Raw genomic sequence first — 131592 nt, 5'->3', positions numbered from 1 at the left:
AATTGTAAGAAATTTAACAGTTACTCTTTTGAGTTTGATGTATAGGGACACATTTTTTCTCAAAAGAAACCCATTTAGTGAACTTAGATAAACTTTCCTAGTGTACCTAGGATATGTCACGTCAGGATGAATGTGAAGAAGTGCTAGCGAACGCTGCCGGTCGGTCTATTTAACGTTTTTTTAGCGCGGCGTTTGAATGACATTTGCTGCTAGGTGACAGTTCAGTTGATAGAAGGCTAGATTGCGGTTCGAGTATTCCTAAAATAAAACGCACAAAAAAATATCGAATATTTTTTTATGCAACTTAGAAGGCAAACAAGCTAACGGTCCACCTGATGGTAAGTGGTAACCATCGTCTATAGACATGAACAGTACCATGGACATTAGTATGGATGGTTTGTAAGGGGAACCACTTGGAGGTAGACCTAATAGGGCATATTGTTAGCAATGGGGCTGAACAGAGTGTACTGTTTCGCCCATACCTCCCATGCGTTGCTATTTTAGAGATTTTTGTTTAAAAAATATAGTCACATGATAATAATCACAGAGGATAAAAGCCGTCATTCGATATGCTTCAGCGACGACCTAGAAAGTCCATTAGTTTCAGTAGTAATCAAATTTTATGACTGTAAGCGATCACGCAGTTATCAGACGAGTCTTAGGGGACATTACCCATAACCAGAGACTAATATTTTATTTACGCTATAAGATTCTGTTATAACTATGTATTGTACAAAAAAATTATTTTGGAAATATTGCATTTGTTTTAATATACATACTAAATATAGTGGAAAAAAAGAATGTTATTCTGTTTGACCTTACTTAGAAATACCTTATTTAGAAATAATAGAATTTTCGTCGTGCCTCCAATTAAATTGTGGCAACCTTTAGGTGGAGAGAAGTAAATATAAATACTCCTCTCTGTCCAAAGGTAGCCTGGAAGAGATCGTTTTTAGCGATAAGGTCACCCATTGTTTTTTCACTGTGATTATTTCTTGTAATGGTTTATATTTATAATGAGTTTACTATTGTAATCTTTTGGAGGAAACAATAAAGAGTATCTATCTATTTTACCAATATTATCAGTTTGAAAATGAGTTTGATTGTTACCTTTTGGTGTCTTAACGGCTTAACTAATCGCTATATCGTTAGTAATGTGGATTACCAGCCCATTGCTAGCAATATAACCTATTAGGTCAACCTCCACGTGGTCTTCCCTGGAAACCATCGTATTGTGTGCCAGGTATATTCATCACGATGGCCTGCCTTTTCATTCTCACCTATCATCTCTTACTGGAACCCCGCCGGCGTATGCCGGTAGCGCAGGCGGGATTACCATTCCATTATCATCCATTAAAAAAAAACTAATCGCTATAAACTTTAACATACATGTAGGATGGAAAAACATTATTATGTAGGATTATGGTGAAAGATATAAGCTACATTTTATTTTAGTTAGTAAATATATCCCGGTCATGCGGACGAAGTTTTGGGTAAAAGCTAGTTTATTATAATTTTGCTCTCTGTAACTTTAACTACCATTGATTATTTAGGACAGATCGGATATCGTTCGAAGATTACTTTAAGTTTGTTTCATTATTACCATCTAACTTTGTAATGCTTGGAGTCTCTTTTGGAATTTCTATTATTAGAGATATTATTATATATAATATTACGATATTATTTTATAAACTAGTGGATGTGGTGAAGTTAGTTCAGTTCCTTATTCTTTCGATTATTGATTATGTTGACGTGTGTTATCCCGATCTCAATGAAGATCTTCTAAACAAACTGGACTGACTAGTCAATAATGCTATTCGAATCATCTTCTCTCTCCGAAAATATGACCATATCTCTCATTATCGGTCCCAGCTTAACTGGCTGCCCATTCTTCAGCAAAGACAACTAAGGTAACTAACTAAAGGCATTGCAGCACACCTACAATGAATGCCTTTGGTGTTGTGGGTGACCATGGGTGGCGGTAGTCACTCAGCATCAGGTGATCCGCAAGCTCGTTTCGATCGTTTGTCTCCTGTGCTATAAAAAAAAAAAGATTACTTTATATCCTTTATCTGAAATGTAAATTTTAGTATTTCTAAAATTTTCATAATCTTAATCTTTATTCTAATAACTCACTTTTGCTTCTTACACCACTTCACAAGTCTGAGTTTATGTCGGACTCCTTCACTATCCAAGCTTCACGACTCTGGAATGCATTGCCCAAAGCATTGTACCTTATGAATTCATTACAACAGTAGTAGTTAGTCATCATATATATATATATATATATATATATATATATATATATATATATATATAATAATATATATATAAAAATAAACAGAAACGTAAGTTTAAAAAATAATTATAATAGAAGTTAGTATTTTTCTTAAATGCTTTGTCTTTGGTAATTATATCTCTGAGTCGCCAGCTCTCATCGATAGCCATTGTACTGATGTATCGGCGGCTGTCGTCGACTGCCGCTGACCATTGTCTATAAGAAAGCCTTGTTAATTAAAAGGTAATTGTATCTCCCTTTCAATCTTTGTATCTCATATTTCAGCTCCCAATTAGCAAGGTTGTGTTTTGAATATGACAGTAAAATGTCTGGATATGGAGATGTAATATTATAGCCTCCAGGAATAACAATGTCTGGGGATATCACAATGTATTCTGTGGTATCCTTGGTGCTTTATTTGATTATACGCAACGGTTAGCATTTCCATTAGGCAGGCCGTCAGCTTGTGTGACATTCTAACAAGCTAAAAAACAAGCAGTTTTTTGCTTTGCAAAAAAATATTTTTATCACAAAAAAAAATATGAAATGAACATAAAAATAAACTCTATTTTCATCGTGTCTCCGATTAAACTATTTATAATTATTCCTCTCCATCTAAAGGTTGCCTGGAAGATATCGTTTTTAGCGATAATTGTTTTCTCATTGTGATTATTTCTTGTAATTGTTTATATTTATAATAAGTTTACTATTGTAATCTTTTGGAGGAAACAATAAAGTGTATCTATCTAATCATTGCAAAAATAGTCGTTAAGATCGATGCAAAATATAAAAAAATCTTAAAATACGTATTTAATACAAATTCTGTTAAGATTTTAATTAATTTTTTTAAAAATAAAATAGATAAAGCAAATTATGTTTGTAAGGCATTCGGTTGTTTTTACCACAGATAATAAAATACTATATCTTTGCCCAACCCGCAATGGATTGATTAGATAGATAAATAAGTTTGTCTAACCATTTACTAAGCTACATATTGTTCATTGTACACATGGATCGATTGCCGCGTAATATGTAAATTCGACAAGCAATAAAGATTTATTGCACATGTCATTTACATACGCGAAATCACAGGATGGGGAAGATTATAAAAGTTGCTGGTATAGTAAGATACAGTAAGATGCTCTTTAACAAGCACAAGTAAAACGAAATATCTAGTGATAAAATTTATTTCGTATACCTACTCATGCGCAAGTTATATTGATGGTTTACACACTGATAAGAAATTAAATTATAGCAGTTTATTCATAAAAAAATATGAAGTACTAGCGCATTTGGGTACATTTATTTAAGTGAAGAATTTTGCTGAAAAATAATAGTTTATTAGGTAAAAGAGAAATCATTATGTTTAATATTATGATTAATAATGATTTAAATTTGCTTCAAAATCAAAACAGTAATTTTTCTAAGATAAATACATTACATTAGTCAAATAATTATGTGATATATACAGGCAAATAATTACAATAAATATAAGAAAAAAATATCACAATGTAATAAAAATTCTCTTATTGACTGTGGCAGTAAAAATTATAGCGTAGATATGGCGTCTAGCAACAAAATTATTCTTGTACGTGTTAACATTATTTGTAAAAAATATATATAACCGCTCCTTACCAAATACACTCGTTGTTTTTCACTTAATGTCCTCTAAGTAGGTCATTATACTACGTTTGGTAGACTTTTATGAATACAGACGACATGATAGGTAGACAAATATTGTTCAAACGTTGGTGTAATTTGAAACCGCGTATTAAGAAACTTTACCTATGTCGCATATAGAGGTATTCTACATATAATATTCGTATTTTTTTTTATTAAACTAAAATTGTTTTTATAATACAAAGGGAAAAGAACATGTGGCTCACCGGATGGTGACTACGGTGGTATAATCACTTGCAATACCAGAGGCATTGTAGGTGTGGTGCCGGCTTTTTAAAAAGAAATATGCTCTTTTTTTGAAGATTGTGATGCCGTAGCGGTTCGGAAATACTGCTGCTAGAAGTTGATTTCGAAGAGTAGTTGTGCGTGAAAGAAAGTTCTTTGAAAAATGCACGGTGGAGGATTGTCTCTCATCTAGATAGTTGGGGTGGATCTTTAGTTTTATTTTAGGTTGTACGGTGATGAAAATTAGCAGCGTATTTCAGTCCGAATAATTCCTTAGAGTACTCCCCATTAACATTATAAAGATTTGAGTGTTTTTTTTTGTAATAATAATAATAATAAATAATTCTTTATTAAGATTACCAGGAACTTTTTATATTTTACAATTTATCATAATTACTATTATAGTTGAGTTGTTTGACTTGCAACCCAACACAATGGTTCATGTAGAAAGAATCTAGCCTACTTGTTAACATGGTCAGGATGTATTACTGGCTAAACTAAAAAAACTTGCCGTGTGGTCCTGGCTTAGAATGGGCCAGCTCTTCGTTTTCTATGGATGTTCTAAGAGGACACTAAGGGAATTTAATGGTCAAGGGATGGGCAACAGTGTAGCTCTTGAAACATCACCAAAGCCGAACTGCAATTGCCAATATGCTTGTCAAGCGTGTTTGCAACGCGTACTTCGTCGTGTTTAACGGGTACGTCGAAAGACGCCCCCATTATAATATTGTTTTAATAATGTCGAGAAACAAATATTTAAAGAGAAAGATATTGGGATTTGATTAAGGTTTTATAGCTAGAACATTAGAGTGTCGCGTACGGTATGTAGCGAAAGATGGCAACACCGGATATGCCTAAGGATTGGTCTATTTACTTTAAGAAACAAAACTTTTGCTGTAATGTGTCAACGGACTACTTTCAAAATTCGTATTTGATCAAGGCAACGACTCTTTCGACGTATTTCTATAACGTTTTCGCAAATAAAGTAAAAAAAAAAAATCAAGCTTGTTTATATAAAATTGACTTCACTACAATCTGTTGAAGATCTTGCATGTACCAAAGGACTAAGCGTACCGAATTTTTTAAATGTTTATTTATCAAAATTAAGTAATTTTTTTTATACAACTTAGAATGGCAAACAAGCTGACGGCCCACCTGATGGAAAGTGGTAACCGTCGCCTATAGACATGAGGAGTACCATGGACATAACAGAGTATACTGTTTCGCCCATGATACCCCCATGCGTTGCCATTCCTGAGGACTCAGGTGTTATTCCTCTGTACCCAGTAAATTCACGCCATATCCCACCCTTCAAACCGAAACACAGCCATGCAAATACTGCTTCACGGTTGAAATACGAATGGGACAGAGGTATCCAAGCAATCGACTTTTGTACAAAGTCTCCCTCATTTAATTTGAACGGATTTGAATAGGTAAAAATATCAGCAATATTCTACAGTGACAAGTAGGTAGGATATTTCATATTCGAATCAAAACAAGTAAATCTGCGGTTAACAGCAAGTTAAATAGTAAAATGAAAACAAGATGTCATGTTTTGGATGAGATATGTATAGCCGGGTGAGGTGTAAATTACATGAACAATGCATGTAATGAGGGTTCACGACAAAATGAACCATTTAGGCCCCAGGGGATAGGTATACTGCGTACTTCATATACGCACTCGCTACGTGTAGGTACAAGAGGTTACAAGTTATATTTTAGGGTAATATCGTTTTAATCTCTATCAACCTCGCATTAAATAAAATTTGTTCCATGTTTATACGTAGAATTGTATATAAATTAAGCGATCTTGTGAAAATATATATATTAAGTACACATTAGCGTATTTTCCAGGTAGGGGCCTGGATTCAAAAAAGGCACTCTCAAACGAGCCCTAGCCGAAAGCCTCATTTGCAACCTGGGGTGGGCATTACAGTGTCCTGGGGTGGCCACGATCACCCGGTTCTACTTTAAATATGCCTGTGTAAGTACATAACAAGTCACACATTTGTTTTTTATTAGGGTAGGTAGATGCAATGGAACATGAAATGTTTAAAATCTCATACAAACAAATCTTTTTCATCTCTCCCACTTTCCCATACTTGTATAAATGGCGGCCTAGAAACTCTTGATACTAAAGGACGTCACTCTGTCAATAAGTAATAGTATCAATTTAGTTATAAAAGTTTCCCGGTTACATTTCCAAAGAAAATAAAAAAAATATCTATAAGACTTCATACCTGGCAGCTTTAAAATCTTACATTTATGATATGGTTATTACATACACATTATTCATACGTACGTCAAGCCCGTTTTCCATTGGGGTTGGGAGAAACAATAAAACGACAACTGCTCTGATTCAAACAGACTTCCCCTTCCTCCGCATTCATTAATCTGTTTATACAAGCTCACCGGTTCCGAAAACTTTTATATTTTTTCTTTTATATTTAGCATATTTTGTCAACATTCTTAATATTCGTATGTATCCAATTTTATCTGAGAAAACAGTTGGAATTATAGATTACTGTGTTTATGTGTAAAACTTTTAATATTTTCTTTTTTTTATGCAACTTACAATGGCAAATAATATGGTGGCCCACCTGATAGAAAGTGGTAACCGTCGCCTATAGACATGAGCAGTACCATGGACATAACAGAGTATACTGTTTCGCCCATGATAATCCGCATGCGTTGCCATTCTTAAGAATTCAGGTGTTATTCCTCTGTACTATAAATTCACTGCCACCCTTCAAACCGAAACACAGCTAAAAAATAATTTTCCAAATCGGTTTACAACTGATGAAGTTATGAGTAAGGAAAAATATAGAAAAATCTAACTAATCATCCAAGCCAACATTGCTGGTAAAAAAAGTACTGTGAGGAGGCGTCACTCATGACTGAAGAACCTGCAGGAGTGTTTTAGCTTTAGCACCAATTCATAATTGCTCTTATGTCGTTCAACCTTCAGTAGGAGTGGAACTTGAAGAAGGAGTTAATAAGGTAACAAACATAAACTCTTCATTTTTTGAAGTCGGTTTAAAATATATAAAATCTGCTCAACTTTTAACGCATCAATCATTTTTGAAGACATAATATCATGTCGTTTAAACCCTTGACACTTTAAGCGCGGTTATTGTGTGAGTATACAAAAGGTGGTCTTTGTTACCTCCCGGTAATTCGTTCGAATTAGCAACGATAAAGATATCAAATTTGTATCGTACAGTTATGCTGTATTTAAATCGTGAAATCGTGTAACGCAATTTACAAAACAAAACAAGAATAATTTTTCATCAATCTACCGTTTTATGATTTACGTCCCAGGAATTAATGTATTTCAAATGGGGTCGCATGGAGGTGTAGCTAAGTAACTAAGTATATTGCTAGCTACAGGGCCTCAAGTCCCAATTACAAACAATCTTTTTCTCGATCGAGGGATTACTAAAGAATCGAGGTATTATCTATATAATATTCTGGGTAATTCAATCCACGGGAAGTTCTGTGTTCCGCGAAGAAATTAATGTAACAAAAACACTTCCTATGAATCTTGTGAGCATTATTTTTTTACTTATTTATATTTCTTGTACGTACCAACAAGTAAATAAAATAATAAATTATATGGCGAATATTGTGTCATTTTTATTATTAACGGCGTCTACATTAAACTATAATATTTTATCTTGCGGAAGTCCACTGCTTATTTGATTAGAATTATTTTGTTTAATTTCACTACCATTAGTATGTGTGTGAATACAAACACTTGAAGATTTTTTTTTATACAACTTAAAAAGGCAAACAAGCTGACGGCTCACCTGATGAAAAGTGGTAACCGTCGCATATATACATGAGCAGTACCATAGACATAATAGAGTATACTGTTTCGCCCATGATACCTCCTATGCGTTGCCATTCCTGAGGACTTAAGTGTTATTTCTCTGTACCCAGTAAATTCACGTCATATCCCACCCTTCAAACCAAAACACAGCCATGCAAACACAACTACTTCACGGTTGAAACACGAATGGGACAGAGGTACCCAAGCAATCGACTTTTGTACAAAGTCTCCCTCCACTGGTGGTAGTTATAGAGGTGGTTACACCACTATAACTACCACCAGTGGTTCCACATCTTTCCATATAAGCCATCGATCTCCTACTGCTATTTTGTTCGCGCACGTTTTGTGACACTTGTTTCACCTCTAAACGACGCATCTTCAGGCTAATGATTAGATCGCTGCTCAGAGCTGCGATTAGCGAGAAGCGATGCGAATGATCAAAATTTGCTTAGTAAAACGAACATAAAATATTTATTTATCTTTCTGTCAACCTATGCAAAGCCGAGACGGATCGCTAGAGAGTTATAAAGAGAGTACTGCCTATATTATCTATAGTTGTGTAGATTGGTGGTATTCCTGTTTTTGTATCAAAATTTATTGAGAGTTTTTATTATTATTTAAAATTTAGACAACTTTATAAATTTATTAAAAGAGTAGATACAATCGATACATTAAAAAAATTACGGATATAGTTCTTATTACTTTTTTAATATCCATGTTTCGGGGGGTCTACGCGGTGTCCCCTGGAAACCATCTTGATAAATTCTTTATGAATTCGTCACTATGTGTCAATTGACCTGTTTTATCCTCATCTATCATCACTCACTGGTGCCCCACCAGTGTATACCGATAGCGCAGGCGGGGTTACCATTCCATTATCACCCATTAAAAAAATATCCATGTTTCTTCAAAATACCTTATTTTTACACAATATAGGTAACTAACATAATAGGTCTACTTTTAGAAGATAGATCTATTTCTTAAACTAAACTAAAATATATAATAAACTTGCAAAAAAAATTTAAAACAATAAACAAACACTGGCACGTTCTTAAAATAAAATAAACATTAGGCGAATTAATTACAACTTAGCTACAACAAACAGCCATTAAGTACATTCCCTCTTCACTACCCTTCAATGTGCACCGAATGACTGTTAAAGCAACTGAAAAGTTACATAATTAATTTGCGATCCGTTAAGGTTTGCCCAAATAAAACTTTCTAATTTTGCAATCAACGTCGGCTCGTGGCGTTAAAGAGCCGCTTAGCACAAATTGTAAGACGTTTCATTTTGTATGATTCGCCAGTGAAAATGTATTTAACCATGTATATACCGAAACGAGGATATCTAAAAACGGACCGAAATAACCGACATAGTCCGAAGGATAAGCGAGCTGAAGTGGCAATGGACTGGTCACATAGCTCGAAGAACCGACAACTGATGGGGAAGAGAGGTTCTTGAGTGGCGACCACATACGGGTAAACGCAGTGTAAGACGACCCCCACTAGATGGAGTGACGACTTGAAATGCGTTACAGGGAGTCAGTGGATATAGGTGGCTCAGGACCGTTCTTTATGGCAGTCTATGGGGGAGGCTTATGTCCAGAGGTGGACGGATAACGGCTGAAATGATGATTAATATTTAGTCCCCAGCGTGAGAGAGATATTTCTTGAAAGAATGAAAGCAGAATGGTAATCTCGCTTGTGCAATTGGTATATGCTGGCGGTTCACCAACGAGAGATTGTGGTGAAGATAAAAGCTAGGTCAGTTAGCCTATCGTGACGAATTCCACAAGAATTAACCGCGGTGGTTTCCAGCGGGAATCGCGTGGAGGTCGACCTGATAGAATATATTGCTAGCAATGCAACTATCACCCAGTTATTAAACAACCCTTTCTCCACGAGGGGATATTAAACTCGACTGGGAAATAAACCGTATTACATACGATTTGTCTAAAGTGGTGCTTTTAAATCCTGTGTGAGGGGAGTGTTTTTAATCCAGTGCATTCACCCCACTTTAACAGACAATTGGACTAACTTGGACTGAGGAGGAGTGATACATTTCATCGGTGGGTTGTAATCTTTACTAATGTTATAAATATGAAAGTGTGTTTCATATCTTTTAGCGCCTTAACGGCTTAACTGTTATGATATTTGGTATGCAGATGCTATATGGAATAGAGAAGGATGTAGGCTACGTCTTTTTCCGGCTAGTGAACATTTCCCGGGAACGATGATAAAGTCACAGGTTGTATAATATAATAAATAATAATAAGGTGCCACAGTTACTACGATCGTTTGGTCCTCAAGCTAGCTTATCTTGTAAAATGAAATGAAATTAATTTGTCAAAAACATTGTAGATAAGATGTTGCATTTGTCAAGTTTACAAGATGTCCATTATGTTTCGCCACATCAAATAGCATGCAAATATTAACTAATGAATTTACATAGGTATATTTATTTAATTTTAACTATTTATTACATTATATAATTTTAACAATACACAAAAATCACTACAGGTACCGAGTGCACACTTTGGGTTATGCATTATAAATAGGCAATAAAGCTATTATAAAATAAATAAGAATGATAGAAATATATGAGATATATATAACTATCTAAATAAAAATCAATAAAAATAAAATTACAACAATAATATATACATTTATAATATATATTATACATTTATAGTTTACAAAAATGCATTAATATTGTAAAAATTATTATCTATTAACCATGTTTTCAGTTTCAATTTAAAATAATTTAACGGCAATTCTATTATTTTTTTCGGTTTTCTATTATAAATTCGAATAGTCATTACACCGCAATTTCGTTGATGTAGCGTTGACCTTCAGGTGGGTAGACTCAGTTTTGTGGGATCTCTGTGTGTGAATTGATTATATTCTGACATTGTTGTAAATAAATACAATTTTTTTTACAAATATTCCTACTTCATATATATGTATGGAATGGTAACTCCGCCTCCGCTTTCGGTATACACTGGCGAGGCATCAGTGATGGATGATAGATGAAAATGAAAAGGCAGGTCAGTTAGCCTATCGTGATGAATATACCTGGAATTCACCACAATGGTTTCATGGCAGACCATATGGATGCCGACCTGACAGGGTATATTGCTAGCAACTCTTTAAAGTATATAAAAATCCTTTAAAGGATATCTTGTGTTATGAGGAACCAGCCAATGAATATCTGGGGATATATCTATCTATAAAAAAATGGTGGATTGATAAAAAAATATTCTAGTTATGTTTTTAAATTGCATTACACAAATTCACGATTTAAATACAACTCAAGTGTATGATACAACCCAGAGTACTTAGACAAATCAGAAAAGATCTTTTTCTAAATTGGCCCAGTCGAACCAAGGACAACATTAACATAATGTAAAATGCCCATCACTACGTTACGGCATTGATACGTTTTATAATTCGCGTAAAGCGGCTACTTTAACCGCACTGATAATAAATTTAGTATTTTTGACACAATAAATAGAGACGTTATCTGTCGAGGCTCGAGAGGGGTGGCGCCGTGTGGTCTCCCCGTTAATTATTAAAATGAGGTGGCCACCTGTAGCCTGCAGCCGGTGTGCTCTGTACCAAATAGAACGGTACAAGTGTTTAATTGCGGTTCCTGCGTAATATTTGCAAGGGAATCCGTAATATTCCGGATGTCGACGCTTAATTTGCTTCCAACTCGAATGTTTTAGTACTGAGCTTGACTGGACGATATTGCTTTGGAGGGCGTAAGTGGACGTAACTGCGTAATGTAGGTAGCTATTGCTTGCTATAAAGGTAGTGAACTTTTACTTAATTAAAATACTTTTTTATATTATGCGTTTTAATTAAAAACCTGTCGAGTATTAACTGTACAGTTTTATATTTAAATGAATTTGGTGTTATTTTGCAGAAGTCCATATGACTTGTTAGTTGATTAGAATTATTTTGTTTAATTCCGTTATCATCATTAAAGGGGTTGTTAGCAATGGAGTTTGACAGCCCCATTGCTAGCAATATGCCGGTCGACCTCCACGTGGTTCCCCCTGAAACCATCGTGAACAATTCTTGACGTCACGATGGGCTAACTGGCAGCGCGGGTGGGGTTATTGATTACCCATAAAAAAAAAAAAAACACTTTGACTACGCAGATTGATTACTTCTGGTAATAATAATACTAGTAAATTTTTGAGTGTTTTTTTTTATGGGTGAAAATGGTTTGGCAACCCCGCCTGCGCTAACGGGATACATTGGCGGAGCACCAGTGAAGGGTGATAGATGAGAATGAAAACAGGCCAGTTAGCCCATCATGATGACTTCAGGGAGAACCGCGAGTAGGTCGACCTGGTTGGGTATATTGCTAGTAATGGGATTCTCAGTCTCCATTACTAACAATCCCTTCCCCCCAATCTTAGAGTGTTGGTAGTCGTACACACACTAATGGTAGCGGAATTAAACGAAATAATTCTAGCGGACGCGTTTATTCTATTTGTTCAATTAGTACTAAAATTATCTCACTTAATAACTGAATAAATGTGAATGTTTTTTTAAGAGGTAAGACAAAGTTTGTTCTTATTTACTTATTACCCTATTTCATGCGGACAAAGCCGTTGAATACAACTATTACCTAATACTAGAAATATCTTTAAAAAAAAGTTCATACTCACATGTTTACTTTATCCGAGCAGTAAGTACTTTATATTATTCTCAATTTTGTGTATAATATAGTATATGTCATATATGTGTAAGTATATTTGTTATTAATATATATCTATTCGTTTATATAATGTAATTTTATTATGTATGTATATCAATAATTACTAGTACCGCATTCGAGTATTCTTACACTTTTCTATGGTTGACTGGGGAGTCCGTTATGTACACATATATATACTAATGAATAAATAAATATCTCATATTGAGAGCAAATTTGTCTACTAAATATATGTGAGTAAGTTTGTTTACTTATTATTTCTTGACACTTTACCGGCTCATCAAATATTTATGAAATTATACATAGATAGCTATGCAAAATTTCATAGTTAATTTTTGTTGGTAGTATACCTGTAGCACAGTATAAAGAACTATTGTACCTAATAGCTATTTGGTATGGAGGAGGACATACGCCACCACTAATCAATACCATACTCCGGTCACGCGGTCCAAGTCTACACACATCTACTAGGTAAATATTCTCCATCTATCCCAAATGAGGTGGCCATGCAGACATTTTTTCGACTATTGTTTTTCTGGTCAACGTAATTGGAGCAATCACAGAATAAGAAAGTATATTTGTACTCTTAGTGTCCTTGGCACGAACTACGCAGTAGGGTCACAGAATAAGAAAAAAATATATTCAATTTTATCCTACCTTCTTTCATTTCGTGTTTATTTTGACACGTATGTATTCCTTTTTATGACAAAAGGAATTAAGCATTTTTTATGAAGATCTTAGGTAATGTGGTTGTTTTTTACATAACTAACGCCTAGCTAGCTAATGGTAGGGAATTATCTACTTTCATATTAATAAGTTTAGCAGTTGTTGATTCACATTCATGCAGAATATTTTACAACGGCATTATGTATTTTTGTTCCACATATAAAATAGTTCTTAAGATTGACTTTAATCTAACCTGATGATGAGGTCGAAGATAGAGTCTATATACCCATGAACTGTCTTTTTATATTTTCATAAAACGGTTGCCTTATGTATGTCCTTGTCTTTGAAATGAAAGAAAGCGTCAGAAAAGTAACTTTTTTTTTTATTTCTTACCTATAGGTGGTCCTACTGTACCGTACTGTACTCGATAATAACAAGAGCACCAATGTACTTTGTTATCCTATAACTGCATTAAGAAATTAGATCGATAGATACTCTTTATTGTTTCCTCCAAAAGATTACAGTAGCAAACGTATTATAGATATAAACAATTACAAAAAATGTTCACACTGAGAAAACAGTGGGCGGCCTTATTGTTAAAAGCGATCTCTTTCAGGCAACCTTTGGATGGAGAGGAGTAGTTATAAACAATTTTATCAGAAGCACGATGAAAATTTTGTTGTTTTAAATACATATGGAGATGAAATATATTCAAATTAATCGAATACAAAGTGATTAAGTAAAAAAAAATATTTTTCTTTATTAAAGTAATTTTTTTATACGACTTAGAATGGCAAACAAGCTAACGGCCCACCTGATGGAAAGTGGTAACCGTCGCCTATAGACATGAGCAGTACCATGGACATAACAGAACACACACATAATGTTTCGCCCATGATACCCCCCATGCGTTGCCATTCCTGAGGATTCAGGTGTTATTCCTCTGTACCCTGTAAATTCACTCCATATATATATCCCACCATTGAAACCGAAACACAGCCATGCAAACACAACTGCTTCACGGTAGAAACATGAATGGGACAGAGGTATCCAAGCAATCGACTTTTGTACAAAGTCTCCCTCTGGTAAAATATTAAAAAAAATATAGTGAATTAATTATCGTTCAGAACTAGGCATTGGAAAGGGCTTTAATGTTCCATAGCCACTTATTTATTCTATGATAGTCTGCATCTAAATCGTGTTTGCAGCGATTGGATTTTGCAACCCGTGGGATACGCCAGATGCTACATTGTTTTATAAGTTATATATGTGTAAATATATTATATTTAGCCTAGTGTCAGATCTCCTAGGTAGTAGACAAAGAGGACCGAATACTAAATGCCTTTATCTTCACTACATTTTTATAAGTGTGAGTGTTCATACCGAAATCTAAAAGTAATTTTTCATTTTTATAAATAATTATTTAGGAGACCTTCTTAAATTTGTCATTTATGTATAACACATTTCAAGTAAATAAACCAATTCATTTAAAAAAATTTGGCACTTTCAAAAACGAAAATATTTTAATTCTTCTTTTTTTTATTAAATGTGATCTTTGCTTATTATGATACTAGAATCAATATTGCTTATTAAATTTTTTTTAATAATCGGTTCATTCGCGTGTTCTATATCAATTTCGTCATGATTTTGTCATGTATAAAATACATGACTATTAATTAAAGGGCTGAGTCGTCAAGAGGTACACAAAAAATCTTGTTACCTTTTTCTTAAACAAAACATATATATATATATATATATATATATATATATATATATATATATATATATATATATATATATATATATATATATGAGGATGCAAAAACTGAAGATAAACATGTATTTAAAGAATAACACAATTGGATATTTATATGTACTTGTGACGAAAGTTGAAGTTGTAATTATGTGAAACGAGCTCTCTTACCTTTGAAACGAAGGCATCGTTTGTCACCAAGAATCCACCGAAATAAAATGCCAACTATATTGCGTGTGTGGATACGTAAAGTGGAATACACTTTCCTGTTCCACACAGGCAATAGAGGATGGCTTTTGAAGCTTTATTTTTGGTGTATTGCGTAGAAAAATTGTAAGAGCAAAACATTTATAAGGTAATTTATTAGCTGCCTTCAAAAGGTGAAGTGTTTGTATTTCAAGCGTGCATAATGTATATGTAGGTATACAATTACTTAAAGGAATAATTAAATATTAGTAGTATTATTTTATTGTCATATCATCATCGTCATCATCATATCAGTCGTTAACTGTCTACTGATGGACAAAGGATTATGCGTTAACATAATCCTATTGTTAAGTTGCCATGTCTGGCAGGCGGGCTGGCAACCGTACTTAGTCTTTGGCTATGTTTTAAAAGTACGCTGCAGTTCATCTCTGGACCATTAAGTTCCCTTAGTTGTCTCACGGCAAAAGAAAGGGTGGCCAACTCTATGCTGGGACTACACAGCATTGTCATATACCACCTATATTTTTAAACAGTGTGAATGAGGTCAAAGATTATTTACAGCTAAGTTTATTGTTTTGATAAAAAAGTACCAGTTTAAATAAAAATGTATATTTTTTTACAACACAGGGGCCAAACGAGCATACGGCTCACTTGATGGTAAGTAACTACCGCCGCCCATGGTCACCCACAACACCAGCGGCATTGCAGGTATGCTGCCGGCTTTTTAAAAAGGAATATGCTCTCTTCCTGAAAGTTATGATGTCGTTCGGAAATACTAATCTTCTAAACTTTTTAAGAAGTTACTTTACATTTAATTTTTATACTACATATGTAGTTATATTCATTGTTATATATAGTTATTATCAGAGAGTAATGTAGGCTGAAAAAATTAGGGATCCCTACAATAATTGCAATAATGTACCAATTGCCCCGTGTGAAGCCGTGGCGGGCCTCTAGTCATTGATAAAAAGGAATTTAATGAAGGGTGCTCAGAGTGAGTACGGTGCTTATGTCGTAGCTTCTCGCTGTTTAAGAGTCTTCTTCAGCAGTTCCTGTTCAATACGACACAATTATCAATAACAACATAGTAAGTTCATTAAATCGTATTTTGAATTTATTTTTAAGGTATATAGGTATTCTCTCTCTGTTCGTCCTCTTCATTACTGAAGGTCGTGTCCTTGAAAGGTGTCGGTTGCCTCTCTTATAATGTTATTCCATTTTGCACGGTATATATATATATATATATATATATATATATATATATATATATATATATAGGTATATATATATATATATATATATATATATATATATATATATATATATATTTTTGACCGCTTTTTCATTAAAGTCTCTATTGTGTATTTAAAAATTAGTGTAAATAGCGCAAAAGTTTTAAATTCATTAAATCTGTTAATCAATTAAATACAAATATATAAAAAACAGATGTACGAGTAAATATTAAAAATAATATAAAAAACTTAATTATATTCGTAGAATTGGTTGAAACATTTGAAAAGTTATTATTTTAAGTAGCTGAAACACTTACACTTGTAATTTGATCATTAGTTAAGATAAGGGCTAAGATAGGATTATTCTAATTGCTAATAAAAGGCTTTATTACATAGATAGCTATGTTGGCAAGATTTTCTCTAGACGCTACAGTATGGGGTTCTTCAAAAAAAGCATATGAAGGTTCTTCAGGGTCCACAAAGAGCACTTGATACCTTTAACGTTACAGGCGTCCATAAGCTACTGTAACTGTTTACCATTAGACGGGCTGTGTGCTTGTTTGCCACCTTCGTGGTATAAAAAATAGATTGCCTTGACACCTTTTGATGAATGATTAAAAATGTTATAGTTGCTAGCTCTATACTAAATATATTTATAACATACCATCATTACATATTTGGTACGCCAGTATTTCATTAGGGTAGGCAGAAACAATGCAACGCCAAGTGCTTCGATTTAAACATCCTGCAGATAATTCAGTATGAGATGGATTACAGATTAAAATGAAAGCAGGCGGAGATAACGGAATTAGGATGTAACAAGATTACATTTTAACGTGATTATGAAAGCCCAGATCATAACTTTGTATCCCATATCTAATTATGTGAAAATATTTTTTCGATATTTTTGTACAAGCCGCGTCGGCTAGACGGCCAGTAATCTCTTTAGAAAAATAACGTGGATGTTGAGTCGAGTTTTCGAAATAAACAGATAAATTTATATAATACGTAATCATCTATGACGGCACGTAGTCTATCATAGTCATTTATAAAACTAATGTTTAATTAGGGTATACCATAGACTTAGTATAACGTACTCATATTCTAAGAGGTATACCAACCTACAAATACATATAGAAAAGACTTATCACTGAGTAATTGTTTGATATCTAGAAACTTTTGGCTTTTGAAATTTTTAAATTTAGAATATATATTGTTCCTTTTATGATAATCGACATCTACGCGGTGATGGAACTGTCACAAAAAGCTGGCCATTTACGCCTTATTCTAGGCAAGGCGATGTAAAAGAAAATGTCAAAGGTTTTTTTTTGCATAAATGAGAAATCTGGTTGGCGTCGTTAAAAGTAGAATTTCAGCGTAATGTGCCTTTTTATTTTTTAAAAGACTTTCATGGTGGAGTTATACGACTCGTAATTTATTTAAATCCATTTTTATATGAGCTACAGTTGAAAATCTGACCTCTTCATAGATATAAGAAAGTATATAACTACGTATTATATACTTTATAATACGTAGTATTTAATATATACGAAAGTATTAAATACGCAAATTACTTAGTACCTACTATATGTTTGTCTAAAACTCTGATGTATACGTTGTTTATTTTAAACATGATTAAAAGGTTTTGGAAAATAAATATGCGTTACACTAAAGTCGGTTTAGGAGTCGTTATTTATTTGTACAGTTTTATGTTTACACCATTATGTCTACGCTGTGTGTTTATGAGGTGCCAAACGACAGTTCAATTGCGATAAGGTTTCGAAAGTAATTCCACAGTGGCACGAAATTGACTAATTAAATAATGAAACTAAATTGGCGAAAACGAAGTGTAACAACAGAAATAAGCTTCCAGGCGGGGAGTCCGTTCATTTGCGAATTGGGTGCGATGTTACGGCGAGAATATAGATCTACAAATGAAATCAATTGGCTTCCATCCATTCACCACAACTAAGAGGAGGATATTAGGGTACTGCTATCGTGCTGACAAGGCGGCTTAGTATAGAGTTTTTATATTGAGGTTTCCGTCTCTAGTAGGTACTGGTGTATTATACTTGGCTCTTTTAGTTGCCTTTAATGAAACTTCTTTTTAATCATCAAGAGAAGGTTTTTAATTATGAATCAACTTTTTATTTTTATACAACTTAGAATGGCAAACAAGCTGACGGCCCACCTGATGGAAAGTGGTAACCGTCGCCTATAGACATGAGCAGTACCATGGACATAACACACATATACTGTTTCGCCCATGATACCCCCCATGCGTTATTCCATCAGGTATTATTCCTCTGTACCCAGTAAATTCACGTCATATCCCACCCTTCAAACCGAAACACAGCCATGCAAACACAACTGCTTCACGGTAGAAACACGAATGGAACAGAGGTACCCAAACAATCGACTTTTGTACAAAGTCTCCCTCTGATGAATTTAATAATCTTATCACACCTTTTGTCAAATATTACTGTAAAAAAAGAGTCGCAATAAATGTAACAATGTTAAAGGTATTACGACCATTTAATCCGTAGATTTTAATGTTATTTTTCAAACTCTTCTGAATAAATATAGTCATATCTTACAAAAAAAAAAAAATACCGTCCAATGGAAAACTACTTATTTTTAAATCGGTTCATCGAAAATGACACTGTCATTTAAAATTAAACCTTTTCGCGAACAAAACTAAGGCACAATTTCTTTTTATCAGCCCAAGGGTTTCTTTATGGAACGCATTCGAGATAGTAAAAGTTTATACTAAAGTTACTCGAGTGTAAAGTCGGCCCATCTTTACCGGCAGCCATGAATATGGCGAATACCGCAAATCGGTTTTCCAAGTTATAAAAACTTTATTGTGTAGGTCATCATTGTGGCAATCTAATCTGCGATCGGATCGCGTTAACACAGGCATGTTATGCTAATGGCATATTTAATGTCCCGTCGCGTAATAGTGACGTATCACTGTACCACTAACGACGGATATCCGCAAATGTTGGATGTAATCGGGTGTAATTTCCTCTGTTTCTGCTAAATCTTACGTCTAGGTAGAAGTTCTAGCTAAATTAATCGCCTAATATGTACTAATATTAATCATTACTGAACTGGGTAGCAATTAGGGATGAACAATAATAGTTTTTTCCATTAGCATGTGATGTTTTTTTTTTGATGGGTGAAAATGGTATGGTACCCCGCCTGCGCTAACGGGTTACGCTGGCGGAGCATCAGTGAAGGGTGATAGATGAGAATGAAAACAGGCCAGTTAGCCCATCATGATGAATTCATCAGGAATTAACCATGATAGTTTCCAGGGGGAACTGCGAGGAGGTCGGCCTGGTTGGGTATATTGCTAGCAATAGGATTCTCAGTCTCCATTACTAACAATCCCTTTCCCCCCTAACATGTGATCTTTCTGTTTAGCGTATTGCTCTGTGCATTTAAGATTTTCAAAAGTACCAGTTATATGTATTTGTTTTAATTGTTTTTAATATGCCTAAAGAAGTTCGGCAACCGGTTCGTGTATAAATAACAAAAATATTTCAATTAAAGACAGTGGAATAAAATACAGGTATTTTGAATATTATTATATAATAGATAATATTGCGTAATATATTCATATTTAATATTTCATACAATAAAAACGGACTGACAATTAGTATTGGGCTATCATGGGATAAAATTTTTGCCATTTATAAAATTAATAATTTATTTTTAATAATAATAATAATTTATTTCTTTATCTAAAGATAGTTACATTACAGGGTTTGTTATCCCCGGTTAGGTAAAGACTGCTTACGTTAGAAGACTAATGAACGAGTCATTAAAAAACGAATCATCAAAATCGATTAGGAATTTGCGAAATTATAATGTAATACACTCAAGCTAAAAATATAATCAAATTGAGAACCACCTCTTTTAAAAGTTGGTTGAAAATGGCAAAATTGACATCAATTTTAATTAATTTGGGAGCAAGGCGACGTTAGAGTGATAGACAGCGAGATAAAGGCCTTAATCTTACAACACCTCCCCTGTTTGCGTCGAGGTCGGGGGTTAATTAAACGGAATGCGAAATACATAAAATCCAAAACCAATACAAACTTAAATTTTCCCGTCTCTATCTATATTGAAATTTATTGAAGGGACAATTAGGCAATTTAGGTAATTCTCGACGTAGATTGCATCTTGCTATGGTATTGCCATGACCACGATGAGGCGCAAATCTATGTTAAAACGTCTTCAATAAAATTGAAAAGGTATAATAAGTTTTGAAATCGCTTTAATCCAGGAAATAAGTTTTTCTAAAACAGTATTAACACTAATCATTTTAACTTAAAATATGGCTAAATCTAGATCATACAAACGTATGTCTAGTTGATTAAAATATATCGAAAGTTGTATGTAAGGATAAATGTTTTTGGGACTTTGGTTTTCTTAGCCTACATTGCAAGAAATTGACGTGAATATAGATGGATATATGTAGACGTTGACTATAATAAACGGCCCAAAAAAATACTCCAATCGTTATTTTTTCATCATATTAGCCTTCAAGTAGTGTACAGACTGCTGAACATAAGTCTTTCCCCTTGGGGGGTTTTGCCAGTGGTTGCCACGCTTGGCAGGCGAATTGACAAACGCAGTTAGACTGGAGATGTTTTAAGAGGGACACTGCAGTCCAAATCTTGCCCTCACTTAGTCGCCTCTTATAACACCCACGGGATAGGAAGGAGTGGTCTACGTATATTGGGACTACACGAATAAATATGTTTTTTTTTATTATTGTGTTTTTTTATTAAAATTTTAATATTAATTATATATTATTTAATTTATTTATAAATATTATTAAATTAAATGACAGCTTGAATAATGAAAGTTACCTATTATAAGATTAACACTATTTTATGCTTCATGAAAAGCGCGCCAAAGATATTAGAACATTTTCTAAAAGTACTTTAGGTCTAAATGCATTTATTTAATAGATATAGATTAAAGCGAATATATAAAGGATGTTTTTAGAAAATTGTAATAGCCCAGTATAGAGAACTATGGTAATAGCACAGATAATATAATACTATACTAGGTAACAACCTTCGTACGTAAGTTATCCGACATACTAACATACCAGTGTTATAACTGTAACATCTATTAATTTTCTATTTTTTTTTAATTAGCTTTCTTTTGTCTCCAATAATTCACAATTTCTATCAGATATTCAAAGGTTGATTGGAAGAAATCCCTTTTATAGGATAAGTCCGCCATTGTATTCATTATTTTTTGAAAACTCTGTATCCTATAATTTAACACTTTACTGTACAATAGTGCTACAAACAAACAAACTTTAAATATTTAACTAATAATTATGGTAATATTTTGCGGGAATTTATGCCACTAGTTGATTAGAAGTATGTATTTTGTTTGAAACAGCTAGCATTAGAAAGCGTGCGATTCCCAACACTCGAAATTTGATTACTATTTTCGAGTATTGACAGTCGCACGCATATTAATGGTAGTGGAATTAAACGAAATAATTGTAATCAACTAATTAATAATAACTTTATCCAATTTAAAATTAGTAAATGTCATTTTCTTATATAATTTGTCTAAGATATATGTTTACTTCTAAAGTGTACCTTTAGGCAAGCACTCTAGGTAACCCTTTTATGACTCTTAAAGGATTCCTATGTTCCCAATCAAATAAATAATTTAAGATCTGATTTCACTAAAAAAGCGGCTTTGCTCTTGACGAAGTTAGTACAAAACTTACACGAGATTGACATTTTTCTATCAAAATAATTGTAGGAATTGAAAGGCAATTTAGTATTAGTAAAGATATCGTGTAATATACATACAAAAATATGAAAACCGAGGAGGTCTTCGAAGTTGCTTAAAAATCTAAAATTATGTGTCTGTCGGAATGCATTTTCATTGATAAATTCATTTCAATCCAAAATTATAAGTTCTTTGGTGAATATATATTTCTGTGATGATAGACATACACGTGAGTTTTCTGACAAGAAATCCAATTTTCTTTTTTAAAACGATACTCTAAAACTATTTGATAGATTTCTGTATCCAAAAATTCAAATATCTGGTTTTTATTCAGCCTATCTATTTGCACACATTTTGAGCCTGAAATACGCCGAGGAGGCTGATATTAGATACCTATAGGTCATAGGCATGTGCTCGGCTGTTTCCAATTAAACACATTCCGAGGCCAACACAGTTAATTAGTTTTCTTCCATTTATCAACTCTCGTTTACCTCCAAAGTAAATGTACTCGTATATTCCATTCGCATATACAAACAGATTTCTATAATCCGCCCGACTGACGTTCTTGTTATTAGGAGCGACTGAGCGTGACAAATGAACGCTAACTGTGTAAACAATTTGTACTTAATAGCCTCAGACGACTGAAGTCAAGTGGTTATCTCTGTTTGTTACACACAATAAGGCCAGCAAGGATCCAGTAGCTGTCGGATAGTGCAGGAAAGTCACTATCCAACAGCTACTGTTACTTGTTTGATAATTACGAGTACTGAATCTGTAAGCACAATTAAGGAGATATTGCAGGTCGGTTTTTTTTAACGGATGATAATGGAATGGTAACCTCACCTGCACTAGCGGTATACGCTGGCAAGGCAACAATGACGGATGATAGGTGAGAATGAAAAGGCAGGTCAGTTAGCAAATCATGATGAATACATCTGGAATCTAGCACGATAGTTTCTAGAGGGGACGATGGTTACCTGGAGGTCGACCTGACAGGGTATATTGCTAGCAATGGGACTAGTAGTTCGCATTACTAACAATACCTTCCCCCATGAAGGTCGGTTACTTCATATCTACTTCAAATATTTTTTAATTTACTGTTTACAATTCTTCACTTCTGAGAGGTCAGTTAAGCTATAAAATTCGGCTTTTTCGGGTGAGAAGAATCAGTGCCAAATTTAATGGATGTTCAGAAGCTGCTTAGATAGTAAAAAGTACAGTTGCTGGTTTACTAGAAACTGGTTCGTTCGTAAGGCCAAATGTCATAGAAATGACCTGCAGTGATTACACCGAAGTACAGCTACCCCATGATTACTAATTAGGTCGACCCTAAAAATGTATGTTAAATTAATTATGATAGGATGACCAGACTTCATTTTCACGTATCGTCCCTTGCCCCAACGTGTACTGATAGCGCGGGCAAGGATATCATTTCATATTTATCTCATTAAAAAAATGTCCTTCACTCTCTGTCCGTGAAAACTGGCTTTTATATCTACAGTGACAAACTCGACAGTCGGAAAATTAGATACGTATACCTACATATATTTTTTGGTCACACGCATAAATAATAAAAGTTACAACGTTTGCACAATGAAAAATTAGAAAAGTTTCATATTGAAATATCTATACCTTGTTCAACTTCGAGATATCTACTTTCAAAGTTGGGGATTTAAAAATTGATCCAGCATTATTATTACGCTTCCTTTGTTTAATATAACTTATGTCTTGAATGCCTATGTGAAAAATTTTATGCTAGAACTTTAGCGTGACTTAGATAGGTATATATACTTTTAAGATAAGCAATGTCTTTCAAAGACGAGTGACTTTTTTGGAACGTCGAATGATAGATGTAATAAATATTAAAGACATTTCTTTGCGCAAGATTACAGGGGACAGGTTTGGATGATTGTTGTTGGCTCGGGTAAAATTTTCTGGTAAATATTTTATCAGCCCGTCAGCCGGATATGTCAGCGGTTTCCAACGCATGGAGTGATAGGTCAGAAATAAATCATATGTGTACTAGGGTTATCACATCAAAACTTGAGCAGTTCTGACAAAAAGTTGAACTATAAAAAAATGGTATAAAGATACAAACATTTTTGTATATAAAATAAATAAATAAATAAATCAAATCACACAGAAAAGAAATACAAACAGCAAGTTTATTGTTTTGTGATGAGGGAAGAGTTCTTATTGAGCATAAACCTTTTAAAGAGTAAGTAAAAATGTCATGGTAGTTATTTATGTACTTAATTTAATAAAGATTGACCTTTGATTTAATTGTTATTTAACGTGATCTATTTTAACATAATTCAATGTAAAATTTAAACATTCATTTAATTCCTCTCTCTAAAATAACTAGGCAAAGGGCGTAAGGGCTATACAGAAGGTCAAAAGTTCAGACATATCCGAGTATAATCGCGCGTACGGCACCCACTGTCTTTTAAGATATGTTTTCCTTAATTTCTACATAATCGCTAGATCTATTTACATTTAAATCAACAATAAAAGATTTCCATTTGCATTAGAGATAAAAAACTTGATGTATTATATAAAAGCTGTTTTGATTAAATCAGAGCCCTTATTATTAAAAAGTTGAAAAAAAAAAAACTTTTATGACATCGAAATAACTGTTGCACTTTTTATCAACTAGTATTTATCACAATGCACTTGAGCACATGTAGTTGTTTGTAAAGTTCTGAAGAAGCAAGGGGCGCAATAGCTCCGGATTCCGGACGCTTGGCCCCTTCCATCCGGAGCGGGTCCCATCTTCCGGCATTACCTCGTCCCGCAATCACTTTTCCCCCGCTTCATTATTCGGCCCTGGGCCCCGGTCGGGTCGGAGGGGCGCGGGAGGGCGCTCTGTGTTGCCAACACCCCTATTAAGTTCGCATCAGCCGGGGGTAATTGAATAATCTTTACATTAAAATAAAGGTCGCTTTGTTTCGTACCTTATTTGAATACGGCCGCTTGCGTAAATATTCACGACTGTTCTTGGGTTGCTTTAGATGTTTTATATTCTAATTATAGCTCTCGAGGTGTCATGAATTGGTTGTGAAGCTTTTATCATTAATTTTGCATAGATATTGTTTTAATATATAAAGCAAAAATGATCTCGGACCCTAAATGTAAAATAGTACATTAATTAAACATTTACATTCTGTCAAAAAAAAATATTGAGTAACAGAAACATTAAAATAATATTATTAAAATTTTTCTGTATGTACTATAATCTCTAATATTGTGGTACATTTGCAAATCACTTAATATAATTTTTAGGATTCCTTATTAACTATATGTTGTATTAGGGTTCCTATAATAAAGGGATAGTGGTTGTACGAAGTGGCAACACCGAGGGAGGGTGGTGGACAGTCGCGGGAGACGGGAGGCGGGCGGCGTAGCGGTGCGGCGCGGCGTTCAGCGCGACTTCAGCGGACGCGTTGCGTTAGTCCGCGAGAAGCGGCGCGCCGGTTTGTCCGAAGGTCGGAGCGTGGAACTCCCCGCACCCGGCACCCGCCATCAGGTACGCTACGCCGCGCCACCCTGTTGCGCATTGCACACCAATGTTTATGTTCCACGATATACTCCCTATATTAAATTATATGTGAAAATGATATTAAAAATTCGCGTAACTCGACTTAAACTATTCCCTACGTTTTATATTATTCGCGGTTAAATATTTCATTGATGTTACCTTTTCTAGATTTACGTGCGAATTACGTATAGTAATTATAATACTTAAGGTGCTATGTATATTCTATAATTGATATAATTTCTAAATGAAAAAACAATGGTTTCCATTAATTAAGTAAACTTTTGTCATTTATAATTTTTTCTGTGGACTTTAAAGACAGTTTCAATTTATCTTTGGTGTGCAATGTGAAATTATGAGGGATTATTAAATGATTTTTGTTATTAAAAATAATTTCGACATTGTAATGTTGTAAAACTTTGCTTTTTTTTTAATTATTGTAATTATTAATGTCATTACAAGTAATCACATTATATTTATACAAAAGATACTTACGGGACAATTAGTTGTGCTTGCAACTTTGCGTTTAATTGAACGAAAAAAGGTTTTCAATCGTCGATTTATTTAAATATGCATACATAACTTAAAATGTAAACGAGTGCTAGGTATTTTTTTTTATAAAACATAAAAAATGTATTTTTTTACCTTATAATTGTTTAAGCTTCAAATGGAAAATGTTGAGGTAGATATGGTGTAATTGCATGTTTGACAAAAGTGTTGTATACATTTATTTACTTATTTAAATAATTTTAATAACTAAATTATTTAATGCCAATCGCATTCTCCATTAGACAAAATTGTTATTGTTATATATTTTCAAGAGACTTCAAAAAGAAGGAAGTTCTCTATTGGGTCAATTTTTTTTGGTTTGTTCACTCATAACTCCGTCAGTTGTAAACCGATTTGGAAAACTCTTTTTTTATTCGAAAGGATATATTTACAGATTAGTTCCATTAAAAAATATTAAAAAACGTATCAGTAGTTTAGTTTTTAAATCAAAATAACTGGTTTTGCTACAATTGAAGTCTGTTTTTTTTTGTGAAATGCAATTTAAATATTATAGTTCTATTTTAATCTACATTATGAGTATACATATCCTGTATGTTATGAAAATCTGATAGGTTTCATTTCAGGATGCAATTAAAATATTATATATTTGAAAACTACTAAAGCATATTCCTAAATATTTATAAAAAATATTATTTTATAATAATATATCTAGCATGTCTACATGGCAAAAGGCAAGAAATAGATGTCAAAGTAAAAATAAATAATCATAACAGTTATCTAAATATTCCTTTGTTTATTTTTATAAGGAAATAAATTTCATTTCATATTGCAAAAACCTATTACCGTCCCACTGATACGTACGGGTCTCTCCCATAAAGGAAAATTATAAACCTACTAAATTATTACGCTGGCCAAATGGCTTGGTATAGAGTTTTATTTATAGTTTTTTTTTCTTTTACACTCAAGTATATATTTTATTTTTTATAGAATATAAGCACAGGAGAAGGAAATAGCTTTCAATGATATCCTAGGGACGAAAAGATGACATGCTGTTTTTGTATTTCGTCATAAAAAATTTTTTAATTAAGAAACTATAGTCATTTATAACAATTATATATTTTATACACCGCGCTATTCCTTAACTCTGTTGTGTTGATTAAATTAACACATTCGAATTCATCAATTATAGTGATCAATCAAATAAATCTGTGAAGCCTAAAAGGTACTAGTTAATTGCAAAAGTTCTCCCAGAAAGTTTTGTATTGTTTCTCCTTGGTCGGGGAGAGGTAATCAAAACATACTTATTGATAAACGATATGAATATTTATTATATTATTAATGGAACGCTAATAAATCTGAAATAAAATTGAGTAATGAATGTCTATTTATAAATCTAATTGTCTTAACACTAGTCTGACTGTGGGATAGACAAAGATTCTATTATTCTCTTTATTCTAAAGCATATCTTTTGAGTCATCATTTTCATAAATCATTTCATCTATTTCTATACGTGGCGTCGTATAAAAAATATCTAAATCTCTAAATGCTTAATTATATTATTAATATTTATTATTTTTTATCTGCTGAAGGGTTTAGCGATTAATTACCATTTTACCTAATAAAAAGTGATGATGTGGTCTAAGATGCAGCATGCCGGTCCACGAAAACCTATTCACATTTATCTTAAAACTGTGTAGTTGAAAAAGTATCAGATTGGAAAAGTTAAAAAAAAGAACAGTGTATTATAAAACATCGATAAATTACTTATTTTTTTTATAAATGGTAATACGTGTGTAATATATTATATATAGTTTTCGCCCGCGACTTCATACCCGTGGATTTTGGAAGTTTTACTCTCTTAGGGGTTGTATTTAAAGAGTTTCCTTTCTTATTGTTCACCAACGCTATATAAAGTAAAATATATATGGGTCCGTTGATATATGGGTCAGTCAGTCAGCTACTAATAGTCGTCCCGGAAAAAGGAAACTCTTAAATAAAAAGAAAAGTCAATTAACATCCTCTTTTATATACATAGTTTAAATTTTATAGAATTGTGGTGGAACAACTTTGTTTTTAATCAGCTATAATAGTAAAAAAATACTGCGGAAATTGTATTTTATTTACTAATCCGGATAAAAAATGTTTTATTGTATGGGCAACTGAATCGTTTACATCATATTTCCCTTTAAATACTATTCATACTGTTACAGCTAAAGCGCTGTTTAAACATAGTACTAGTAACGTAGATTGCAGCTACTAAATCATATATTCTTGCGGTGTGGTTAGAGATAAAAATGTATATTTATCAAGTTAAACTGTTGAATGGATTTGAACGAAATTTACTGTACAGAGAGACGTTACACTGCGTGTCTAAGAGAACGTAGTATATGAGTCCGGCGGCTTTGTTCGAGTAAATGAAGTGGTTTATATAATAACAGTGCTCAAAATAATGGATAAATAAAGTAAATACCGTTCTACAAGCATTGTTGGCTGTAATAGGAAGCGATAAAACAGGTAATACGCTACATAAACACATAAAAGTCAGTACAGGCAAATAACACGGTAGGCGCAAGCTGGAAAGGCTTAGTTCACATGCACCTAGGCTTTCAGTCTTGTTAACTCAGACTTCGGTAGCACGGGATGAATTTGCACGATTCATTTGAATGTTCGAAACAACTAGTTATTGGAGGTACTTGATTGTGAGAATAGACTATTTGAATAATAGAAAGGGAAATGCTGTTTGAGTTATGCTTCATGATTACTGTCGCTCGCGTTGTTCTTTGTAAACAGGCATGTTGAATGTTACCTGCGCTCAATGGTAACAGTCGAGAAATACATCTTATGCCTTGCCATTCGTGAAGATCTAAGTACTTTGTAATTTCAATACCTAATGTTCAAATACGGTAATGGAAGGACAGGATAGTTTAACGCCAGGAACATGATTAGGACCAAAGTATCCAAGTAGACGAATTTTGTATAAGAGGGTGGACACCCTCTGTTATTCATAATTATTGTTGTGAGCATATTTTCCTTTATTAATTATTTGATAAGCAATTAGTAAATGTATTAAATATTCTGACTGTGGTGTTCATAAAAATGGTCGGGACACGGTTCAATTTTTACCGTCTGCGGTTACAATTAATGTGGCGAATTTTCCTTCCACCTAAAAAATTCATAAGCACGAACGAATTCGAGGTAAATTGTAGTTCTATAATAATACTGATTTGTAGATAGGTCTGTAGGTAAAATTTTGATACATAAATTCATTTGTCCGAATTGGAATTTCACCCTTTCTCCTTCTGCTTGGCTGAGAAGTAGATGGTGATTATGGAAATTTCTCGGCAATAAACATATTTTTTGCGTATAAATTTAACAAGCGTACCAATGTGGTATATTGAATTTTTATGAGTATTGTGTTCCCGACACCACTGTAGCAATGTTCTGGTTACTTGCGCTTCTATTGTGAATTGCTAACAATGGAAATAACTATATATGTGGACAAGCAAGTAGCCGTTCTAATTTTATAGATGTGAAAGAAGTTCCGTTTATTTGTTAGTTTTATGGTTAAACGGCTAATTAAATTTTGATAATATCTGGTATAGTATTCCCAAAGAACCAGCAAGGAAGAATTCTAAGCAACTTTAAAAAGGAGATTTTCTATTTAAATATCTTTTTACGACTGCTTAAAAAAGGAGTGTAATGTTTTTAGGGCTACTGTATGCAAGTAAGTTTCCTTATATTCTTTAGACCTTAGCTACACTATTTTTGTAAATAGTTCGTTTTGTGAAGGCAATTGTGTTTTTAAATTTGTTTAGTAAAATACATCATATTATTATATCAGCCGTTAACTGCCCACTGCTGAAAATAGGCCTCATTCATAAGGGCTTTGCAACGCTTGGCAGGCGGATTGGCAACTGCAGTTAGGCTTTGGTGATGTTTTAAAAAGGATGCTGTTACTCACTCCTCGGCTATTAAGTTGCCTATTACGGTATCCACGAGAAAGGAAGCGGTGGCCTATTCTATATTAGGACCACACGGCGGCAAAATATAGCAAAATACGCTAAGCGGTTGCAAAATATACTTGTTTCTAAAAGTGTTACCCGATATTTTTATTAACTGTGTAAATTAATGCAAATTACGTGAAAAATAGAAGTTTTTTTTTTAAATAAACCTGGGTTGGTATAGGGTTTTATTTCGAATTTTCTTTTGTGCTGGTGTATTGTGCTTTATTCCTAAGGGAATAAAATACAATACGCACATAAGTCGGCTTGCATGAAAAGGGGCCGAGGCACATTGTATTCTTTCTTCGTCACCACGCGGAATTTGTAATACATATGTACATTTGCATTATTCCAATTCAACATTCACTACTAGGTATATTGATAATACATTGTGGAGAATCTTGAGTAGCTGTATTTTTTTTTATACAACTTAGAATGTCAAACAAGCTGACGGCCCACCTGATGAAAAGTGGTAACCGTCGCCTATAGACCTGAGCAGTACCATGGACATAACAGATTATACTGTTTCGCCCATGATACCCCCCATGCGTTGCCATTCCTGAGGACTCAGGTGTTATTCCTCTGTACCCAGTAAATTCACGCCATATCCCACCCTTCAAACCGAAACACAGCCATGCAAACACAAATGCTTCACGGTTGAAACACGAATGGGACAGAGGTACCCAAGCAATCGACTTTTGTACAAAGTCTCCCTCTGGTATAAAGTTGTATAACAAATGAAAATGGTTATTGAAATTATAACATAATCATACAATGGCCAATAAATATAATTCACATTCTCCAAACATTTCAAATTAATTTCAAGTATTTATTGCGGAACCGCATCTGATTTTCATACTAAAATATGTACCTACCTGTATTGCATACTAGCCATTCCTTATGACTTTCGCGATGAGTAATTAATTCATGCGGGAAAATGGTATGACGTGCTCTAAAATATGTTGTATGTTAATCTAGTGTAACGTGGAACAGTATGACTGTGTGCTTAACTTAATACAAATAAAAATATGTTGAGTGGTTTAACCGCGATTGAGTGACAAATATTTAAACATTTTTACCGCCTTTTCACAGGTTTCACTAAAGTGAATAAAGTATCTTACGTACTACGCTAGGAAGTAACCTATCCATGTACTAAATTTTATTTGAATCCTTTCAATAGTTTTTGCGTGAAAAAGTAACAAATATTGGATGGATCCAAACATCCACACAAAATTTCTTATTCATAATAGTAACTAGTAGAATAAAGTTATAAGTAGTTATAAGTAGTTATTATACACAAGTGCGTATAAATGAGGCATGCAGCAGAAACTGTTTTATTGCTTCATGCTGCATGCTTCATTCGTTTCATTGGCAAGGAAGTAGAGCTTGAGACTGTTTGATGTGTGTTCGATCGGATATTAGATGTATTCCGCTGTCATAACTATACGAGTGAATTGATACACAACAAGATCGGAGTAGACAACCATTGTTTACATTTTACTGTGTGTGTGTAATAACAATACATGGTAAAGTAGGCGGTAGTTGTAAGAGATAATAAAGATGACAAAAGTACCTACATTTATAGAAAACTAGCGATTCTGGCTTCACATAATATTTTTAAAATAAAATAGAGTCCATGTTATTTGCTGATACTAGTATAGCCTTTTATATGTGAAAGAATATTTAAACTCTAAGTTTTTTTTTAAGTTTATCCTTTATAAACAATAAATCAGATTTTCTCCTTTATAATATTTGTTTAAAGTACTAACTCGCTTCAACTTTGCGAATTACAATGTTATTGTAGATACAGTCTTTCCGTCAAAGAAATATGTAAATGACAGTGAAACACGTATTAAAATCCAGTTTAGAAAAAGTAAACAGAGAAATATACTTACGGGATGTGACCAGGAACATTTAATATTAGATATTTAGAGATAATAAATGTTATAAACGTCAGAAAAAATACATTTTGATGTATGGAACCATCACAGTATGACTAAACATCTAAGGACAATTTTTCTTCTTATAAATCTACAGGTGGTACTAGATTATGGGTCCTAGGGAACAGAGAAAGAAAAAGAAAAGCCATGTTGCACTGTCTGTCCTGTAACATGAGTTGCGTATATAGATAAATAGATTATAATTTTTTTTTCCATTTAGAGATACGAAACGCAGTTTATTAGTTACTTAAAATTTACCTCTTTTAGATTAGCTCTTAGATACATATTAATTTGATTCCACATGTGTAAACGTATGCTCCATTTATATTAAAAGGGTTTGCTTACACAGCCCTTATTTATTTTCCTTTAATTTATATTGAGAGAAATTCTTAAGAATATTGGTTTCAAGAAGCATTTCATGATTATGATACCTTCATTTAGCAGTCTTTGAAGATTTCTTCCGAGAAACGTTTGTAAAGTCATACCTGTCATTTCATCATTTCTCCCTTGATACTGTTTATATATACTTGGATATCTATACAAAAATTAAATTTCTGTATGCAATAATGCCATTTGATACGATCGTACACGATTACTGTTGCGAAGCGACGGGTTCCTCCTCAATTCGAATTTATCAGCGTTTATAGATATCAAATTATTATTATGAATAATAATAATAATTTCGGGGTATCATAAGCGAAACAATATACTCTGTTATGCCCATAGTACTGCTCATGTGTATAGGTGACGGCTGCTACTTTCCATCAAGTGGACCGTCAGCTTGTTTGCCATTCTAAGTTGCATAAAAAAACGAATAAAGCAGACAAGTGTGAAACTATTCTATTTTGACGCATTTATGCCTTTCTAACTTTAAATTATACATTTCTAAAGCTGGTTTTCTATTCAATTATATTTGTATTAGCATTTTGCGTGTGTGTTATTCGATGTCGTCCCCTGATTTTATTGATTTTTACTCAATTGAAAATATTTATTTTCATAAGAGTCCTGAGTTTATATTATATCGAGTTATTTCTAGTATTTATAACATTTGACCTTTATTGAGGAAAGTGTTCAGTTTCATTAATTTTGCCGCTGAATATTAGATTGTTCGTAATTTTCTTCTACAACTTATTTTATTATTTCAACGTCAGTGATTGGTCGATGTTACATAAATGTAAATGTTTTTTGAAGAGGAAATGATTCCGAAATGAATAGTTTTATCTACTTGTATATAGTATAGGAAATATTATTTATTAGTTACATTCCACGGTTTCACACGCATGAATTATTATTTAAAGTATCTTATATTATATGTGTGTTTGCATGAAAGAGTAACAAATAAGCTTTTTTTATGTAACTTAGAACGGAAGCAAAGCAAGCTGACGGCCCATCTAATGAATAGTGGTAACCGTGGTTTATAGACATGAGCCCATAATATCCCCCATGCGTTGCCATTCCTGAGGTCTCAGTACATACTTATAAACTTTTGCATTTATAATACGAGTAGCAAGCATGATCCCTATGTCTTTTAAATAATCGCCTACTTTAGCCCGGAATTACAATATATATGTTACTGTTTACCAGAGGGAGACTTTGTACAAAAGTCAATTGCTTGGGTACCTCTGTCCCATTCGTGTTTCAACCATGAAGCAGTTGTGTTTGCATGGCTGTGTTTCGGTTTGAATGGTGGGGTATGGAGTGAATTTACTGGGTACAGAGGAATAACACCTGAGTCCTCAGGAATGGCAACGCATGGGGGGTATCATGGGCGAAACAGTATACTTTGTTATGTCCATGGTACTGCTCAGGTCTATAGGCGACGGTTACCACTTTCCATCAGGTGGGCTGTCAGCTTGTTTACCATTCTAAATTGTATAAAAAAAAAATCTTTATAGTGTTTTTTTTGTCTGTACACTAATCGGTTTTCGGTATCCGCGTGTATTGTTCACATATCGATAATATACTCATGTCAATAGTGTACCGATTATAGATCGTTCCGTTTTCGTAATAGGATTGGAACTACAGCGTGCTTCGTTTTACAAATGATACGGATGGGCCGGGTCAACCATAACAAATGCAATTGTACGGGGTTGATGACGTTAACGAAAATACTTCAGTTCATCAAATAATTGTCGGTTATTCTTTTGTACAACTCCTAATATTGGTATTATGTTTAATATGTCTCGTTTTGTATAGTAAATATTTATTTATACATATATAGACGATATATTTTGTATATAGTTTGTTAATATCCTTTGTTTTGATTAGTACAGATCATTATTAATATTTGTATTTTTTATTATTATAAAAATTCTATATAATTTTATTTGTTTACATCATAATTTTTAAATTTATTCACTGAGTAAAATAAATGTTTCCAAATAGAATTTTTTTATGTGATTTGTAAACTCTGTTTTATATATGAAACACTTTTAATTCGCTAGATCATTTATTAAAGTATTTCAATGACTAAAAATCTTCATTGTGTTGGACGATTTCTGAATAATACTGTGCAAATTCCTAAGTTCCGACAATGGTATTTCTTTTATCTTCTATAAGTTTTTTTATGCAACTTAGAATAACAAACAAGCTGACGGCCCACTTGTTGGAAAATCGTAACCATCGTCTATAGATATGAGCATTACCATGGACATAACAGAGTATACTGTTTCGTTCATGATACTCCTATACAATTTAAAAAAGTATTTTATACTGTCAATGAAATTAAAAAAAAATCTTGCCAAAATATTAATCCCCAAAAGGTACGATTAAAGGACCTCTCAGGGTTTTGGATTGTAATCTTGGTTTAAATGTACTTAAAGTGTTATAAATATCTGTGTAATTTCTTTAAGTCTATTTTTTTATTTTTTTTGTCACTAAATTGATACAGATAATGTACCTAATACTATAATAGACCATGAAAAAAGCAATACGGCCATTGTCGTAGGTATCTAATTTAGTGTATTACCTTAAAAGCTTTCATACTGAAGCTTAGTAATGCCAAATATACATATAGCTATTTAGGGATAATGATCTGTCAATTTTTAAAAATATTTTTTTAGTTATTTCTGAGCTTTTAATTGAAAAAAAAAAACCCACCAAGTGCTGTCGGATTCGCGCACCGAGGATTCAACTACAAATGTATGACGGAAGATTGTAAATACAAATCACGACTTACCCAATTTTTTCTTTATTTGTGATGTAAAACAGCTTGGTGTCAAATTTTATAATTCTAAGTCAACAGGAAGTAAGCAGTAAGTAGAACCCTATAAGTTTTCATTTACAAGGTACATGTTAAAATATATTATATAAACGGCTATATTTTTTGACTGAGTTCACTTAGAGTTTTATTTTTTCAAAGCTTGAAAGGGTTACAGACTTGAGCATTGATATTTATTTCAATACAATATGAATATATACATCATCATCATCCTCATATCAGCCCTTAACCGTTCACTACTGAACATAAGCCTCCCCCTGGGGGGGTTTTGCCAGTAGTTGCCATGCTTAGTAGGCGAATTGGCAACCACAGTCAGGCTTTATAAATGTTTTAAGAGAGACACTGCTGCCCATTCTTCACCGTCCATAAATTTTCCCAGTTACTGTATTTACAATTGTAAAATTGTTTGTTGTCCCAAATAAAATAAAATCAATAAAATATTTAAAACAAGATTTAAATAATTGTTTTTAATAAATTACAAAGAAATGAGAAGTTTTCAGACTTCAGTGTAAATGCTCTTAAGAAGGGCAGTCAATCTCTGACACAAGACACAGCCTTATGTTTAGGAGTGGCAAGACATTAGGGGATGTCAGGCCGTCACAGTTAGTGTAATGATGCCCATATTGTTTATATTATCACAGTCTATCAAGTTTATTTAGTAATACAGTTTTTGCTTTTTAGTATAAAAATGTGCTTTTTTTATACACCTTAGAATGGCAAACAAGCTGACGGCCGACCTGATGGAAAGTGGTAACCGTCGCCTATAGACATGAGCAGTACCATGGACGTAAAAGAGTATACTGTTTCGCCCATGATACCCCCCATGCGTTGCCATTCCTGAGGACTCAGGTGTTATTCCTCTGTACCCAGTAAATTCACGTCATATTCCACCCTTCAAACCGAAACACAGCCCTGCAAACACAACTGTTTCACGGTTGAAACACGAATGGGACAGAGGTACCCAAGCAATCGACTTTTGTACAAAGTCTCCTTCTGTCTTCTTTTTACTTCTAATTTGAAAATTATCTAAAAAAGATTTTACTTTTTTTAGTTCTTATATATAGAAATTTTTTATTGAGTCAATATATACAACTGCATATGTTAATGATTGGCTTAAAGATAAATTAAAAAGATTTATATATATGCAAAACATGATAATATTACATTAGCAGTTTTATTTATGTATATTTTAATCTATCATTTTGTAGTTTTATAGATTTTTTATAGTTTTATTGACTTCATTCTTATAAGAGTTTGCGTAAAAGATAAATATATGAAAAGACGTAGCAAGGTATTTTAAATGAAGGAATAAAGCTTTTTTTGAACATGTTATCTACACAAAGGTGTAACCACCAGCAACAACTAGATTTGAATTAAAAGAAGTAACGTATTGCTCTGCAAAGTTTATCGATTTTAAAAAGAATTGTAAATATTGGTTCAGAATTGGCGACGTAATTACGTTAAATAGGTACACACAAAATAATTCAGACGAATTGGGAACCTCTGTCTTTTGGATGTCGCTTAAAAACCCGCTGATCTATGAACGACTTCTTGGAATATCGTATCAGATCTGTCTATCTCGTTTAGCTAAAAGCATCTGTATTTCGCTTGAATTGTTTTCGACGTGAAAGTTACAAACAAGATGGTCTATATAAAATCTGTATAAAATGTTTCAAGACAAGTATTTTTTTTTGAAGTTTCATAGTTCATAGCTATTCTAGCAATTCGGACCGACTTCGCGCAGGTAGATAGAATTTTCATAAATAATATATATGCCTATGTTACTTGCTAATAAGGTGGCTTTCTATAGGTCTAAGAATTTTTAAAATCGGTTGAGTAGTTTTTGAGTTTATCTGTCACAAACAAACATTTGAAATATTCCTCTTTATAATATTAGTATATATTATTAATAACCTCTTATATAAACAATTAATTAATAAATATAACCGTAATTAATAAACGTAAGCAATAGCAGTGAACAAAAATGTTTTTTTTTAATGGATGATAATGTAATGGTAACCCCGCCCGCGCTAACTGTATACGCTGGTGGGGCATCAGTGTTAGATGACAGATGAGATGAAAGGGCAGGTCAGTCAGTCCATTGTGATGAATACACCTGGAATTCAGCACGATGATTTCCAGGCGGGACCACGTGGAGGTCGATCTTATAGAGTATATTGCTAGCAATGGTACTGGAAGTCCACATTACTAACAATCTCTTTCCCTCTTGATCAAAAACGATTAAGACTCATCACCATCATCATACATTACTAATCAGATAAAGCTTGACTGTGGGCTAGAGGTCCCAAGATCAAAATCCCACCCTATACTTTATTATATTTTTGTTTAGAATATTTAAATATGGTTGATGCTTTGGATGGTATTTAAGCTATCACTCGGTAACACAACAAAGGCCTTTGTGTTCAATGGAGGCGGTATACAAGCTCTTGATACTGAAGGACGACAGGGAACATAAATATTCCATAGGAATAGTGTTAGTTATAGTATTACTCGGGGCTAAAACATAAATTAGTATTTTTTTTATACAACTTAGAATGGCAAACAAGCTGACGGCTCACCTAATGGGTAGTGATATCCGTCGCCTATAGACATGTGCAATACCATGGACATAACAGAGAGAACATTTCGCTCATGATACCCTCTATGCGTTACCATTCCATTAAATCTTATCTTTAAAATATCTCAGCTTTTAGAGCTGGTATATACGCTTTTTAGCGTATAGTATACTTAAGAGTCCATGATCAAGTAAGTGCAGTGTGCATGTCCTATATGGAAGATTATGTGTGTGTATAGTGGGAGATTACTTCATCCTCATCTATATCTAAGAATTTTCTGACAATTCTGCAAGTACTTAATATGGCCTTTAGTAGAGACTTGTAGATAGATATTTTTTCGTAGATCTATTTGTTTTATTTTTGACATTTTGGATTTCATTTAATTAGTATCATATATTATTTTATCATATTATCATCATCCTCATATTAACTTTTAACTGTCCACTGCTGAACATAAGCGTCCCTCTAGGGGAGGTTTACCAGTAGTTGCCACGTTTGGCAAGCGGATTGGCAACCGCAGTAACTTTGGTGATGTTTTAAGAAGCACGCCGCTGCTCATCTCTCGATCATAAAGTTTCTTTAGTTGTCTCTTACTACACCTACGACAAAAGATGGGGTAGTTAGCCTAAGCTTTGGGAATATTTTAAGAAAATATATTATATTTTATGTTATTCGCTGATAAGGAACTTTCTATATAGGTAAAACAATTTTTAATAATCGGTTTAGTAGTTTTTGATTTTATCCATCACAAACAAACAAACAATCAAGAGGAATAATTCTTTTTAGAATACTCGTATCTGTATAGATTGTTAAGGCGGAGTTAGACAAAGCGAACGAATGCTCGTTCTTTCCCTACTTTGCAAACTTTTTTGTTCAGAATAAATATGCTAAATGAATGTTTCGAGGGCGGTCTTTCGTTCTACTTTACAGTTTTACAGTACAATGTAAAACGTGCTGAATGTATTCGCTAACAATTTTGTATGACCGTTCATTTAATCCTTCCTGATTTTATGGTCTAGGCTACAAAAAGAATAGATAGGAACTAGTTTGTTAATTCCTGTCTTTTCTAGCTTGTTCATAGTCTAATTAGACTACAAAAAGGTAGAATTCCACTTTTTTTTGTTGAAACTGTAATCTTAGCCATTCTATATTACCTAAGTAAGCTATAATTTTAACGTGGGCGAAATGCTTGCTGAATAATAAATTTGAGCACTAACGACACCCAAAAGGCACCTATTATTGTGTCAGACGTGAATTGAGTTGGTAGCACATTCATAAATTTTATTCGAAATTACTTTCAAAGATATTTACTATTTTATTGTTTATTTGTATATAGAATCGTATGTAGTTTTAAAACGAAATAATCAATTCCATTATGTTTTTTACACAGATTCGGTTATCACTTATTCCAGTATCACCAATACCAGTAGGATATTTGTAAATTAATTTTGATCAGGTTCTTCATTTCGATATTATACTCAAATGTTGCATAGCTGGTAATTAATATACTCCTTATTTTTTTTTATACAACTTAGAATGGCAAACAAGCTGACGTCCCACCTGATGGAATGTGGTAACGGTCGCCTATAGACATGAGCAGTGCCATGGACATAACAGAGTATACTGTTTTGCCCATGATACCCCCCATGCGTATTGGGCCAACATATAAATACTACTACTACAAGATTACTATATATAACTATATTATTGTATATGATACTATCCTAGGTAAGCGTATTGGGTTGGGGGAAAAGATTGTTAGTAATAGGGAGGTTAGTCCCCATCGCTATCAATATACCTTATCAGGTCGACCTCCACGCAGTCCCCCCTGGAAACCATCGTGACTAATTTATCGTTAAATTCGTCACGATAGGATAACTGACCTGCCTTTTCATCCTCACCAATCATCCCTCTCTGATGCCCGCTAGTGTATACCAATAGCGCAAGCGGGGTTACCATTCCATTAGCATCCATAAAAAAGAAGCGTATTGGGTAAATGTAAAGCTCATCTAGTCGATAAATAAATGAATTATCCGCCCCCTAATAGATATTTTAATAAAATGCAGCAATTGTTATTTGGTAATAAGCATTAAAAGCACAGTTACAGAATACAATGGGATATTGTAGGCTATACATACCTATTAGTAATTACACATATGGGTTCATATAAGAATTCATTACTGAACACAATGCGACTACGCCTCATTATGTGTATTGCGCGGATTTCTCTTTATTCCTTTAAACCAAAGCACAATATCTGTTCTCTATTCTATTTAATATATATGTATAACTAGAATCTAATACAATGAACACTAATATGTAAAGTCGAGTTTCATTCTAAGTTTTTACCCCGATAATATACAGATTCACAAATATTTAGTCAATACAATGAAACCTGCTCCTGATTTTCGTCTCGAAGCTGCTTAAGCTGTATATTGAAGAGCTCTTTGCATAAAAGACGAAGTTTGTCATCTATTGTTGGCATTTTAACTTACAACCTTAGATAATTAGCTCTAAAGAAAGTATAACAACTGCCTTTGACACTAAATGTCAGATATACACCACCCGTTCTACCGCCTCGTATGCACATGACTCTCTCTAGCTAAATACAGTAAAAATAAAGCTTATTTTCGTGTCACCACTTCGTCATTTAAGCCAGCTAACAAATGCCCCGACGACGGCTGAATATCTTCGTTCATAATAATGGAAAATAAAGCAGAAGTTTCCATTCATTCCTCTTTATTCGCACAAGTAAACAGAAATTAATTTTTCACTCGACATAGCGCTCGACTGAAATGTGCTGGTAATAGAATTTAAAAATTCAACTATGATTTTATATTTAGAATGAATTATTACGCTATTATAGTTCCCATTTATTGGATTTATATTGTTATAGTTTTTTTCATGTACTTTAATGGTCGTTTAATGAGTGTGGCGTGTTCACGAATGATACAGTACAGTATTATCAACAAATCCGTATCAAAGGGGAATCATAAAAAGCTAGTAAAGTAGTAAACCCTGCTTATTATAGTTTCTGCTCCCAAGTGAGACCACTAAATAGCTACGATTTTCACGCCTTTATATTACTACAGTGAAGTAGGCTTAAGAAGGCTATTCAGATCTCATACAGTAAGTAAAGTACTTAGTACATTCTTGGGAAACTATGCGCTATTATTTCTATTCCAGTTGTTAATATAATAATAAGTGCCACACGGACGCTTCTTCAAAACACTTTTCAATCCAAGTTACTCTATATTATGAGAAGAAAGGAGACTTTCAATTAGAAGTCAAATCTAAATACACGCTAATTTAAACAACCAGAGGGAGACTTTGTACAGAAGTCATTTGGTCTGTCCCATTCGTGTTTCTACCGTGAAGCAGTTGTGTTTGCATGGCTGTGTTTCGATTTGAAGGGCAGGATATGGTTTTGAATTTACAATGTACAAAATAATAACACCTGAGTCCTCAGGAAGGGCAACGTATGGGGGGTATCATGGGCGAAACAATATACTCTGTTATGTCTAAGATACTGCTTATGTCTATAGTCGACGATTACCACTTTCCATCAGGTGGGCCGTCAGCTTGTTTTCCATTCTAAGTTGCATAAAAAAGACAAGTTTATATTCTATATTGACAAAATGTGTTACTAATTCGATTCTCATGACCGAGAATCGAAGCGGGCTAACCAACATGCCTGTCACTGCACAACAAAGGTCCACATATGAAAAATATAATTATAAACATAAAATACTTTCAAAGGAATAATATTTTAATAATTTCCACGTAGTTTTCACTCTTATTATCAATGTCACGCGTTTACTTATTATATAAAGTTGACATAGCAATATTTTGCTTTCCACAAAACCAACATTTTAACACAATGTTAAAAAATATATGAAAACTTTGAATTTATACGCAAGCAGTATGGTAATAATATAGTAGCTAGTACGTATAAACACTGAGTTTTCATTAAATATATGTAGGTAGAGGTTTTATGCAAAATTTCATATATATTAAAATACAATGTGTACTTCCCTTGCTAGTCTATTTAGTTAGGTAGTAAACTTTTTTAATTACATTGTAATGTTAAGTTATTTAAATATTACCTTATACGCGTATGGTCCCATAGTATAGAATGGGCGAATCCTTCCTTTCCCGTGAGTATCATAAGCTACTACTAAGGAACTTTTTTCTTTTCTCAATGTCCTCTACCCAAAGGCTGTCTGGAAGAGATTGTTTATCGATAAGGCCCCATTTTGTATTATTTCTCATTACAATTAAATGTATTTACTATTTTATAAATGATGCAATAAAGTGTTAAATAAATAAATAAACTTAATAGTCGAAAGATAGGCAGCAGCGTCCCTCTTCAAACCTAACCGAAGCCTAACTGCGGTTGCAAACCCGCCTACCAAGCGCGGCAACTACTGGCAGTACCGCTCAAGAGGGAGCCCTATGTTCAACAGCAGTCAACGGCTAATATGGTGATGATAATGATGATGATTAGAACCTTAGATATAATTTTATACGCACAAAACTCCTGCTAAGAATCAATTCATTGTCGTAATGTTCATTGAATTCTTTTTTTTTTTATTTTATTTATTACGTTGAATAAAGTTTTTTATACATATAAAACAAACATGTACTCGTATTTTGATGAGAAACAAGCTTAGCTCATTATAAATTATATTATAAGAGGAGATAATAGCATCTTAATTTCTATTTCTGCTCTAAAATACAAGTTAAAACTCCAACTTGTATAAGCGGGCGTTCCTTTTGAATACCTTATTGTAAGCGTAAACAATTTCATTGTGTGTATATTTCAGAAACCTACATCAAATTGATTATAAGTTACATGTTACTGACAGAGGGATAGCTTGGTAGATGTATAAAAGAACATACATACAATGTAGGCATAACAAAAGAGTGAGTTTGAATAGTTTGGGTACGGAACCCTAAGAAATGAAATGTATCAACGCAGATTTATATATTTACAATAGTCTAAACAAAGTCCTAATATAATAGATATCACTCAAGTGTCCTTTTAATATACAATTGTTAATATATAAATAAAGGCACGAGTACTGATTACTAGTTATTCCCCACGGCTTTTTTCCGCATGAAACTGTATATAAAGCATTTTATCATATGTTAAGATATAGCCTAGCCGAGTACAAAATTTAATTCTAATTCCATCTATATTTACTGTTAGTTAAAAGCATTTTTAAAATAAACGCCAAAGTCAGAACCTTAGATATTATAGGTAGATATAGATAGAGCATCGAGTCTCAAAAAAGGATCAACTTTTTGTCAGCTAATTGTCAAATTAGTTGACTCGTTTTTTTAGTAATGTTCTATATACTTACGTACATAATGTATCTTGACGTATCTATTGTATGTTTAATTATTTAATAAACAAAACGAGTTTTGCGCATTCAAAGATGGAAAAATGATATACAAAATAAACATAGAAGTTATAAAGGAACGTATATTATCACACAAAATCTTATGAAAAAGTTTTTCTCGAAGCGTTTGTATGGATACACTCTATCTATATAATCTAAGGTACATTCCCATAGCATGTCACTTGTTGACAAAGTGCCGTCACTTGTTGACAAAGTACATAATAAAATATTTATTGTAATGTTTAAGTATACTTGTTTAATATTTTTATGTAATATTCCTTTTTGTACGTTATTGTACTCATGCTTTCCGGAGTGAGCGTATTGGAACACTGTAAGGCTCACCCAGTGGATGTAATAAATAAATAAATAAATAAATTATTAAAGAATCCAGACTATCCTTTAAATATTATACATACATCCTCACAAATGCGTTTATAACAGTAGTAGAATCGAATTTCACAAACTGAACTGTTCTCAATATATTCTAACCTTTATCAATTTGCGCTTCTTACTTACACCAACGTTTAAAATAAATTTATAATTAAGATGTTACGACCTCTGACGAGTGGTATATGACCTTTTAATAAGAAAACTGATACTTCTTAACCTACAGAGATTATATTTTGATGAATTTTGTTTGTTATTTTTATCAGTACTTACCTAATTTTCTATTTATGCGTATAATAAAAATAACTTAAAATATATGACTGTTATAAATGCGTAAGGTTGTAAGAATATATGTGTCAAGTATGGATGTATAGTTGTTACTTTTTTACGTAAAAAGTACTTCATATATAATATGTATATGTATTTGAATGAAAATTAGTACAATGATAGATTATATCCTAATTTAAAATATGTATATGACAATTTATATATATAACTTATATATTACAACTAAATTGATATATAAAATATAAGTAATATATAAATAAAATATAAAAAATGATAATTGGCTATACGATAGCTATACTACTACAATTATAAGGTTTTGTGTATTTTTTTGTCATTTATGTTATCTCGTTTTTTTTTTTTTTTTTTTGTGTATGTGAAAATAAAATTATCATCTATTTATGTTTAAAATAAATCGATGTTTAAATGAATGTATGTAAGCGCATCACTTCACAATGGTGACACCTATTTGGCTAATTCTTCTTTCGTTTCGGAGCGGTAGCAAATTTTCAATAAATATTGAAACATGCGTGTTATATATACATTTTTCAGACTTTAAATGAAGAATTTACTGCTCTAAATCCACCTTACAAAATTTTAAACCTCAATAATAAATTAGGCCAGTACGTAAATTAGAATAAAATAGAACCAGGTGTTAGGCATTATTGGGGTTTCAGAGCGTAGATTTAAGAGGCAAAGAGGAGGTAACTAACTGACCTTGATGTAAAGACGGGTAATGAAAATAAATTATGCTTAATATAAAAAAAAAATACTGTCTGTTGTTCTTAAAACTTGTTCCGTAATTTTAAACTAATATATGTTGAAATTTAAAGTTCTTTTCTTATTTAAAAAAAAAAGAAATCCGAGACTAAAATAGCTTTATTTTCTTTGGCCATAGAGTACTAAAAATGATAATAAATTACATTTTTATATAACTATATTTTCATATATGTAGTCGTATATATTTTTAGGTGATATTTATTTTTAGGTGATACTATGTGGGTCAATCATAGAATCAGCCTTTAAATGTCAATAAGGAGGGTTTTGCCAGTAGTTGGCACGCTTGGCAGGCAGGTTGGCAACCACAGTTAGGCATTGGTGATGTTTCAAGTAGTATGCTGCTGCCTATCTCTCAACTAATAACCTTCCTTAGTCGTTTTTTAGGACACCTATATACGACTCTATAGGCGACGGTTACCACTTTCTATCACGTGGGTTGTCAGCTTGTGTGCCATTCTAAGTTGTATAAAAAAAAATGAAACTCACAGGAAAACAAGGGGTGGTGGTGTATGATTCTATGCCAATATCATACAGTAAACTGCAATGTATAAAAATTTGGAATGACAAATAAGTCTAATAGATTATTATATTAGAAGAAAAAATTTAAACGTCATCTTACAGACATGAAAAATATTATGAACACAATAAAAAACGCTTTGACCCTCATGATAACCCTTATTTGTTGCCATTTCTAAGGACTAAGCCGTTATACCTTCATACTCTGTAATTTCATATATTTTTTCCCAAGGTTTGATAAGTAATGAGCTTGTTTGTCCCCAGTTATCGAACTATTAATAACTCACTTTCCAAGTACTTGGGCGTAGTGTAAGAAATACGTTACACTAAAAGTTGTGACGTATTTCTTTCACTTTTGTACTTCCATTGAGGTGAAAAATAATAACAGAACATATTTAGAAACTTCTGGAAACACGGAAGACGTGAATTACCCGGCCGCGTGTAAATATTTGTGCTTATAAGCTGAGCATTTATTTCGGTGTCGTAACTGTCACGTAATTATGGCCCGCCAAAATTGTTCTGAGTAATGCGACAATTAATTAATGGCACTTATTAGTGTTGCCCTATAAAGGGTTAATTATTTGAACGTATATAATTTATTATAAGAGCATCCAACGTGGAGTTAAATTAAGCAATATAATCTCGGCTGGAGCAGACGGGCGTTAAGTAATACCAGAGTAATACAGCGTAGGATCTACAATCTTTTTTTATACTTGGCTTATTTTGTAAACAATTTTTTTTCGTTTTTATTTTCTCTTTTCGTTAAAATTTGCTTTTAAAAATTAGACGTAAAAATATATAATATAATCAATTCTTATTGCACCATTATTTCTATAAAAATTTAAGATTTATTTTTACCAAATAATACCAAATGAAAAAGAAGCGTTTAAAATAGATATATTAAAATTATTAAGATGATTTTAAAGTTATTATTACGCAGTTTTGTTATTAATAGAACATTGTGTTTTCCTATCGATAATACGTTTAGTATAAAGAGTCTTCTTCGATCCTATTACGTTTTCCCAATTGGTAAAAGCTTCTGGCTAATTCGACGCGGAACCCGATGGTTCCCGTGGGTATTTTCAAGTAAACTTTTGATTTGTTTTTGTATATACTTCTATATATATTTATCTGATCTTACTTAATATAGATGTGATAGCGAGTTTCCTTATTACCAATCAAATTATTTTTTCACAATTGAAGTAGTTTGTTTTTGTGAAATAAAATAATAAATAGAAATTACTGGAAAAAAATATTAAATAAAATATTCAGGTATATCAATTAAAACATTAAATATAAAAGATTTTTCTCTTTTTCATTATGTCAAATTAATAAAAAAAAAGAAACAATAATTTGTCGGAAAGTTCTTTCAAATGCTATGAGTATATTGAGTTTCTATCGTGACCACATGTGGTAGGGTCATATTTGATTATTATCAGAGGGGTAAGAAACGTGTCAAATTGATTTGCGTGTTAAGAACCTGTTATTCAAATATTATATGTAGTTACCATTCATTAGTGCATTTATAATGTAAGGCACCTTGACCTTGTCATATAAAATAAACTAGAAATTTACCGTCAAGTTTTTATTTCTGTTATATTTACCATTCTGTATTTCGTGCAGTAACTATTTTCATTAACATTTTTAACCGATTTCAAAAACGAAACTTTTTTGATTTTTTTTTCTTTATTTATGTGTATTTTGCTTAAATTGCGATTTACTGTATGTATGTACGAAACAAAACTTTATAACAATATAACTGTAAATTTAAGGAAAATAATGATTTTTAATGAGAAAAGAACAAAGTTACACACACAAATGAAATAAAAGATCAGTAGAATGAGAATCCCCTTAAAAATAATGGTCTTTCGTTATTCAAACGCAATTGAATTGTTAGATATATAATATCTAATCGTTTTGAAATTAATATGCGAAAACCTATTAAAAATTCCTTCGCTTCAAATTTTATCACAAGAAAAATATATAAATCAGAGCTATAAATAAATCTTAGGTGCTTATTTAATATACGAAATTTTTGCTGGCAAACTTCAGAGGCGAAGTGTGGGTAGAATGTGGGGGGAGGCGACGGACGGTATTTTTTCTCGCACATTTTATTTACTTGACATTCAAATGCAAATTTATCGAAATAACTTTCTTTAATCTGTGGCTCGAAATAATAGTCTTAAAAATATTCTTATACAAAACGTATGTAAAACTAAAATTTTATATATATTTTTTATATTTACATTTTCATAAACAATGTTCCAGCAGCCACCCAGCATATTTTATATATTTTACCTCTGTCTCATTCGTGTTTCTAATGTGAAACAGTTGTGTTTGCATGGCTGTGTATCGGTTTGAAGGGTGAGATATAGCAGTGAATTTACAGGGTTCACAGGAATAACACCTGAGTCCTCAGGAATGGCAACACATAACGAAGGGATCATTAGTAATGGAGACCAGCGTCCCCATTGCTACTAATACACATTATCAGATGAATCTCCACGCAGTTCCTCCTGGGAACCATCGCTGTTAATTTTTTATATATTCATCATGATAAGCCAACTGATCTGCTTTTATTCTTATATATCATCCCTCACTAGTGCCTCGCTAGCGTACACCGATAGCACAAGCAAGGTAACTATTCCTTTCTATCGATTATTGGGTACTACAACTCATTTCAGATTGCTTATTCTTCGGGCTATACATAGACTTTGGTTCTTTTGCGGATATCCTTATTTCGGTTTCTGCAACTCAAAGTAGCTCCGAGCAAATGTTTGTTTTGTACAACTTGGAGAGGCCAAAGATGGAAAGTGCTGAGTAAACATTGAATATACTTTTGCATACAGGCCACCGAGCAAGATCATGTTTTCGGTTCGTTAAAAAACACTTAATATACATACGAAATTGAGAAATCATCTGAATATATTGTTATATACTTTGTTAAATCATATATAACTTATGAGTATATACTTAATAAGCTTAGTTGCGGTTAGAACACACTAACTGGTCGCGCGACGTGTGGCTAAACTTTTAATGGTCAAACTAAAGTCATCACTTAAAAGTTGTATAATATTGTTCATTATTCGCAACTCATAAAAGAATGTATTTAACTTTTGTGCATTTTTTTTAACACATGATAATAATATTCACTCGGGATATCACTAGTATTTTAGAATAAACTTACTCTCTACACGTAAGCGTTTACGTATTCTTTTATTCAGGTTTCTTAGGGGAATAACACGGGTGTAACGTCGTCAAAAGCGAATATGGCTTTAACAATGTAAAAATACTGTTAGAAAAGATATATAAAATTTTACTTATATTTTGTAGATTTTTTTATGCAACTTAGAATGACAAACAAGCTGAAGGTCCACTTGATGGAAAGTGCTTACCGTCGCCTATAGACATGAGCAGTACCATGGACATAACAGACTATACACTTTCGCCCATGATACTCGCCATGCGTTAACATTCCTGAGGTCTCAGGTGTTATTCCTCTGTACCCTGTAAATTCACTGCCATATAGCACCATTCAAACCGGATAGAGAATGGCACAGAGGTGCCCAAGCAAACGACTTTTGTACAAAGTCCCCCTCTGGTGTTGGTGAAAATTATTTAATTAAGCGGTTGAATTTAGACTTACTTAAAATAAGTTTAGTCACGAATAGACGATTAGACACGAATATCATATAATACATTGATAAATTTAAGTTTATGAAAATACTTGACACAACATTATTGCTCACGAATGGTAACGCGCAAAGCAGGGATATCCAGAGTGGTTGATATCGACCCCTTGGGGTTGTACTCGGTTTCCCAGGGGTCTAACGACGAATGACGAAAACTGATTTTGGGGGTCGACCTCTAAAATCGTTGCCTATATAAGTTGTGTTACGTGTACCGACTTGATATAAGAATGATGGATAAACAATTACCTACTTAAATGTTTTTACGTAATTTGTATTTTTTATTACTTTTTTTATACTGAACTTTTATTTTGTTACATTTTGATAAAAAAAATGATATCAAGTTTACTTGCTTAATCAATTGCAAAGTTTATAAATTGATAGGTATTTTGTATCAACAGGAAAAAAAAATGAGATAGGATTTTTTGAGTAATTTAACTATAGGAGTCTGAGGTTTCAGTTCATTTTAAAAATCTGGTAAGGGTGCCATGGCGTAGAATCTTGTGTAAAATCTTTTATTGTGTCATAGAGGATTCCATCAAGTGAGCCATCAGCTTATTTATAACTACAAGTTGCATAAAGATATGATTTTTTTTTATAATTTATGACCGCCATGTTGTCATGTAATCCATGGTACTTCCACAATTAAGATGAATCTAACGCAACGAACACAGACTATTCTAGACTTACATATGGAAACCCGTAAGTAAATACCTAAATTAGTTCCCACTACACGCAGTGGCAAGAGTCATGTGACCGTCCTCGGAAATTCCGAAATACTGTACGTATTGAAATAGTTTTGGCTGCAATTAAACTAAATTCTAGTGCCAAAACTCTCTAATTAGACTATTGGCTACTGCTGAAAATAAATTACGAAAATTTAAAGTATTAGTGAGTTTATTTATTTATAATTTACTAGCTATTCATCGCGGCTTTGCTCTCGTGAACCAGTATATAAAGTATTAATTATTTATTTATACTTTATTGTACACAAAAATTATATTATTATAATTTATTTTGAATAAAGATGTGCAAGTAGGCGAGCTTAACTCTGTAAGAGCTCTCTTCCAGCAAAGCCTGAGTGAAAAGAAGCATTATTTTAGTAACATTTTAAGTATATATTATATAACCAACCCATGTAACAAATTTTTAATTATATATATATATATATATATATATATATATATATATATATATATATATATATATATATATATATATATATATACATATGAACACGAAACGCAACTCACTATTTAATAATTATAGACACAAAATAATGATTTATGGGTTTTGATCCTTTTATAATCTTTTGTGGCGTATTATTTACCTTCAGGAGTAGTAATGCATTGTCGATGGGCCTACTGACCTGTTTTTGTACTCACCTATTATTCTTTCATTGTGGCCCCGACAGCATATACCTATAGAGCAGACAGGGTTGCCATTCCATTATCACCCATTAAGAACCTATTAAATAATAAGTATATAGCCTTCAAGATTAATTCTTACTAATAGTGTTTATGTAAGGTTATTTGTTCCGTCGTGGAGCTTTAATGACGTACCCAATCGTTATTAGAGGGAAAGGGATTGTTAGTAATCCTGGTAACCATCGTGCTGAATTCCAAGTGTATTCATCATGATGGCCATACTGACATGACTTTTCATTTTCACGCATCACCTCTCATTGGTGCCCCGCCAGCGTATACCGTTAGCGCAGGCGGGATTACCGTTACATTATCATCCATTAAAAAAAAAACATTCTTCATCAAAGATTTTTAATTAGGGTACTAATATTTCAATTTTATAAAAAAAATCTTACATGTAATTAAATAATAAATGTAATATGAGATATAACACATATTATATCGTTACATTATTTTTTTTATGTCGTTCCTTATATCTTTAGTATAGTCGATTGATTATTATTATATTATTTTCCATCAGGTCTTATGTAATAAATAGTTACAAACGTTAACAGTTATAAGAGATACAATTAAAATCGTTTGCTGGGTTTCATAGTATGATGATCTGTGTTGTGAGTATAACCAGATTAGAAAACGAGTAATCGGGAAAATAATTCCGGATTACCCAATTTTGGAAAATAAAATCTGCAATTAATGTGCCTACCGTTATGTCATGTTATTCGTTGAAATTAAATTATCTAGACAAATATAAAATACTCGTAGGTAAATTGATTTATTGACTTAGCCAATTTATTAAATCACACGCAGTTTAATATTTACTTACAGACTTTTTCCTAGAATAAATATGGGAATTTCAATGGGATTGCACTCACAAATAAACAGAAAAATGTATAATTTGAATTCCGTGAAAATAGAGTTAACGATTTACAAACATTTACTTAGGTACGCACCAAAAATAAATGTCTGAAATTCCTGCTTTACTTTGCTTAATTTTATTGCACAGCGAGTGAGGAAGTTACTTGACCAATGTCAGTATTAATAATCTATGCCAATGTAAATTGAACATTAAAGTAATGGCGAAGTTGTAACTGGAAGTTTAAACTTTTAATGAGTTCAAATAAAGCTTTTTGATGTCTGAATTAATTCATTTAATTGTATAATTAAAGGTACATTTTTCTATATTCATTTTTTTACCGATGAATATAATTAATTGCAAATTATCGTAAAAATTTACAAGTTGAAAACCAGGAGAATTCATAACGTAAGGGCATAGACAATATAATATTATAGGGGAAGATATGAATAGGATTCATGTTAACAAGAACAACGAGCGAAATATCCGAGCACTGGATTCTAGTTTTTGAAATTTTCAGTGGAGGTGCAGAAATTGCTGTTGGCACTTTAACTTAAAAACTCTAACATTTACATACGCTTTAAAAAAAATTGGGCCATTTTGCAGTAAGAAAAAGTCATAAGAATAAATATATATTTAGTACATATATTAAATTTTTTTTTTTTGATACGATTCTATATATCATATTAGTTCGAACACAAACTGTAATAGAAATATATAGGTAATGTCAAAAATTTACAAGTCGTCCACATCTGGGAGTGTTCCGAGAGAAAGTTTTTATTTCCAGACGATTGTACCCCTGGGCACCACTGGAGGGTCCTGGCATAAAATGTTTTTAGTCTAACAATGTTTGAATCAATCACCAAGTTTTCCTATAAAAAGTGATCGGCCGTAATTTTCCTTGCGAAAATGGCTCACAAAGGTACCAATAATCCTTTAGCGGGCGACGGAAACTGACGGAAATTCGTTGACGTTTCATTACACGCTTCTTGCTGACCTGTCGCTTTGTGCATTTGTTATATTTGCTTGTCATGTCACACGTTATTAACAGTGAAATGGAATGGACCGAAAATGAGGAATGCTTCTATTAGAATTCTCAGTATAAATATTGAATATCGAAGATTGATCAATAATGGATATCAAATGTTATTAAATTTTTACAGTATTATTGTAATACAATTGAATATACATCTACTTTTTGTAGCATTACTGTAAGTAAATATTTTAACTTGATATAATAAAATCAGAGTTCTTGGAAAGGAGGAGGTGGGAAATTTTAGGATCGGTACGGTCAGGATCAAAATTCGACCGATCCATTAAGATTTTCAAACCCTTGTGTTAAGTCGGCCCATTATAGTTAGTCAAATTTGACCTTTTATGGCGTTCACCCAAATTTGCACTAATCTTTTAAGTCGCCCTGATTTATATATAGAGTGGTTGTATTGTTTCCGTTGACTTGTGATACTGACTGTAGATTTGCATGCAAATCTTTAGTTTTATATAGAATAATTTAATGGAAATTTAGCAGGAACGTATACACATATATCATACACATATATCATACCTTTCACGCTTCTAAATCCTCTTCGATTACTTATTGCCAATACCTTAAACGTAGATCTAAATAAGGACCACGTTGTTCCCGTCCTTTGAAAGGATTTTGTTATTTTAATATTTCTTCGCCTCCTCCATTGTTGGGTGGTATAATCCTCTTATGTACTAATACTCGTATCGTAAACGTGAATATTTGTAAAGATTTTTGGAAGTGCGCTACTAAGTCACGCGCAAACAACTGAAAGTATTTGAATAATGTTTGATACATACTTGGATCGATCTAATTCGCGCGGGTAAAGACTTGTGTCGGCCATGTTGGTCCCGGCATAGAATGGGCTACCGTTTCCTTTCCCGTGGGTGTCGTAAGAGGCGATTAAGGGAGCTTATAGTGAAGGGATGGGCAGCAGGGTCCCTCGTAAGATATCTGTAAAAGCCTAACTGCGGTTGCCAATACGCCTGCCAAGCGTGGCAACTACTGGCAAAACTTCCCTTATGGGGAAGTCTTACGTTCAGCAGTGGTGAGTTATGGGCTGAAACAACAAAGACCTGTGTATTTTATTATATTATAATAGTATTTTGCTAAAAAGATCCCATTGATATTCAAAGAGTCATGTATGTGGTTAATTGATTAATGATCAATTAACCACATACATGATCATTAATGATCTAGTTTATGTATACCAGGGATGCCCAAACCGTCTGTCGTAATTCACTGTTCGACATTAACTAAAAAAATGCATATTGTACGGAAAACTAATATATCGTCATAGTTATAGAATACTGACGGATCTGACAAATATTAAATATATATATCCGTCAGTATTCTACGACTATTTTTTTTTTTTTTACAACACAGGGGGCAAACGAGCATGCGGCTCACCTGATGATATATATATATATATATATATATATATATATATATATATATATATATATATATATATATTCCAAAGAGTGGTTGTGCGTGGAAGAAAGTGCCTTGAAAAACGCACGGTGGAGGACCGCCATATATATATATCACGATATACCCTAACTAGAATCCTGCATCACACATGCACACTTGCAACCTCTCAGAGTCGATCGATCGTAGTCTAACAATATTGAAGTAGATCGCCAGCAGTTCAAGTTTGAGTACCCCTGACTTATACGATCATAAATTTTGTAAGTTTGAATTTGGCTAATAAACTTTTATGGCCCTTCGTTGATAAGAAATACGGTTAACACATCAAATTATTAAAAGAGAAGGAGCATATATTATAAATACAGAAAGAAAAAAGAAAAAAACTTTACACAAATATACGACAGCATTAACACAGGGGTATAGAAGAAAAAATTATCAACCTCTCTATTGTAAAATAAAATAAATATTTTCAAACAATTTAACACACAATTTTAATATCCTTGAAATACAGAGAACGAAGTAACGGTATGTAATTAGATTATGGTATATACCATAGATAGAGCATCGAACCTCAAAAACGGGTCAACTTTATGTCAGCCAATTGTCATATTAGCTGACACGTTTTTTTGTCAGTGTTCTATATATTTACGTATAAAATACATCTTGATGTATTATTTAATAAAGAAAATGAGTGTCTACGCATTAAAAAGATGCAAATTGTAAGACAAAATAAATAAAGAAGTTATAAAGCAATGACTCATAATTATTTATCACGCAAAATTGTATGAAAAAGCTGACCCATTATTTTCGAAGCATTTCTATGGAGACACTCTATCTATATCTAATCTAAGGGTACATACTAACAAAAAAAAAAGGAAACAACAAAGTTGTATTCATTTATCTACAATAGTAACAATTATATTATTTGTGGCCAGTCATGTCATTATTTGTATACGTTTTTTAAACATTTGTGACTATTTAGCTACGAGAAAGTTATTGTCCGTGCTAGCTAACCATTAAGCTAATGTACGTCATAAATTTTTATATACATTATATATTACACGTATATTGTCCATTTGTAATATAAGTAAATGAAATATGTTCAATTTCAATCTATTGATTGTTCCACTGGCATTATTAAAAGGGCCGTGTGAAGTGTTGTGACGCAAACGCAAACTGCAACCAACTGTATGTCCTTTATGTCTAGTTTTTTTTTTGCAATCAATAAAACCTACACTTACTAGAATAAACTAAGACAATTACTACATGAAGTGTTGAGTGTTAAAGCCGTATCGAGAAACGGTCAGCCATTTTGTTTAAGTTTATATTTTGTATTTTTTTTTGCAACTGCAGAATAAAGTGTGTCAGTTTTTGGTGATTAGATCTATAACATTTAGGTCTCCAGATTCAAATACACACCAACGAATCGCGTAAGTGTACATATAGTATGGTATAAGTTCCTTCAAACAGTAATAATAGAGTAGGTCTGTTGGACAAGTATTTGCAGAGAAAAGACATCATCATGAACCTTCTCAATATGTACTTGAAAAATAAAAAAATAAAAACATGTTTGACTTTTAATTTAATTCTTTATTCCTCTTTTAAAACTACATATGCTAGGTTCAAAGACCATACATACGCGGTACAGACGTTGAGTGCGCGTACCAAAAAGTCTGTACGTTTAAAGATTTTTTCTGAATTATTAAATTTAGAATTCACTTCCACGCAACGGGTTTTCTCCTTCCTAGAATCATTTAAGCGAGGCGCGAAAAATCACGCAGGCTGTTAAGATAACGATTGTCAACATAGTACAGTTTGCTTTGATGGTTACCTTCATATTAGATCGTCTAACTTGTTTATCGTCATCTCATGAGAACTGATCACTTTGAACAACTACTAATAAAAAAAAACTGGTCTTTTTTTTCTTTGCAAATATTGACAATCTAATAAAGATTTCTATTACTAGATGTCGGCTCATATAATATTAGATTCGGTTATCATTTATGAGGCATTGTATGGTTTACGAGTACATCGTAGAGTATTACGATAATGGTATTCCCATAATACTACCCATACAATATTTTGTTTATTTGATGCTTGAACACGTTTCCAAGTGTGATCCCATATACGCAAGTATGAATACTGTATGATAACGCTTATTTACACAACTCAGGTAGGGCTTTCTTCTCGTCTCCTTGTACTTGGGTGCGTTTAGAATAGCTCGTTGAGTGAAAATTAAGCCTTAAGGATAATATATGTTGTTGTGACTATGGATTATCTTAATACCTAACGATTTGCGTTTAAGACTTATGTTACGTATTAGGGTATTCGCGATGGGGGTGTTTTTGGTGTACTTGTTTTTCCGTCAGAATAGAATAACCACAGAGTGTTTGTGGTCAGAGATATTTCTTATGCAACTTAGAATGGCAAACAAGCTGACGGCCCATTTGATGGACAGTGGTAACCGTCGCCTATAGATATGAGCAGTACCATAAACATAATAGAATATACTGTTTCACCCATGACACCCCCCATGCATTGCCATTCCTGAGGACTCCGGTGTTATTCTTCTGTATCCTCTAAATTCACTGCCATATCCCACCCTTCAACCGAAACACAGTCATGCATACACAACTGCTTCACGATAGAAACACGAATGGGACAGAGGTGGCCAAGTTAACGACTTTTATACAAAGTCTCCCTCTGGTATTTAAAATCTAATGTTATTTCTTTGTTAATTATTTCAGTAAAATTTTATTCATTAATTATATATTAATTATACAATAACACATATCTGATGATTTCCTGGGTGACTGTAAAGCTCACCCAGTTAATGAAATAAATAAATAAATACAAAGAATTGCAGTGTAAAACGGACACGAGTTCGTTGACGTACACAAAGGGGAAATTCGTCCCTCGTCTAATATAGGTGCCAGATTCGACTGTCGTTCGGGACAACCTGATCTGCGAAATTTAATAAAGTGTCATATTATTCTTTTATTTATGAGAAGTGTTTAATACTAAATGTTCGTAACATGGTGTCAAGTGATTTTGGATATTTATCGAACTATTGGAAAACGGAAGTAGTACTTTGTACAAAAGTCGATTGCTTGGGTACCTCTGTCGTGTTTCTACCGTGAATCAGTTGTGTTTGCATGGCTGTGTTTCGGTTTGAAGGCGTATATGGCGTGAATTTACTGGGTACAGAGGAGTAACATCTGAGTCCTTAGGAATGGCAACGCATGGGGGGTATCATGGGCGAAACAGTATACTCTGTTATGTCCATGGTACTGCTCATGTCTATAGGCGTCGGTTACCACTTTCCATCAGGTGAGCCGTCAGCATGTTTGCCATTCTAAGTTGTATAAAAAAAATAGTGTTATATTATATAGTTATATTATATAGTTATATAGATAGTGTCTCCATACAAATGATTCGAGAAAAGCGGGTCAAATTTTACATACAATTTTGTGTGATAAATTTATAATTTCTATGTTTATTTTTCTTATAATTTTTGCACCTTTTTAATGGGTAAAATTTTATTTTATTTATTAAATAATTACATATAGAAACATCAAGATAAATTGTGTGCATAAGTATATACATAGAACAGTAATAAAATAACGAGTCAGCTAATTTGACAATTAGCTGACAAAAAGTTAACTCTTTTTTGAGACTCGATGCTGTATCTATATAATCAACGTGACAGTTATATGCAGGGATGTTAAGTGCATTGGAAACAATTCCAACTAAATAACTAACTTGTCTACAAAGACAAGTTAGTTATTTATGAAATAAAACCAATTTGGTATAGAAAAATAAAACCGGTATTGAGTTAGTGGGCGTAGAGTAGGTTGGAACAAGGTTTGATGTTGATTTAAAAATAATACTGTGGATATATTTCGTAATAATTTATTATTCTTTCCTGAAATAAAATAACCGGTTGGATTGGTAAAAAGAAGTCAAAAGTGCGTTGGACATGTCGGTTCCATATTATCATTGTACTTATATATTTATTAGATATTTATTTATTTGTTGGTAACACTTTATTGTACAGTAAAGTCTTAAATTATAATATACAGAGTTCTTAAGAAAAGAATGAGTACAATGGCGGACTTATCCCATAAAAGGGATTTCTTCCAGTCAACCTTTGATTCTAATATATTTGTTAAGTTACAAAAGTACCTACATTTTTCGCAACTTCGACCGTGGGCCGAACACACTGATAAACGATGAATATATCGTAGATACATTTAAAAGTTTAGAGATTAAAACAATTTAGAAAGTGAAATTGTGTATGTACAAATAGATTTTGCATCGTAATAAATAGTTTTTTGCTCCATAAATAAAAATAACAGCTTTAATTGTCATAAAATTAAAATGAACCTAACACTAGATTAAGGACTAAGTCTTATTGATCACAAAAATAATTGTGAAAATTACTTCAGAATTGATAATGTAATGTAATATGCTATATCAAAAATCAATTGAATTACATAATTTCGTTCCTCTGGAAGTTACTTAAAGATCTTTATTTTTATTTAATATAGAGGCAAGAGTGTGACTCACGTGATAGTAAATGATGGCCGGCGTTCATAAGCACCCGCAGTATTAAAGAAATTGCAGGTGTATAGCCGGCCTTATAAGAAGAAATATAGTCTATTTTTAAAGGTTCAATGTCGTATTTTTTCGAAAATACTTCTCTTGGGAGTTAGTTCCATACTGTGGTTGTGCGTGGAAGAAAATGTCTACAGAAACGCTCATTATAGGACCCCCTCCCATTCATAATGGCGAGATGAAACTTGTGACGGGTTGTATGGTAATGAAATTTAACAGCTGATTGAAATATTCCTCTAAACACATTCCATGATATATGAGTATGTGATAAAAGACGCAAAGAGACGTAACGTCTCCAGGTAATGCTAGTAGATCGAGGTCATTGACAGGTCATACTGAACCTAAATAATACGGAATACTTAATACGGAACTGTAAATATTAATTACTAAGTACTACTTCAGTTTGTACATGTCTGTCATGTATTAATTTTCTGAACGCTTTTTCAAATTTGATAATTAATATTTTGTAGATACGTAGTTAAAAAATTAAGGAGACAAACTTTTTAATATTTCGAAAGCTAACATTACGGAAACGAAACGGTCCTACGAGACACACCCTTAATAAAATATAATTTGGAATTTTCTAAAGATGTCTTTAACGACTTTGATGGGCTGGGATACGCGATGAAAAAAAAAACATATTTTGTCCTTTAAACGTTTGAAGTATAATGAGATGAATGTGTATAGAAATAAATAATTGGTGTTTCTTTACAAGTTCCAAGAGTCATAATATTGAATCATACATCATTTTATTTAATTTCCAAATTAAATTTAAACTACGAAAGTTAGTCGTACTTAAACTACGTTAGTTAGTAGCCTAGTTATTAGAGGGCGTAGATTCAGCAAGTCTTTGACTTTTGCACTTCGCATGTTGGAGTTCGAATATGGCCGATATAAAAAAACTTTGAATGTATTTTGTGGTAAGGTTGAATCAATATTTAAATAAGCTATTAGTGACAACTTGTATATGTAATGTGTAAATAATATATAATACTAGCTGACTCGGCAAACGTTTTATCATATACGTTATTTCGAGAATTATACATGGAAATTTATCGTACTACAATTATTATATTCGATTGCCATCTTGCAACCATATTGCGGAATTTTAAAAATTGCGATTAAACAATAGGGGTTGATCGTAAAAGGGTGAAAATTTGAATTTGTATGTATTTTTCAATGCTAAATCATAATAAAATAAAAATAAATAAAAAAGTAGTCAAAAAATTAAAAAAAAATTTTTAGGGGTGGGTCACCCTTATCATTGAGGGGTATGAAAAATAGATGTTGGCCGATTCTCAGACCTACCCGATATGCACATAAAATTTTATGAAAATAAGTAAAGCCGTTTCGGAGGAGTTTGGTAACAAACACCGCGATACGAGAATTTTATGTATTAGATATAACTAATTTTATTTGAATATGATCGATATTTTTATCAATGGATGAAATTAAAGTTGTAATACCACTTGTGCTATTGCTTTACGATGACGGGATACCAGTTCAGTAATGGTATACCAGCAACAACGAATTTACCAGCGATGATTGCTAGTAGAAACCACATGGAGATCAAATTGATGGATATAATGCTTCTAATGGAGCATTTAGTCCCTGTTACTAACGATCCCTTTTCCTCACTCTGCGATATTAGAAAATACTATTCATAGCTGAATTATTTCTAGAGATAGTAATAATAACATTGGTTTTTTATACTTGGCAAAGTGTGGGCATACGAACTTACGTTAAACACAGCAGCGTCAGTTTATATAATAGTATATTCATATATGTAACAATTATTATGTAAACAAATTTATGTATATAATAGTTTACTCCTGTTTTTATAGACAAACCTTAGAATTTTAAATCAGCATTTCATCATTTAAGCCGTGAAATATCCACTGCTGAAGATAAGCATTCTCCATACGGGACGTTTTGCCCGTATGGGGAATGGTTATGTTCAGCAGCACGCTGGGTTTTGCCACGCTTGGCAGGCGGGTTGGGTCGGTTAGTGATGTTTTAAGAGTGACGTTGCTGCCTATTCCTCTATCTTTAAGTACATTATTTAATAATATTTAAAATAAAACTATTATATAATATACTTTCTGTCTAGCAGTATACATAATATTATAATTATATTATATGCATTCTTTTTATTTTTATTATCATTACAATGAAGTGAAAAAAAGGTACAAACATATCAAATTGTAGGCAGGTACCCTGATACCTGCTTACTTTTATTTTATTTTAAAATTTCACATTGCTTGCGAATTTACCTATATTGAACGAATAATGGCCTCATTCTCGCGTTACCGAGCCCCCAGATTCATCACAATGTAATGGAAAATTTAAATAAAGATATACACGGAATGCGAGCGCGTTCATTATATGTCTTCATGTGATAAGATATAAATAATTGAAGAATTTTTCCCTAAAAATTTGGTTTAATTTTTGATTAAATTAATACGAGAGAGTGTACTGAAAAATAAACCTTAAAATTAACTCACAATTTGAGAATATCGCTGATCGTATTGTATAAATAGGTATACAATAAAATACAGTTGAAGTAATAAACACCTCTTTTATGAAGTTGGTTGAAAACACAGTTCACAACAAGAAAATAACGTATCGACGAACTAACAAGTAGCTATATTTTGCTCCACAAATTTACAAACGCGATTAACATGGCAAAAGAACTTGGAATGATATAAAGATTCTAACAATACTCCATACATTCAAACTTATCCAGGCATTTAGAAGTTGCGATGGAACAACGAAACTCACATACCTACATGAACCCTAAAATCATTACACTCCTTTTTTGAGCAGTTAAAAAGGAGTCGAATAGAGAAACTCTCCCCTTCTTAAGTCAACGATATCTTTGATAAGAACAGTCTCTGTAGACCATTAGAGGTCGTTAAATACAGTCACTATTACTGTCGTGATAATCTTGCACCATTAATCAATGTAAGTTTGCCATCATTAGAAGGCACTTAACCACTTACAGCTGCATGTCGACATGAACTAAACTTTGAACTAATCCACTTATATATTAGTAGGTTACCCACTTATATACTAGTAGTTTTGTCACATCTCCATAATCTGTACAGTCGGTATTTCAGGTATCCCATAGGCTGTAGTGTCAAATTCAAATCAACTTTATTCAAATAGATTTATTTACAAGCACTTTTAAATCGTCATTTAAAATATACTTTTTTACGGTAGCATGCGCTGAGAGCCTTTTTTAAAATCTACTGCTGGGTTGGGAAAGTTGTTATTCGTTGAGAAGAGCCTGCCGAGAGGCTGAGAGCCCGAAGAGAGAGTCCTTTGTGACTACCTTTGTGGTATAAAAAAAAATTAAAATATTATAGATACGACAAACGCAGAGCAACGCAAGGGAATGCGATCGCATACCGTAGATATACTTTTTTTACGGTAGCATGCGCCGAGAGCCGACTCGAATGTAATTAAAAATACTTTTAATACTCAGCCAGAATATATATTAAACAACTCATCCGACCTTCATATAATTGAGCAAATATTGCAAATACGTAATATCGGTCTGGTCCTTCGAGCCGGATTAGAATTAAGGATCTATAAATAAATAATATAATAGATATGCTAATTAAGATTATTTTACTAAATACATTTTTAAATTCTTCATTTGATTTAATTTCCTGCGGGTTCTTAGCTAATAAATAAAAAATTGAAATCCACCGCAATATTATAGGTACTCATAAGTATTTAAAAGTTAAAGTTAAGTTATATCAATTTACCATCATATTATTTTTTCCTCAAAATTTTGGATAAATGTCAGTGTAAGGATAATATATGATGTGGATAATAAGTAACTCTTAGAGGTACTTAGGTGTATTTATATAAAAATAAAACATCATAACATAAACGTCAAAAATCAAAATCTATTACAGAATATTAAATCATGATTTTTCATATACAGACCGATCAATCATGATTGTGAAGGTTTTCATTTCATAAAAAAAAACACGCTATTTGCCATCCATCAAATTAATCAGTACTTATGTTTAGGGTGAGAATTATATTTTCTTTTTAACAGTATGAAGATTAAATACTACAAAATAAATACGAATATATATATATATATATATATATATATATATATATATATATATATATATATATATATGCCACGCTTGGTAGGCGGATTGGCAACCGCATTTAGGCTTTAGAGATGTTTTTAATAGGGACGCTGGTGCCCATCTTTCGTCCTTCCTTAATCGCAACCACGGGAAAGGAAGGGGTGGCCTATTCTATGCCAGGACCACACGACCGATGTGTGAATAAAAGGAATTAGATTCGCGCTATTATATATATATTATAACGCATCAATATTTTTTGCTTATTTCAAAAAATAAATAAGAAAACTTGAAACGAAAAATATTTTTGACTGTTTTTATTACCTCAGCGAAAGGGTGGCAAGTCTAGTGTCAAACTATGCCTCATTACCTCGCCTGGAATTACAGTCGCGAGTACGTAACTTTAAAAACTAAGAAAAAGGTCTTAAAGGCAGTTAGCATAGTTTAGACTATGTCGGTTGCCTTTAAGGATACTTATTTCCTTGCACATTTTTCCCTTTCAAATTACGAGACCCTAATAACGGAAAAGAGCAAAGGGTTAAAAATAGACGTCTGTTTTATGAGCGAAAAATTATTTTCCAATAAGCTCTCGAATGGGATGACAAATCTTATAATATTTATGACTCAATATCAAAACATTTATGAGAGATAAATACTTTCTACGTTTTTATATTTTGTATAAAAATACGAGTATTATCATCCTTCTTTACTCTTTGTTTTTACATCTGTGTTCTTTCAATAAAATGTGCGAAAGACATATTCTCTGATGAATAAAAATAAGCACTTTTTGGATTCTAAAATATCTACTTTGACGAATTCATGTTTTATCCATTTATTTATTTATTTATTAAACTTTAATACACCAAGATATTGTAAATGGCAGACTTAACACCATATGGCGTTATCTACCAATCGAGCGTAGATAGGAATAACAGAAAATATAATTGACGGTAGAACGTGGTGAGCAAATAAGTAGAAAAACAATATTAAATTAAAACATTAATTTAAAATAGTAAAATAGTAATATAAATTATTCAAAAGATTAAGAAATTGTATCATTAGAAAGAAGGTAGACTTAAAGATAATATAGCGACAAAATTACAACGTAACTCCGTCAGTTATAAACCAATTTTCAAAATTATTTTTTTATCTAATATCATTTATTAATAGATTAGTTTCATAGAAATTTTATCATAATCGATTCAGCAGTTTAGTTTTTAAATCAAAATAACTGGCTTTGCCACAATTGAAGTCGATGTGTTTTTTTGGGAACACATTTTTAAAATTATTATGTAATTTAATGGCAAACAAGCTGACGGCCTACTGATGGGAAGTGACAACTGTCACCAATATTTCTTTATAAACAACTTCTCATATATTGCTATTCTTGGGGGAATCACTCATTAAATTGAAACACGCGTGGGACAGTAACAGCAAAGCAAATGCCATTTGTACAATCTTCCTCTAATTATACGAGTATGTTGCAGTAAAAGTAGCATATGGCAGTCAATTAATGCACTGCACTCATTATTTTAATTGCGGATCACAAGCACTGATATAGGTAGAAAATTCATAGTAGGTATATCTATTCATAATTACTGGAGTAATGTATTGAAATTCGTTGCCATGGCGTTTGTTATCAAATCAATTTGCTTTATTTGACCATGTACTCGTATATTATATTAGCTTACTCTAGTAATTACGATAAGCTTAGTAAATGAACTCGATTATTATAGTATTACAAGACATACTCACATCCACATATTTACTACGTCGTCCATTTGTTAAATGTCGTTTGGCAGCTTTGATTTCCGGGGCGATTAAAAGAATGTACTAGTGCATCCTAGAACTAGCAAGTATTTTCTTTCTTTTGATAAGTCAGCAATTTTAGTCTTTGTTTCGAAAAAAATAGGCGAAATTTCGAATAAAACTTAGTAAAGTTTTATTCGAAAATTCGCGTACGTGCGTAAAAGCAACATATATTCTTCTCTATCTCAAATGATAAGTAGGTATATTTTTTTTATGCAACTTTATATATATTTGGACATAATAGAGTAAGAGTTTGGACATAACTGTTTCGTCCAAAATACGCCCGCCCCCCCGCCGCGCATTGTTTTTCCTGAGGACACATGTGTTATTCCTCTGTACCCTGTAAATTCACTACCATATCCTACCCTTCAAACCGAAACACAGCCATGCGAACACAACTGCTTCACGATAGAAATACGAATGGGACAGAGGTGTCCAAGCAAACGACTTTTGTACAAAGTCTCCCTCTGCTAAAAAGTATATGTCATGATAATTTGTTGAAGCGTTAAGACATCCAGAAGTAAAGAAATAAATTTACTTTCAAATTTATAATATTAGTAACAATTATACTTTACTATCATAAAGACAACGGTAAACAGGAACGGAATGTAATGATGATAATATAAGAATCATCATCATTTCAGCAATTATTTGATTACTGCTGAATATAGGCCTTTCCCATAGACTGCCATAAGAAACGGTCCTGAGTTACCAGCATTTACTGATTCTCTATATTGCATTTGAGGTCGTCATTTCATCTAATGAGAGATCGTTCTATATTGCGTTTGCCCGTCAAGAATCTTTTTTCCTTATCGGTTGTTGGTTATTCGAGTTATGTTACCAGCCTATTGCCATTTCAGCTTGCTTATCCATCGGGCTATGTCGGTCACTTTGATTTTCCTATATAAGGATATAAATGTATTTTTTTCTCATTTAAGGGTTTCCTCTTGTCGATGCAACTAATTTATGCATCTTCTTCCAACCAGCTCTATTCCAGGCCGTATCCTTGACCTCTCTATACGACATAACACCTAGTGTTTCCTTTATCTGCCCCATGTAGTTATTCCTCGGTGTTCCCCTTCCTCTTTTGCTCTCTACTTTTCCTTCTACTATGCTCTTTAAAAAATCGTCATGTCGTATAAGGAGGCCCAGCATTTTGCCTCTTCTGTTCTCTAATGTTTTTATTAAAGTTCGTTTCTCATTTGCACTTTTCAAGATTTCCTCATTCGTTACTTTTTCTGTTCAGTTTATCCTTTCCATTCTCCTCCATGTTCACATTTCGAATGCCTCAAGCATTTTCTTTCTTTTCGCGTCATTGTCTATGTTTCCCACCCATTTAATGCTATGCTCCAAATATAAGTTTTTATAAATAAATATATATTAAACAAGAAAATGTATGGAATAGACTTAGATTATACAAATAGACATAAAAAAATAACAAACAAAAACAAAATAAATAGTATTTTTGTTATATTTTTCAACCTTGTTTTCTTTGTAGTTTCTACTAATAAGTATGTGTTGTTACACATAAATATATTACCTTATAACTGTATAAGGTAATATATTTATGAATAACATTGTCTTTATTTACAGCTTTAATTATTTAAAGTATGATGGCCAAGGTTATCGTTGTAATAAGTAGGTACATATGTATAATAGACTAAATTACCGCTAATTTGCCTAATTTCTTGACCAACATTAATAATTCACATTATGTGAAATTTATTGTCTTTAAAGAAATAGTTTTAATAGGTGCCCGAGGAGTTTCATTTCAAACATTGTATGTAATGAACAGGTACTTATGAAGCGTTACCGTTTATAATATTATCTTACAAAGTTCTGGGTGTCTACTTTAAAGTGATTCCTAAGGTTATAGCTTGTTTATAGAAATAATGTAAAGTTAAAAAAAAGATTTTTAATTAAGACAATAAGGAATAAAAATAAATACGAGTAGAAGCAAGCAAGAAACAGGAGTTTAGAAAAGCATTTGATAAATAAACTTAAAAAAAAAATAGTAGTGAAGAGAAAGCAAGTAATTTTGATTGAGATTCGGGTTTTGTTTATCAATCTAACGTGCAGTATTAGAATAAATACAACCGTGAAGTTTCTTTATAAATTTTAATAGCATAGAAAACCTCATCTCCTGTATGCTATTGGTGGCTTAAACCTGTCTGTGAAACTCTTTGAGCTGTTGCTCTATATTTTCGTACTTTTAGGTGAGTTGTATATTTTACATATAGTTTATGTTAAATAAAACTACATTATATTGTAATTATAATATTTTTATATACGAATATATATTTTTTAACATGGCAGTATAGCAGTTACGCATTTGTCTGTGGCTGTTGTGTTGTGTAGTTTTAAAGAAACAGTTTAAAAAAAGTGTCTCATCTGAAAAAAATTTGTTCTAAAATATTTAGAATTTTTAATGAAATTTTCAAGAATTCCTTTTAGAGAAGTGTATTAAAAAATTGTACATAGCATACCTTAATTTTTGGATGTCTATCTCATATTACCGATTCTTTTTTTTCTAGATGTATTTTCGTTATGAAACGTGGAGATTTACAATTTGACTGCCTTTTTTTAATATGTTACACGCTTATTTACATAATATTTTGCTAATTGCAGACCAAAATTCCAATTATATTTTTATTAAAAGTATTAATATAAATCAATAACCATTTTATTTTTGTCATAAATAATGATTATACTATTTTGTATAACTTGGATAAATAGATACTTTGCTAGTCAGTGAGACTGTAAAAAGAAACTTATACTGTGCTTCATTTACCGTAGATCCTATTAACAGTTAAGTTTCGCTAAGTATCCACTTAACAGTTAAGTTTGAGTGGTCGTAAAGTTACATGTTATCAGTCTATGAAATTTATAAGGACTGCAATACAACAGTACATATTCTAATCTCGTCTTAGATTTCTAACTGCGTATTAATATTGTTTTCAACTGATAATTCATGATTAATGGTTTATTGGCAACAAATATACATACATACATACATACATATCTGTCACGCCTGTCTCCCATTAGGGTAGGCAGAAACAATGGAACGCCAAATGCTTCGATTCAAACAAACCTCTTTCGCTTCTTCCACATTCATCAATCTTGTCATACACACTCGCCGGTTACGGGTACTTTTAATTTGGCCCTTCTTCAGCACTTCGCCTATTTGGTTGACATACGTCCGTCTAGGGCGGCCCCTACCGACATCTCCATTCATTCTTGCTCGATAAATCTCTTTCGAAATTCTTCTTTCATCCATCCTCTCCAAATGACCAAACCAACGCAACATTCCTTTTTCGATTTTTGTCACTACATCGTCTTTCAGTCCACACTTCTCTCTAATCGCAACAAATATAGAAATCTTAATTCGGATTTGAGTATGAAATAGAAGCCTTATAAATATTATAAATGTGAAAGTGCGTTTGTTTGTTATCTCTTAGCTCCTCAAAGATTTAAATAATTACCATGAGATTTTTTAATGGGTGAGAATGGAATGGTAAACCCGCTTGCGGTATTGGTATACGCTGGTGAGGATCCACTGACTGGTGATAGGTGTGGATGAAAGCATGTCAGTTAGTCCATCATGACGAAATGTACAAGAAATAACCACGATAGTTTCTAAGGAGGACCGCGTGGAGATCGGCCTAATAGGGTATATTGTTACCAATGGGGCAGTTAGATCCCATTACTAACAATTCCTTTTCCCTTAATTACTATGAAGTGTACACGTACCTACTATGTGGTATGGAGAAAGACTTACTTTTCTGGTCAATAAACATAACTCGATTAAGCGGGTGAAGACGGGTAAAAACTAGTCTAGTTTCTACATCACAAGTATCAATTTATATTTCGGTGAATTTAACAGCACTTACTCGCCAGTTAGTAATAGTCATTATATTACGTATAGCCATCTTGCACTACGTTACTACATTTCCGACAAATGATAGGTAGCGGAAGATTGCTTCCGGTTATTGAGCAGTTCTATCCATTAGTTGATTAGCCTTATCTAAAGTTTCTTTTATCAATCACTTAAATCGGAAGTTCTACAACTTACAAGTGCTCTGAGGTAAATTAAATATCAACAAATACAAAGAATATTTATTTATGTTATAGTAAAAAACACATACCATATACCTACCAACATATCAATCGTTAATTGTTCACTGCTGAACATAGGCATCCCCCTATTGGGGGGTTTTTGCTAGTAAATACCATGCTTGGCAAGCGATTTGGCAACCGCATTTAGGTTATGTTTTAAGAGCAACGTTGCTGCCCATGCCTCGAATATTAAGATCCTCTTATTCGCTTCTTGTGATACCCACGGGAAAGGAGGGGGGGGGGGGTGACCTATTCTATGCTGGAACTACACGCCAAAAATCATATAAGTCGGACTAATTACATATCAGTATTTTTTTTGAATAAGCAAAGGTGGAATGGTAACCCCACTTCTGCGGGGGGAAGGGATTGTTAGTAATAAGGAGGTTAGTCTTTATTGCTATTAATATACCCTATCAGGTCGACCTCCACGCGGTTCCCCCTGGAAACTATCGTGGCTAATTTATCATTGAGTTCGACACGATGGGCTAACTGGCCTGCCTTTCCATCCTCACCAATCATCCCTCACTGGTGCCCCGCCAGTGTATACCAATAGCGCAGGCGGGGTTACCTTTTCATTATCATTCATAAAAAAGAAAAGCCCCACTTGTGCTATCGGCATACGTTGGCTGGGCAAAAGTGAAGGGTGACAGGTGAGGATGAAGGCAGGTCAGTTGGCCTATAGTGACCAATTGAACAAGAATTAACCACTATGGTTTTCAGGGGGAACCGTATGGAGATTGACCTGATAGGATGTATTGCTAGCAATGAGGCTATTAAATCCCACTTGTAGAACCCGCCTCCATTATCTACTTAACATATTACGAATATGTTTATATAATAACATATACATAATTATAATCCTATGTATATATGTATGTATCTATGATAATATTCTATGTGTTTACTACGTTTCTTCAACAAAGGAATAAATAAAGAAAGGTAAAATAAAAAAATGCATACAACCGTTTAAGTGTGATTGTATAATAAACATTGCAACATCTATATAAAGTTTCACGTTGTACATATATAAGACAAGCAGCCCGTCCCAGCTACGCATGGGTAAAATACTAATAAATGTGTTTATTTACAACATTACATTAGAAACCTCTAAATTTGTCAGTATTTCTCTACAATATTATACATGTATTATACATATGAACCTTTCTCTTGAATCACGCTATCTATTAAAAAACCCCGCTTCGAAATACTTTGCGTAGTTTTAAAAATTTAAGCATACATAGGAACGGACAGACAGCGACAGCGACTTTGTTTTATACTATGTAGTGATTATATGTTTGCGCAAGCTTGTAATTACATATACTGTGTAGTCATTCATTAGCAATTAGTTCTTGCATATTACCCTATTCTATTTATTTCAACCAACTATCTGATATAAAATTATTTCTATAAAAAATGATTTCTTAAAAAAAACTGTATTCAAAGGTATAACGTAAAAAATTGTCTACAGAAAAAGATAAATGTATCTACATATAAGTCGAAAGCTTAATATACCGGAGGTCGTCCGTCAGGGATTTTATGAATAAAAATTATATCCCTAGAGCAATATTTTAGAGGTATCCCCGTCGCCCAGCACCGGTATATAAACGCACAGTATAAGTATGTCAATATGCTAGAAATACTTCAATATGGGTTATGCCTTTTTAACATTAATAGTTTTTATTTTTTATAATGGAAATTGAGTACATAGCCGCCTGATGGTAAATGATTATAACATCTAACTGAGTGGGTCGCAGGTTCAACGCAAGACTGCATCTAATTGCAATCTATGCAAACATTTTTTTACTTTAGAGTAATTATAAAAAAGGCTTATTTTCGCTAATTGGCGAAATACTCGTAGCTCCACCGATTTTACTGATTTTTTTTAATGTGTACTGTTTGGTCCGATAACTTGAGTCCGATAACGATATGAAAAATAGACCCGTTAATGGTTGTAGGAGATAAAGCAACATTTGCTGGGTCAGCTTTAACAAAAAGACAACTGTGATATTACGAATCTAATATTGTAAATTGAAGTTATAAAACATTGAGGATTACATTAACCGATGGATACTCTTTATCGTTTATTTTAAAAAATTAGAATAGTAAACTTATTGTAGATACAATAAAATACAAAAAATGTTCACTCTGAGAAAATAGGCGGCCTTATCGCGCTATATCTTCCAGACAACCTTTGGATGGAGAGGAGTTATAAACAGTTTGATCGGAGACACGATGAAAATTTTATTATTTTTAAATACATATACAGATGTGCAACATGCAATAATGTAAATATATATCATTACTTTCTATTAAATAAACTACCTTATATATAAACATATACATAAAACACAAAGTTATAACATTGTTAGATATTTTTTTTATTATTATTTCAGCCGTTAAGCTTGGATATAAGCCTTCCCCATAAGGGGAGTTTTGCCAGTAGTTGCCACGCTTGGCAGGCGAGTTGGCAATCGCAGTTAGGCCTTTAGAGATGTTTTAAGAGGGACGCTGCTGCCCATCCCTCGCCCTTCCTTAGTCGCCTCTTACGACACCCACGGGAAAGGAAGGGGTGGCGCATTCTATGCCGGGGTACACATGGCGATTTGTAAAGAATAGAGATATGTAAAGAAGTAATAATTATTTTTAACCAGACAAGCAAATTACGATGATAACTTACTGAAATAATAGTACATACGTGAGTCCATCAATGCCTAATTGTAGCCAAGACTTGTATAGTACTTTTCTTAAACAATGCGCGGAAATCAAAAAAACAATTTTACTTTTTAAGTTCAATGACGAATAACGAACAATAATAATTTTTCGCACGCCATAATGTTCCTTTGTTTTTTTTTTTCAATAAACAGCTTTCTATTTGCAAGCCAGTTCGTAATTTAAATAAAACCTTTTATTAGTTACCTCCTTGGTAGCCATGTTCCGAAATAAAAGGTCATTCCATTTTTAAATTACAGGACAGATAGTTTACATAGTAATTTATCTGGCCGCAAAACACGACAGATATGGATTTTCATATAACTTTTGCCGACCGCTGCCCGCATGTATCTGGCCAGTACGGCAATTTTGATTTATCTCGAAGAAAATTGTCAAAATAATGCTCACATTTCCAAGCATGTTTGAGAAAAAGTCTTTAACTTTAATTAATGTTCAATATGGGGCGATTCGCCCAAATATATCATTATGAGTAATAGTTTCAGAAACTTTAATTCCAAAATTTAATTTGTTTTAATGGTTTACCTTATACCTTGATGCTCGATGGGAATATAATAAGAATTATATACTTTATAATGGATATAGCTATGTATCTATTCCCACCTTGTTAGGTGCAAATATTTGATTAATATTAATTTGCTGTGTACATTGTGAATATATGAGAAGTAGTGGTAAACTAAACTATAAAGTAAACTAAGTACTGGCTGTACTGCATTATAATTATCTAATTAAAACTATTGCAAATTTTATTTGAAAGTTAACGAAATTGAATTAAATTACATTGAAATAAGGGTTTAATTAAAATTAAGAGTACACTAAACTAAGAGTACACCAATTTTGTTGCCGTTTAAAAACAGCAACAAAATTGGTGTACTCTTAGACACTTTTATGTAAGAACAACATGGCGCTTCAGGAGTATCATGGGTACCACAGTGATTTACATGGAATCGTTTATGTTTATTTAAGCGTCGGTTACCGCTATCCGTCAGCTTGTTTGCCTTTTTACGATCCGTAAAAAAAGACTAAGAATAATTTAATACTAGCTGTATCCCGCGTCTTTGCTCGCGCGAATCAGTATATAAAGTATCCTGTCTGCTAAGTTAGGATATAATCTACTCGTGTACTAAATTTCATACAAATCCGCTTAATAGTTTTTGTCTGATAGAGTAACAAACATTTTGTGTTACTATGGCACACGCATGAAGGAATGGTAACAAAGGAGATTATTGGATTATATATTTTGTTTTTGTATTTTTTTTTATTTGTGCTTTTTTTATTTTTATTCTTTTGTCTCTTTTGCTGTGTATTACGTGTATATTTTTTTTTATTGTAATTTGTGTACTGTAAGTAATGTAAATAAATTATCTATCTATCTATCTATCTATCCAAACATCTATATAAACTTTTGCATTTATAATACTAATATGATTTTTTCCCCCCTCTCCCCTTAATAAACACAGACTTCAATTTATTGATAAGGGAGTAAATTGTATTGGTTGTAAAAATAATCAGATAAAGATTGGTTGTTGCGTCACGTAAAATACTTACGCTTAAAATACTTACAGCAAAATTGAGAATCTCTTCGTTTTTGAAGTCGCTTAATAAAATTATAAAGTTAGAGAGAAATGACTGCTTAAAATTAATAAGTTTGGAGATAAAGATCTCACGATACGAAAGCCCATTGAGGTATATAAATTGGATTGAACAAATCGTTGGACGTTAAATGAAAAATCAATTGTTTCCCTTCGCATCGTTTCCGTTCACCGAGATGTTGAATAAGTAGAGAGCGGGTTTAAATTAATAATGTGTCAATGCCAATAAAGTAAGTATATTTATAATCTGCTTCTATATAGGTATTAAGCACAATTTTGTATATCTTTTTTTTTTAAATAATTTTAAATAACAATAACAAATAGCCAAAAGAAAATAACAAACACTGTAATTGAGGTATCTTTTTTCATAGTCTGCATTTTACTTTATTTATTGCAGTTTTATGTTGTTTTCATCATCATCATCATCATTATCATATCACCTTAGGGGGTTTTGCCAGTAGTTGACATACTTGACCGTCGGATTGGCAACTGCAGTTAGGCTTTGGAGATGTTTTAAAAGTAACGCTGCTGCCCATTACTAGCCCTCTCTTAGTCACCTCTTACGACACCACTGGGTAAGGAAAACGTGGTTTATTATGTGCTAGGACTCCACGAAATTCTTGTTAATTAAACACTATATTTACATTGAGTTCAATCGTAGAGAGACAGCAACAAAAGAAAGGAGGGACATTCTCGTACTATGATGTCCAAGTTACAGTTCGTATCTACCTGTAGGCTTCGGTTACCATTTTTCATAAGGTACATCGATAACTTATTTGCCATTCTATCATAAAAAAGCTTACCCATTTTTCAGGTAAAAGAACAGGATTTTTCACACATTGTTTCTTATCTCAACAGCAAAGTAAAACAAAATAAAAGGATATCGCGCTCGCGTAAATTCACGTCGGTTTTTTTTGCAAATAATATTATTCCAAATCAATGATTTGAACATTAATATTTTGTATGGAAGGAGAATTCAAATCGTGACAATATGGCAGCGCAATGGTTGAAAAATGGTAATATATGGACAGATACATATGTATATTGAAATGCGCTTGAATATTAATGGATGAGGCTGCTCACTGCACATACGGTAAATAAAATATTAATAATATAAATTAAATTATCATTAAAAAAGAATACTTGCTAAGAAAGTATAAGTTGCTAAATATAATAAAAACCTTACTTACTTTATGGTACTTAAGTGCACTGAAATTCTGAATAGAATTTTAGAATTTTGTCGCAATAATATATTTACATTGTAATATTCTCAGAGGAATTTCCGTACTTAATTATTAAGACTGCATATTAATACAAATAAAAATCAATTAGGAACTCGTACCAAATGTATATATAACTCTTTGTATCTTTATTTTTTACCTTTATTGCACCAAAAACAAAAATATACAATAATCAGAAAATTTCAGTGAAATACATTGATGGGTGAAAATGGTATGGTAACCCCGCTTGCGCTAACGGGATACGCTGGCAGAGCACCAGTGAAGGGTGATAGATGAGAATGAAAACAGGCCAGTTAGCCCATCATGATGAATTCATCAGGAATTAACCATGATAGTTTCCAAGGAGAACCGCGAAGAGGTCGACCTGGTTAGGTATATTGCTAGCAATGGGATTCTCAGTCTCCATTACTAACAATCCCTTTCCCCCCTTGTGAAATACATTAGCATAAAGTACAGATTACAATATAACATATAAAGATACAAAATGGCAATCTTATCGCTATGTCAATCTCTTACAGATGATATTTGATTAAAGGAGAACAGATAGAAATATATAAACCCGTTACTTTTACTTCAAGACCGGTATACCTATTAGGCTAATTCATTTTTTGTTGTTTGTAATTGGCAGGACAAGGTTTATAAAGAAAATTTTTGAAAAATCATACGGGAAGAGTACACTCGTGTGAAGGCGGGGGCGGATTGTTTCTTATACCTTGTGATATTGTGAAATTTCAGTATTATTAAATAGAGATATAAATACATATTAAGAAAGGAAAACATAACAATTTTTTTATTTCCTACAATCAAGGCTCTAACCCAAGTTTATACGCACAAATAACGCAAAGAACCTATATAGTTACACAAAGCAACTGACTTTGTAAAGTAGTTATTTAAATTAATATTAAAATTTAACGTTTAAAAACCTCACTTTATGTCACTTAAGTGCACTGAAATTCTGAATAGAATTTTAATATTTCGTCGCAATAATATACTTACATTGTATTATTCTCAGTGGAATTTCCGTACCTAATGATTAAGATAAAAATGTCCCTGAAGGTAAAGATATTCGAATATTCCTATTATAAAGAAGATAAATGTTTTATTTTTGTTGTTAAAGATAAAGAGAGTTTGCAAGTACGCCGGTGCGGTGTCTGCGTAGACAGTTCGGAAGTTCAGCGTTTAATCTCAGACTTTAATTAGTCTGCTTAGGACATATTTATTGCGAAAACAAAAATAAAAGTGTTCATTAGAATGTTTTAAAAGTAAAATATCATTTAAAAAAGATTTAAAAGTAAAACAACAGTTGGTGATGATCCTGAAAAGCGATAGGATTAAACTTGTCTTTAAAATTTTTTACTTGACCGTGAATTAAACGTTGCGTAGTTCTAACGTAATTTCATTATAAAACTGCTCATTAATTGGGCACGTGAAGTGTTATTTAAAAATATTAAGCTCCATCCCCTTTTTTTGATACCACTGAGGTGGCAAACAAGCATATGGCTCACCTGATGCTTACCGTAGCCTATGAGTGTCTGCAATACCACGGATATTACGCGCGCGATGCTAACCTTGAAAAAACCTCTATACTTCTTTTTTGAAGAACCTCATGCTGTAGTTTTTTGGAAAAACCTCGACAGAGACAGGGGGGCTTTTGGTGACATTTATTCGTGAATCAAATATTTAATGATAAATTATTTGATTTTTTGTTGTAGTTTATTCACTTATTTCAGTAAAATAATGAACAACGTCTCCCTTATTTTTATAGGTAAAATTTGGTGATATTTTGTTTGTCCTTTAGAGGGGACACATTGTATGCGCACTTATTTGTAATTACTGGTCCTTAAGATAATGTCTAACTACCTACCTAACTACTAACTAACCTCTTCTAAACTGAATATTTAATTTAAGAGAATGGCGCCCTATATTCTTCGTTATTCTGATTTTCAATTAACTCTTTGCATATTAGACGAGCAGTAGAATCCATAGATCAAGGATAATGCCTGCGGTTCTAATTTGCATCTTTATTCTTTGGTTCTTAGCCCACTAGTCGGTGTTCTCAAGATGTCGGCAATATTATCTCATTATTGGCAAGCAGACACGTTTTCCAATTAAAATATCTGATCGTATTAGACGCTTAGAATACTTAGATAATTATCTAGATTTTTCTTAATTAGAATTAAGATCGATATGAGAACTTTTAATAAGAGCAATAGAAGCCAAAATAATATTTTTTTCTATTTTTCTGTCAGTATGTTTGTTCCAGAATCATGCAAGAACTACAGAACTTTTTTATTAATGTTCAGGCTTAAGATTTCTTTAATTTTTTTTTTTTATAATTAAGGAACAAAGTTTGCGAGGTTATATTCGAGTACGTAATCGTACTCGAATATATGTTTTCGAAATTTTGTTCAAATTAATCAATCAAAATTCGAGCAGAACCTTGAGATGATTTTAATATTCGTGTCATGATTTTAATATAATAGTTTTTGAACTAAACAGTTTTGTAAACAAATTATTTAATTCCTCTTTAAAGAAATCAAGTAGAACTTAAAGTAGAAGAAATCATTTAGAAGTCACAACGGGTATAAAATGCTAAAAGTAAGAAAAGTGTCATAGTGTGAATGCGTAGTGCACGCTAATATTGTTTAGTTTTGTAGTATTGTTATTAACGCTTAATATTGTTGTTATTTCATATTACTACTAAATGAAGTAAAAATATAAAATATTAATTTATATTTCTATCTATTACTATCATAATTTATTAAGAAACTTGCCTCATCATTGTCGGTCTTAATTACATCAATAGTATTAACATTTTACTTAGCAAAAAAGGAGCTATTTTAATTTTTTTTATAAAGTACTGAAAATACGTTATATTTTTTATTTACTTCTTATTCTAAAATATTAAACAATTTACGCCCCTTGAGATACTTTGTACTTTGAAGGTTGAGATATTTTATGCGAAACTTAAAACTCAATCTTCTCGAAATTAGAATTTTGTATCTTCCAATCAATAAAAGAATTAAAATCTTGGTACAACGAAAAGGCGAGAATAATCAGTAAGGTTAATAAATCTTGATATAAAACCACATGCCGGAGTGTTACGACTTTGTGGAAATATAAGGGTATTTCCGTCAAGCAAAGCTTTTCCGCTCGTTCTTTTGAGTGTTGATATATAGCTCGTATTCTTGTATATATTATTTTACTGAGATGTGATGACAGCATTCCTTTTATATTCTTCATCATTTTTTATGAATTCTGTTTCCGGGGCTATTTTGACTTTTTCCAACTGTAATGTTAACTCGTAAATTCGTTCGCGTGACCGGTATATATCGATTGTCTACGGTAACGGTAGCTTATTTAATATCGAATTTTATGAAGATTGTTTAAGCTGTTATTTATTATCGTTAATGTGAAATTGTGTAAAAATATTTAGTTATTTGTTAGTCGATCTCGCCTAAAAAATTAAACAAATTTTAATGAAACTTTGGCAGGTTCACAGACGGGTCATATCTAAGATCAGTACTTGCTATTTATACATGTAAGTCATACAGACAACCAACCATGTGTGAAGGTGCAGCTTGTAAATAAAAATTAATTAACTCCGATACCTTTTATCTGCCTCGTCATATATTACATTACAAGAAGCGCGCTACAAAGTCGAATTGGCTAGGGAGCTAACAGATTAGAGCTAGCTAAATTACATAATTTTATTATGAATGTTAGAGGTCGGGTGTGTTAATAAGCTAGTCTCAATAAGTTTCCAGACTTGGTTTCTTGGAGCTTTGTTATGTTCATGTGCACAGGATTTCAAACTTTCTGAAACATGGACCGTGAACAATTCATGTTAATTCACGTTGCAGTGCAGCCAAACAATTTTGAAATAGGTATAGATAGATTCAGGTAGGTAGCTCAATCTATAATGTAAAGTTAATATGTAATATTTTTATATGTGCATCGAAGCTTAAGGAATATACCTGCGGATATGGGTAGATACTTGTGGTTTGTTATTGATGATAACATAGATTAATCTATTTATATAGACTTATTTTAGTATTCTAATTCTATTTTCTGTTAAAGAAACAGCATCAACCAGTAGATTCGAATGCCTTTAGTCTTAGAGATAAATTACTCTGTCATACCTTTGGCGTATGCTTATCGTAATGGTACCACAGTAGTGTGTGTGTTGTTGTTTTATAATTTGTTTCCAGCTTTATATACATATATAAATGTGACGTAGGATAATTTGTTAACAGGCGCAGGCGCAGGCGGGGCCGGCGTGCGGCGAGCGGGCGCATGGCGCTGCTGTATCGTGCGACGCGGCTCAAAGACCGCGCCGACACCCATGTGTTCACGTTCGTGGTGACGCGCTCCGCCACCAGGGAACCCGATCGCGATGTTACCTCCAAGGATTTCTGCTGCGCTCACCAGCGGTGGGCTGTCGCTTTCAGTCGCACCGATGCTTCTCTTGGTTTGTACCTACATATACCTACTTATCTTATTTATCCACATATAAACTATTCCTTTACTGCTATCATAGCCCATAGGATCGATAAGCTAAATTGGCAGTGAGTAAAGAAAGTTGGTAACCGACAATTGATGGAAGAATATTTCTCCAACGGCTACCCCATACAAGTAGGAGGAAAAAGGATTATTAGTAATAGGAACTAACGGCTGCATTATAACCAGGCCAGCAATATACCCTACCAGGTCGAACACTACATGGTTTGTAGGGGGAAACAATTCCAGATGTATTAGTCACGATGGGTTAACCGACTTATTTTTATCCGCATCCCTTTACTGTTGCCCCGTCAGCGTATACCGAAAGTGCAGATGGGGTTACCATTTCATTTTCACCCATTAAAATACCGGGGTATTTTTACGAGACATATAGCCATGTTCTTATAAGTGATACAGAGACTAACTTAAATATGTTTGCAGGTAGTTAATGAATACAGGTTACTCAGAAGAATTCTCTATGTTCCGCAGTAGATTGAATTAATGTAATTTGTCACTATAATTAATATAGAACAAATACAGTTAATATAATTCATACTTTCGATAAAAAAAAAGTGTTAAAACCTTATTGCAGATATCACTGTAACATAATAATTAATTTTATGTTCATTTGTTTACAGGAGTCTACTTAGTATGGCGAGGCGCGTGCGAAGGCATGCGAGTATACGTCGACTTTACCTTCACACTACTTAGTCGAGATCACTTTACTGCTAATGAAGGCTTTTCCGGCAAGCAAGTCAGATTCAGTGCAGGCTGCGCGGCACAGGGCCGCGGCCGCTGCGTCTCCCTCGCTGAGCTCAATGCCAAGTTCGCAGATGCTCGGGGCGAGTTCCAACTGGAGCTCAGCATGTCCCGGGTGCGAACGTTATATTCATGCGAGTTACGAGCTCCGCGACTTGATACGCCACCGATAGCGTTCGCCGGCTTTGACTGGTCTGTATCGGCTACTGGCGGGAGCAAAGAACCTCTATCACTACGTCTAATGAGATTATCAGGTGAAGGTCAACGCTGTCGCGTTCGTTATGCGCTTGCTCTTGGCGAAGGCGAGCGACGGTTACATTCGGGTCCTCTCGAATGCGTATGCGACGCAGAAGGACGCACTCCACCCTGGAATCCACGGCCACCATCACGTCTTCTACATAAGGGTGTGCGTTTAACGGTGGAATTGGTTTGGGCGAGGGCTTTAACCGAGCTGGCTATACCGGCTGCGGGTCGAGCCGCTACGTGTTACGATCGAGACAAACAAGCGTGGTCAGTTCGTTGCGATATGCACTCGGAGACAGTAAGGATGCACATGCTGTATCGTGATGTACACCACGTGCCACGAAATCACCTGCGGTACGTGAGTTGGTCAGCGTGGCTGGTGCGCTCCGCCCCTGCACCAGGGGAGCCGGACGCCGAAGAGTTGCCCGGTGCGCCTTTCGAGCACTATTACGCGCAGGAAAGTGCTGACGAAGGTCTGATGATGGAAACCGCACTTCGTGTAGAAGATGTATCGCGACCAGGATGCCCATTTCTGCATCCGGGCGGCGAGCTTCGTGTACGCCTTGAATGGGGTGACACTTACTTGCTCTTCCAAGCTACTTATCATGTCTATGACGATCTTTGTCGACTACAAGGACATCAAATGAGGTGAATATATTTTCTTTACTAATTTCTCTTATAATATTTTTATAGTGCGTTTAGTCTATAAGTCACATAACAGAATACTTTTACCATAGATTAAGGACATTGTCACTTTTTCTCATAAAAAAAAATAATAAGAAAGAAATTAAGTTCGTACTTTTGAATAGGTAAGTTTTTATTTAAACTAAATTATAATAATAAAAAGATACATTTTGGAAACTTAAAGGGGGAAAAAGCACAATAATTTTGTTTAGAACCTACTAAATGTTAAAAATCTATAGGCTAGATTATAGTAAATAATCCGTAAATATGTATATTTTTTATATACATAAGAAAAAGAGAACCGATCTATCATAATTACAGGTAAATAGTACCTGAGTTATATTGTACAAAATTAGCTAAAAGGACAAATTATTTATAACTAGTCGTAGCTTTATGAATTAGGATAGGATATATTAGCCAAATTTCGTTCGATCTATTTAATCTTTTATGATTAATGGAATAACAAGTATTTTAAACACTTTTACACTCTTCAATATTTATTTCCCAGCATTATGTCCTAGTACGCATGGTTAAATTTATATTTATAAAAGATTAATTGTATAAATAAAAAAAGTCTAAATGATAGTAAAATCCACACCAAAATGTTTAGAAAAAGTGAACTTCTTCGTTTTATATTATTAAGAGAGGAATACGACAATAAATTAAAATTTTATCGATGAATTGTTACAGACGCGAGATCGCTGCCTTGCAGGCAGAGAACTATTCTCTGGAGAGGCAACTATTTAGCTACCAGAAGAGCCTGGCGTACGCGCAAGCGCAGGCGGGCGAGCCGACGGCGGCGGAGAGCGGCGGGCGGCGCTCGCCTGCCGAACGTTCGCTCTCTACAGACACAGAGTACGCGTGAGTCGGGCTTTGATCGTGTTCAACCATCGCGGCCGCCTCAATCAACGCCCGTTCTACACTCTTCTATCTTTTCGACTGATCCTGACGTTTTTGAGCGATTTATCTATTTTTCTAGACATTTTATGGCGAGGTGCGCCCTCGTCCGCACCGCTTCCCGCCGGTCGTCTGCACTCTCGCCGCTCGAATCTATCGATAGCCGATTAATATATTCGACTACTTTTCTATTTATCTGTACATAAAATATATTTAGATATTATATATTATGTATATTTCTTAACTTAAAACTCGAATTCATATACTGCAACAGTCGATTTATTAATAAAAGTCCGTAAAATAAAATATACTTACTTAAATTTCTTTTTATTGAATCCTTATTTTTAAACAAAATGAAATGGCAAAGAAGTTTCGGCCCACTTGATGAAAAGTGGCAAAAAGGTCATCACCTAATGGAAATATAAGAAATGACCCATATTACATTCTAGAGTATGCATAAAACAGAAAAAGAGACCAGAATAATCTAATCATAATATCTACAAGGCAGCGATTACGTGTCTACAGATACTCGTATATTATTTTTCCACTTGCCTAGCTACTATTGTATCTTCAGATGAGTTACTATCTGGCAGTCGGTATCTATATTATTTTATTATTTATTCTCTTTATAAACGTATATCAAAATTCTAAAGGTAAAGGTGGCTTGTGGTTCCTTCATCTATACGAATTGACCTTGACTGTCATCAAGGTACAGCAGATAGTAGAAGTACAGGGACATCAGACACATCTCCAACACTTAACTGTAACAGTACCATCGTCTGTTAATGAAGTCCATAAATAAATCTCTAAAGAATTGGAAAAGGCTGTAAAAAGAGGGTCTAAATTTATATCCATGGGGAGATATTAAAGAAATAATAAAAAAGTATAATAAAACGAATTCCAAGTAAGAATTTAATATAGTTTTTGAAATGTCTAAATACTGGAAGTTTACAAATGTATTACACTAAATATTTCTACTGTTTATGTGATTACAAAAGTATTAAGTAAAATTATAATTACGAGGACGAAAGATACACCATATAGAAAATGTTTGATAGAATATACAATATAGAATAGAATAGATATCTTAATTATTTGACAATGACAAATTTTACATTACTAGATTATATGTATATTCGACACAGTTTATATAGAAAGATCCAAGTAGGTTGTATCTGAATTTGGTAGGGTTATACGGCCGTATAACATTTTCCATACACTTGCTTATGCTTGCTATGAATTGACAAAAATAGCAACTGATGATGTATCTTTTGGCCTCGTAATTATATTTGCATAAGAAAAAAGAGGCAATCATATGGTTTACAGATTTTATTTTACCATTCTTTCCATGTAATTCCTTATTCTTAGGTATTGGCAAGTCACATTCGTAAATATCTGTCAACGTCATAAGTGAAAACAGAATAGATATTGACGTATCTATTTTTAGTATATATATAATCATAGTCCATCTAATCTGTTTAGTAGTTTACTAAAAAAATATTGATATTGTTAGGATTGCAAATTTATTATAGAAATTTAGCTAGAGTACGTATAATAAATAGTACTAGCTGTGGTACTTTTATTATATCGGTAGATATTATTTTTTTTCCAGTTACAACTTGTTAATTTGCACCTCTACTTCTGAGAGAGTTAAATTGCAGAGATGTATTCTACAAAAATATTCCAAAAACAATTACCGAACCACTGTGGTGAGACCGCCACCACCCTTATCAAGGAGGAGCTTCTTGATACACAGTGTGATATTACTGACAATGTGTCTTCTAACATAGAACAAAATATAGTACTAATACATAAAGAGTCCCCAGAATACAATACTGGAATAAAGACCTTTCAAAAACAAATGAACAAACAAAAAGTCCTACAGTGTAATGTGGATATAGCTGGAGTTGTAAAAACAGAGTGTATTGATGGAACTGTGGAACCAGCAGCAACAACTGAACATATATTTGCCAACAAAGAAAATTGTACACAACTATATGAGAATCATGAAATAAAGGATGAGTTGATTGTAGGACCAACAGTTGTACAAGCAGTGACATTTGAACCTACTAAATATTTGTTACATTTGAAAAATAGTTCTGAAAACCTTTTTTGTAATGCTGATGTCTATAAACCCAAAGACCTAAAAACCAAAGTATCTATTGATAAGCCATATAGTTGTAGTGTGTGCAAGAAAGGCTTTAAAAAATATACATATTTAAAACAACACTTATATGCCCATAGTGATATAATGCCACACAGTTGTGATGTGTGTAAAAAATGTTTTAAATCAAAATATCTTTTGAAGCGACACATGTTTGTTCATGTCAATGAAAAGCCATATAATTGTGATGTGTGTAAAAAATGTTTTAAAACAAGGCGTGAAGTAAAACAGCATATGAATATTCATACAATTGAAAAGCCATATGGGTGTGATGTGTGTATGAAAAGTTTTAAAACAAAGTTTATTTTAATCCGACACTTTTTCATTCATACAGCTGAAAAACCCTATACCTGTGATGTGTGTAAATATTCTTTCAGAAGAAAGGAACATTTGCAACGGCACATGTATATTCATAATCGTGAAAAGCCATATGGCTGCAGTGTATGTACAAAATATTTTATTACAAAGTGTGATTTGAAACGGCACTTGACTGTGCATATAGTTAAAAATGCATATAGTTGTAATAAATGTAAAAAAAGGTTTAAAGCAAAAAGGTATTTGAAACAGCACTTAGATACTCATAATATTGATAAGCTGATATATAGTTGTGATATTTGTAAAAAATGTTTTAAATCAAAGAAAGGCTTGAAAACACATTTGCAAAGTCATACATTTAACAAGTCCTATATTTGTAATGTATGTAAAAGTTTTTTTAAAACTGAAAAGAGTTTAAAACAGCATATGTATGTTCATACTGTTGGAAAGTCCTATAGTTGCGATGTATGTAAAAAACATTTTAAGAAAAAATCCTTTTTAATAAAACATATTATGGTTAATATGCATATTCATAATAATGAATATATAGTAAAAGGTGTAATCATATGAGTACTTTGACAACAAATCACATGCACATGCAATTGCGACAGGAAATATGAGTACCTGCTCGATATATTGAGGAGATAAATATACTATGAGTATTAATTTCAGTACCTACCTTTTAAAATAACCACAAACATATTTATAATAGTAGTACTAAGATCCCTTTGCAGTAGAGCAAGGAGCTTTGGTCTAAGAACAACAACTACCTACTATAGTTCATTATATTAAAAATGAATAAGTTAAGAGGATCTATATAGGTACTTATATAACTATATTAGCTGTAAGTGTACATCTATCATTTGTTAAAACAATAAAATATTAGCACGTATTTATTAACGCGGCCTTTAAATTTATTTTGTGGTTTGTATTGATTTAGATCGAAGATATCCAAAATATATTCATTAGTAGATACAGAAAAAAAAAAACAGTTTAACGCCATCTTCCTGCATTGATACAAAACCTATCAGCACACTAAAACACCATTACATATACGAAAAGATGTTGAATTAAGATTATAATAAATAACTGACAATATTGGCGAGTCTAAAAGACTATTTTCTAGAAGGAGAAAGGGGGATATGGGGCTGCCCTCATGAAAATTGCGTATAATATGTATCTACTTTCAAACATGTCAGAAGTTTTGCTCGCATTCTGGGCTTGGCACAAAGTACCCTCAACCCTCCCTTTAATTGCTCCTATGATGCTAGCGTTTTTTTGTTTTAAAGCAACTTATTATCATTGTAATTTGTAGCCCCTATTAGCTCTTATTCAGTTTTTAATATTAAACTAATTACAGTTATAATTTTAGTTCCTTAATCGCTCTCCAGAGGCGTAATAATATTCATTCGCTATTAACTTTTTTTTTAGTAATGTAAAAATACTACTATTATAACAAATCACTTTAGGCGAGGTTGCTTTTCTATTATCATCATTGAATGCTTAGATATGTATTTATACCTTAAAATTGAATGCCTCAATGTAAACATATACTAGTCAATAAAAACGTTTTACACTTTTATCATAAATTTGTGCAACAGATTTATGGTGAATTTGTGTAAAATGATTAATTTCAAAACATTCACCGGCAGCACACCTGCAATGCCTCTAGCGCTGCGGGTGCTTTATAGACATATAAGGGTGGTCATGGGTGACGGTAGTCATTTACCATCAGTTGAACCGCATGTTTTTTTGTCTCTTGTGTTAAAAAAATTCAATCGGGTTCAAAAGGAAATGTTTTCAGAGCCGTTAAGAACTTTTTTAAAAAATAAAAAGTAATCTAGATGCAAATAAGCATAAATAACGTAAAAAAAGAATGTTAGGTACTATCCTTATTCTATGATAAATAGTTAAAAAACGTCATTGTGACATCTCTCAATTTATTATTCAGTAGTTTTGTAAATATTTAAATACTCCTTTGGATTTTAAATTAGTAACCAAAATCTAAATTCCTTTTCCAAAAAAAGTTATTGTAGTATTATTCTTTTAAATCGATATTATTCTAACACAATACTATGAAACAATCGTAATTAGAGATATATTCCAGAACAGAATTATATTACCAGAGGGAGACTTTGTACAAAAGTCGATTGCTTGGGTACCTCTGTCCCATTCGCGTTTCTACCGTGAAGCAGTTGTGTTTGCATTGCTGTGTTTCGGTTTGAAGGGTGGGATATGGCGTGAATTTACAGGGTACAGAGGAATAACACCTTAGTCCTCAGGAATGGCAACGCATGGAGGGTATCATGGGCGAAACAGTATACTCTGTTATGTCTATGGCACTACTCATGTCTATAGGCGACGGTTACCACTTTCCATCAGGTGGGCCGTCAGCTTGTTTGCCATTTTAAGTTGCATAAAAAAAAAACAGTATTATAATAGAAAAATATTTTAAGAAATAAACTTTTGATTCTTAGATTTAATTGAAATTGAATAACTCGATGCGATACTTCGAATCAAGTCTGATTACACAAACCGTTCTCGATTACTTCGTGATCGTTAACTAAATATAAAAAATGTTAGTTAAATTAGTACCATTGTAGACCATCAGCGACAATTGGCATTGAAACCATGTCTTCAAAGTTATTTCTAATATTAAAATTTTATTTGAGATCACAGGGAATGTTTAAGAATCAATATAAATTAAAACATGGATTTAAGTCGAAGTTGTAAAATTTATTTATGATGGTTCATAAAATAGTAATTTCGCGAAACTATATATATAAGAGAGGTCTAGGGAAATGGCACCTCCAAATCGATCCAAAAAATTTTTTATAATTCCCTATTCCCATAAATTAAGTTCTTGAAATATTAATTCTAATTTTACGTTATAGTTTCTAAATTGCTCAGTAGAGGTGTTACAACCATTTGCTAGATAATTATTTTTACCAAAAATTTCCTTGTTCTTAAATTTTTATATACTGTAAAACAGTTTTTTTTTTTTTTTTTTTTTTTTTTTTTTATAGAACTAGAATGGCAAACAAGCTGACGGCCCACCTGATGGAAAGTGGTAACCGTCGCCTATAGACATGAGCAGTACCATGGACATAACAGAGTATACTGTTTCGCCCATGATACCCCCATGCGTTGCCATTCCTGAGGACTCAGGTGTTATTCCTCTGTACCCAGTAAATTCACGCCATATCCCACCCTTCAAACCGAAACACAGCCATGCAAACACAACTGCTTCACGGTTGAAACACGAATGGGACAGAGGTACCCAAGCAATCGACTTATAATATATTTATTAGATCTCCATTACTAAAAAAATCAGTTCCTCCCCACTTAAGTATGATATGTTTATTCTGTGCTTAGGTCCTATGATAAGATTAACATTGAATCCATTGAAGTATTTAAAATTATTTTGAAAGATAAAAGGATGCTGTTCCTTTAAAAAAACACATTTATGTAGTCTCACACATGTCTTTGTGAATCTTTGCTCGAATCCTGTGGTGGATATCAATAGGCTTCTGCCAGACTGGTGTGGATGCGGTCCCCTTTTATTGCTAGTATTACATTACTGTACTAGAAGTATATCCTATTGGATCAACCTCCATGCGATTCTCTCTAAAAAATATCGTGGTTAATCGTGGAATTCTTGCGGAATTCGTCACGATCGGCTAACTTATCTACTTTCATTCTCACCTATCATCTCTCACTGATGCCTCGTCGAATGCATATATAACCAGAAACAAGGCTCAGTAGGTTCTTACGATCTAGTGGAATAAAATTCTGTAAATAGCTTTGTATAGAGTATTATATTTCTTTTTCTACGGACCTGGTGGATTCTTTTTTTTATTACAATACCGTAGGTCATAGAATAAAAATAGTATTAGAAGATAATTTCTTTAATCTGTGACAAAAGTACTCTGTGTATATAGTTTTTGTAATTTGACAGAGAATACTCTGTGCTTTTATTTTCCTGTCTGTATTAAATGTTTATATTAATATAATAATTAATATAATTGTATACAATTATTATTATTAAATTTCTGCTTTTAACTAAAATTTATTAGATATGGCACAAGGGAAATTAAAAGTGAAAAATAAGCTACCTGCCGGAGCTAAAATTAAAAAAGGCAAAGGGAAAGCAATCACAAAGCGAATTAATGCGCCAGTACCGAGTAAAGCTAAAGCAATAGAAAAGAATAAGATGAAAGATAAATTAACAAAAATGGTAAACGCTGCTGCAGAGCAACAGCTTCGGGCGCTGGCTTCGAGCTCTGGAGAACTATCGGCGGCTCAACAAAGAGCTGCGAAGGCACCAACTGCACCAGTGCCTGCTAAGTGACACTTAACCTAAATTAAGATGTTAATTATGTACAAATAAATGTAATGTTTTAAATATTCATTGTATTATAATGTAAATATACTGTTAATGTTTCATTTTATCTATAAAGCATATTCAGACAATATTGTATTTTAGACAAACTAGTAAGTACCTGATTGCATTAATAATATCCACAGACCGAATTTTACTGTCCATTTTTTGAGGGAAATTAGCATTTCCAATCACAGTTTTATTAATTGATATTTATCCTTTGCAATTTAGAGATATCTAACTGGTATAAGCAAAGATATTGGGGTGGTATATTTATGGGCAGTATATTACCCATGCCTAATCAAAAACTTTGGGGGGAAAGGGATTGTTAGGAATGGAGTTTAACAGCCCCATTGCTAGCAATATGCCCTATTAGGTCGACCTCCACATGGTTCCCCTTGGAAACCATCATGAACAATTCTTGTTGAATTTATCACAATGGGCTAACTGACCTGCTTCATCCTCACCTATCATCCTTCACAGCCCTGCTGGTCTATACCGATAGCGCAGGTGGGGTTGCCATTGCATTGTTACCCATTAAAAAAAATCAACAACTATGTTGACCTTTACACAGATAAGCATTTCAATTATTTTTTATTTAAGAACAAACAATAGACACTTAAGAAAACAAAATAGAGAGGACCAAGTGCCCATACATGACTGGGAAATTTATAAAATTATAAATAAAAAGATAATGGTACAAAATTTAGTTACAGTAATAAAAGCAAAAATGGTATGGACTAGAGGACTTTTGCTTTAGGTTTTTATCTAATGACATTACATTTATGTATATTCCTACTTTTACATATTAACAGTTAGTAAAAAAAATATAATAAAAAAGGATAAAAGGGAATAAAGCAATCTATATTAATATTTAAACTTTAATGCACAATATTTTGTGTACATAATATAGTGAACTTGACACTGCTATAACCGAAAAGAAGGTAGAAGGGGGGGAGGGGATATCAATTGAAATATTTTTTATGATCATTTTGGTTTAGTACGCCAAAAAGCATAGAAATACATCTTAACTCTGTAGAAAAATGTAATCTTCTTCAGTACATAGTAAGAGGGTAATTAATAGGTAAAAAGGCTTAATTGTTAAGTTGTTGACCATACCATTCATAATTTTAAAGTATTGGAATCGGTAGATATTCTTTGCATTTTTCGACTTATGAGATCTGTTGAGTAAAATGCCTCATAAACTTATATAATGTAATATGTACACCTTTGTCAAACAAATGCATATAAAAAAAATATTTTATTTTAATTACATATAAAAAAAAGTATTCAAAACCTAGTATCCTTATCATTTTAGCTATTATTCGTCCACTGCTGGACATAAGCCTCCCCCATAGACTGCTATAAAGAACGGTCCTGAGCCACCTGAATCCACTGACTCCCTGCAATGCATTTCAGGTCGTCACTCCATCTAGTGGGGGGTCGTCCTACACTGCGTTTGCCCGTACGGGGTCGCCACTCAAGAACCTTACTTCTCTATCGGTTATCGGTTCTACAAGTTATGTAACTAGCCCATAGCCACTTCAGCTTGCTTATCCTTCGGACTATGTCGGTTACGTTGGTTTTTTTGCGGATATCTTCGTTTCGGATTCTATCATGCAAAGAAACTCCGAGTTTAGCCCTTTCCATAGCCCGCTGAGTAATTTTGCACTCGTGTAGGACCAGGTTTCGGTTTCACAAGTCATCACTGGCAACACACACCGGTTAAAAACCTCCGTTTTCAAATTCTGAGGTATTTGGGATGAAAAGATGTGACGTAATTTTCCGAACGCTGCCCAACCGAGTTGGATTCGTCGAGTCGTCGTTTCAAACCCTAGTATAGTATATTGAAAATATTAAAACATAATAAGTGTTTGTCTGGGGAGAAAGGGATTGTTAGTAATGGAGATTAAAAATCCCATTGCTAGCAATATACCCAACCAGGTCGACCTCGTCGCGGTTCTCCCTGGAAACTATCATGGTTAATTCTTGATGGATTCATCATGATGGGCTAACTGGCCTGTTTTCATTGTCATCGATCATCCTTCACTGGTGCCCCGCCAGCGTATCCCCTTAGCGCAGGCGGGGTTACCATTCCATTATCACCTATAAAAAAAAAAGTGGTTATCTGGACCCGCACTATCATTTAATCTACGTATTTAACATTGTAGATAGGTTAACTATTTATAAATATCAGTTCAAAACACAGTAAGAACCCTAAACAAACGAATATAACTGAAGTAATTGCTGCCTAATAATAATGATTTACAAATATTAATTACTAGCTTTTACCCGAGGGAGACTTTGTACAAAAGTCGATTGCTTGGGTACCTTTATCCCATTCGTGTTTCAACCGTGAAGCAGTTGTGTTTGCATGGCTGTGTTTCGGTTTGAAGGTTGGGATTTGGCGTGAATTTACTGGGTACCGAGGAATAACACCTGAGTCCTCAGGAATGGCAACGCATGGGGAGTATCATGGGCGAAACAGTATACTCTGTTATGTCCATGCTACTGCTCATGTCTATAGGCGACGGTTACCACTTTACATCAGGTTGGCCGTCAGCTTGTTTGCCATTCTAAGATGTATAAAAAAAAACCCACGACTTCGCATACTCGGAATTTGTTCACTATGCCCATTTTCAATCCATATAGTACGTTTCTACCAAAGAGCGCCTTGCCGTCTAATTAATTGCCTAAAAGGTAATACGAAGTCATGAACTCGTTTGCTCGTATGTTTTAAAATTGAACAGCCAAATTCTAATACGGGGAGAGAGAGACTTTTAGTAATTCAAATTACGAGTCCCTTTGCTAACAATATACCCTATCAAGTCGACCTCTTGATCCCCCTGGAAAATAGCGTCCTGAATTCCAGGTGTATTCATCACGATAGCCTAACTGGCCTGCCTTTAATTCTCACTTATCATCCCTCACTGGTGCCCCACCAGCGTATAGCGTTAGCGCAAAAAAAAAAAATGTTTTTAATAGATGAAAATGGAATGGTAACCCCGCCCGCGCTATCGGTATACACCGACGAGGCACCACTGACAGATGATAGGTAAGAATGAATGCAGGTCAGTTGGCCCACCATGATGAATTCGACAAGAATTAAACATGATGGTTTCCAGGGGGAACCGCGTGGAGATCGACCTGAGAGGGTCAATTGCTAGCAACGGGGCTATTAGACCTCATTACTAACAATCCCTTTCCCCCCAGCGTTAGCGCATTATTATCCATTATCTATCAATTAAAAAAATCTAAAAAAAAAGTCAATTCATTTCTTTGAGGACGCGTATAAGGCAGCCGTATCTAAAACGATTAATGCTACGACTTTGATTTCTATTGAATTTATTAAGCATCGATACCGGAAATCTTTGTCCTTAAATGTAAGTGGGCCAAAAAACAAGTTAACTGTAGGAACTAGATTTACTAACGGGTGGACCCGCGTGACTCGGCTCCCTTTCGCATTTGCAGAAATCTAGTTTGAATATAATATGCGAAAACATCAATATGATGTTATGTAGGTATATTATTATTATTGAGTGTTTACTGACTCATCACCGATGAGAATAAACATCCTTTTGAAAATATAAAAATGCGCTGTTCCTGATTACACGTAATACAAGTTATATGTTTTTTAACTAGTTAAAGGCTAGTTAAAAATAAATGCCAATGTTCAGAGTACATAAATTTATCATAATACATTGTATAATACATACATATATACCTGTACTGCGTACGGTTGTACATATATACACGTTTATACGTACTTATGTACCATATCAAGGCAATGTCGCATGGTGAGTGAACGAGTCCTGTGTCCTGCCTGCATCAGTGTTACAGGGCTGCCACTTCCTGAATTGGGATAAGTAAACCCTAAGTATTGAAATTATTTCGCTTTAATTTAATTATTACTATTACCACTTCAGAATAGTTGCTTTATCCCGGGAATAATTTTTTTTTCTTAATAGGTGATAATGAAATAGTAACCCCACCTGCGCTGTCGGTATACACCGGCGGGGTATCAGTGAAGGATGATAGATGAGGATAAAACAGGTCAGTTAGCCCATCGTGACGAATTCAACGAGAATTGTTCACGATGGTTTCCAGGGAGAACCACCCGGAGGTTGACCTGATAGGGCATATTGCTGGCGGCAATGGGGCTGTCAAACTCCATTGCTAACAATCCCTTCTCTCCCCCCCCCCCCCCCGGAATGATTGTCTCCATATAGTTTAGGGTGGAGAGAAGATTATTAATAATGGGGATTAGTAGCCCCATTGTTAACAATACACCCTGCCGGGGGAAAGGGATTACTAGTAATGAGGTCTAATAGCCCCGTTGTAAGCAATTGATCCTATCAAGTCGACCTCCACGCGGTTCCCCCTGGAAACCATCATAGTTAATTCTTTTCGAACTCACCATGGTGGGCCAACTGACCTGCATTCATTCTCACCTATCATCTTCCACTGGTGCCTCGGTGTATATTGATAGCGCGGGTGGGGTTCCATTTACATCTATTAAAAAATACACCCTGCCAGGTCAACCTCTTCGCGGTTTTCCCTGGAAACCATCGGTTTCTATAGAACACCAGTCGCCAGGGTGATTTCCAAACGAAATCACTTGGTATACCAAGTGAATTCGTCACGATGGATTAACTGACCTGCCTTTTCACTCTCACCTATCCTTTATTGGTGCCCCGCCAATGTATAATTTTTTTTTAACTGCTGATAATGGTATGACAACCCCGTCTGCGTTATCGGTATATAATGGCGGGGCACCAGTGATAGACAAATCAGTTAGCCCATCCTGACGAATTCATCTAGAATTAACCACGATGGTTTCCAGAGGGAACCACTTGGAGGTCGACCTGACAGGGTATATTGCTAGCAATGAGTCTGGCAGTCTGCATTACTAACAATCCCTTCCCCCCCACGCGTAGAGGTTAGGTCGAGCTAACAATGTCTGTTACTAGCGATAAGGTCACTAGTTCCTATTAGAAGTACTAGTGCTGAATTCCAGGTGTATTCATCACAATGGCCTAACTGACCTATCTTTTAATTCTTACCTATTATCCCTCACTGGTTCCCCATCAGCGTATTCCATTACCGAAGACGGGGTTGCTATTGAATTTTCATCCATTAAAAAAAACTTTCACGCGAGGGTGGAGGGGGAGGGATTGTTAGTAATGCTGATTACTAGTCCCATTGCTACCAATGTATGCTGTCAAGTCGACCGTCCAGTGGTCACTCCTGAAGAATGTGCTGAATTCCAGGTGTATTCATTACGATGGGCTAACTGCCTACTTGTTCATTCTTATCTATTGTTCATCACTGGTGCTCCGCCAGCGTATATCGTTAGCGCAGGCGGGGCTACCAATACATTATCATCCATTAAAAAAAACCTACACGGGGCGAAGGGGAAGGGATTATTAGGAATGAAGATCTAAGTGAATGTAGCCCCCCCATAAAGGGTTTTTTTTTTTACAACACAGGGGGCAAACGAGCATGCGGCTCACCTGATGGTAAGTGACTACCGCCGCCCATGATCACCCACAACACCAGCGGCATTGCAGGTGTGCTGCCGGCCTTTTAAAAAGGAATATACTCTTTTCTTGAAGGTTATGTTGTCGTATCGGTTCGGAAATACTGCTGCTGGAAGTTGATTCCAAAGAATGGTTGTGCGTGGAAGAAAGTGCCTTGAAAAACGCACGGTGGAAGATCGCCACTCGTCCAGATGATTGGGATGAAACTTTAGTTTGTGGCGGGTTGTACGGTGGTGAAAATCAACAGCAGGTATCAATCCGAATCAGTAGTTGCCCCTCTGGTTGACAACTGTAGTTTGGCTTTTAGGGACGTTTTAAGAGAGACGCCGCTGCCCATCCCACGGAAAAGGAAGGAGTAGTATTTATTAATTATTAATATTTATGACAGTTATTTGTTGGTCTTAAACTCTTATATGTATATTCGGCAACCCTAGATGCAGGGCGGGGGCAGCGGGGCCGGGAGGTGACCGGGTGATGCGCCGATTTCGCCGAATAAGATTAATAAATGCACGCGGCGCGGGGGGGGGGGGCGTCGTAGGAGCGTCGCGCGGCTAATGACACGCGCCGCTGCAGATATTTTTTATCGCGAATTTAAAACATAAACTGGTTGCGGCAGTAGCTGCCCCCGGCCGCCCCCGCCTGCCCCGGCCGCCTCCACCTGCCCCCGGCCGCCTCCGTCGCGGACCCGTCGCCGGCGCCCGCGGCTTGCACCTCTGCATAGTTCACCGCACCTCGGTCCCGTCACTGCGCATGACACTAACTAGATTACACTAATCATACACTTTAGAGATGTAAATATAAAATTAACTGATTTGTCTTCGGCCGTGAGTACGAGTAGTGTATGCGAACTATCCATCGTTACAACCGTTCTCATTTATAATAGTATGTTTATATATATTTATATATGTATTTATATGTACCATATATGTATACTTATAATTTTATGTATCCCTACTCTGTTACTAACTATATAGCTACTAATAATATGTTTTATTATTTCAACCATGTATGTTATGTAAATACAAACTATAGATACTTTCTCCTTTCGGGTTCTCAAGGTCGACTGAAAGAAATCCATTTAAGGGATAAGTCCGTCTGTGTACATTTTTCTTATAAATTTACATCTATAAATGAATGTACAAAAATAAATAAATAAATGTTTTTTGTGTACATATTGTTATGTATCATTCTTTGATGAGAATAATGAAGAGTTATCATTTATTCATTAATTCAGGCATAATCTTCGATCAACACTAAATAATCTGCGTGTCGATCAAACATGTTGCTAATCTTGGTTACTAATTGTGCGCGATGGTATCTCGTTGATGTCTTATGTAGGCGCCATAAGTGGCGCGTCTCGACACTCCTGCGCAATTAACATCACCTCGTTACTAACTCGACAATCATTCTAGAATGTTTTAAGGCAACTTTCCAGATGTTATTCTCTGGTGTGAATCAGTGTCATTTGGGTCACTTTAAACATAGAAAAAACACTACACCAGCCGTTAGTAAATAAAGGTATGTAACTTGAAATGTTATCAATATTAATTTCACATACAATCTGAAAACAATTTTTCTCCAGGTGCATTATGAATTGAGTAATTAGTACTGCATCAAAACGGTTCAGCGAAACGTATGTATGAGTAAAGATATAATTTTTGGTTTATAATGGATAAACTTATAAAAAACTTTTTCGATTTGAAAAATTCTTTCACACATTTTTTTTTTTCATAGAAAGCTACATTATCAGACAGTAGTATGGGTTATATTTTACTTAAAAGAAATTATGCGAAGCCGGGGCAGGTCGTTAGTCATTTATATAAAATTCTTTTTGTCCACGCCAACGGACATTTCTGAATCTCAAACATACTAAACTTAAACTAACATCAAAATTTATTTTATATTATCTTGATATTATATACATATATTATATGAAATATAATTTTTATTTGTCATGAATAATACCTATATATTCGGTTTCTCTGAATATTGATGGCAGAAAAAAGGTATTCACCCATTTCGGCATCACGCAAACCGGCATATTAATTTCGATACAGTCCTTAATTTCAATATTGTATATTGGATAAGCGATATTTAATATATTCCTTATTGGGTTAGTATTGAGATACTATAATTGCAATATATAGATATTTCTATATATTAACCAGCCCTAATCTACGTGTCGATCAAGTGTGTCGTCGACGCTAATCTGAGAACAGTATTCCGCTAGTTGGTAATTGTGCGCGATGGTATCGCGTTGATGTCTTGTGTAGGCGATACAAGTGGCGCGTCTCGACACTCCTGCGCAGTTATAATTCGTTTCAATAGAATTTAATCAAAAGGTAACCAAGTTTTGTTGCAATTATCATAGAAATACTGTCTAAATTCTTTTTTTATTGTTAAGGAGTCGAACGAGCAGACGGTCCACCTGATGGAAAGCAGCTACCGTCGCCCATGTTTGTGTGTTGCCGGCCTTTTAAATGTTTGTAGACATGTTTTTTTAAAATGCCCCATATTATATTGCAAGGGGAAATCTGAAGTCGGAAGCTTATTCCACAACCTAGATGTACAAAGTAGAAATGAACGAGATGTACTGACCTTGGTAGTATGCGCACCATAGGAATGAAATGAGAAATTAGTATACAGAGTGTCCCAGAAGTCGACGTCAAGCCAGAATCAGATAACAGGTTAAGTCATAATAGTTAACAGAAAGATAAAACATCTAAGTTGCATATTTTAAAAATTATAGACATTTAAAAGAAATCGAGATAATCTACACCCTGTGACGGTGTTTTAACTCTTGTTAATACAGATATGTACTTTTATAATATTAGATTTTTTTTGTAGTTCCGAATACTTTTTATCTAAACTGTGGCCTAAAATTTAAAGTGCTCCAACTCAACTGCTCCAGCTGGGACAGTTCCCTGTATAATAAAATAAGTGACAAATCGAAATGTTTAGTCAATTAATAAATTTTTGAATTATACTACTTTTAACAACCACAGATTATTTTTTTGTCGACACAATTAGGTACTAGTTTGTATACGTTTTAAGTTATTTTGAAACAGATTATACCGAGATGAGAATTTTTGGGCATTTCTTTAAATTTCAGTATCACATTATTTATGTTATGTGATATAAGTGCACATTATATAAGTTATTGCATATTACTTTATTATATTATTAGTGCTGCACCCCAACTTTGTTTGTTTTTTTTTGTTTTTTTTTAATAAAATACAACCTATGCTTCTCGCCATTAATGTATCTTTCTACAGGTGACAGGATTTCTTAAATTGATTTACTTAATTAATAAAAAAAAAAGTGCCTATAAAACAAAACAAATTAAATTTCTTCTCTTCTCTTTATAATATTAATTTCAACGACGAAACGATAAAACCATGTCGTGTCGTGCCATTATCAAATCGCCAATTCAAGCGTGGCATTATGAACGGAAGTGATGTAGACGATGCGGTGGTGATTGGTCACGGATTCGCGGAAAGCCAGCATATTTCTCGGAGACTCTCCGTGGCAACTCATGTTGCCAGTCAATGAATAGATTATATAGATAGAGTGTGTCCATACAAATACTTCGCTATGAACAGGTAAATTTTTTATTCGATGTATGCGTGAATAGGGTTACCATACTTATTACTTAGTACATGGAAGAAATTATATTGTAAGATCAAATTGAACAACTTACGTTATTTAATATTTGACGCTGTTTTTCCAAACTTACTTCATCATCTGTTGCAGCCGTGAACTGCTGTACATAGGCTTCTCCCAATTGGGGGGTTGGTTTTTATTATTACCTATTTCAGATATATCAGCCTTATCGTACCTTGAACCGATTTCTCAAACAAAACTTTATCTACTTTCCCTAGACGCGGAAAGAGACAAATTAATGGGCATCAATAATTTACAGAGATGTTCAAAAATTTCTAGTTTAGGTTCAGTTAATATAGATTGAATAAGACCAACATTATGGGGATTTGCTAATGGTTGCCATGCTTAGCAGCCAGGTTGGCAACCACATGGCTTTGGTGACGTTTTAAGAGGGACGCTGCTGCGTTTATTAAATTCCCTTAATCGCTTCTTACGACATTCACAGGAAAGAAATGAGTGACCAATTCTATGTCAGGATCACATGACTTGATCTCATGTTTGCTTTCAGTCCTCATTATTGACATGTTTTTTTATATAGATACCTAATGGCTACAATCAAATGTTAGTTTTTTTTTAATGGGTGATAATATAATGGTATCTCCACCCGCGCTATCGGTATACACCGGCGGGGCACCAGTGAAGAATGATAGATAAGGATGAAGCAGGTCAGTCAGCCCATCGTGACGAATTCAACAAGAATTGTTCACGATGGTTTTCAGGGGAAAACACGTAGAGGTCGACCTAATAGGGCATATTGATAGCAATGGGGCTGTCAAACTCCATTGCTATCAATTCCTTTCCCCCATCAATTGTTAGTTAACCTCTATACAGCGATTTAGCGACTAAATTACTGCTATGCTATGGTTCTATAACTACTAGATCTTAAATTGTTGAAAAGTAAATATAATCCGTCTAGTGATTAGCAAGCAATCATTGTATATAATGCCATTATTTTTTCCGCAATCGTTCACGAAGTGATCGCGCAGTGTTTAGTATTACAGGTAATCAGTCCCCGGAGACAATAAATCCGGTTCGGCTGCAACGAACGGGTTGCAATTAAACTAGTGTCGCGGCGAACGCGCGCGGCGCGGGGTTCGCGACCGTGCGAAAGTGACGCCGCGGGAGGAGGGAGCCGCGGATAATCCACAGAGTATATTATCCAGTTGGTTTTTATGCAACTTGTAATGGCAAACGAGCTGACGGCCTTCTAATGAAAAATGATAATAATAAACAGTACCGTAGACATAATAGAATACATTGTGACTCTCAAATCAATTACTATCTATTGTGACCTTTATTATATCATTCATGAGTCGTTAATCCGAAGTACGAAAGTATTATGCCTCTTTGTCCTGTAATTTCAATAAAGTATTCTTTAATCTTAAACACAGCTAAGTTTGCAAGCACAGGTGCTTGATAACAAAAATAATATTTATAGATAACATTTCAATAAAATTTCTTTTTCAAGTTGAATAAAAATTCCTTTTTGTATTTGTGTTCAATTGGTACGTTGCAGTGTACATTTACGATCTTGAAATTTACTGTCAGTTATTTTTATAAAAAAAAACTGAGGATATATGAGATAACTAGTAGATTCATGATGTCGATGCTCATATTTGTAATGACTTTAAGTTCATGATTATTAGAGGTGGATGACAATACTTTTAAAATACTTGTAACACTTGTACAGAGGAATAACACCTGAGTTCTCAGGAATGGCAACGTATGGGGGGTATCATGGGCGAAACAGTATACTCTGTTAAGTCCATGGTATTGCTCATGTCTATAGGCGATGGTTACCACTTTCCATCAGGTGGGCCGTCAGCTTGTTTGCCATTCTAAGTTGTATTAAAAAAAAAAACTTAAATAAAGGAATACCTGACTAAGTATTCAATTATAATGTATTTTAGCTGTACATTATGTCTTATCTTCACTAGTTCTAAAGCGATTTTGATAATTTTTAAATGAGAGAATTTACTTTCAAGTGATTTCCGTATATATTTGGTCAAGATCGAAGACGTTTCTTATGGAACAAAATCTGAAATATTAAATGTAGAGCTTTGGCGGGCAAAAAGAGGGCTGAGCGCGCTGGTGCGCTTGTTTATACTGTGGTACGGAAGGATGTAGGAGGGCCACAGTGTCCAGCGCAGAGCCGTGGTGAGTGGAGAGCAGAGAGTGGAGAGGCGCAGTGCGCGCGCAGCGGTCGGCGCAGACGCACGCGCGAGTCGCTCCTGGTGCGATGTCGCGCTAGCGGCGCGCCCGGCGCCCATGGTGTACCCCGAGGCGTCCCGCTGGGGCGCGCCCGACGCCGCTCTCGCGCCCCTCTACGACGACGTGTACCGAGGTCAGCTGATATTTGCAAACTTGCAACGTGCTCCTTACGAACTGCATCCTTTGTTCCTGTGTTACCTCCGACTATCGTACACTATCCGCTATTAACGTCTCCCATCCATCTGAATACCGTAACTAGTTATCGGGCAATTCACCTTGAATTGTTCTCGTTTGGCAAATATGCCCAACAAACTTTTTCTTGACAGTAACTTTCAGAAGTATAACAACACTGGTGAGTTGACATCAAACTGATCATGCGATACCATTTAGTTCGAAGCAGTGACAAAATTAAATTAAACAATTTATTTGCAATATCAATAAACGTTAATAATTTATTGTAACAAATTCTAATACTTTTTTTGTATTTATTCGTTAAACAATATTTTAACAATAAACAATATGTGAACGCATCGAAAGTTCTACACTAGTGGGTTGGAGGCGAGTCAATAAACCGCCTGTTGATTCACGCGAAGCTTGTTGCGAACTTGCAGATTGCACAATCGGCCGCCGGTTAATCTGCAGACTGGCCTCCTTGTGACTCACGCTCTTGTACAGCTGATTTCGTTCCTCTCAATCCTTTATATGAATTCAAATATTCATTTGCGTTATTGGTACAAGCTTAACGTTGATGTTATACATGTTCTAATTTAAGGATACAATTTCTTTTCTCTTGGTTTAAATCATATAGTAATAAAAATAATAATAGCAACTAATAATAAAATCAGATTATTTTTACACAATTATAATTAATTAGACTTTATCAATAACGTGTATGTGGTTAAAGATATTAATTGTATTTTTTTTTTAATTCAAATTAAGACTAATTACATTTTATTTAATATAAATGAGTGTGTATATTACGGCATTTTCTATTAGTCACCTGTAGAGAAAACATTTAAATGGAGTTGTACATACTCGTATCCTAGAATTTACGTGATTGATTACTTTTTGTTTAATTGAAACAGACTTTAATAATAATAATTTATTTTACATGTAATGTTTATTATTTACAATAATTTTTTTTTATGGTTATTTAATTATTCTTTAACTTGTTATTATTAATATAGACTCTTTTTATTCTTCAATAAAGTCTACTTTAACATGAATATAAATTGTTCAACTATCAGCTATTAAAAAAGATTTACCTACATTATGTATTTAATACCATCGTAAACTTTTTATATTCCATAAATAATATATTATAATAGATATGTTGACAACCGATTAAACTTGTAATTTCCGAATTTCAATATGAATATATTCCACGTGTAAAATAAATTTATCAGGTGCAAAATTTCAAGTAGAATCAAGAATAAACAAAACCAGGAATCTCACTAATTCTTATTAGTTTTATAATTAGGAAAATTTATAAATAAATTCACGTGTATATTACTTAACACGTTTAAGGCTGAATGGATATATGTTTGTTATACAGATAGACTATTTCTTAGAAATTATATAATAAATAAATGTTTATAAAAAATAAATAAATAGCCCAAATTACTCGCTGATTGTATAGCTTTCTACAGATTTAAGAATTTTTGAAATTGGTAAAGTATTAATCTCAATAAAAAAATCAAATATCTCCTCTATATAATATTAATTTAGACAACACATAGAATTTATTCACATGGGTAATGAGCTAAAGATATTAGTAGTAGTAAGTCATAGAAGTTTATTATCTATCAATATACGTAATATCTTATTATGGAAAACGTTTTAAATGAGAACCAAATATTTTACAAAAACGTTTGTATATTAACAATACCTATACAACATGGAATAATTTAATTAAGTGTTATTACATAAATATTAAGTAAGCGAATCTGTACATTTCGTGATTAGAATAATTAATTACTTTTATCTAGAAGTGAATACTTTTAATTCATTATTTAATAATAAAATGAATAAGAGATTTTTTGTTAATTGTAATATAATTATGTAGGTATTAAAATATCAAAACATCGTCGTTCAAAATCTGTCCACTAAATAACTTGTTTTTATTGGATACGTGCGTAAAAAATGTAAAAATCGACAAACATTTAAATTATACTTTTTATAAAATATATATTTTATAAAAATAATAACTATATATATAATATATATTATACTAGAAAATTATAAGCATATATAACAATTTTGATAATTAAACATAGCGTGTACCCATTCGGTCTCTTTGTAATTTTGTTCACACTCGTATGGTATACATACAATTTGTGAGAAAAATAAAAGAAAGTTCACACTATACATCACATTATGGACAACATAAAGTCTAACATTATAGAATAGGCACAGTTACCTAGCACATACAATACACCAGTAAGAGAGGATTGTCTGCGTAATGCCTCGAACGGTTGTTTTATAAGCATAGTGAACTGCGCCGGTGCTTTAAAACTCAATTAAAGCTTGAAAATTGAACTGTCTTAGGGAAATTCTAATTGTACTTTTATAGCAGCTCGTTTACGATGCAATATACAGATGGTAATGTAATGATAGATGTATCACTTAATTCTTTTTTTTATTTTTTATTTATTGTTTATATGGAGAGGTATTATCGTAAAATGTCTTAATGAAAACATCATTTTTGATACAATTATTTTTTTTCATTAACTTTTACACTTTCGTGCTGCATGTTTTATGTTTTATAAGAGGCGGGAATTAACATTCATAATTTATTTATTTATTTACAGGAAAACCAGGGCTAGACTTGCATAAATAGAAATAGTCTAGGGTCACAATATTGTTTCTTAATTTATTTCCCAATGAGGGTTGACGTCAGGCAGGCGGTCGGTCGTAAACTATAAGGCAAATCTTTTTGTAATATGGATATAAAACATATTACGCCGACTCCAAATAATAATTGGGATAAGGGTAGGAAAATGATGATGATTATTTTTTAATTTATATAATTATTATTATATAAATAATTTAAAAAGTTATCATTGTTTACTTAAATGATCGTGTCAATTCGTATCTATTATAAAAATACTTTTGTTTTTAGAAATTTACTATCGATATAGTTAATCAAACTTTGTTATTTGATATGTGTGTATGTCAATTTGACTAATTATATCAGGTTATTGCAGTCTGAAATAATTTGTATAATAATAATAAATTCTTTTCTAAGCATGGTGTCTGAACGGAGCGTGGTTAAATCAAATTGAATGAACTTTAAATATACAGACATATTATAAAACACTTTAACTCAATAATAAAACTGATATATGAATATATATATATATATACATACATATAGTAAGGGTCTCTATTGGTCCCGAAACTTGGTAGTAAATCCTTCTCGACTTCGAATAACACGTAAATTAATACGATAGTTTTTAAATTAAAGTATAATGTGCGATTACGAAACTTTCAACAATAATATATAAAATGAGATTCTACATACTAGATTCTAGATTTAGTGTACATCTATATAAAAAAAAAAATATTACAGAAGCTTTCAATGACACGTGATAATTACCGCAAACCGCGACTGCATATATTTTATAAGCAAAAAATGCATATATTTTGTGTATGAGCGCACGTAATGTGCTTCACTTGATTTTATTATTGTTTTCGTATTGATAATAATCCCTTTCGTTGCGTGTTCTGTTATTGAACTGTCCATTTTTTTTTTTATTTCCATAGATTTCGATGCAATATTTTTTTTTTCGCAAAAACTTAGAAAAAAGTGCGTGTAATGAAGCGACTTCATACTTCTGATTTCAAAAAGATGGTTTCCAATTCGACTGTATTTTCTTTTTTGTGTATATGCTACGCAATGTCTTCGATGTTTATGAATAGATTTTAATAATTACTTTTTATTTGGACATGTTTTTTCTTTGTCAATAATAAAGATCTTTTCTGTTTGGAGAAAAATACTTAAATTATTAGTTTTAGTTTTGTGCTGATGATTCTTTATTTAAATTTAAAACAATTAGAGATATACTGTTATAATAATTATAACAATTGTTATAAATAAATGAGTTTTAAATATTTTTTATTTGTAGATAATACTTTGAATTATGATTTTATTAGTATTTTATTAGCCTTTTGCCCACTATTTCATACTCGTAAATTTGAAAAATATGAAAACAAATAAAGTAAACTATTTCTAGACAACGTATCGAGATTTTAAGTTACACCAGTTTCTAAGTTACACCTTTGAAAATATTATCTACAGTAAAAATCTCAATCCAATTTGGTGCAGTAAAACTACTAGTGTGATATCTGAACGAACAGACAGACATAATTTATAGTTCGATTGCTCTTATTAACCCTCTCGTATAATTTTTTCTACAAATATCTTACACGTTATTATATTAATAAAATTATATGACAGTAAGTAAGTACATATTATAATTTCATATGCTTATTGAAATTTGCAAAAAAAAAATTGTAGGACACATAGCACTAATTGAAAGCTATAAATTATCGCAGTCAAATATTGGACCGCCGTTCTAACGGCAAAAAAATATAAGCGGATTAGATATTTGGACGGTTTGCATACAATTTGCTTTTTATGATAACTCGCAACTTTATCCGGATTTGTTTCTGATAGCTTTTGAAAACAATAGAAATGATTATTTATATTTATTATTATTCCTAAATACGCAATTAAATAAAAATGAGTAAATAAAATAGTATCATTGTTATGGTGCCTATGTGATCATATTTTTCATTTATGTTAATGTAAAAATAAAATATTTTAAGTCAATCTAAGTACCACGTGATTTAAATGACCAAATCTGCACCGCTAGACTTTGTTAAATTTTCAAATGACTTCATAAACTAGGAGGTTCTCATTTTTAATGTTTGTTACGTCATAACTCCGTCAGTTATACATTGTATTGGAAAATTCTTTTTTAATCTGTAAGAATAAACTTATAGATCAATCCCATACAAATTTTATCAAAATCTGTTCAGTAGTTTAGTTTCTGTTTTTTAAAAACACAATTTTAATTATAAAGATAAATTATTTTAAGATTTTGAAATATTCATAAATATTTAAAGACTCCTTAAATTATACTAAAATATTAATTACAGAACAAAATGGTTATACATCTCAAAAAACATATATTAATTTCGTATCTAATTTTTTTTTTATATTTTGTAATTTTGCAACTAAACTTCAAGTTTCATTTATATTGTTAGGATAGTAAATCTCTACAGAATTAAAAGATTTATTATTTACACGCAAGAACGTGTATAAAGTTTTTTAAAAAAAAAGGGGTAAAGAGGTTTCTTCAGGGACTGTAACGTGTATCCAATTCTTCTGGTATTGCAGGCGTTCATAGGTTATGGTAACCGCTTACCGTTACGTGGACTGTATACTTGTTTACCACTTCAATGGTGCAAACAAAATACATTCATTTAATTTTATTATCATACATATTAAAGTAGAGATAAAAAAATAATTTAGTTTAACTTTGGCAATTTCATGTTCATACTGCATGAACTTATCCTTTATGAATAAACTTGTGACGTGTCCCGTCTTCGCACGGGTGAATACGTAGATTTTTATTAAATGTAAGGTATTATTAAAGTAACTTCTATTTTGCAAGTGAAATAATTTTAAAATCGTTTAAGTATTTTTTTTATTTTATTAATTTAATAATCCATTATGAATAAACCTCAAATCATTCCTCTTTATAATATTATTTGGTTTGTTGCGAGGCGTTTAATTGACGAAGCAACAATACGCCATTAACTCGAGATGTGTGTCGTAGCCGCAGAAATAATTATGGCACGGTAAGTGGCTTTACTTGTCTGCTATTTTTAGCGGAGGAGCCACCGCCTTGGTGTACTCACACCCACATACCACCACATCTCCACGTTACGCCATCACAACAAGAAATATATAAATGTATGTATGTTCATCAATTGACTGAACGTTGAAAGCAAATGTGTCCATTTCAATAAAGCTTAACGAAAAGGCAACCAATTTATTGAAAAATAAATGAAGTTAGTAACAAATCGAATTATTTATTCCGTTAATGATATTTTTTTTGTACTCAGTAAACTGTCTTATGGTCAGAACAATTGTTTGTTTATTACCATTTTTTTAAGAACTATTGTATTATACTACAATTATTCTTTTGTTTCTATTTCTATTAAGAACTGTTGAAACATAACTTGAAGCTTCAAAACCTCTGTTAAATCTTACTACCTCTCACTTTAGTACTATTTTCCTGTGTTCTCTCTTCGTTTTCCTTCGTCATTTTTTTTCTGTTGTACGTGTGCTGTTAAGTATGTGTATGTTATGTATATATTTAATTTTGTATATATTATATATGTGTATATATGTATGTATGTATCTATATATGTTTGTATATGATAATATTTATATAATAGTGCGCCACCTACTCTTTGTCTTTTTCTCAATGTCCTCTACCCAAAGGTTGTCTGGAAGAGATTGCTTAGCGATAAGGCCGCCTTTTGTATCACTTCTCATTAATATTTACTGTATTTATTATTTCTCTTTTTACTTGGTGCAATAAAGTGTAAATAAATAAATAAACTGTTGAAACATACTATTTTTAAAGAAACTTTTGAAAATGCGAACTCGATCTGGTATTATTATAACAATTTGTGGAAGAATGCAGTGGGGTTTTTTTAATATTAATATCAACAAATACATAAAATTATTTTATCAACAATTCTATTCACATTCTTATCGTCATAATATCCATGTAACTATAAAATTTGGGCAGAGGTTGACGTGCCAAAAAAATTGTTGAAAACTAAAAAAGATCTTTAGGTTTCGACGACAGTAGGTATCATTTACCGAATATAAAATTCTTTTATATTCAATTTTTTTTTTTATATTTCTAACTCAACAATACCTTTTTACTACAAAATAATAAATAAATTAATAAAAAATTTGAAATTAGTTAAGCGGTTTTGGTGATTAGTGTTCACAAACACATAATTTTAAATGAGTTAATTTGTTTATTTGTTATTTCTTAGCACCTTAACAGTTAAACCAGTCGTCATTAAATTGAGTATAGTATTTAGAATAGAATTCTCTCTATGCTAAATATCACGTTTATAGTTCGATCGGAATTAACAGTAGCATTTGTTTTTAAAAACTATATATTTATTTATTTATTCATTCTTTATTGCACTACTTAAAGAATAATACAATATATATATATATATATATATATATATATATATATATATATATATATAACTTGGACTAAATCTAAACTAACACTACAATTGAAATATACGGAAAATAGATACAATAACATCGGAATTATCGGAGGCAATCTAATAGTAACATAATGACAAAAATATTTTGCGATATTTGGTAACTTAATAAATCTACAACTTACCTAAATAAATATGGTGAACGGTGCTTCCATACAAAACGGTGATAGACCGTGGGCGAATTTAATGAAATGACACTCATTAATAATTCAAATAAAAACTAATTTCCATTAATAATAAATAAAACAATCACTTTATTATGTTTAACATTGTTTAAGTTGAAAAATAATACTTGATTTTACTAAAAGCGGTTCTAATGTTATATTTTTATTTATCATTTTTGTTGTCAATTTATTAATTGCTACCCACCATTGATTTCCTTTCAATAAAGCCGTAACAACAGGCATATTCATATAATATACCGTATTACAAGATATTTTTTGCCTAATTTATATTATATTTGATTCGTTGTTATATATAATACTTAAATAATGAATAATAATAATTAGAAAATACGTACTTATCGTGATATACTATTTCGAAAGTGAAAAAAGTGTTGTCCTCCTCTCTCCTACTTGCTGTGCCCAACAAGGTCCATAATTGAAACCTTATGTAATAATTATGTATTATGTATTAATTAATTATTATGGAATGCAATAAATAAATAAATCAATAAATATACATTTTTTGTAGATTGTTATAATTTGCTCTCTATTAAAAAATAATTACTTCACCTTGTTTAAATTACGTCCTTTTTCCATTCGTGTTCAGGCCAATTTAGAAAATGAATTCAAAGTTAGCTTGGGTTTGGTTGTTTAAATTTTGTCGAAAATGTTACTCTTATTAATTATATTATAGTGTATATTTTATTTTGATCTGAACAATTGATATTTTACCACATAACTTTGTAACAGTGTCTCTATCGTTGAGAATTTTTATAATTTCATTTTTAACTCCAAACGAAAGGTTGGTAAAAATCCCATTTTCTCCCTATTTTTCTGGAATTTCGGTTTTTGTTTCAGTATTTCTCTATTTTTGCGAAGCCTTTTTCTGAAGTATATTAAATAGTTTCCTTGTTATTTTATATAGATAAAATATGTATGTGAAATTGTTTGAAATGTCGTTCCCATACAGTGTTTTATTGGTTCATTGTTTTATATCTAATGAATGGCATCAGGTTTAAAATGAAAGTCTTAGACTTTCTAAATCCATTATGCGACTATATTTCAGATTTCCCTTGAAAATAACATAGTCTAGACGTTTCTGTTAACTTAGACGTTCATGTAATATAAATATGAACGTAATATCCAATACTGGATATTTTCAAATTTTCTTTCATATTTCTCTTATTAACTGTGTAAAAAATTTCATTACATTTTTGATACATCATGTGTTACAATATAAATATAATACTAGTAAACGGCCATTATTATCACTAAGTTACAACATTTTTAAAGTTAATCACAGCAAATTTTCAAAGTAGACATGTATTAGTAAATAATTATAAATTAATAGAATGATATAAAGTAATATAAGACACAAAATAAATACACACACATTTCTAGAATTCATAATTTGATTATTTTTGGTTTAAAAATTCCAAAACATTGTAAAAAGGATGCTTTTCAAAATAAGATTTTAAAATTAATTTAAATTTATTGTATAGTTTTACTTTTAAACCAATACCTTGATTTTGAGTTTTAACTGTTCTAGTTTTTGATTTGGTTTTTAATCTTTGTATTTGTATATTATATCTGAATATTTTTTGAGATGACTAGAATCTTAGAATAAGCTTTTATAAATATGAATATGAATTTATCCGTTTGTTTCCTCTTGGTGCTATAAAGTTTTGTATATCCAATTAACCACAGTTAATATTTAGGCTATAAGAATAAATATATTCTTAAGAGATTGGTGTAAAGACGAATCCTTAATCTAAGAGTAGGTAGACTAGGAAGCCTCTTTCTATGTCTACGTATCTGGTATAAAAAAACTTTACATAAGTTATTTTTTATACCCGCCACGTGGATGAAATCGGCGGCTAGTCTATTATAAAAGTGCGTTTGTTTGTTACCTTCTGACGCCTTAACGGCCCAATAAAACTTTACGGTAATCAAATGTGGCATACGTAATTGTTTGAGACATGCCAATGGCGTTGGACCACTGATTGTTCATTACACTGTGGTTCTACATTTAATTATATCATACCGCGGATAGTAGGATTTAATGGACTTTAGTCCTTCTGTGTGGATTATGATTTTATTTAGGCTCTATAGACAAAAAATCCATTTTAAAACAGCAAACAATTTGTATCTTCTAACCAACTAGTCTCACTGACTGAATGATTGAATATTATCTACAATTTATTCAGGGAAATATGTTAGGAAACGGACATCTTGTAGATTTAAGTATACTATTATTGACTGAATACCATAAATACTCTTTCGCATACTCTCACAGCTAATTACTTACGCATTTTTTGTAACGCTAGTACGCTATTATCAGCACGCATACGGACTTTGGAAGTTTGCACGACATTTTATTACTTTTCTTTGTTATTAGATGTTCCTCAATAATGTTATTTTAAATTCAATTAAATACGTATATAAATTATTAGTCTAGGTAAATATCTATATCTAATATCTAATATCTTGATCTATATTTGATAGCGTAATATTAATAATTTTATTTTTTAAACCGCCATCGAGTATCTCCGCATATCCTAAAGGTTGACTATTAGAGAATGCATATAGCATTAAGTACGCCTTTTGTACCATATTTTATTGGTCAATAAACTTTAAATAAATAAATAGCGTAAATTATATTATTGGCTCATTCTATCTCCTATTGATTTTGAGAGTTTAGCAACTATTTTTTTTTATTTTTTAACGTCATTAAAAATAATCCACCTACCTATCTATTAAGACCTTGGCAACTGTAGCTAGCTTATTACTGATCTGTTTATTTTTAAAGGCTTTTCTTTTGACAACCTTATTTATAGCACGAAAAAAAACATAATAATATCCTTACTTCAATCACGTTGAGTTATTTTTAGTTGTTTCATTCGAGTTTTTGTTCTGAAAAGACAATCATTAAAAAATGTAACAAATGCCTGCCTAAAAATCTTTCAAAGATTATTGTCTATAAATAGGTGGCTTTGTACCTATAAAATCTTAGTCAATATGAAGAAACAGTAATAGTTCGTAATTGAGTTCAATGTCATAAATATCGTTATGTCTTAGTAACATCCCACTGCTGGGCATGGATTTCTTCTCTTAAGAGAAACATGTTGATTTGGCGTATAATTAACCACATTGGCAGTTTGGTGTAAAATTTTATTTCGAGATTTACGTCTCTTGCTTTGATAGAATATGGGGTATATACCATAAAATAAAATTCCGAATTTTCAGACTCAATTTCATGTTTTCATTCACCAAAATCGGCCCAATAAATGGAGTTTAATGTTTTGTTCATCATAAATCCTACCATAAAAATATGTAATTTTAACATCAAATTTGTGTTTCGTACGGCCCTGAAATTTCAGAAAACATTTCATGGTAGGCCCTGTGTTTGTACCCCAAGCCATCTCTTATGACTTCCTAGTGATAAAAGCAAAAATGATGAATGAAAAAGGAAGAAATTACTACTAAAAAATATTATTTTGGGGTCGATTCTAAAGTACCATTCTTTAAAATTACAATTTGAATTTATTACTTTAGCATAACTACGAGTATTATGGTATGATACTTCATCAGTTAAATGTAATGCACTTCTACTGCAATTTTATTAAAAATTAAGTTTATACTAGTCCATATAATAATCAGTTTGCTGTAATATTTATTTATTTATTTAAAGTTTAATGCACAGTAAAATTCTATGTACATTTGGCGGACTTAACACCGGTCGGTGTTCTCTACCAGTCAACCATTGGGCAAACCGAGAAATACGTAGGCAGTGCATATTTGAATAATATCGAAATATTTTTTTTATAGAGAATAGCGTTTTAGAATCGACTACAATATATAAATACTATTGTAATATATGTACTTTGCGATGTCGTTGAGTAATTTCTAATTAAATATTTCCCCAACAGCTGACGGCGTACTATCCACTGTGAATGTGGTGGAAGCACTTCAAGAGTTCTGGCAAGTGAAGGCATCCCGCGGAGGTGGCGCCGCGGGGGGAGGGGGCGCTCTCGTCATCTACGAGTCCGTACCCGCGGCGCACCCGCCCTACGTGTGTTACGTCACCCTCCCCGGAGGGGCGTGCTTTGGTAGTTTTCAGGTAAATCAATTACTTAGCCACACTACAGATATAATATGATAACGATGATAACAGCCGTTAAATGGCCACTGCTGAACATGGCCTTTCGCATAAGGGAGGGTTTGTGAGTAGTTTTTTTTATACAACTTAGAATGGCAAATAAGCTAACGGCCCACCTGATGGAAAATGGTAACCGTCGCCTATAGACATGAGCAGTACCAGGGACATAACAGAGTATACTGTTTCGCCCATGATACCCCCCATGCATTGCCATTCCTGAAGATTCAGATGTTACACCAAAACACAGCCATGCAAACACAACTGCTTTACGGTTGAAACACGGATGGAACAGAGGTACCCAAGCAAACGAGTTTTGTACAAAGTCTCCCTCTGATAACCGCCACCACCCTTGGCAGGCAACCTGGCCTCGCTTGGAAAATTGGCAGCCCAGCCGTCGTAAGGCTTTGATGATGTTTTAAGAGGTTTAAAGACAAGCTGCGGTTACCAATCCGCCTGCTATACTTAGCATTGCTATACATAGCAACTACTTGCAAAACTCCCCAAGTGGGAGGCTTATTTTCAGAAGTGGACAGCTAAAGACCGATATGATGATGATCACATTCATCTAAAGATAGATTTATCTCAGAAAAAGTTTCCTTTTAGTCATTTCGCATATGAAAACCTTAGACTGTCAGAGAACTTCACACTACATAATAGATTCATTCATACATTGTTGAAGGACATATATAAAAGACATGCCTCATAGATATGCGTGTCGCGTTAGCTTTGATCTAGACAACCACGTTCAACATTGAATAATAATGACCAATGCAATCGTGATTGGGGTAATATTTATGTATAGGTAGGTGTATGGTCTGAATTATAGTCCTGTCATTCATTCAAATAGCGATATCTTTGAGATTGTAATATATATACAATCTTGAGGTCTTCAAAAAATGCGTGAGAAAATATCTAGTAAGTCAACTTAAGGATTAAAGGCTAGACAGCAGCGTCCCTCCCTATCAAAACTTCACCAAAGCCTAACTGCGGTTATCAGAGGGTAAAGGGATTGTTAGTAATGAGGTCTAATAGATTCATTCCTAACAATAACCCTAACTGACCTGCCTTTTCATCCTCACCTGCCATCCCTCACTGGTGCCCCGCCAGCGTCTCCGGATAGCGCAGGCGGGGTAACATTCCATTAACACCAGTTAGAAGAAAACTACAATTATCAACTCACTTGCTAATCATGGCAACTATTAGCGTAACCCCTCAATCTATGATGGAGACCTATTTTCAGCAATGGACAGATAACGGCTAAAGTAATGAAGATATACATAGTGGAGTCAAACGGTGAGATAGGTTCAACTAGGTCACTAACTGAACTTGTTCATAGATTGTACACCAAAGCTTGCTTCTGCAGGCATTTGTTGCACCGTCACATATCCAGCTATTATAAAAAAAAACTAGCTTTTACCTGCGACTTCATTCACGTGATCAAGATATCGGCCGGGATAAATGAATTCTATGTCTTTCGCCATCTCTTATAATCGTAGTATGTGTATACCAAATTTCATGAAGTTTTTCATGGCGTCATAAGGTAACAAACAAATAAAAACTCATTTCCATATTTATATTATTCGTATCTTAAAGCCGACCAAACATTTCTTAGAAGTAATAGAAAGAGTTCAGTTTATTTTACTTAAACAAACTCAGTTAGGAAAACAAGTTAAATAAAAGCTTATAAAAATTATGATTCAAAACCAACGAGTGTTAAAAGCACTAGTGTTTTCAATACTGACATTATAAATGTGAATGTGAGTTTGTTTGTTATCTCGTAGCGCTTTATTAGTTTTATCAATCGGTAAACCAATACCGAATACATGTACTATATGACTTGAAGAAGGATATAAGGTATTTTTTATTGCATTCAATAAGCATTTATTCATTTATATTTATTAGCATGCCCCTTTAGATTATATAGATAGAGCATCGAGTCTCAAAAACGGGTCAACTTTTTGTCAACTAATTGTCAAATTAGCTGACTTGTTTTTTATCTACACACATATTCTATACACCCACGCACATAGTGTTTCTTGACGTATCTATATTTAATTATTAATAAATAAAATTAGTATTTACGCATTATAAAGATGCAAGAATTATAAAATAAAATAAATATAGAAGTTATAAAGGAATCACTCATAACTATTTATCACGCAAAATTGTATGAACAAGTTGAGCCGCTTTTCTCGAAGTATTTGTATGGAGATACTCTATCTTTATAATCTAAGCATGCCACATGGTACAAATTAGTTATTATAATATAATAAGTAAGCACATAAGACATGTGACACTACGTATGGACATCACAATTTACAAAGAGAGAGAACCATCCACTTTTATAATAGTTGGAACCATACATTGCATCATGCTTTATTATTTTTTTTAGTTTGTTAACATGTCGCGGTTATGCGAACAAAGACGCGGTTAATAGCTTATAAATTATACATTCTGATTGCACCAGAACTGCCCGACAAAGGCCGAAGCGCGCCGCAGTGCAGCCAAGATAGCACTGATGAACAGCGTTTTCAACGAGCACGAGTCGCGGCGCATCTCTGAGCACTTCATTGAGAAGGCGGTGGCGGAGGCGAGGGCCTCGTTTGCTGGCGACGCCGCCGCCCACCACCAGGACCCTAGTGCTGGTATTGCCGCTTTTCGGTTAGTATTATATATTTCTGATCCTATGTAGAGTAATATTTTTAGGGCAATTTTGTTACCATATTCAGAATTCGGAATTTAGTTTCATTATTTTCACGGCATATGACATATATATTTCCGTTTTTTTTTTTATTGATATCCATTTAGGTATCTATAGATCGTATAATATTGTTTGTGCTATGGATTAAGCTGAGTAGTGTAAAGGGCAAAGTAAATGTACTTCAGTATTTTTATAATCTATTTTAATTATATTTTGGTGAAAGTAAAACTTAATTATAACTTTATCATAATACACAGTAGACGACGGAATATAAAAAAAAAATGAAAAGTCAAAAATGCATCCGAATAACCTTTTTTCTGGTAAAAAAGATTATTCTTTCCAGAGGGAGACTTTGTACAAAAGTCGATTGCTTGGGCACCTCTGTCCCATTCGTGTTTCAACCGTGAAGCAGTTGTGTTTGCATAGCTGTGTTTCGGTTTGAGGGGTGGGATATGGCGTGAATTTACAGAGTATGGAGGAATAACACCTGAGTCCTCAGGAATGGCAACGCATGGGGCGTATCATGAGCGAAATAGTATACTCTGTTATGTCCATGATACTGCTCATGTCTATAGGCGACCGTTACCACTTTCCATCAGGTGGGCCGTTTGCTTGTTTGCCATTCTAAGATGTATATAAAAAAAAACACTAAGACTATCAATAGAAATTTACTGCTCCCAACCAATTTAATTATAAAATAATTCATACAAAAACGTAAGCGAATTACAGATTTTTTATGTTGTTAATTATTTATATTTTCAGAAACATGATTAGAATTATTTATGTTCAGAAACCAATAGGAATATTAATTGTCGTTTTCGTATTTAGGTTTATGCTGGAAGCAAACAAGGGTCGAACGATGCTAGAGTTCCAAGAGCTGATGACGGTGTTCCAGCTCCTACACTGGAATGGTTCGTTGCGCGCAATGCGTGAGAGGCAGTGTTCCCGGCAAGAAGTAGTGGCTCATTACTCCGCGCGGGCATTAGATGACGCAATGAGGGAGCAAATGGCGCGGGAATGGGCAGCACGGGAACGGGAAGCGGCTGCCACGGGCGGGGGGGTACTGAGAGGTGAACTAGCTCGTGCCGAGCGGGAGCTCCGTGCCGCCCGTCTCGCCGCACGGGAACTTCGCTTTCCGAAGGAGAAGCGCGACATACTGCTGCTAGCCGCGCGGCTCGCCCCACCCCAGCAGCAACAGTGATCTCACCGCCGTCTACGCATGCGCTCTTTTGTTAATTAAGTATAGTTTTATAGTATAAGCAGTATTCGTTTTATTTGTCCCACCTTCCCTATCTTAAATTTTAAACCAGTCCTCAAGTTAGGGTAACAATACCTTATATTATAAAGAACCAGGCAATGAATATCTGTGGGCATCACCCAGAACATTCAGACCCGAACCAATTCGGAAAAATTCGTTGTCTAAATTGGACCAACCGAGAATCGAACCTGGGACCTCAAAGGCTGATATGATGAGGGTGTTAGTTTTAAAATACCAGATTGCATAAAAAAAATATTAGGTTAATCGTTGACTTTGAAAATGACCTGGGTTTTGGAATGAGCTTCCTACCGAGGCTTTCCTAAGAGACTACAGCATAGGGTTCTTCAAAAGGGGGTAAAGAGGTTTCTTCAGTGTCCGCAACGCGTGCGTAACACCTCTGGTATTGCAGGCGTTCATAGACTACGGTAACCACTTACCATCAGGTGGGCCGTATGCTTGATTGCCACCTCTGTGGTATACAAAAAAAATAAAAAAACTTTTCATTTTAATTGAGTTGACGCATGTCATGTTGATAAAATTATCTAACTAACATTCCTAAGCATGGAGTCATTTTATAAATTGTTTCAAAACTGGTAACTTTTGTCTTATAAGTTGGTAGCTTCTTCAATTCATAATGATCATCAATCATGTTTTCCGTGTAACTTTTATGTGACCGTAAACATTGTAGACAAGCAGTTTATCAATCACGCTACAACAATCTTTCCTCTAATATGTCTCGTTAGTTTCAAATATTATAAATGTGAATATTTATAAAAAATGTTTGTATGTTTGTTACTCAATCACTGTTGAATGGATTTGAATGAAATTTGGAACACATGTAAGTCATATCCTCCAGGTTGTCTGTAAGAGATTGCTTGTAGCGATAAGGCCGCCTTTTGTATATGCACGTTCTGTATAAATACTCCTTGTATACATCTTTAACCTCACTTAACACATAGAGTACTTTATATACTACACGATAAATATAACCGGATACAAATAACCAATAAAAGTAAATAGAGATAAGTTACTTTTAATTGGGACAGTAGTCAAGGATGATGAAACTCCACTCGGAACACCAGCACCAGAGACAACTAGAGTTCCAGACTCAAGCCCGTTTAAAATAGCTCATATTTTATATACGACATCATAACCATCGAGAAAGGAGCATATTTCTTTTTAAAAGGCCAGAAGCACTTGCAATGCCTCTGGTGTTGCGGGTGCTCGTGGGCGGCAGCAGTTACTTATCATGTAGGCCGCACGCTCATTTGCCCCCTATGTTATAAAAAAAATATTGTCCGATCGCGACTCGAATTTGGAACCTCCTTTAAATAAAGCATCGTGCTTACTATTCTTCCATGGACAGTGGTCAAATTATAAATCCACCGCTTCCCTTTCCGTGGATATCGTAAAAGGCGACTAGGAGAATTAAATTGCCTAGGGATGGACAGCAGCGTCCATTTTAAAACATCACCAAAGCCTAACTGCATTTGCCAACCCATCTGCCAAGTGTGGCAACTACTGGCAAAATCCCCTAATAGGGGCAAACGTATAGTCAGCAGTGGACAGTTAATGACTAATATGGCGATCATCCATCAATAATAAATTCTCTACCTACCGACTTGTGAAACAATATCACTGTTAAAAACATAAAGTTTAAACTGAAAGCTTATTTACTGTCCAACCTTGCTAAAACAGCAGAATTTTAATGTAAATATTGACATTTGAGAACGAAATGTAAAGTATCAAACATAAGCCCAAGAGGTTTAAGTGGTACTAAAAATCCAGTTTTTTTGTTAAATGTATTTATGCATGCTAATTAAATAAAAAAAAAATAATAAACAGAATAGTAAAAGAAATAAAAACATGATAAAAAGATATTTTTAAACAAAGATTACGACTGAAATGCATGATTATATGCGGAAAAGGAACGTATAATGAAATTCAGGAGCGTTTTATTGAAGAGTAGCCGTTAATTAACCCTTGTCACGATGTTCACTTACGGTAATCATCGAAACCCTCGACCGATTTTAATGATCTTTTATTTATGTAGATTGCTTTATTCCAATTTTGAGAGATAAAAAAGTGGAGTCGGCAGGTATTTTTTTTAATATATGACAATGGAATGGCATCCCCGCCCACAATTCGGCACATGCTGGTGGGGCTCCAGTTTTTTGTAATGGATAATAATGGAGTGGTAACCCCGCTCGCGCTATCGGTAGGTATACACTGGCGGGGCACCAGTGAGAGACGATAGGTAAGAATGAAGCAGGTCAGTTAGCCCATCGTGATGAATTTAACAAGAATTGTTCACGACGGTTTCCAGGGGAAACCACGTGAAGGTCGACGTAATAGGGTATATTGCTAGCAATAAGGCTAGCAAACTCCATTGCTAACAATTCCTATTCCCCCACGGAGCACCAGTTACACCGGTGACAAGTGATGGATGAATAAAAGCAGGCTCATCGTGACGAATTCAACAAGAATTAATCACGATGTTTTCCAGGGGGAACCATGTGGAGATCGACCTGCTAAGGTACATTGCTAGCAATGAGATTGTTCGACCCCATCACTAACAATCTCTCTCGGACTCAGCAGATAGCTGTAGGGCGCAAAACAGCATATTTCGGATCAGCCAGTACTTATATAAAAATAAATTATGTTGTACAGGTACATAAATGTGAGACATGTGAAGTTTTTTTTATGGATGATAATGGAATGGTAACCCCGCCTGCGCTAACGGTATACGCTGGCAGGGTACCAGTGAGGGATGATAGGTGACGATGAAAGCAGGTCAGTTAGCCCATCGTGATGAATTGCACTAGAATTAACCACGATGGTTTCCAGGGGGAACCACGTGGAGGTTAACCTAATAGGGTATATTGCTAGCAATGAGGCATTTAGACCCCATTACTAACAATCCCTTTCCCCCCGAGACATGTGGGGTGGCCACGACTTCGTTGACTCCGTGTCCTGACTTTTCGAATTTAACAAATATTTGAATGGTGCACATTATGCTTCGTGTCAGCGGCGGTAGCGGAAAGAAATTCAAATCAATATACAGAATGTATATATATGATAACTCTGTGTATTAATGAAGTAAGAACACAAGGTGTTCACAAAAAGATCAAAGTGGGCATAAAAGGCCGATGGTACTTTGATCTTTATACGACAAAAGAAATTGATGATATTACAAAAAATATATTGCAATTTTTTTTTGTATTAATGCCACTAATTGTGTACTAAATTAGATTAGATAGTCTATTTTCATTCAATAGATTTGTTTCTTGTGCTCGTTTCATACTTATAGATGGATTATTATCGGATTTTTTTACAACAAAAACTTCGACTATCAACAGGAAAAGGAATTTAGTTTCGACAAATAAAAATGGTATAATTTATATGTAAGTTAATTAAAAAATATGATGGTCAGGCTCAATCTGCGATGTATGTATGATATTACATTGTAACTGAAGCAAATTGTAGATATCTTCCTTTTCAAGTTCATCATCGTCATATTTTAAATACACAATCAGGACTTAACACGATATTTTTTTTTATACAATTTAGAATGGCAAACTAGCTGACGGCCCACCTGATGGAAAGTGGTAACCGTCGCCTATAGACATGAGCAGTACCATGGACATAACAGAATATACTGTTTCGCCTATAATACCCCCCATGCGTTGCCATTCCTAAGGACTCAGGTGTTATTCCTCTGTACCCAGTAAATTCACGCCATATCCCACCCTTCAAACTGAAACCCAGCCATACAAACACAACTGCTTCACGGTTGAAACACGAATGGGACAGAGGTACCCAAGCAATCGACTTTTGTACAAAGTCTCCCTCTGGTGATATAAAAACCTTTACAGGTAAAATAAATAAAGAAATCGATATGTAGGCACTAATTATTTGTAAAGGCTTTTACATCGCGTTAAGTTCCGATTATGTACTTAAAATATGTGTAAACAACGCGAAAATTAACCATCTGTTGCTGCTAAGTATAGGTCTTTTCAAGTTATTCTAAATTTCTAGCCTTGACTTCCACGAGACAGGCTTTGCCTAGTATGAGGTCATAGTTATATTGTACCGTAAGCTAACTTTGAATAAGGAAATAAAGTTTATTATTATTATATTCTGGTTTACATCATTAATGCGGAACACTACAATGAGTAATTTAAAACAAATTACTTAGTCTGCTACCTGGTAATTAATGTATTATTATTTTTAGCTCCAACAGATATTTATCTAGATCAACAGCATGATTCTTAGGATTTTGCAACGGCATATATAAACACCATGTATGGTGCATTAAGCATGGAAACGCGGCAGAGCCTGTGTGATCAGGTGCAGTTCCGGAAACCGGCGCACGCGCAGCCGCTCCGCTAATATTGACTCGGCCCCCGCCCCGCGCCGGACGCCAGCCGCCAGACAGCCATTTTGATGTTGGAACATTTTGGAAAACTTATAAATCATTATTTATCAAATACTACCAGAGACTTGGGCGCTTATTATGAGTGCTTACTTGACAGTTTTACATATTAAATAGAGTTGCCCTGCAAATTGGTGCTGTCATTACAAATCATAAACAAAATTTAGTCACGTGATCTAGAACTAGTAAGTTTTTTAAAAATTTGTCATTAATATCTAAGAGAATATTGATTTACTGCATTTACACTGTAATAAAAAGTAGCCTAGGATCTGTGTACTTCTCCATCCGAAATAGTATGTATGTGTTTGTTAAATTTCATGACTATTAGTCGAGCCACGAGGTAATAAACTCACTTTCACATTTATAATAATGGTAAAAATTATAAATATTATAATATATGTATCTAATATGTATGTAGGTATACGGGGAAGAAATAAATGTCATCCATCCTACCAATTGTTATAGCAGCCATAAACTGTCCATTTCTAAACAGTTCCCCCATAAGGGGAGATTTTCCAGTAGTTACCACTCTTAGCAAGCAGGTTGGCAACCGCAGTTAGGCTTTGGTATTTTTTTAAAGAGAGACGCTGCAGTCCATCTCTCAATCATAGTTCCCTTAGTTGCCTCCTACGACACCCACGAAGAGGTAGGGGTGGCATATTCTATACCGGGACCACACGGCGAGATAACTCAGATAAATTATCATAATTTACCTAAACGTTCGCGTTAATTCTCGTCCCCTATAAACCATGTAACGCGAAAGTAAGTAATAAAGCTACAATAGATTACATTATAATGATTATTGTTCGTACTATTAAATATTGACGGTCTATGTTTACATTTCACAGAAGCTTTGTCATATAGACACTTCATACAGTGTCCTTTTCAAAAAGTACGTTTGAAACACAGACATAAATAAAGTCTGATGATAATCTATGGTACATTTTTTCTACGTCATTTCTTTTCATTCTTAGGACCCATAAACATGATTTGACGATAATGAAATAGATTTATTTAAATTTATTTATTAAACTTTAATACGTCTAGTTTTTACCGGATTTTTACAGGTTTTTACCAGAAGGAACTTTGTACAAAATTCGTTTGCTTGGGCACCTCTGTCCCAGTCGTCTTTCTACCGTGAAGCAGTTGTGTTTGCATGGTTGTGTTTCAGTTTGAAGGGTAAAATATGGCAGTGAATTTACAGAGGACAGAGGAATAACACCTGAGTCTTCAGGAATGGCAACGCATGGGGAGTATCATGAGTGAAACAGTATACTCTGTTATGTCCATGGTACTGCTCATGTCTATAGGCGACGGTTACCACTTTCCATCAGGTGCCCCATCAGCTTGTTTGCCATTCTAAGTTGTATAACAAAATCTAGATAGTGTAAACGGCAGACTTAATACTATATGGTGTTATCTACCAATCGACCGTAGACAGAAATAACAGAAAATATAATTGACGATGCAACGTGATGAGCAAATAAAGAGAAAAACAAAAACAATATTAAAATAAAACAGTAATTCCAACATTTATTGTAAAATACTGCCTAATTAAGACGTGGTCAATCGTGTTATTAGGTATAGATATCTCCTTCAGGCCAGTAGAAAGATGTAGGTGAGAGGTTAATTACCAGCGGTCGCCGATTATACTTACCGTTAAATGTACAGCTGTGGTAACCATTCGCAATGTAAATCGCTGTAAATACAGGATTAACTATACGTAGTTTTCAGTGTAGGGATACTGGACATTTTACAAATTGAACAAAATCCGGCATATACATTTCTTCTGAACAGTGCATAAGCATATTTAAGGAATTGTCTCGTGCCCGCTACAGAATTTCAGTTAGCTTTCAGTTGAATGCAAGCGCATGTCTAAAAGAACCTAAGAGGCTTGCTTCCTTTGCAAATAATCTTAAATATGTCATTATACACTTTAATGACAATATTCTAAAGTTGATGACCTCCATGACTAAATGGTGGGCACGCCACTTTGCGTGATTGAGGTTCCAGGTTTGATTTCCAGTCGGACTAATTTGGAAAAAGAACTTGTCTGGGCGTTCAGACACAAGTCAGTGCAGAAAAGTTTGTGAGTGTGCTCCCATATATTTCTTACTTGGATCCACATGACACAGGGTATACCAACTTAAGGACCAGACGATTAGTGTGATTGAGTAATATTACATATAATATAATACATTTATGTTTGTATGTCACTTATTACTATCAATGTTATCGAATCTCACTCAGTATTCATATATACACTCGTATATTCTTTATTGCACTAAAACATACAGTAACAACAATAAGTTAATAACAATGTTAGCAAAGGCGAACTTATCTCTAAAAGAGATTTCTTCCATTCAACCTAACACAGTGGCATAGCAAGTAGTGAGTGGGCAGTAGTAGTGCTAAACAGAAGTTAAAATAAATATTTACATAAATTTATCATTCTTAGTAACTATAGTTTCGAAACAAGGATAGACAAATAAACTTTGGTATTTATAATATTAATATGTATCTAACATAAAATGATTCTTTGATAGTAAAGTTCGCATAAAATTGAAAGTTAATAAAGATGATAATATGATACTGGGGAGTTTTATGCAAATTTGAGCGACAAACAACCATTAGCTTGTTTGTCACTCAAATTTAGTTAAATTTAGTATATGGTCCAATAACAAGTATCAATAACTAATATTTTAAAATATGTATAACAAATGTTATCCAAAAAATTGTATTGGATAACAGACATTTAACATATTTGAAAAAAGATATTCAAATGGGTGATATCGAAATGGATGATGACCTTTCTTCCGTCATCAATGTCCAGGGGAACCTTAATGTAAAGATATCGATCGGTATCCATATTACCTGTGCCTAATGCAAGCACAGCAGCTTCACGGGAAAACCACAAGTAGGATAGATACATCCAAACTTTCCATTTTTTTTATACAACCTCCCTCTGAGTTTGAAGATACGCATATCTTGAAAATTTGTATGATATTAAAATTCAGGGTACTTTGACCTTTATATTACAGCAATCGGAGGCGTCACTATGATACTTCTGTTATAAATAACCGATCACTATTTCACGAAACATATGCTTGTTTGCTATTTATGTCATATCAATAAATATACATATTACGAACAAAGTTCTGTATATACAGTTTATATTCGCTGATTGCCTTGAACTGCAAGTCATGCCATTTGCAATTTGACTTCATGTAGTTAAAGCCACTGGATGCTCCTTAGTATTTACGTTGCTAAACTGTAGATGTGCTAACTAGTAAATACGAGTTATTCTGAATAAACTTCGATAAATAGTATTAATTAGATGTCCAATCAAAGTAAAATAAATAGAGCCTCCTTTAAGCACAGAAATATTATTTTTAATATATTACAAGTATAAACGGATAGTGGAACGGATGGATAAATCGACAATTCAAAGAACTTAATTATTTCTATTAAAATTTAAGTTATTATTCATGATAATTAAAGTTTTAAACTCTAAAGTGACATTAAAAAAAAGGAAGTCCTCACTCTGCGTGTTCTACGGCTTGTAGAACGGATTATGCTCAGAGGAGTTGTTCAATATGATATTCACGGCGCGCTATCGACAGGGAGTTCACCATTATTTATTTTTTTAACCCCTGTGTGGGTGTAGTCGCATATTTCTGTAGAATAAAGTTTCTTTCTTTCTTTCTTTCTTTCCTTATACTCTACAGCCTTAATGGTCACGTACAACGCGGTTTCAGAGATGTTTTCTCCCACGAACATTCAGGTTACGGAATGAGCTCCCTGTCGAGGTGTTCCCAAGAGATCTCCCCTGCTGAGGTGCAGGGGATTCTTCAAAAGGGAGGTAAAGAGGTTTCTACAGAGTCAACAACACGCGCGTTATACCCCTGGTATTGCAGACGTTCATAGGCTACGGTAACTGCTTACCATCAGGTGGTATAAAAAAGTTCTATCTTAAATTATTTGTTTCATAATAATATATGAGTTCTATTTTGATTCATAACAGTTTATCTAGTTTTTTTGGTCGATAGAGTAATAAAATAAACACATGTTTATAAACAAATTATACAGCTGTAAACTCAGTTGAAGTAGTTAAAGCAATATATCAACCTGTTGCGGTGTACCTTACACTCGACTCACTCAAATTAAGCCGAGTGAATGAACCTTTCCTGAAATACTCCTTCCCAATCCACCCCTTGAAATTAGAATAAGATATCATCATGATAAGTAGGCAATTTGTGTACACCATTAATCAGGCGAGATAAATCTTGCGAGAGCAATGCGAGACAGACATTCGGAACATTTATCTTGCCTGCATAACATTTAGGATTTGATACACCCTCTGTGCGCGATTGCATTGATTCTCTGGTTTTAATTTTTGCTTTTTTTCAATTTTTTTTTGATGGGTGAAAATGGTATGGTAACCCCGCCTGCGCTAACGGGATACGCTGGCAGAGCACCAGTGAAGGGTAATAGATGAGAATGAAAACAGGCCAGTTAGCCCACATGATGAATTCATCAGGAATTGACCATGATAGTTTCCAGGGGGAACCGCGTGGAGGTCGACCTGGTTGGGTATATTGCTAGCAATGGGATTCTCAGTCTCCATTACTAATAATCCCTTTCCCCTCGCTTTTTTCAATTCTTACTTCGTTGAAATAAATTACAAATTTGTTTTATCAAAAACAAGCGAGTATAATTTTGTTTATTAACAGTACTGGTCACATTAGTTGTACTGGTGCATTGATAACAATTTATCTGTTAGGATAATTAGTTCTACGGATACCAAGCATCCATTCAGGCAAGTAGTATCAAAATAAATATACCTTGAGATATTTATAAAGAACAAGTAAAGGCATTAGCATATTTAAGATTATTTTCTATTATAGGTCTGGCCCCTTAAAAAAGTATACATGTACTCGCAGACACATTTTTTGCGAGCTCCACTCCTAATCATAAAGTAATCATCAGACAATTCTGGGGTTTTTTTAAATGGATGATAATGGAATGGTTACTCCGTCTGCGCTATCGGTAGGTATACGCTTACGGGGCACCAATGATAGATGATGTTAGGTGAGAATGTAAGCAAGTTAGCCCATCGTGATGAATTCAGTAAGAATTAAAACTACGATGGTTTCCAGGGGGAACTGCGTGAAGGTCGATCTGATAGGGCATGTTGCCAGCAATGGGGCTGATAGACACAATTACTAACAATTTCTTTCCATCTAACAATTTTGGGTTGAACACGGATAAAGATTTTTTTTATACAACTTAAAATGGCAAACAAGCTGACGGCCCATCTGATGGAAAGTGGTAACCGTCGCCTATAGACATAAACAGTACCATGGACATTTATATACTTATTATCATTTAGCTGTTAACTATCCACTGCTGAACAGAGTCCTCCCCCGTAAGGGAGGGTTTTGGTAGAAGTAGTCACGCTTGAAAATCAGGTTGACAATCGCAGTTGAACTTTATTGATGTTTAAAAAGGGACGCTGCTACCTATCCTTAGACCATTATTTATTTATTTATTCAATAAAAATAATTATAACATTATAACAGCAAAAGCATTATATTCTTTTAGTCGCCTCTTATGACACCCACGGTTAAATATTTATAAACAATATTATTTATCCTTTCCACCTAAATTTTAAATAATAAATAATAATAATAAATAGATTTATTTTCTCTTCACAATTTATCACAGTGAGATACAATGAGACATGCTTATATTAAAGTAATCAAATTATAAATAAATTAGTGTGTACTACATAAATTTATCAGCGATAATTCATGTAACCAAACATACTATGTACAGTATACCTAGTGCAGATAAATTATAAAGTGTATACCTATATAACACATACACATATTGCTTTGTTGCAAATAAAAATATAAGATCAGAATACTTACGTTTTCTTGTGATTGCGAAGCACTCAAACTCTTTGATGTAGAGAAACACCGACGCGTGTTTTCGCCTTCAGAGTTCAAAATGAGGAGTACGCCGCCGCGCCCGATGCATCATGTATGCGAAGCCAATTAAGGCGGTTAAGTCGACATTTCGGCTCTCGAACTTTCGGGAGCCACTTTCATGGCATGAGACCCACTGCGACCGGTAATCAGTAAAAAAGTCTTAGCTCCCGAGAAATTGCAATCGCGTTTTGGGACACAATTACATTTTTTATATCACAGTAGTTTCGGTCACAGCGTTCGCTTTACGCAGTTTCTTGAGAGGAGTTTGGAACTATTAACAAACTTTTGGTTCCGATACAGAATATTTTATTAAATTTCAATTAATTTATTAAACTTCCCCAAGCAGATCCTTTCCCAACTTGTTAAGTGTTTAAAAGAGAAGTTTTTGAGTTGATACTATCTTTAGATTTGATAACTCAAGACCAGAGATATATCTAATGTACATTATGGTGTCAACACTTTCTAGGAATTAGAATTATAAAGGTTTAATAATTGTATAAAAATCAATAATTAGGATTCATGCCCTTATTAAAGCAAAGCAAAAAAAAATTTGCATACCGTACCTCTTAAAACTTTTTACCTATAACTATAATAATGTAAATTATGCACTTGCGATTTGCAAAAAAACGTCCCGTAATAAAAGGTCATCAATTCGTAATTCACTTTTACGTTCATTTTAATAAACATTGATTAACTCAGTGCAGGATGCAGAACAAAAAATTTTATATAAAAATATAATTTAATATAAATTTTATTTTTATTATCAAATCTGTTTTTAAACAAGTACTATGGATGAATTTAGTTATTGTAATCCACTCATGTTTACTTTCTGAAAGCATTTGCAATTCTCTTTATAGGTTCAACACAACAAGAAACTCAGCTTTTGTTTATTTCAAAAACTACTAAGCAATATCAGATTATAAAATTTAAAATATATAGTTTATAATTAAAACAAATTAATAAAACAAATCATCGATAAGGCATCACCCGTTCACTAGTATGATGGAAGAGACAGCCATCATTGCGCTCAACGAACACTCAATTCCTGAGTAAACACGTTGAATATTTTCCTATTAAAATTATGGAAATATTTATTTATTTATTTCCTGGGTACAAGATATGTGTAGATTCAAGGCGGATTTAATACTAACAGTATTCTGTCTTAGTCAACTTAGAGAAGTATCAGAATACTCGAATGTGGTAAAACTACTATCGAAAAAAAAATCAATTGTACACAAACAACGTAGTATGTCCCAATCACGATGAAAACAACTACTTTTCACTTTTGTTCACTTTTAGTACTTTAATATTTTTATTTTATCCCTAACAGACATTGGGCTTGGGACATAAAACAAACCCGTTTTTCGCACGCCAATTTTTTTTTTATTTTGTTGTGCATAAAAATAGGTACAGGACAGGTCAGCTCGTTGAGAAAAATGAAAAGAAATAAAAAATCAAAAGACCATTTTGTTCAGACCTTTTATTGGGAGCTTGGTAAAATTTTTTTTTTTTTTGATTGGAGCAATTACTTAGAGTAAACACAATAAAACTCTTATGCATATAAAAAATAACTGGATATTTGAATTTTTTTATTTTTTGTTTACACTTTGTAACTTACTGTTTACTTCTCTCTACCTTTGAAAATCACTGAAATTCTACAATATACCTGTTACAAACTCCTTTGTAATTTGTATTTCAAATATTGTATTCTTTTAATTAGTAATTTTTTTATATAAACTGTCAGTATAACTTTTCAACACGAACCGGTGTTTTCTTTATTACAATTAATTCACAATAATACCTAATCTGAAATTCATCATTACCATTAAAAATTTGTGGCTAAACCATATCTGTGCTTTAAAAACCACAAAAATTTGCTTAAGTAAAAAAAAAACTAAAGTAGTTTTCTTAAAAAATTCAAAAATAGGTCAATTTAAGTTTACTTAAATAAAATATTTATTTATTTATTTCAAATTATATGGAATATTAGCCCTGTCTTCAGTATTGCTTACCAGGTACCAGTGATTAATGGTAGTTGACGCATCATAAATACTTTCATCAGGAACTAATCACAATGTTTCCAGGAAGGGCTGCATAAAGCCTGACTGTATATATTGCTAACAATGGGACCGTTAGTCCCCGCCACTAACAATTCCCTCCCCCCTAGCTTTCCAATGTTTCAATAGTTGACAAATACCATTGGCCACCCCATTGAGCAATATAATAGTAGTCAGCATGCGGGGGAGGGATTGTTAGTGATGTGAACTACCAGTCCTATTGCTAGCAATATACCCTGTCAGGCCGACCTTCCTTGGTCCCTCCTAGAAACCATTGTGCTGAATTCCAGGTAAAATTATCACGATGGACACTGATCTGCCTTTTCATCTTCACTCTTCATCCCTCACTGGTGCCCCGCCAGCGTAAACCGTTAGCTAACTGGGTTTTTTTTTGATGGGTGAAAATGGTATGGTAACCCCGCCTGCGCTAACGGGATACGCTGGCGGAGCACCAGTGAAGGGTGATAGATGAGAATGAAAACAGGCCAGTTAGTCCATCATGATGAATTCATCAGGAATTAACCATGATAATTTCCATGGAGAACTGCGAGGAGGTCGACCTGGTTGGGTATATTGCTAGCAATGGGTTTCTCAGTCTCCATTACTAACAATCTCCCCCGCGCGTAAGCTGGGTTACCATTTCATTAAAAAAATAAAAAAAAAATTATTCAGCATAATTATTTGTTTTACTTTATAAATTATTTGTATTGGAGAATAATAATTACGGTGGGCATAATCGATGGTGGTAATTTGGGAAGGCATGGCTTCGTTATCGCCCGTCGTCTATATTCGTCAAATTAGCATTAATGCAAGGCGCGGGTCGTCGACCCGTTTCGGTGAGCGTGGGAGCGGCGCGGGCGCAGTTTTTGCAACCACCCTGGCTCCGCCTGTCAGGTAGCTCTCACCCGAATTTTAAGTATTATAGTCTTATCCCGTTCACTGTATATATAAATATGTTGTACAAACAATATAATGAGTACAATGTTATATTTATTTCCTTGTCCTCAACAAGATATCTTTTTTTTTTTCTATATAACCAATGGTCTGGTCTTCAAGCTTTTTTTAATAAATGATAATGAAATGGTAACCCCGCCTACGCTATTGGCATACACTGGCGGGGCAACAGTGAGGGATGATTGGTAAGAATGAAAAGGCAGGTCAGTTAGACCATCGTAACGAATTCAACGATAAATTAGTCATGATAGTTTCCAGAGAGCACTGCGTGTAGGTCGACCTGATAAGGTATATTGCTAGCAATGGGGAGATCTTAAAGCTAGGATGTCTTGTGCAATAAGAAACCAGAAAATCATCTTTTGTTCTCCATATTATGAAAATATCTTCTCCTTCCTTTCCCGTGAGTGTTATAAGAGACAACTGAGGGAGGGCGAGAGATGGGCAACAGCGTCCCTCTTAAAACATCTCTAAAGCCTAATTGCGATTGCCAATCTACCTGCCAAGCATGATAACTACTAGCAAAACCCCCAAGTGGGCTAATGTTCAGCAGTGGACAGTTAAAGGCTGATGATGATGATTGTGAAAAAGTTCGGTTACTACGTGTAACTTCAGGCGAAAGGGAGTGTTAGCAACGATACTTAGTGGCCCAATTACCATGTCAGATCGAGGCCCTTGTGGTACCTATTCTTGGAAACCATTGCGGTTTAATTGGTACCCCGCCAAGACAAAAAAATAGTGGATACGTTTCTGTTTTCATATATTAAATAAAATGTCACTTTCGAATAGAACTTTCAGGGGGAAAAATTAGAAGGAAAATTTCAGCGATTCTGTATTTTATTTTATGGGTATTCGAATTATCCATACTTTCATCGGGTTCTTTTTATTGGATGAAAATGGAACGGTAACCCCGCCTGCGTTAACGGGTTGGATGAAAATAGAATGATAATCCCGCCTGCGCTAACGGGATACGCTGGCGGGGCACCAGTGAAGGATGATCGATGAGGATGAAAACAGGCCAGTTAGCCCATCATGATGAATTCATCTGGAATTAATCATGATAGTTTCCAGGGGGAACCGCGAGGAGGTCGACCTGATTGGGTATATTGCTAGCAATGGGATTCTCAGTCTCCATTACTAACAATCCCTTCCCCCCCCCCCCCCCCCCGACTTTCTTCGGGTTAGATGAAGTTGATTTCTACATAGACAAGTATGGAATTTTAAAATCAAAAGTTCTTTAGATATTTGAATAAGGAAGTTAGTCCTAGTAAGTTCTAGTCTTAATTATAAATTACAAACAATTTTCTTGTTTCGGATATGTAAATAGCCAACTGCGGAAGAAACATGTGAATCGTTTTTCCAATGAAAGTAATATGTAAATTATAATATGTAAACATGTCAGAATTTTCGACGCAACATGTTTTTTAAACAGCTTGTTAAATTTGTTTAAATAAAATTTCGTTATATTTTTCTTAATTGCACTCGGAAGTGGTTACATGACAGGTATAGTATGTATGTGAATATATGCATAGATACATACATATTCATATATATATATATATATATATATATATATATATATATATATATATATATATATATATATATATATATATATATATATGTGAATATATATATATATATATATATATATATATATATATATATATATATACACACAATACAAAATAAACAAGATATTATTATAAACTGATTAAATTTAGTTGAATTTTTTACTTGTAATTTTTCTTTAAACAGTAATACATAGTTTATTGCCCGATAAATTCAGTCGGTAAAATCACTTTTATAAGTTCAAGGTAGAAAATAATGAATTCGTTCGTATTATCGATTTATTCGATTCGTTATATGTAATAAATTACTGCGTGTCATAATTGCCATTCAAAATTATGTCTCACCTTCTATTAAGTTCCACTTTATACTTGTATATTGTAAAATTTGTAGAATAAATCGGAATAATATATTTAAAAAAATAGGCATAAATTTTAATACTTTTCATATGGGCTCATTACCTTTATTATTGTTTCCTGTCTGTGTATAAAAATAATATTTTCTAACCCATATAATAATTTTGAAAGATGATTAAGAATAACGATGTAATTTATTTAAATATCTACTACTCATCTAAATATTTTAAAATACTGTTCAAAATAAATATATGATAACGTTCATTACTCTCTCATATCACTCAAGCGGCTAAATATATTTTAGTTAGAGAGTTATCGCAGAACAATAACAGAAAAAAGTTATTTGAAATGGCATTATGAGATTTAAATTAAAGACATGTAGACGTGATATAAAGTCCCACTGTAAAATAAGTTTATGTCAGTTTATGGCCGCCATATTTATTTCATATTATCGTCACGTAGCGTAATATAACGCTCGCATAATTAAATCGAATCTAACGACACTCCATTTGTACGTTAAACCTAGAATTACATATAACTACTTATAGCGACAAAGACCTGGATATATATGACTACTCAAGTAGCCGTACGTAAAACCAATAAACTACTCTTGTTTAGAATATACAGATAGAGTGTCTCCATACAAACGCTTCGAGAAAAGCGGGTCAACTTTTTATAAAATCTTGCGTGATAAATAGTTATGAGTGTTTCAAAGAAGAAAAAGGTTTGTAGATATATTATTATACAAAATTTAATAAAAGAATTGTATCACAGTTAGATACATCATTATTTAGTTGTCGTATTCTTGGTAATCCATCCCATTATGGTTTAAACTATTAAATTCAAATTTTCATTTCAGAATAGAGACTGGCGATTCAAATTCTGTTCCATTGCAACTGTAAGGATAAAATTGTATTTGCGAATAGTCAGCATCGAACAAGGATTTTACTCGTAGATTGCAACCGAGTGGACTGTGGTCAACGTTGCCAGATGCCATTTTTGTTTCCCCGAATATCAAATATTTACTTCAAATTAATACGAATCTTCTTAATTTTTAACTATTCACAAACTTCTGTTAGTTTTCGCTACATTT

At 33.4% G+C, this 131592-nt stretch overlaps 4 protein-coding genes across 6 annotated transcripts; all 4 read left to right on the top strand.

Moving 5' to 3' along the window:
* Positions 1–25752: 25752 nt before the first annotated feature.
* On the top strand, positions 25753–81570 carry LOC113518372 (uncharacterized). Of its 2 annotated transcripts, none has more exons than XM_052901811.1 (4): positions 25753–25903; positions 78424–78638; positions 79306–80317; positions 81044–81570. In XM_052901811.1, exons 2-4 carry the CDS (start codon positions 78464–78466, stop codon positions 81216–81218), a joined length of 1362 nt encoding a protein of 453 aa, XP_052757771.1. In that variant the 5' UTR covers positions 25753–25903; positions 78424–78463; the 3' UTR covers positions 81219–81570. The 2 variants fall into 2 exon arrangements, with proteins under 2 accessions (XP_052757771.1, XP_026759061.1); XM_026903260.3 differs by lacking the exon at positions 25753–25903 and adding an exon at positions 55234–55383.
* Positions 81571–82654: 1084 nt separating this feature from the next.
* LOC113518356 (zinc finger protein 501-like) lies at positions 82655–84629 on the top strand. Its single transcript, XM_026903241.3, has one exon. The coding sequence runs from the start codon at positions 82914–82916 to the stop codon at positions 84297–84299; it is 1386 nt and encodes a 461-aa protein (XP_026759042.2). The 5' UTR covers positions 82655–82913; the 3' UTR covers positions 84300–84629.
* Positions 84630–87664: 3035 nt separating this feature from the next.
* Positions 87665–88162, top strand: LOC113518425 (uncharacterized). Its single transcript, XM_026903340.3, has one exon. The coding sequence runs from the start codon at positions 87808–87810 to the stop codon at positions 88078–88080; it is 273 nt and encodes a 90-aa protein (XP_026759141.2). The 5' UTR covers positions 87665–87807; the 3' UTR covers positions 88081–88162.
* Positions 88163–99469: 11307 nt separating this feature from the next.
* On the top strand, positions 99470–115142 carry LOC113518298 (protein limb expression 1 homolog). 2 transcript variants are annotated; one of them, XM_026903151.3, is made up of 4 exons: positions 99470–99657; positions 110950–111140; positions 113647–113840; positions 114709–115142. In XM_026903151.3, the coding sequence occupies exons 1-4, from the start codon at positions 99582–99584 to the stop codon at positions 115079–115081; spliced, it is 834 nt and encodes a 277-aa protein (XP_026758952.1). In that variant the 5' UTR covers positions 99470–99581; the 3' UTR covers positions 115082–115142. The 2 variants fall into 2 exon arrangements, with proteins under 2 accessions (XP_026758952.1, XP_031769156.1); XM_031913296.2 differs by lacking the exon at positions 99470–99657 and adding an exon at positions 99671–99876.
* The last annotated feature ends 16450 nt before the right edge of the window (positions 115143–131592 follow it).

The sequence above is a fragment of the Galleria mellonella genome, unplaced genomic scaffold, assembly GCF_026898425.1.
Source record: "Galleria mellonella isolate WM207_F2 unplaced genomic scaffold, CSIRO_AGI_GalMel_v1 utg800, whole genome shotgun sequence".
NCBI classification, from domain to species: domain Eukaryota; kingdom Metazoa; phylum Arthropoda; class Insecta; order Lepidoptera; family Pyralidae; genus Galleria; species Galleria mellonella.
This window is presented reverse-complemented; position numbering and strand designations above follow the sequence as displayed.

Excerpts from the sequence above, each read along its gene's own strand:
- LOC113518372 (XM_052901811.1), top strand. The coding sequence starts at position 78,464 with ATGGCGCTGCTGTATCGTGCGACGCGGCTCAAAGACCGCGCCGACACC. Across the intron at positions 78,639-79,305 it reads TCGCACCGATGCTTCTCTTG|GAGTCTACTTAGTATGGCGA; the intron begins GTTTGTACCTAC and ends ATTTGTTTACAG. Across the intron at positions 80,318-81,043 it reads CTACAAGGACATCAAATGAG|ACGCGAGATCGCTGCCTTGC; the intron begins GTGAATATATTT and ends GAATTGTTACAG.
- LOC113518356 (XM_026903241.3), top strand. The coding sequence starts at position 82,914 with ATGTATTCTACAAAAATATTCCAAAAACAATTACCGAACCACTGTGGT.
- LOC113518425 (XM_026903340.3), top strand. The coding sequence starts at position 87,808 with ATGGCACAAGGGAAATTAAAAGTGAAAAATAAGCTACCTGCCGGAGCT.
- LOC113518298 (XM_026903151.3), top strand. The coding sequence starts at position 99,582 with ATGGTGTACCCCGAGGCGTCCCGCTGGGGCGCGCCCGACGCCGCTCTC. Across the intron at positions 99,658-110,949 it reads CTACGACGACGTGTACCGAG|CTGACGGCGTACTATCCACT; the intron begins GTCAGCTGATAT and ends TTTCCCCAACAG. Across the intron at positions 111,141-113,646 it reads CGTGCTTTGGTAGTTTTCAG|AACTGCCCGACAAAGGCCGA; the intron begins GTAAATCAATTA and ends TGATTGCACCAG.